The sequence below is a fragment of the Neoarius graeffei genome, chromosome 13, assembly GCF_027579695.1.
Source record: "Neoarius graeffei isolate fNeoGra1 chromosome 13, fNeoGra1.pri, whole genome shotgun sequence".
Classification (NCBI taxonomy): domain Eukaryota; kingdom Metazoa; phylum Chordata; class Actinopteri; order Siluriformes; family Ariidae; genus Neoarius; species Neoarius graeffei.
The window spans coordinates 41200028-41344206 of NC_083581.1; the positions used below are offsets into that span (position 1 = coordinate 41200028).

Below are 144179 nucleotides of genomic sequence, written 5' to 3' on the forward strand. Positions count from 1 at the left end.
GTCACGAGTAATCCAGTCGGAAACCGATCAGAAGAAAGAGAGAGAGCCTGACCACTTTCCCGTGACTCAAAAATCACTGGCAGTTTCCCGACGTCCCGTGAGCAGAGAGTGAGCTCTGTTGTACCAACTTCAACCTGCCGTTATCATCAAAGTACTGAACGGATCTTAACGAGATAAATTTCTTTGGAAAGCAGAGATTATAAGCTTTTTAATGATCATATTCTCGATAGACAATATTCAAGAGTTAAGCAATTACACATTTGGAAACTCAGATGAACATCTTCATGCACAATTTTCACAGTATGGTCAGCAAGTGTCTGATATGCCTACTAACTGGTATCAAATTTTTTAAAAATTTAAACGTAGACTGAAATAGTCATCACATCAGACATAATGTAGCACTCTGTCCTTTTTTGTTTACTAGTACATGGCATGTTTAATGGATAATACAGGTTTCAGACAGTTTCATATTTTGGGAGTACCACATTGCTAAAGGATCCCAAAAGACAGAGGCTAGAAAAATCCAGCCTTACAGCACGGCCTCGCTGCACAGAGGAAGGATTAGCGCATTTGCAAGCCAGTGACCTTCAACTGTTTGAATGTTATGCTAACCGCTAAATGTTTTTCTTCCAGTAAACAGAGAGAGAGAGAGAGAGAGAGAGAGAGAACAGTAAACAGCAAGAGAACAACAAGAGACAAATAGAGATAGCGCTATGCGCATTCTCGCTAACTCGCTAACTCAGCACGCTAGTCATTAGCGTAGGAGTGAGACTTGCTGGCTCATTACCACTGGACAAACATCAAATTATTGACCATTAAATCCACACCAGGGGCCCTGAGGCAATTTCTGAAACAAAGGAGCGAGACGAAAGAACACAAACTAGAAATACAAAGTTGTTTAGAGACCTAACTGGTGACAATACTTCACAGGACACCTCATTTTATACAATAAATCTATTTCCAAGGCCATGTTTGTGTGTGTGTTTTAATATTCAAAATAATAAGGAATGACTTTACAGCTTTCTTTAAGGAAAGATGCAGCTTGTTAATAATGATACTACAGTATAGGTCTTGTTACAATATTTTCACAGCAGTGTTACTGTACAAATAAAGGAATAAAATACTACACCGATCCGCCATAATATTATGAACACTGACCGGTGAAGTGAATAACATTGGTTATCTCATTACAATGGCACCTGTCAAGCGGTGGGATATATTAGGCAGCAAGAGAACAGTCAGTTCTTGAAGTTGATGTGTTGGAAGCAGGAAAAATGGGCAAGTGTAAGGATCTGAGCGACTTTGACAAGGGCCAAATTGTGATGGCGAGATGACTGGGTCTGAGCATCTCCAAAATGGCGCATCTTGTGGGGTGTTCCTGGTATGCAGTGGTTATTACTGAACAAAAGTGATCCAAGGAAGGACAACTGGTGAACTGGCAACAGGGTCATGGGTGTCAAAGGCTAGCCCATATGGTCCAATCCGACAGACACAAACTTCTGACAAAGTTCATGCTGACACCTTTCTGTTTTAGCCAGCATAATCTTTTTCATCAGTTTGTGCTACAGTAGCTCTTCTGTAGGATTGGACCACATGGGCTAGTCTTCATACCCCATGCAAATCAATGAGCCTTCAACAGCCATGACCCTGTTGCCAGTTCACCAGTTGTCCTTCCTTGGACCACTATTTTGTTCGGTACTTGCCACTGCATACCAGGAACACCCCACAAGATGTGCCATTTTGGAGATGCTCAGGCCCAGTCATCTAACCATCACAATTTGGCCCTTGTCAAAGTTGCTCAGATCCTTACACTTGCCCATTTTTCCTGCTTCCAACACATCAACTTCAAGAACTGACTGTTCTCTTGCTGCCTAATATATCCCACTGCTTGACAGGTGCCACTGTAAAGAGATAATCAATGTTATTCACTTCACCTGTTAGTGGTTTTAATTTTATGCCTGATCAGTGTATATAGTTACTGTTACCACACCAAGGTTGATTAGTTTCCTGTAACAGCACAATATAAAGTGTATTATTCCTCTTATACCAGAACAATGTGCCAACAGCTACAATATTTATTAAAGAATAACATGTAATACTTTTTATCCATTTATTGTTATATTTAATGTTGTGGAACGTCAACAAAAAAATTAGCTCCTGTTCTCACTTACGTTACAGCAGTTTCTGTATAATGACATAAGAATACATTCCTATCAGTATAATGCATTCATATGGTCTTATACATTATACCAATGTTTCGACATCATTCCGAGTGCCAAGATCTGACTTTCCACAACTGAGGTAAGATGAATGCAGCAGAAGTAGTGTTTATAATACAACCCCAATTCCAAAAAAGTTGGGACAAAGTACAAATTGAAAATAAAAACAGAATGCAATGATGTGGAAGTTTCAAAATTCCATATTTTATTCAGAATAGAACATAGATGACATATCAAATGTTTAAACTGAGAAAATGTATCATTTAAAGAGAAAAATTAGGTGATTTTAAATTTCATGACAACAACACATCTCAAAAAAGTTGGGACAAGGCCATGTTTACCACTGTGAGACATCCCCTTTTCTCTTTACAACAGTCTGTAAACGTCTGGGGACTGAGGAGACAAGTTGCTCAAGTTTAGGGATAGGAATGTTAACCCATTCTTGTCTAATGTAGGATTCTAGTTGCTCAACTGTCTTAGGTCTTTTTTGTCGTATCTTCCGTTTTATGATGCACCAAATGTTTTCTATGGGTGAAAGATCTGGACTGCAGGCTGGCCAGTTCAGTACCCAGACCCTTCTTCTACGCAGCCATGATGCTGTAATTTAATTTAATTTATTTAGCTTTTGCCATAGGAAGATATATATATATATATATATATATGTGTACATACATCATGGCATGGGAAACCAGCTTGCGCCAATTACAGTGGCCCCATTGTAGCGAATTTGCATGTCTTTAAACTGTGGGGGAAACCGGAGCACCCGGAGGAAACCCACGCGGACACGGGGAGAACATGCAAACTCCACACAGAAAGGCCCCTGTCGGCCATGAGATTCGAACCTGGAACTTTTTTGCTGTGAGGCGACAGTGCTAACCACTACACCACCGTGCCGCCAACTGATAATTGATGCAGTATGTGGTTTGGCATTGTCATGTTGGAAAATGCAAGGTCTTCCCTGAAAGAGACGTCGTCTGGATGGGAGCATATGTTGCTCGAGAACCTGGATATACCTTTCAGCATTGATGGTGTCTTTCCAGATGTGTAAGCTGCCCATGCCACACACACTAATGCAACCCCATACCATCAGAGATGCAGGCTTCTGAACTGAGCGCTGATAACAACTTGGGTCGTCCTTCTCCTCTTTAGTCCGAATGACACGGCGTCCCTGATTTCCATAAAGAACTTCACATTTTGATTTGTCTGGCCACAGAACAGTTTTCCACTTTGCCACAGTCCATTTTAAATGAGCCTTGGCCCAGAGAAGACGTCTGCGCTTCTGGATCATGTTTAGATACGGCTTCTTCTTTGAACTATAGAGTTTTAGTTGGCAACGGCGGATGGCACGGTGAATTGTGTTCACAGATAATGTTCTCTGGAAATATTCCTGAGCCCATTTTGTGATTTCCAATACAGAAGCATACCTGTATGTGATGCAGTGCCGTCTAAGGGCCCGAAGATCACGGGCACCCGGTATGGTTTTCCGGCCTTGACCCTTACGCACAGAGATTCTTCCAGATTCTCTGAATCTTTTGATGATATTATGCACTGTAGATGATGATATGTTCAAACTCTTTGCAATTTTACACTGTCGAACTCCTTTCTGATATTGCTCCACTATTTGTCGGCGCAGAATTAGGGGGATTGGTGATCCTCTTCCCATCTTTACTTCTGAGAGCCGCTGCCACTCCAAGATGCTCTTTTTATACCCAGTCATGTTAATGACCTATTGCCAATTGACCTAATGAGTTGCAATTTGGTCCTCCAGCTGTTCCTTTTTTGTACCTTTAAATTTTCCAGCCTCTTATTGCCCCGTCCCAACTTTTTGAGATGTGTTGCTGTCATGAAATTTCAAATGAGCCAATATTTGGCATGAAATTTCAAAATGTCTCACTTTCGACATCTGATATGTTGTCTCTGTTCTATTGTGAATACAATATCAGTTTTTCAGATTTGTAAATTATTGCATTCCGCTTTTATTTACAATTTGTACTTTGTCCCAACTTTTTTGGAATCGGGGTTGTACCAAAGAAATTGATGCTGGACTTCAAAACAGGTCTCATGAAGCATTATGATTATGTATAAAGGTGAGCTTGATTTCTTTGGCACTTATCATGCACTGATGTTAACATGATCCATAATAAAGATAGATGCAAAGCGCAATGCATTCTTCTAAGCAATAGAACAGAGTATAAAGCCTTATGAATGTGTAATAACATGATGTATTCATATTTTATTTTAAACATGAGGGCGGCACGGTGGTGTAGTGGTTAGCATTGTCGCCTCACAGCAAGACGGTTCGGAGTTTGAGCCCAGCAGCCGACAGGGGCCTTTCTGTGCGGAGTTTGCATGTTCTCCCCATGGGTTTCCTCCGGGTGCTCTGGTTTCCCCCACAGTCCAAAAACATGCAGGTTAGGTTAACTGGTGACTCTAAATTGACCGTAGGTGTGAATGTGAGTGTGAATGGTTGTCTGTGTCTATGTGTCAGCCCTGTGATGACCTGGTGACTTGTCCAGGGTGTACCCCGCCTTTCACCCGTAGTCAGCTGGGATAGGCTCCAGCTTGCCTGCGACCCTGTAGAACAGGATAAGCGGCTACAGATAATGGATGGCTGTTTATAGAAAGTGTTAATAAAGCACTCGAAAATAACTTTGTGGTTGCCCATAGAGACAGAGATCCAGAAACCGTGAGGCAAAATTTCCTCTCTGTCCAGTTAACCATATGATGTTTCTTATCTTGGTTTTATTCACATCAGTCTGTCCCCACACATTACATAAATGGGGAGAATTTCTTTTTTTTTTTTTTTATTTAGTTCAGTTATCATTTGGTTTTCAGCATGAATATTCCATGAACATGGATCTGAAGCTTCTGAGCTTGGTACAAAACATGTTCTTGAGTCGGAAATGCATCTTAAAAGACAGCTTTTCCTCTTGGCAAAGTGTGTTAGATGTTTACATCATGACACAGGGGAAAGCATACATCACAGCAACGCTAGTCTTTTACACAATTAACACATGTAATAGGAGTCAAAAAAAATTTAATTACATCTTCTTGGTTTGTCTTGTTCTCACAGTTCGTTTTAAAAACGACTTGGATACAAAATGTGCTTCCTAACAAAAAGAAATAAAAACACGGTTCAGTTTTGACCTTCACATTTAACGTGATGCTCATGTTGCTGGAAAACGCTTCGTCCAAACGTGAGCTGTTAGTCATGCTGTCAATTTATCAAACACATTATTTACAGAGAAATCAGAGAGCAGTCACTGGTGGTCAGATCTTGGTTCCGGGATCCGTTTGGAGAGTTAGAAATCCTCCAGAAGCTCCATGAGCCGTTTCTGCTCACTCAGCCGGTACTCCTCGTTCTTGCCGTCGCCGATACTCTCTGCATATTCTGTAAAACGGAAGACAAATGTGATGAATTCTGTATTTTCCAAACAAAAAGGTTTTTTTTCTGTCCTCTAATATGTTCAGGGACACCAATTTGTCATGTAATTGGCCATTTTATGAGCTTCCATATAGGAGTACTGTATACTACAAAGTGATGTACAGTCTGAATAGTGCAATGCTTATTATTTATTTATTGCTCAAAATGGAATAAAAGCACTTGTAGGCAGTATATGAGGGAGTCTCATGTAGTCCATCATTTGAAATATGCACGGTTATGCTCAAGCTGTCAGAGTTTGGGTTCTTATAAGTGTGCATATGTACACACACACACACACACACACACACACACACACACATAAAAATAAGCATAGAGGAAAAAGGCTTCAGTCTGCAGTTTCATGCTGACAGGACATGTGCAGACTAAGAGCTCTGCTTTAAAAGGCCAAATAAGATTAAGAGCAGCAGCACTTAAATCTGCACCTGTAGAAATGGGTGCATGCACACACACACACACACACACACACACACCCTTCAGCACTTCACCTGCTCTGTTTCAAACCCTATTAATTCTGTGTTCTTCTTAACCCACCTCACACTCACTGACACAAACTCAGCATTATATATGTATATAAAATGTGTGTGTGAGTGTGTGAAACACACACACACACACACACGTTTCCATACATTTGATACAAATCATGCTAATTTAAAAAAAAAAAAAAAAAAAACACACACACACAACACACGATGCCATGTGCATCCTGAAAAATCAAATGCTTGAAAAATGCATTTGAAATGTACAGTCTCCTTTACTTGGATTGACATACACAGGCCACGCCTCCTTCTACACTAGTACTGATGGGTAGATAGGGCACACCTTCTCCTGTATTGGGACTGAGAAACAGAAGCCAGGCTCCTTCACTGACACTGACTGTACAGAGGCCACGCCTCCTCCTCCTTTACTGGAATTGAGTGTACGGAGGCCACACCTCCTTCAGTGGAATAGGTACCGAGGCCATGCCTCCTCCTCCTCTACTGGAATTGAGTGTACGGAGGCCACACCTCCTTCAGTGGAATAGGTACCGAGGCCATGCCTCCTCCTCCTCTACTGGAATTGAGTGTATGGAGGCCACACCTCCTTCAGTGGAATAGGTACTGAGGCCATGCCTCCTCCTCCTTTACTGGAATTGAGTGTACGGAGGCCACACCTCCTTCAGTAGTATAGGTACCGAGGCCACGCCTTCTCCTTTACTGGAATTGAGTGTACGGAGGCCACACCTCCTTCAGTGGAATAGGTACTGAGGCCATGCCTCCTCCTCCTTTACTGGAATTGAGTGTACGGAGGCCACACCTCCTTCAGTAGTATAGGTACCGAGGCCACGCCTTCTCCTTTACTGGAATTGAGTGTACAGAGGCCACACCTCCTTCAATGGGATAGGTACTGAGGCCACGCCTCCTCCTCCTTTACTGGAATTGAGTGTATGGAGGCCACACCTCCTTCAGTGGAATAGGTACCAAGGCCATGCCTCCCCCTCCTTTACTGGAATTGAGTGTACAGAGGCCACACCTCCTTCAGTGGGACAGGTACCAAGGCCATGCCTCCTCCTCCTCTACTGGAATTGAGTGTACAGAGGCCACACCTCCTTCAATGGGATAGGTACAGAGGCCACAACTCCTCTTCCTGTATTGGGACTGAGAAACAGAAGCCAGGCTCCTTCACTGACACTGACTGTACAGAGGCCATGCCTCCTCCTCCTCTTCTCCTGGAATTGAGTGTCCGGAGGCCACACCTCCTTCAGTAGTATAGGTACCGAGGCCACGCCTTCTCCTCCTTTACTGGAATTGAGTGTACAGAGACCACACCACCTTCAATGGGATAGGTACTGAGGCCACGCCTCCTCCTTTTTTTTTTTTTTAAAAGATATTTTTTGGGCTTTTTTCACCTTTATTGGATAGGACAGTGTAGAGACAGGACAGGAAATGAGCGGGAGAGAGAGACGGGGAGGGATCGGGAAATGACCTTGGGTCGGAATCGAACCCGGGTCCCCGGATTTATGGTATGGCGCCTTAGCCACGACGCCCCCCTCCTCCTCCTTTATTGAGATACAAATGCCACGTTTCCATCTCCTTCACTGTGCCAAAGGTAACGTTACACATTGGAATAGCAAATCTTTACACCCCCTACAGACCAGCAGAGACAGACAGACACCTCTCTGAAGGCATGTTATTTGACAATGCAATGGTTCAGGGAAAAATGCAGGCATAGATTATTCTCTTAGCCCCATCACAAATCGGAGTGGCAAGCCTAGCATCAAACCTGCTTTAAAAAAAAAAAAAGGAAGAACGAAAAAGACGATGAAAGCCAGGCATGCTAAGGGGCACGACACACACACGAATCAGATGCTATTTGCATACAGCATAAATAGTGGTGAGGAGGATAATCCCTGCTTGAGCTCAGAGGTGTTGCAAACTTGCACATCTCTCCCACACACACACGCGCTTGCTCTCTCTCGTGTACGCGCACAGAGACACAGAGATACTGACACAATTACACACACAGATCACGACGAGGAACAGCCAAATGTCAGTGTACGTGAACCCCTTATCAAGGGCGAGCTCACTCCATGATGCACGAAGCCTGAGTGAGGCAGCAAACCTCCTGCTGTGAATCTGCATGAAATGAGCCAAAAAGGCCTGCGACTTTTGCTTCTCCACAAGATAATTAAATTCCTAATCTCTGCAGCAACAGCGTGGCGCGATTCCTCTTTTGTCCTAGTTACACATTTGATTACACTGAGGAAGTACTATGGGACTGATGACTTGATTAACAATAAATTCGGTGTAATGTATGCAGGCTGGTGTTTAAAAAGCTCAGCCTCTGTGAGAAGCCTAACAGTTGCGAAGACAATAAATCTGAATGGAAGGCAGTGGAGAATGCTTAGAGGAAAAATATCAACATGTAGACAAGCATGTCTCTGCTGTATAGGTAACAATCACTTCCACAAAAAACGTTAAATAGGCGGACTACAATCAAACCTAGCTAATGACCTCAATGTCCTGCCCTGAAGTTGCTATAGTGACCTCTGCATCTTTACTATAGCAAAGAATATGAATAGACAAGCAAATATGACCATAGTGTAATCTTGTAATGTAAAATCCAGCCATTTTAATCAAGAAAAAGGCAGGGGGAGGAATTAATGGCATCATCCATCTGTTGGATATCACAGAGAATCACCCACAGACAAAGTTATATTCATGTAAAGTCACAAATTATTCACACAAATTATTAATTCAGAAGAGAAGCTGCACAATGAAGCTCAGACCGGAATCTAACTCTAAAAATCTGGAAGATGGAAACCGCAGTGTTTGAGCGGTGTGTGTAGAGAGGATCACAGCTCAGTGTGGCATAGTAAAGGAAAGCCAGCGCTAGTAAGACAAGGGGAAAAAAGGGGAAAGAAAGGTGTGTGTGTGTGGGGGGGAGAAAGAAATCAGCGGGTGTATTTGATGGGTCAGTGGTTGGGGCTGCACACTTGACCCACGACATGCTACTTGATGAAATCCAGCCTGAAAAAAATAAATAAATAAAAAACACAAAAATCACACAGACAGCATGCTGACCAGAGGAACACTGTGCCTGCAATCAGCACTCATCATAGAGGAACAAACAAAAAGCTTCGAAGCGAGAGAACGGAATGAGACACTGTATTACAATTTCACTGTAATTTCAAAATAATCATCTTAAACTTATTTCATGGCTTATGATCGCATCACGATAAATATTATTTAAAGAATGTAATACTCAACAAAAATATTCCTCGGTTGGAGTGACAGTGAGCCAAATTCATATCTGGCAATTATGAGACTTGCCTGCTCCGAGAAATGTATTAGAAATAAATAAGCTTAGGAAGATGGCGGACTTCTTGGGCTTAATAAAACACTTCATATGCTGTCCAAAATCCCAGCCAACATGAGAAATGTGGAATGAATCCATAAAATGCAACTGTCGACCTGTGTGTGGAACAATCGAGTGGAAGTTTTAAACAACTACTGCATGGATCCTCTGTATGGAGCTGTCAAATGGAAGCTTAAGGCCAATTTATGCTGACAACCCAGTCCTCGCAGATGGCGTCGCAGATAGCGTCGCAGATAGTGTCTGCGTAGCCCTCCCACCTTCGCAGACGCTCTGCGCGCACCTCCCAAAAATTGTGACCACCGCAGAAGCCTCGCAGACAAGAGGGCTCTGATTGGTCCACTCTACATCCGCTGTACACGCACTTCCGCTTCCCTACTTTCCCGGTTTGGTTTGTTTTCACGACCGCCATTTTTAAAAACACGAGCGAAGATGGAGCAGCACGAAGAGCGGTTGATCGAGGAAGTACGTACATCTATACGACTCCAGTTCTAGTTATTATAAGTAACCGGAGGATAAACACTCCACTAACCACACCCACCAACTATTCCTAGCGAGTTCGCGACTTAGCGCCCCCTTGCGTTGTGGCGGTGAATAACATCGCGCACGCCTATTACTCCCCGCTGAACGATAAATTACAACTGTCTGCAAAAAGCTATCTGCGAAAGCCTTGTCGCAAGAGCATGCAGAGGCCTTTAGTGCGAGACTGTGGAGTGGATGTTCACCATGGGATTTTCAAATGGAACCTTTGTATGTACCATTTCCATGGAACTGTCTGAGGGAAGCTTTTTCACTGAACCATGTGACTCGTGCAGATCCGAGGAGTTTTTTTTTTTTTTTTTTTTTTTTGGGGGGGGGGGGGGGGGGGGGGGCGTTGAAGTGTCTGATTATAATTTCATCAAAGTAAATTCTGTATTAAAATTATTAAATAAGCAAATGCTGTTACAGTCCATGAAACATAGGAAGTATAAGTATGAGAAGAAAACAGTAAATCAGAAAGCTGCGCACGTAAAGCCAATTACGTAACTTACGTTGGACTGATGGAAATCCTTGCGCGTGCAGTGAAGTGCAGCCAGCAGCAGATAATGGCGCGCAGCCAATTGGCTTTACGTGTGCAGCTTTCTGATTTACTGTTTTCTTCTCATACTTATACTTCCTATGTTTCATGGACTGTAACGGCATTTGCTTATTTAATAATTTTAATACAGAATTTACTTTGATGAAATTATAATCAGACACTCCAAGGCCCCCCCCCCCCCCCCCCCCCCAAAAAAAAAAAAAAAAAACTCATCGGATCTGCACAATTCACACAAGTCCCCCAGACAGCTGTGAAAAAGGCGGCATCCACCAAAAGGTGCGCCGTTTGCATCCATGGAATGGAACACTCATAGACCAGTCAAATGGATCATTGATACGGAACTGCGAAAAGGAGATTACGCAGTGAAGTGTCAAAAAAGGAACCTTGATAAAGAACCATTGAATAGAAATTTGGTATCTAACTGGTCAATGGAACCTTGGTGTTGATCCATCACTTGAATCTAGACATGGAACTGTCAAATAAAACCTTGGTATGGAATTACTGAATGTAATCTTGTTACAGAACCGTCAAATGGATTCATCAAATGGAACTTTGATACCAAACATTTCTATGGCACTTTTATAGATTCTCTGAATGGAACCTGAAGATACCATCCCAGAAATATCTAAACCCAGGTTCCCTTATCCCAGTGTTTTTCAAACCCGGACTGTGGGGTCTCTCACATACAGTCCACATTTTTACTTTCTACCAGCTCCTAAAACAAACACCATATACTCCATCTACAGGACAAAAAATTATGACCCATCATTAGATAATTAATGGTTATTAGTTTCCAAAATGGGTTGTACTTGGAACTGTTTCTGTTGGGGGCATACTTCTGCACAAACCCTTTAAAGAGTTGTTGGTGGTTGACAAGATATGGATAGGTCACGGACTACGGAAATACAATAAAAAAAAAAAAAAAAAAAGATTCAAAATACAGCGTGGTTACGGATTTTAATACGGATGCATCACGGATGTTAGTAATTTATGGTTTGGTCATGGATTTCATACAGATCATGCATTATGGATGGTTAATTTTACAGATGTTGCTATGAGTCTATGGAACAATAACACAGACATTACAAAGATTGTCTCCACGGTGACGTTATCTGCTGATGGTAGGTAGAAGTGTAGGACAAAGTAGAGCCAATACTCACTAATCGGCAGACGAGTCTTTCGATAAGAGATGTGGTTCATCTAATAATATAGAGAACACAACTCTGAAATGTAAGTTTTGCCAAAAAAGGGTGAAGTTTACATCCCATTGTCGTCACACTTTAAGAACATCACAGTGTTCCATTACATCAGTGATGAATCTATATCTAAACCGAATGCACATGGAAATTGCATAAAGCAAAAAAAAAAAAGTTCTGCAAGACCAAAACCTTCGATCATTAAAAAGATGGAAGAAACGATAAAAAGCAACACAGACTGAAGTGCCCATAAATTATACAAAAAGAGTCCATAGTCACAGAAAAGGCAGCGGAAATCATACACATGCCACGGAATGTCCGTCAAATCCATTACCTCAAAGAGAAAAACAAAATGGAAGAAAGGCTGAGTAAAGATGCCCTAATAAATTTGCAAGCAATTGCATATGAAGACAAAGGATCTGTTCATTTCGTTGCAACTTTTGTGGATCTTATTGTAATTTTGGGCATCGAGGACATGTTGAACGAAATAAACCAAAGTCTTCAACTTCTTAAAACAAATTAAGATGTCCAAGACAAATGTTTGGCCTGCCGAAATTCATAATTAAAAGTATCTTACCTGCATTTATGCTTACTTTAGTAATTTACTATTGCTATTTGATGGAAAATATCACATATCCGTGAATAAAAGATCTGTACTTTGGATTATATTTTTTATTTTCCATGAATCCGTATTCCGTGACTTATCTGTATTTTGTAGACTGTGACAGCTGTCCTTTGGGAAAAACCAAAAGAACCCTTAAGGGTGTATCCATTCCCTAAAGGAAAACGATGCCTGTGAGGGCTCTTAGTAATCCAGGCCAAATGGAAATTCCAGTACGAATCACTGAAAGTTACAGCACGTGTTAATCTTGAACTAGTGAAACAAACTCCATGAACCTTCAAGAATTTGACACTAAACCATATTCCTCCTTCTAGACAGTTACCTCAAACTGGTGACTTGAGTGTTTTTTTTTTTTTTTTGTCTTTGTGATCAGAAAGTTCAAATCTCAGGTCTGACAGAAAATCGGTGAACCTTCAGCATGGTTCTTGACCCTCAATTACTCGGCTAGGACCCTGGATTGCATGCCACCATGTCACTTTGGGTAAAAATTTCTGCCAAATGAATACGTACAGGGCGGCACGGTGGTGTAGTGGTTAGCGCTGTCGCCTCACAGCAAGAAGGTCCGGGTTCGAGCCCCATGGCCGGCGAGGGCCTTTCTGTGTGGAGTTTGCATGTTCTCCCCGTGTCTGCGTGGGTTTCCTCCGGGTGCTCCGGTTTCCCCCACAGTCCAAAGACATGCAGGTTAGGTTAACTGGTGACTCTAAATTGACTGTAGGTGTGAATGTGAGTGTGAATGGTTGTCTGTGTCTATGTGTCAGCCCTGTGATGACCTGGCGACTTGTCCAGGGTGTACCCCGCCTTTCGCCCATAGTCAGCTGGGATAGGCTCCAGCTTGCCTGCGACCCTGTAGAACAGGATAAAGCGGCTACAGATAATGAGATGAGATGAATACGTACATGACCAGAACGTCAAGGACGTAGGTGGTCATCTGATCTGCCATCAAAACAACCATGACTACCGAAACATCAAACAACTGAAATGTGAGAGTGTGAGAGGACCAACCTCCATGACAAACTGTTTACAACAGGAAAATCAACAAAAGGACTAAAATTTTGTTCCCCAAGGGAAGATTTACCCAAAACATTGATCAGAACTGAATTCGCATGATAATTGAGAGAGGAGATACAATTCTAGTCAGAAGAAAATTTAAGTTGGCCTAATTAATTTTTTTAGCAAAAAATTGACAATGACCAAGTTTTGTGCAGAAGGTCTAGCTCTTTCAAATAAAACAATCAGAACTGAAATCCATTGAGAATTGAGGGAGAGGACATGATTTAACTGAAAAACGAAATTATGAACACAGGAAAATCAAAACGACCACGTTTTGCTCCTCAAGGGAAGGAAGATCTACTCAAAAACAATCAGAATTGGAATTGGATGAGAAATGAGAGCAGAGATACAATTCTAGTGAGAGGCCTGGAAAATTTGTTAATTTGGCCCAATTACTAACTCATTAGCAAAATATTTGACAAAACAACGACCAAGTTTTGTGCGGTGTGATGAGTTCTTTCAAACAAAACAAATCAGAACAGAAGTCCATGGAGAATTGACAGGAGATAGGATTTAACTGAATTGTGGACGATGGACGCCACACCACGGCAATAGCTCACCGCCCTTATGGCCAGAGGAGCTAAAAATGCACTACAACCCCGTTTCCTTTTAGACTGATCAAATCAGAGCAAAGCCAATTGCCCTTTAATGACTTCCTTTCACTGTTAGTAGGTTTAGCTGAAGGATACCGTTGACTATAGTGCACCGCACTGCTACTCTTAACTCAACAGTGAGTGTGAAGTGCCAGCAGTGCTGCTGTTCTATGGTACCTCTGTGCTGTGTGGTCCTGGCAGTGCTCTCTGAAGGCCTGCTCAAGGCCACAGCTGCTACAAACCCACAGCAGAAAATTTCAATTTATCACAGAGGTGGCAGCAATTCCACAGCAAGCCTCCCACACACAAGCTGCTCTCCAAAAGAAAGGGAGGGGAAAAAAAAAAAAGTAATTTGCATTTATTGAAAAGGGGTTTATAAAAGTTCCTGACGGTTTTATGAAAACTGCACCTTACATAATATTGGAAGATCTGGAATGCTTAAAAGGTACCAAGAAAATGAAGCCATTTTCAAACGACATGTTCGAACGTCACATGGCTTCAAGCACTACTGGCCAATGTTAAAATGAAATGTAGGAATTCTGAGCTCAAGTCCAATGATCCATTTCTTAGTCATCTCTCATTTGTTGGCTTTTGATGACAGAAGAAATATGAAGATGCATTCTAAAGTGGCAATATTGGAGGTTACCATCTTACTATCTCATCTCATCTCATTACATTATCTCTAGCCGCTTTATCCTGTTCTACAGGGTCGCAGGCAAGCTGGAGCCTATCCCAGCTGACTACGGGCGAAAGGCGGGGTACACCCTGGACAAGTCGCCAGGTCATCACAGGGCTGACACATAGACACAGACAACCATTCACACTCACATTCACACCTACGCTCAATTTAGAGTCACCAGTTAACCTAACCTGCATGTCTTTGGACTGTGCGGGAAACCGGAGCACCCGGAGGAAACCCACGCGGACACGGGGAGAACATGCAAACTCCGCACAGAAAGGCCCTCGCCGGCCACGGGGCTCAAACCCGGACCTTCTTGCTGTGAGGCGACAGCGCTAACCACTACACCACCGTGCCGCCCCATCTTACTATCTATTCTGATGAAAGTTTAGAGCCATGATTCCCAGTTGATTTTACTGGTCAAGTCAGTAAGTTTGCTGGTACCAGATGTGTCAAAACACCACACCATCCAATACCCGGAATGGACCTCCACTTAGAAGACAACCATCTAGGTGAATCCAATTACAACACTGTTTCCAAAAAAGTTGGGACATTGGGTAAAATATAAATAACTAGATAGAACTCGACGCCAACGGCGTCGATGGGGATGCCTCTGCCCGGTAGACTACACACCTTATTAAGTTGTGATTTGGGGATGGACATTTGACCTCACAGTAATCTTGACCTGGTGAAATTACTTGTATCAGCCTTGGAGATATTGTGTTCACAAGGTTTTTGGACAGACATTTGACCTCACAGTGACCTTGACCTTAGACCTTTTGATCTCAAAATCTAATCAGTTTATCTTTGTCCCCAAATGCACAAATGGTGAAAAGTTTGGTGAAATTCCTTTCATTTGCCTTGGAGATATTGTGTTCACAAGGTTTTCGGACAGCCATTTGACCTCACAGTGACCTTGACCTTAGACCTTTTGAGCTCAAAATCTAATCAGTTCATGTCTGTCCCAAAGCGCACAAATGGTGAAAGTTTGGTGAAATTCCTTTCATTCGCCTTTGAGATATAGCGTTCACAAGGTTTCGGGAGGGACGGACAGACGCACGGACGGACGGACAACCCGAAAACATTGCACCTTATGGTGGCAGAGGCATAAAAACAGAATGCAATGATTTCCAAATAACGGAAACCCTATGTTTCGTTAAAAAAAAACAAAAAAAAAGGACAAAGACAACATATCAAAAAGTTGAAGCTGAGATATTTTTTTGTTGTTTGAAAAACGTGTCATTTTGAATCTGATGCCAGTAACACGTTTCAAAAAAAGTTGGGAAAAATCACCTTTGCTGTGTTGCATCACCTTAAAAACATTCTGTCAACCTTTGGGAACTGAGACAACGACTTGCTGTAGTTGTGAAAGTGAAATGTTGTCCCATTCTTGCCTGATATAGGATTTCAGTTGCTCAACAGTTCGGGGTCTCCTTTGTCATATTTTGCATTTCATAATGCATCAAATATTTTAAATGGGAGACCGGTCTAGACTGCAGGCAGGCCAGTTTACTGTAGCACCCGGACTCCCTCACTACAGAGCCATGCAGTTGTAACACATGCAGAATGTTGTTTGGCATCATCTTGCTGAAATAAGCACAGCCTTCCCTGAAAAAGAAGTCAAGATGGCAGCATGTTGCTCCAAAACCTGTATATATCGTCCAGCATTAATAGTGCCTTCCCAGATGTACAAGCTACCCATGCCATGTGCACTAATGCACCCCCAATACTTTTGAACTGTGCCCTGATCACAAGCCAGATGATCCCTCTTCTCTTTAGGAGAGGAACCCATGACTTCCAAAAAGAATGTCAAACTTTGATTTATCAGACCACAGGACAGTTCCACTTCACTTCACGAGCTTGAACCCAGAGATGGTGGCAGTGTTTCTGGAAATTCTTGATATATGGCTTCCCCCCCCCCTTTGCATTTTAATACCCAATTATGTTACTGACCTGTTGTCAATTAACCTAATTAGTGCAGACGTTCCAGGTCTGTTTTTTCTTAGCATTACACAACAGCTTTTCCAATCTTTTGTCGCCCTGTCCCAACTTTGACAGGTGTTGCTGGCATGAAATTCAAAATGAACCTACGTATATATTTTAAAAATTCCTCAGTTTCAACATTCGATGTGTTCTCTTTGTCCCATTTTCAATTAAATGCATCTTGAATTATGTTCTAATTCAATACTGTATATTGTGCATTTTCATGAAAGGAATGAATAAAAGTACGTACGTAAGTAAATATAGGGTTTCCATGATTTGTAAATCATCACATTCTGTTTTTATTTACAGACTTTTTTGGAAACAGGGTTGTAGAAATATCAAAGTTGCAGATCAGACAAACCTATGGTCAAAAACAGGTGGAGTCCAGCTTATGGTCTGAAATGGGTGAGACCAACGTACAGTCTAGAACAGGGTGAATCCAGCCTATGGTCCAAAAAGAGGGTCAGACCCATGGTTCAAAATGGGCTGAGACAAGCTTACGGTCCGGAAGCAGGGCTCGAAATTAACTTTTTTTCTTTGTGTCCCCCAGTGGTCCCGAATTCTGTGTTGTATTGTCCCGAATGGAAGCAATAGTGTCCCCATTTTTTTTCCTCTCTGAAATAACCAGTGGTTAATATCATATGAAGCTACTATTATATTTGTAACTATGCGATTTTGAACCCTTTATATCATTTTTACAATAAGTCACAAGACACAAGCGACACATGTCCTATACATCATCTACTTCAAAATTACAGTTATTGCATTTTCAGTTTATTAAACTTTGGCGATCTCACTGTATGAATAGATACCCGTTTATTTAAAGGGGCCAACTAGCTCATTCAGAAAATGTTTCAGCTCCCTACATCTGCAGTACACTTTAGCTGAAAATAAGACCCCTTTTATGTTCATTTCATCTACTTATACCTTGAATATCTGTTGGCACTTATAAGGCCAACTTATAATTTTCACCATTACCGTTATCCATAGCCCTATGATGACCTGGCGACTTGTCCAGGGTGTACCCCGCCTTTCGCCCGTAGTCAGCTGGGATAGGCTCCAGCTTGCCTGCGACCCTGTAGAACAGGATAAAGCAGCGACAGATAATGAGATGAGACCGTTATCCATTTTTATGAACTTTCCGTTATCCATTACCGTTATCCATTTTTATGAACTTTCCCATTTTTATGAACTTTCCGTTATCCATTTTATGAACTTTCGCTGCCGAAACGTGGGTGGAACATCAGCATAGTGGCAGGTCCGAGCCTAGTTGTGCTGCTGACTGACTAAACTTTCTGAACTAGAAAGACACCAAGAAAACTCACTTATTCTGTTGAACGGTATCTTCCGTCAATATCATCCACATCATTCCTGTTGTATTTTATAACGTGTCTAACAGTGCTCATTAAGTTCATTCAGTTGCTAGCGTTGCCTGCAGACCAGGCGATGACACTTTGGATCCTGAAGGTCCCGGAGACGTTATGTCTGGGCTTTCAGTTTCTTCCCCGCGGTCGGTCCGCTTCAACCACTTCAGCATTTTTGTTCTGGCAAGAGTCGGTGCAGCGTGTGCGGTAGCAATTCCATTCCAAGTCCATATAATGCGGACACCAGCCGAAGATTCTAGAACAGAATGCGCTGCTCTGTAGCCTACGGATGCAGGTGCATCGAAAGTGTAGCTACTATGTATTTTTCGCTGTTAACGTTTTAAAATTAAAATTGACAAATTAGGTGAATGTCTACGTATGTGTTACGGCTTTGTAAATAATATTAATGTAGAACTTTTTTTCGAGATCTGTTTTTTTCCATTGTCCCGGGATTGTCCCAGATATGATAATTTTGTGTCCCGATGACATTTTTTATGGTCCCCGGGACATCGGGACACCGTTAGTTTCGAGCGCTGTCCGGAAGAATTAAAACCAGCCTATGGTCCAAAACAGGTTCAGTCCAGCGTATGGTCCATCATGGGCTGAGAACAGAATACAGTCTAAAAAGGGCTGCGACCAGTCTTTGGTACAATATGGGCTGTAACGTAATATGTCAGAATGTGCCCAATGTCAAAATCACAACTCCTCTGTAAACACAAAATGTTTGAAAACCGTATCATGATGTTTAGGCCAGCCTTATATATAAACGAACATAAAACAACAAATGTCGCAATAAGCTGGGCGCCAGAAGGTAAAAGGAAAAAAGAGAGAGAAAAGAAAGAGGCGGGCTGGGGCTCATGGGAAGAAGTGAGGGTGGTAGTGGCCAACCGTGAAAGGTGGAGATGCTCTGTGGAGGCCCAGTGTGCTATAAAGCACGAGGAGGATTGGTAAAATCAGGTAAGGTAAGAACAACATGAGCGAAAAAAATAATAAACTGCCATCTGATTTAATGTACGCAACTGAATAAGAAAACAGCTGGTATACATTTACAAGTTTGCCTAAAATAAAAAGTGCTGGTGTACTTTTTTTTTTTAATGAATTGAACACCGTCATGCAGTTCACGTCAAAGGTGCTCATAGTTTATGCTAAGACGACTGCTCACATTCATAACACCAGGTTTCTGCCACCTCTAATCTCTCGCCCAATGGGAGCGGCACGGATGAACAAGTAAAGCTGGGGACATTTTGCTGGCCTTCTCTGCAGCCTTTTTGGTCTCAAACATACAGATGAGAGAGTGTTGTGGTCCTTTATCATTTATGACCAGCTTGACTGAGCACACTCGGTGCAAAAGCACACAATGTTTGAGGATACGTGCTTAAATAGGGGGCTTAATTACTCCGAGTGACACACTTGCCATTGTGTTTAGTGTTGCTGATTATTCATAACTATTCATGCTGAAGCGTGAGCAGCTGCGATGCTTTGATGTGAATGCAAACATGCAACATGTACCGACACTGTTCCAGGGATCAACAGTAACAAGGTGGTGATTGGATGGATCAGGAACAGTATTCCAGGCTTAAAATTGGTGAACAGTGTACAGACAAGGACTGATTGTCGCTAGCTCACCTCTCATGATGTGCCGCACCACTTTAACTGACCCCCCTCTTAGGTTCAGGATTTGATGTACTCTCTGCTGCAGCTGTTACAGTAATAATAAAAAACATGCACAGAGTTATAAGAAATACAGGGACATGGGTGGGACAGGAATTATACCAGAGTGCGCTCAGCGACTCATTCACTCTTTCATCACATGTGAATTACTGATATACCGTACAGTGGTGCTTGAAAGTTTGTGAACCCTTTAAAATTTTCTATCTTTCTGCATAAATATGACCTAAAACATCATCATCAGATTTTCACACAAGTCCTAAAAGTAGATAAAGAGAACCCAGTTAAACAAATGAGACAAAAATGTTATACTTGCTCATTTATTTACTGAGGAAAATAATCCAATCTTACATATCTGTGAGTGGCAAAAGTATGTGAACCTTTGATTTCAGTATCTGGTGTGACCCCCTTGTGCAGCAATAACTGCAACTAAACGTTTCCGGTAACTGTTGATCAGTCCTGCACACCGGCTTGGAGGAATTTTAGCCCGTTCCTCCGTACAGAACAGCTTCAACTCTGGGATGTTGGTGGGTTTCCTCACATGAACTGCTCGCTTCAGGTCCTTCCACAACATTTCGATTGGATTAAGGTCAGGACTTTGACTTGGCCATTCCAAAACATTAACTTTATTCTTCTTTAACCATTCTTTGGTAGAACGACTTGTGTGCTTAGGGTCGTTGTCTTGCTGCATGACCCAGCTTCTCTTGAGATTCAGTTCATGGACAGATGTCCTGACATTTTCCTTTAGAATTCGCTGGTATAATTCACAATTCATTGTTCCATCAATGATGGCAAGCTGTCCTGGCCCAGCTGCAGCAAAACAGGCCCAAACCATGATACTACCACCACCATGTTTCACAGATGGGATAAGGTTCTTATGCTGGAATGCAGGGTTTTCTTTTCTCCAAAAATAGCGCTATTCATTTAAACCAAAAAGTTCTATTTTGGTCTCATCCATCCACAAAACATTTTTCCAATAGCCTTCTGGCTTGTCCACATGATCTTTAGCAAACTGCAGATGAGCAGCAATGTTCTTTTTGGAGAGCAGTGGCTTTCCCCTTGCAACCCTGCCATGCACACCATTGTAGTTCAGTGTTCTCCTGATGGTGGACTCATGAACATTAGCCAATGTGAGAGAGGCCTTCAGTTGCTTAGAAGTTACCCTGGGGTCCTTTGTGACCTCGCCGACTATTACACGCCTTGCTCTTGGAGTGATCTTTGTTGGTCGACCACTCCTGGGGAGGGTAACAATGGTCTTGAATTTCCTCCATTTGTACACAATCTGTCTGACTGTGGATTGGTGGAGTCCAAACTCTTTAGAGATGGTTTTGTAACTTTTTCCAGCCTGATGAGCATCAACAACGCTTTTTCTGAGGTCCTCAGAAATCTCCTTTGTTCGTGCCATGATACACTTCCACAAACGTGTTGTGAAGATCAGACTTTGATAGATCCCTGTTCTTTAAATAAAACAGGGTGCTCACTCACACCTGATTGTCATCCCACTGACTGAAAACACCTGACTCTAATTTCACCTTCAAATTAACTGCTAATCCTTGAAGTTCACATACTTTTGCCACTCACAGATATGTAATAAATAAATGAGCAAGTATAATATTTTTGTCTCATTTGTTTAACTGGATTCTCTTTATCTACTTTTAAGACTTGTGTGAAAATCTGATGATGTTTTAGGTCATATTTATGCAGAAATATAGAAAATTCTAAAGGGTTCACAAACTTTTAAGCACCACTGTACGAGAGCTTTCTTTAAGAATATGTTTATTTATTTAATTTATGGAAGTAGTCAGCACTTTGCACAATCTAATAAGTTGATCATGTTTGCACACAGCTATGGCATTAGAGGAATAGAACACCAAGACATGCTCTGATCCCAAAATGAAATTTTTTTTTTCTGATTTGCGTCTACCTGTGGAATTCCTGCACTGCTGATCTCCACCATGATGTAACAAATCAGCTGTAGGACAAAAAGGCCAGCGTCTAAACGTCGCAGATAAAACTCATCCTCCATGGCATCATCCAGGATTTCACCTCGTCGCACCATGTCCTGCCAACACACAAACACGTGTGCACACGCGCGCACAAAAAAAAAAAAGCAAAGAGACTTAACATTCAGCAGAGTCACGACTGATCAGTGTGTAAATCTGTCAGTTTGGGACTTAAAGTTATGGAGGGACTCCATCACTCATCCACACTCCTCCACCAATAGTCATCAATCTTAAGCACTTAGTCCACGCGTCGATACCTGAGCACTGTCAATACTCTCTAAACTCAAATTCATCACCATTAGAAGGTTTGCAGGGATTTGAGGCCAAAGCAAAGCAGCTACATGCACAAAAACACTCGACCGTGTTAACCAGATGAAAGCAGCGCCGCTCTCCTGACTGACGTCCAGCTAATTTAAAATTACAAAGCTGCACTGATGGCATGTTAGAGGACATCAGCATGTCTCCATCAGTTTGGGTCTTTTTGGTGTTGTGACCGCTAGTCCCCTTTTTATGGAATCAATTTTGTGCCAAAATGTTCATAAAATACTTTTGAAATATCAAACAAAAACGACAAATCAAAATACAAAAAAAAAAAAAAAAAGGCAATTTTTTTAGACTGGCAAACAAATTATTCGTGTAATTGTGCAAAATATCAGTCTATTACTCTTCAGAAACCTTTTATTTTTGTTCCGCGTCTTTCTCAGTTTTGTTTGACGTAATTTATTTTGGTTGCGATTCCAGCTTTCTCATTTGCGCTCCCTGACTTTTTGCTTGCAGTTTTGGCAAAAACTTCACGTGTGGGTGGGCTGTCCAGGAACGCATTCCCATTGGCTAACTTGTGTTTGACTGACAGCTACGCTCAGCCATTCCCTACTCGGATTCTGGCGGACTGTTTGACGAGTGACCGATCCATTGACGGTAAACAAGGATCGAGTGGACTTCAGTGGCGACTATGATATTGAATTAATTCAACAAAGTGCAAGTATGGGACAAATGTGTTGTACGTGTTGCAGTAGTGCACATTATGCGGGTGTTTCGTGGCAAGTCAAATGTTAGCCTTAGCTCCACTACCCAATATAATAGCTGTCTTGCTAACGTTAAACACGCCTGCATAATGTGCACTACTGCAACACATACAACACATTTGTCCCGCACTTACACTTTGTTGAATTAATTCAATATCATAGTCGCCACTGAAGTCCACTCGATCCTTGTTTACCGTCAATGGATCGGTCACTCGTCAAACAGTCCGCCAGAATCTGAGTAGGGAATCGCTGAGCGTAGCTGTCAGTCAAACAAGTTAGCCAATGGGAATGCGTTCCTGGACAGCCCACCCACACGTGAAGTTTGTGCCAAAACTGCAAGCAAAAAGTCAGGGAGCGCAAACGAGAAAGCTGGAATCGCAACCAAAATAAATTGCGTCAAACAAAACTGAGAAAGACGCGGAACAAAAATAAAAGGTTTCTGAAGAGTAATAGACTGATATTTTGCACGATTACACAATAATATATTAATAATATAATAATTTGTTTGCCAGTCTAAAAAATTGACTTTTTTTTTGTATTTTGATTTGTCGTTTTTGTTTGATAGTTCAAAAGTATTGTATGAACATTTTGGCACAAAATTGATTCCATACCTTTTAGGATTCTGAGGAAATGGGAGTCAAAAAAAGGTCTTGTTAAACCACAATTGTTAAACCAAGTGGCTCTGACAGTAGTGCAGCTGTAAAGTGCAGGTTTATAGTAATGCACGTGTTCTAATACCTTATTGTTTCTATAGGGTCGAGGAGTTTCTCAGTAACATGGACAAGTCATGCAAAGTAATGGTCTTTACAGTGGTCACGCCATTTCACCTCACCATTGATTATTTTCCTCCAAAAGCTTTAAATGGAGTGTTTAATTCCTTCTGTAAACTAGAAGGGCGCACAGTAGAGTTCATACCTCCACCAAGCCACATATCAACATCAAATTACATGAATCTAGGATAATACTCAAGCTGTACACCAAATTTCATCAAAATCTGTTCACTACTTTCTGAATTACGTTAGGAACAGACAAAAACAAGATCAACTGTGAGTTACTGCTCACTTATGTATCCCCCCGCTCTTGCTTACATCAGAATGCAAGCAATCGAAGGAATAGGACACTTATTATGACTGTTGACTTCAACAAATAATTAACTCTGAAACAAGTAAAGAGCCGTGTTCTCCCCAGGGATTTCAAATAGCATCTTCGCAAACTCATTTTGAAATAGCATTTTGCTTCGTGAAATAACATCAAAATCCACCCTATAGGCTTTGTAAATACATTAAGTCGGTAAACAGGAAGTCGATGTGGGACAGACCTGAAAACGGTATACACGGTACAGAACCCCAAGCTGAAGCTTGGTACCAAATATCAAGCAGTTGTGATTTGTAGTTGCTGAGAAAATTATTACGAAAATTTTGTAAATCCACGCTATACGTTTCATAAATACATTCAGTCAGTAAACAGGAAGTCAATGTGGGACAGACCTGAAAACGATATACACAGTATAGAACCCCAAGCTGAAGTTTGGTACCAAGGGGCTATGATTTGTGGTTGCTGAGAAAAAGGGTGTTTTGGATGGACGGACAGAGGTCAACCAGTATCCCCCCCCCCCAATCCACATACATATCTGGATCCTGGACCCAACATGCATATCCAGACTTGCACCAAAATCTTATCAATTGCTCCTTGGCCCATGGCTCATCTTTAAATCAAAATCTCATCAAAATCTGTTCACTACTTTTTGAGTTATGCTGGAAAAAGACAAATGGAGGTGAAAACAACCTTCTCCAACAAATTTGGCAGAGGCAAAAACAGCTCAACTCAAAGGGAATGGAAATGGCATCCACCAACACTGACGTGAAAAAAAATAAAAGCTTTATGGATAAAATATCAATGAATCAAGAAAGCCTTCTGTATGAGTTATTGCACAACCCCGATTCCAAAAAAGTTGGGACAAAGTACAACCCCGATTCCAAAAAAGTTGGGACAAAGTACAAATTGTAAATAAAAACGGAATGCAATGATGTGGAAGTTTCAAAATTCCATATTTTATTCAGAATAGAACATAGATGACATATCAAATGTTTAAACTGAGAAAATGTATCATTTAAAGAGAAAAATTAGGTGATTTTAAATTTCATGACAACACCACATCTCAAAAAAGTTGGGACAAGGCCATGTTTACCACTGTGAGACATCCCCTTTTCTCTTTACAACAGTCTGTAAACGTCTGGGGACTGAGGAGACAAGTTGCTCAAGTTTAGGGATAGGAATGTTAACCCATTCTTGTCTAATGTAGGATTCTAGTTGCTCAACTGTCTTAGGTCTTTTTTGTCGTATCTTCTGTTTTATGATGCGCCAAATGTTTTCTATGGGTGAAAGATCTGGACTGCAGGCTGGCCAGTTCAGTACCCGGACCCTTCTTCTACGCAGTCATGATGCTGTAATTGATGCAGTATGTGGTTTGGCATTGTCATGTTGGAAAATGCAAGGTCTTCCCTGAAAGAGACGTCGTCTGGATGGGAGCATATGTTGCTCTAGAACCTGGATATACCTTTCAGCATTGATGGTGTCTTTCCAGATGTGTAAGCGGCCAAGCCACACGCACTAATGCAACCTCATACCATCAGAGATGCAGGCTTCTGAACTGAGCGCTGATAACAACTTGGGTCGTCCTTCTCCTCTTTAGTCCGAATGACACGGCGTCCCTGATTTCCATAAAGAACTTCACATTTTGATGTCTGACCACAGAACAGTTTTCCACTTTGCCACAGTCCATTTTAAATGAGCCTTGGCCCAGAGAAGACGTCTGCGCTTCTGGATCATGTTTAGATACGGCTTCTTCTTTGAACTATAGAGTTTTAGCTGGCAACGGCGGATGGCACGGTGAATTGTGTTCACAGATGATGTTCTCTGGAAATATTCCTGAGCCCATTTTGTGATTTCCAATACAGAAGCATGCCTGTATGTGATGCAGTGCCGTCTAAGGGCCCGAAGATCACGGGCACCCGGTATGGTTTTCCGGCCTTGACCCTTACGCACAGAGATTCTTCCAGATTCTCTGAATCTTTTGATGATATTATGCACTGTAGATGATGATATGTTCAAACTCTGCAATTTTACACTGTCGAACTCCTTTCTGATATTGCTCCACTATTTGTCGGCGCAGAATTAGGGGGATTGGTGATCCTCTTCCCATCTTTACTTCTGAGAGCCGCTGCCACTCCAAGATGCTCTTTTTATACCCAGTCATGTTAATGACCTATTGCCAGTTGACCTAATGAGTTGCAATTTGTTCCTCCAGCTGTTCCTTTTTTGTACCTTTAACTTTTCCAGCCTCTTATTGCCCCTGTCCCAACTTTTTCGAGATGTGCTGCTGTCATGAAATTTCAAATGAGCCAATATTTGGCATGAAATTTCAAAATGTCTCACTTTCGACATTTGATATGTTGTCTATGTTCTATTGTGAATACAATATCAGTTTCTGAGATTTGTAAATTATTGCATTCTGTTTTTATTTACAATTTGTACTTTGTCCCAACTTTTTTGGAATCGGGGTTGTACAAATTGGAAATAAAAACGGAATGCAATAATTTACAAATCTCAAAAACTGATATTGTATTCACAATAGAACATAGACAACATATCAAATGTCGAAAGTGAGACATTTTGAAATTTCATGCCAAATATTGGCTCATTTGAAATTTCATGATAGCAACACATCTCAAAAAAGTTGGGACAGGGGCAATAAGAAGCTGGAAAAGTTAAAGGTACAAAAAAGGAACAGCTGGAGGACCAACTCATTAAGTCAACTGATTATTGCAACTCATTAAGTCAACTGGCAATAGGTCATTAACATGACTGGGTATAAAGAGAGCATCTTGGAGTGGCAGCGGCTCTCAGAAGTAAAGATGGGAAGAGGATCACCAATCCCCCTAATTCTGCGCCGACAAATAGTGGAGCAATATCAGAAAGGAGTTCGACAGTGTAAAATTGCAAAGAGTTTGAACATATCATCATCTACAGTGCATAATATCATCAAAAGATTCAGAGAATCTGGAAGAATCTCTGTGCGTAAGGGTCAAGGCCGGAAAACCATACCGGGTGCCCGTGATCTTCGGGCCCTTAGACGGCACTGCATCACATACAGGCATGCTTCTGTATTGGAAATCACAAAATGGGCTCAGGAATATTTCCAGAGAACATTATCTGTGAACACAATTCACCGTGCCATCCGCCGTTGCCAGCTAAAACTCTATAGTTCAAAGAAGCCGTATCTAAACATGATCCAGAAGTGCAGACGTCTTCTCTGGGCCAAGGCTCATTTAAAATGGACTGTGGCAAAGTGGAAAACTGTTCTGTGGTCAGACGAATCAAAATTTGAAGTTCTTTATGGAAATCAGGGACGACGTGTCATTCGGACTAAAGAGGAGAAGGACGACCCAAGTTGTTATCAGCGCTCAGTTCAGAAGCCTGCATCTCTGATGGTATGGCGTTCCATTAGTGCGTGTGGCATGGGCAGCTTACACATCTGGAAAGACACCATCAATGCTGAAAGGTATATCCAGGTTCTAGAGCAACATATGCGCCCATCCAGACGACGTCTCTTTCAGGGAAGACCTTGCATTTTCCAACATGACAAGGCCAAACCACATACTGCATCAATTACAGTGTCATGGCTGCATAGAAGAAGGGTCCGGGTACTGAACTGGCCAGCCTGCAGTCCAGATCTTTCACCCATAGAAAACATTTGGCGCATCATAAAACGGAAGATACGACAAAAAAGACCTAAGACAGTTGAGCAACTAGAATCCTACATTAGACAAGAATGGGTTAACATTCCTATCCCTAAACTTGAGCAACTTGTCTCCTCAGTCCCCAGACGTTTACAGACTGTTGTAAAGAGAAAAGGGGATGTCTCACAGTGGTAACCATGGCCTTGTCCCAACTTTTTTGAGATATGTTATTGTCATGAAATTTAAAAATCACCTAAGTTTTCTCTTTAAATGGCACATTTTCTCAGTTTAAACATTTGATATATCATCTATGTTCTATTCTGAATAAAATATGCAATTTTGAAACTTCCACATCATTGCATTCCGTTTTTATTTACAATTTGCACTTTGTCCCAACTTTTTTGGAATCGGGGTTGTATATTATTGTAGACTGTTAAGAATCTCTTATGGCGTGCATGAAAAGCTTTTTTTTTTTTTACATTTGCCATCAATATTGCTTGCGTTTACTATTGTTTAGCCTCCTGTCATAGTAAATTGAAAATAATTGCCCTCTGGCCACTTGGTCACATTACATCTCTGCTGGTATGAATGTCAGGCTGCAATTTTGTTCATTTCTTTCAGCACTCGTAGCTCTGTATTAGTAAGACGTGTGGAAAAAATATCAATCACAAGCCTCTTTGCTGGTGTAGAGTAGTCCACATCATGGCCACATTTCCACTGAACTATACAGAGAGTGTTAATTGTAGTAAAGCAGACAGAGTGAAACACTCTGCTGTCTCTCCCGTTGCGCGGAGTGTTGTTTGTGTTCACCAGCATATGTGCACCTTCTTTGTGACGCTATGCTCCAGCAGCTCTCCCTCGTGTGCGCGCACACACATACACACAATATTTCCGCCTGGAAAGGTTGGTGTTTCCAGGAGGGAGGCCGATGTCAATCGCTGCAATTACAGCATGCACAAACTCCAGCTGTCGCATTCCCTTTAGACTGCCACTTCAGGAGCTTAGATGATTTTCACGACTTTGAAAGCAAGGACGTACCCATCGAGCCAAAACTGAAATCAAAGCTGTTTTTTTTTTTTTTTTTAAAAACCCTCATTCTTGGTCAGACTGAGAACATGTATCTGGACTCATTGCTTTGGTTGGGAACCAAAACTCAGTTCCACATTAGAACTGCCAGGGACCCGTTTAAAAACAAACATACAAATAAATAAATAAAATCAGTACCGCTGACCAGTTCTACGATAACACTATATTACTGCAAACAAAGACTAAATATCTGCAAGGACCTGTCTGTGTTATATAGCAGCCAGTTTTACGAATTCATTGCCATGTCATCTTGTTATATAGATATCTGTTCTATTGACCCCCCCAGGGTACTTCAAAAACTATTCAACCTCACCCAGAAAAACGCCACAGGAGAAATATTGTTCTTGTATTATTTGTCAAAATAGTCTCCTTTAACTTCAGTGCACGTGGTCCACTGATGTTCAAGCTTTGCTACCCCTTTGCATAAGGTGGTCACATCTTGAGCCTCCAGATACTCCTCAACAGCATGGCTGACTTCGTCACTCTGAAAATGGCGACCACAGCAGTGGGATTTCAGTTTGGGAAACAGATAGAAGTCTGACGGTGCCAGGTCGGGTGAGTAAGGTGCGTGGGGCAACAGTTCAAAGCGACATTTGGCTGGTCCTGCCACCTGTGCTATGTGGATGAGTGCATTGTCCTGGAGAAACAGGAAGCCAGCTCCAAGCTTTCCTCTCCTTTTTTTTCTTTGACTGCTTCTTTCAATTGAGTTTTTGTGGACAGTGATGTAAGGATTTATAGTGTACAGTTTTGCCCCAAAATAGGAGTTACGCCCTTTGTTTCTGGGTGACGCCAAGAACTTTTTGAAGTATCCGTGTGCATGCGCGTGTGTATTTACATACTCATTTTTTTTATATTCCCCCATTTGTTTAGTCGCATTTTCCCCATTTGTTATTTTATAATTTAAGGCACAATGTACTTTCAAACAGTATTTAATATTTATTCATCTTACTATATGAATAATGTTGCCATAAAATACTTTGACAATTACACTGAACTGATTAAATTAACAAGTGAATATTGGGAGAAATGACGCTTTATATTCTAAATCCTGATCGACTTTTCTTTTGTAGTGAACTCCAGCAGGCTCTTTCGCTGGAGTTCACTACAACGTTATAAAATAAATGTTATTTCACCCAACAGTGCTTATTACACTTTACAGGGATGTGATTTGGGGCTGGTGAAATTATCTGAAAATTTTAGCCGGGGGTCTGGGGGCCGCAGGCCCCCAGCTGGTCCAGGGCAGCGCCCTGGTGGGGGGATAAGGGGGGCGAAGCCCCCCGAAGCTCCTGGGTTCTGGGGTTTTCTGACTTAAAAATTGTACTAAAATGGCAAGCAAACACACAAGAAAAAACTTGTCATGATTAACAAATTCAAGCCAATTTAACGGTCAACATGCAACTCTGAGCCCCTATAGTAAATTCAATGATTCTTAACTGACAAAAAGCCAAAACATGAAATCTAAAAATGTCATTCTAAATTAAATCATCTGCATTAGAATAAATAGAAAATTGTATAAGGAAAAACAAAATTTATACTTTCAATTACTGTAGAAGTTGAACATACCAAAATGTGCCTTTTCAAACAAACATGATGCAACATAAGAATTCATCCAGCATTATTTATTAAACTCTATTGCTCCTGGTAGTCTCCCGGTTTGCTTCTTATGTATGGCAACTTCTAATATTTGATTAAGTTACTGCACACCCCGTTTAGACAGGGTAACAGGATTGACACAAAAAAATTAGTCATGCATAGACTACTTACCAAAACTGAAATTAAGTAAATATTCTCAGATTCAGTTCATTCTGCCATCCATATAAAAGGTGAGAATATGTAGATCCTTGGCAACAAATAATTTCAATAATAGCTTTTGGGAGCATTTATTTTTGTTATGTGATTAATCACGGTAACAGAACTGACAAACCTCTGGGACAGGGACAAAAATTAACAAAACATCGAAAAAGTATCTTTTCTTAATGGCATTTTCAATTTGTGACATCATATGTCCATTGTGGTTTCCACAGTCTTGTCGTTGAACATGAAAAAGTTTCAATTCCACCTTTGTCTAACATTAAGAATCATGTCTGAAAAAAAGTCTCTTTTCAGTGTAACAGCCATTTTTGCTCATTTTCGACCCTAAAATTTGCTACAAAATGCACATTTATGAACCAAAGTAGTCAAATTTTGAAATGCAAGGTAGAACTGATAATGTTTTATCATATGAGACCATAAAAAGGTTTTAGAAATCTCAAAATTTAAACAAAACACGTCCGGACAAAAAAACAAAACAAGACACGTTTTCTGTGAAATTGACTCATATACAGAACTGTACAGTGTTCACTCACTTGAGGATTTTCATATGCAAGAATAAAAATCAGTTTTTCACTAAACAACATTCACAAAAAATGTGTTTGCAATTAATTGGGATCCACCGTTTATCATTTCAACCGCGCATCAGACCCTCGGCCAATTGAAAATGTCTTTCATGCACTTTTCTCCCTCATGAGAATTTCGAAAAGTTGGCAGGTATGTATTATTTGCACTAACATTTTAATATTGAATAAACAAATCAAAATTGTGTACAATTACCTTACATCCACGCTGTGGGAAAAGTTTTGAGCGAAAATTAAAACTAACTTCGAGTGAAAAAGGTGAAATAATCTGTGATGAAGTTGGCAGAGACTCTGAGGTAAAGTGAGAGGAGGCAGGAGGGGTCAAGCATCACTGCCGCCTCACAGACTCACTTTCCCGGGTTAAACTCCCACCGCTCCCCCTCTCTCTACACCGCTCCCCCTCTCTCTACACCGCTCCCCCTCTCTCTACACCGCTCCCCCTCTCTCTACACCGCTCCCCCTCTCTCTACACCACTCCCCCTCTCTCTACACCACTCCCCCTCTCTCTACACCACTCCCCCTCTCTCTAGCTTTTGTTTTGTTTTCACTGAGTAACCATTTTGATTTGTAAACTAGAGCCGTGATTTAAACTGCTGTTTCTTCGGACGTAACTAAAACAAACTGAAATAAAAACCGCCCCTTCTTTTCTCCTCAGAAGGTTTAGCCTCCGATGCTAACCTTTTCACCACAGCTTTCATAGCGTGCGCATGCGCATCCAGGAAGCAACAGATGAAGCGAGGCCCCGTTGCCACGGCAACCTTCGTCACCCCGCGAAAACATACCCAACTGTCGCACGTGCAGTGACGCCACCACCACTCACAGGTTTATTATGGGGAAAGAAATAAGCTGGGTTGTTTTTTCTTCTTCCCCATGTTTATTTACTTTAAAAACACACACCAAACTGATGATCAGGTGCATCTTTACGCTCGATCACAGAGGCTGCCATCTTTCAACTCTTTGTTTGAAGCGAGCTTGCGTACAGCTATCTAACAAGCGCGTTCATTGGTTGTTACAGAGCGATGGGCCAATCACGTACCTCGTTTCATCTCAATGACGGAATTACTGAAAGTCGGAACGACTAGGATATGAATGCGGATTTTTGAGCGAAAAATCGGAAAAAATTTTTTTTTCAAATTTTGAGGTGAAAAAAGCGGAATTCCACGAATTCGCGGAAAAATCACATCCCTGACTTTAATAATTGCTGTTAGTTATTTTTCTACAAACATCCTGTTCTAATGTCTGAGGTTACTGCTGTTGATGTTAAATAAAGTTATGGGGGGGGGGGGATAAAAAAATAAACCACTCCCCACCCCACCCCCTCTTCAATTACAGCTCTTCAGGGTCTCATAAAAATGCTGGCCCAGGCAAAAATCACACTTTGACACCCCTGATCTCAACATTTGACTTTTTTTTAAATATATAAACCATTTTGGGATAGAAACAGGTAACCGTAAGAACTGGGACCGATAAGCAGAAACTGGATTGATAAGATTCAAATGATACCTAACCCTACTCATCACTTACGACGCATTTTTCTGCAGAAATGGTTTTTACACTTCTAGCCAGCCTCCCCCCCCCTTACATCATGAGGGGGACGGACACGTATGATAAGGGTGAGCAAAAATGTTAAAAACAATAACGTATGGGAAAGAATACATTAATAAAACCTGTGATTTATGGCTGCACTACGGTCAGAGCTGCTGCTACAGAAAGTTACTCAACAACTTCTGATCAGACTGAGGAAATTCAGCAGTGTTTAGGCGCAATAAACACACATGGTGTTATTCCAGCAATACTGTAATTTAGATAAAGTTGAGTCAAGTTCAATCAAAAAAAGTTCAAGTTCACTCAAGCTTTTAATGGGCTGCTGGGATCAAAATAGTCACAGCGTATATGAAAACCTGGGGGAGTCTGCACAAGCGTGCACACACTACAGTCTGCACACTCATTACTGGGAGAAGAAGAAGAGCAGAGTGCTCAAGTGGGGCCTGAGGGGAAACCAGGAGTCAGATTCAGTCACTTTGTGCAGGGAAAAGCAGGTGTTTAATGCCACAGCTGGGAAACATGCTGGTATTTCTCGGTTTCTCTCGAAGCCTAAAACAAATCCTTCAGCACTTTCCTTACAGATGCACGTTGTGCACAATTACATGAAACACATGAGAAAAAGATGAAGATGCCATGTAATTCCTCTTGTGGTGTGCAGGCTGCTCTAATGCAGAGGATTGTGTGTGCAGTGAGGAGAGCAAAGCAGTACGATCACTGTAGAACGCTCCGGTGCATTAAATCTCCAGAAAATCTATTTAGTACTAAACTCAGTGAATAATTGCTAAAGTCTCTATTGGAATATTGAGTTTATATAAGCAGTTTATTTTATGGTCCGAGTTGCCTGTAGATTGTAGAGTAAGAGTCATTATGTTCATATGATGGTTTTTCCCCCCCTTTTGTTCTGTTTCTTTTCTTGTCCCCCCCTTCATTCATTCACACACACAATATATAGATATAATATCTCTCTCGCTCATATATATATATATATATATATATATATATATATATATATATATATATATATATGAGTGATTCCACGCTTATGGGTACTGAAAAGGGGACATGAACTTATTTTAAAAAAATTCACCTAAAACCATTTCTTTTTTTTACCATCAGGTCACAAAACATGTAATCTTTAATGAATGATATGTTAAAAGATAACTTTAATTTTCTGAGATGTAATAAAAACATTTATATGCCAAAGTCAGAACGTAACAGAAGTGTTGTGGACACATATATTCTCAATTTTAACAATGTAGAATTACTTTTTGAAACATAGGAAGGTGATGTTTTAGCAAATATAATTAATAAACATGTGTAGTAGAATAAACATACACATTCTTTCAATAAGATTAACATGGTATATAGCTAGATTGTAATTAATTTGTAACAGACGCGAGATGGACAATCGTAACAGAAGTAATGTAACAGACATCATTTTGGAACTCATAGGCTTGACTTTGGCATATAAATATGTTTTTATTACATCTCAGAAAATTAAAGTTATCTTTTAACATATCATTCATTAAAGATTACAGGTTTTGTGACCTGATGGTAAAAAAAGAAATGGTTTTAGGTGAATAAGTTCATGTCCCCATTTCAGTACCCATAAGCGTGGAATCACTCATATATATATATATATATATATATATATATATATATATATATATATATATATATATATATATACACACATACATACACACACATACATACATACATACACACACACACACCACAATGCCTTGCAAAAGTATTCATACCTCTTGAACTTTCACATTTTTCCACCTTACAACCACGAACTTAAAAGTTTCTTATTGAGATTTTATGTGATAGACCAACACAGAGTAGCACATAATTGTGAAGTGAAACGAAAATGATAAATGGTCTTCAAAATTTTAAACAAATAAAAATCTGAAAAAATGTGGTGTGCATTAGTATTCAGCCCCCTGTCCTCTGATACCTCTAAATACAATCCAGTGCAATCAATTGCCTTCAGAAGTCATCTCATTAGTTAATAGAGTCCTACTGTGTGTAATTTACTCTCAGCATAAATACACTTGTTCTGTGAAGGCCTCAGTGGTTTGTTAGAGAACACTGAAGAACAAACAGCATCATGAAGACCAAAGAACTCACCAGACAGGTCAGGGATAAAGTTCTGGAGAAGTTTAAAGCAGGGTTAGGTTATAAAAAAAATATCCCAAGCTCTGAACATCTCAAGAAGCACTGTTCAATCCATCATTCAAAAATGGAAAAAGTATGGCACAACTGCAAACCTACCAAGACATGGCCGTCCACCTAAACTGACAGAGCGAGCAAGGAGAGCACTGGTCAGAGAAGCAGCCAAGAGGCCCATGATCACTCTGGAGGAGCTGCAGAAATCCACAGCTCAGGTGGGAGAATCTGTGCACAGGACAACTATAAGTTGTACACTCCACAAATCTGGCCTTTTTGGAAGAGTGGCAAGAAGAAAGCCATTGTTGAAAGACAGGCATAAGAAGTCCCGTTTGCAGTTTGCCAGAAGCCATGTAGGGGACACAGCAAACATGTGGAAGAAGGCGCTTTGGTCAGATGAGACTAAAGTTGAACTTTTTGGCCTAAATGCAAAGCGCTACGTGTGGCGGAAAACTAACACTGCTCATCACCCTGCACACACCATCCCCACTGTGAAACATGGTGGTGGCAGCATGGGGATGCTTTTCTTCAGCAGGGACAGAGAAGCTGGTCAGAGTTGATGGGAAGATGGATGGAGCTAAATACAGGGCAATCCTGGAAGAAAACCTGTTGGAGGCTGCAAAAGACTTGAGACTGGGAAGGAGATTCACCTTCCAGCAAGACAATGACCCTAAACATACAACCAGAGCTACAATGGAATGGTTTAGATCAAAGAATATTCATGTGTTCGAATGGCCCAGTCAAAGTCCAGACCTAAATCCCATTGAGCATCTGTGGCAAGACTTGAAAATTGCTGTTCACAGACGCTCTCCATCCAATCTGGCTGAGCTTGAGCTATTTTGCAAAGAAGAATGGGCAAAAATTTCAGTGTCTAGATGTGCAAAGCTGGTAGAGACATACCACAAAAGACTTGCAGCTGTAATTGCAGCAAAAGGTGGCTCTGCAAAGTATTGACGCAGGGGGGCTGAATTAGCCTGGGAAATCCCATGCTGCTTTGCACAATCGTTCCGATCTGAAAAGACAGCATGGAAACTATGGTCTAAAGGCTCACCTGAGTTAGGGAGCCAATCAGAGAGTGGGGAGGGGTAGAAAGACGGTGACGCGTACTACTCGACAAACGGAAGCTTGTAGTTTATTTGGGACTGTTTACGGATCACATTTAACATGGCGGCGAGCGATACGAACCAAACTTTCGATCAAGCTTTGTCTTGCACAAACGGCAGTAATCGTTCGGTGCCATTGTTTTCCTATTTTTATTTTGCCTTCTCTTTCTCCTTCCTTCTCTTCTTCGCCTTTTCATCTTCTTCGTCGCTCTAACTACGTCACCGGGTACAACTGCCATGATTGGCCATGGGCTACGTATACACCAAATGATAGACATTCTCAACGTCCAATAAACGGCCGTTGAGAATCGTAAACCACACCTCCCCTACGAGAAATTCAATAGGCGGATTCCAGACCATATTTCACTTGTGATATGGTCTGGTGTTAACCAGACTAGGGCTGAATACTAATGCACATCACATTTTTCAGATTTTTATTTGTTTAAAATTTTGAGACCATTTATCATTTTCATTTCACTTCACGATTATGTGCTACTCTGTGTTGGTCTATCACATAAAATCTCAATTAAAAAAAAAAACTTTTAAGTTCGTGGTTGCAAGGTGGAAAAATGTGAAAAAGTTCAAGGGGTATAAATACTTTTTCAAGGCACTGTGTGTGTGTAACTGTGGGATGGAGAAACGGTAGGAAGAAAAGCTAACACGATGGTAACATTCCTGAGTGATATGAAATCTGACGGACACCATCATGTCTCAATCACATATTTCTCGTCACTCTGATCAAACCTGTCAGCACGGACAAGCGCTCAGTAAGGTCAGGTCAGATAGCCGACGAGGGTGTGCATGTGTTCTTACGTGCTTTTCTCCATCGATCCTCCTATCTGCCAGCTGAACAGCATCTAGATACTTAAAATGCAGCTCCATCAGTCTGTCCACCTTTACAAAAGAAAACAACACTTTCATGCATGTGTGTATGTAAGATACTTTAATTACCTGTATTTTTTTTAAATAAGCATTAGCTCATTTAAAAATTACACAATTAAATTTTTAACCAGGTTAATACTTTACCTTATTCAATAATTAATTTACAGAATGGAACTTGCATAAGGCATCACACATGCACACACTCTTGTTGCTTCATTGTAGAAGCTTTGCCAATTTATATGGAATCAATTTTGTGCCAAAATGTTCATACAATACTTTTGAAATATCAAACAAAAACGACAAATCAAAATACAAAAAAAAAAAAAAAAAAAAAAAAGTCAATTTTTTTAGACTGGCAAACAATTATTTGTGTAATTGTGCAAAATATCAGTCTATTACTCTTCAGAAACCTTTTATTTTTGTTCTGCGTCTTTCTCAGTTTTGTTTGACGTAATTTATTTTGGTTGCGATTCCAGCTTTCTCGTTTGCGCTCCCTGACTTTTTGCTTGCAGTTTTGGCACAAACTTGACGTGTGGGTGGGCTGTCCAGGCTGTCCAGGGCTGTCCAGTGCGGGACAAATGTGTTGTACGTGTTGCAGTAGTGCACATTATGCAGGTGTTTCATGGCAAGTCAAATGTTAGCCTTAGCTCCACTACCCAATATAATAGCTGTCTTGCTAACGTTAAACACGCCTGCATAATGTGCACTACTGCAACACGTACAACACATTTGTCCCGTACTTGCACTTTGTTGAATTAATTCAATATCATAGTCGCCACTGAAGTCCACTCGATCCTTGTTTACCGTCAATGGATCGGTCACTCGTCAAACAGTCCGCCAGAATCCGAGTAGGGAATGGCCGCAACAGCCTCCGGGGGAATCGCTGAGCGTAGCTGTCAGTCAAACACAAGTTAGCCAATGGGAATGTGTTCCTGGACAGCCCACCCACACGTGAAGTTCGTGCCAAAACTGCAAGCAAAAAGTCAGGGAGCGCAAACGAGAAAGCTGGAATCGAATTATGTCAAACAAAACTGAGAAAGACGCAGAACAAAAATAAAAGGTTTCTGAAGAGCAATAGACTGATATTTTGCACGATTACACAAATAATTTGTTTGCCAGTCTAAAAAATTTTACTTTTTTTTTTGTATTTTGATTTGTCGTTTTTGTTTGATATTTCAAAAGTAGGGGGCGGCACGGTGGTGTAGTGGTTAGCGCTGTCGCCTCGCAGCAAGAAGGTCCGGGTTCGAGCCCCGTGGCCGGCGAGGGCCTTTCTGTGTGGAGTTTGCATGTTCTCCCCGTGTCCGCGTGGGTTTCCTCCGGGTGCTCCGGTTTCCCCCACAGTCCAAAGACATGCAGGTTAGGTTAACTGGTGACTCTAAATTGACCGTAGGTGTGAGTGGTTGTCTGTGTCTATGTGTCAGCCCTGTGATGACCTGGCGACTTGTCCAGGGTGTACCCCGCCTTTCGCCCGTAGTCAGCTGGGATAGGCTCCAGCTTGCCTGCGACCCTGTAGAACAGGATAAAGCGGCTACAGATAATGAGATGAGATTTCAAAAGTATTGTATGAACATTTTGGCACAAAATTGATTCCATAAATTTACATGACCTTTATAGAACATCTAAAACCTTACTTGAAGCCTCTGCTGCTGTGTCGCGTTTGTCCCATTATTGTTGCCATAGTTCTTTATTAAGAAGTCAGTACAGAGCCGATTTTAATGCTAAAACCTTGTAATTCACTTTATAATGATGAGTTTTACCATAACTGCTGAAATACTGTAAATACTCTAACAAACGGGCATTAAAATTAAGTTAATGCCACACATAGATTTTTTAAATTGTTATTCATGTACTACATAAGCAAAAATTTTTTTTAAAAACCTGTAATAATAATAGCAAACTTTATTATCCCCATGAGGGGCAACTTCTTGTACAGCCAGCAGAGAATAAAACACAATACAACAAAACATACAGCATACAATCACAATGAAAACAAGGTGCACAGATATTACAGGGAGACCGATCATGACAGACTGTTGTTTATGAGGCCAGTAGTTACAGTGACAAACTTTTAAATCTGTTCATCCTACATTTTGGTACCAAATAACGACGACCAGAAGGCAGCAGCCTATTGAGGTATTTCACCCACGTGACCAAGTCATGTGATGCTGCCATTTTGGATGGCACGGCTCGAATCAGTTTGAATGCGAGGAAGGCGACAAACGAAAAACATAAAAGAAAAAGGAGCAAGATGCAGAAAACACCTTCACTATCCAGCGACGTAGGGCATTTACAGGGCGAGCAGAGGGAGAGGTATTTGCAAAAATTGAGGTTAGCAAGCTTAGAGAACGACGTTTACCTGCTTCCACCAGGATTGTTCACTGACAGCTAAGGTTTGTTCACATTTTCATTTACTTTTGGTCCTCAGGATAAACAAAATGTTATTAAATGTCATTGAAATAACTTCTTAGTCTGTTGAGACATGGCCCGTTATAAGTTTTTCCTTTACTGTATTTACTAGTTTACTGAGCGCGCTCCGGGGCTGGCTGGCTGGCTGGCGCTAGCTAGCTAGCGCGCTCCGGGGCTGGCTGGCGCTAGCTAGCTAGCGCGCTCCGGGGCTGGCTGGCTGGCGCTAGCTAGCTAGCGCGCTCCGGGGCTGGCTGGCTGGCGCTAGCTAGCTAGCGCGCTCCGGGGCTGGCTGGCTGGCGCTAGCTAGCTAGCGCGTGCCGGGGCTGGCTGGCTGGCGCTAGCTAGCTAGCGCGCGCCGGGGCTGGCTGGCTGGCGCTAGCTAGCTAGCGCGCGCCGGGGCTGGCTGGCGCTAGCTAGCTAGCTAGCGCGCTCCGGGGCTGGCTGGCTGGCTGGCGCTAGCTAGCTAGCGCGCTCCGGGGCTGGCTGGCTGGCGCTAGCTAGCTAGCGCGCTCCGGGGCTGGCTGGCTGGCTGGCGCTAGCTAGCTAGCGCGCTCCGGGGCTGGCTGGCTGGCTGGCGCTAGCTAGCTAGCGCGCTCCGGGGCTGGCTGGCTGGCTGGCGCTAGCTAGCTAGCGCGCTCCGGGGCTGGCTGGCTGGCTGGCGCTAGCTAGCTAGCTAGCGCGCTCCGGGGCTGGCTGGCTCAGTAAACTAGTAAATACAGTAAAGGAAAAACTTGAGACTGAAAGGTTTTAACAGTCATCCAAATGACTGAACGTAAACGTTGCTACAGTAACATACTAGGTACTATGATGTTGACATTAGCTAGCTTGCCGTTCAAAATGGTGGACACCGGGGCGTCACGTGACCCTGTGACGTCAGGTGAAAAACCTCAATATTCAGAGAACAGCGGGTGACTGGGGTCAGCCAGGATAGCTTCTGCTTTCCTGGTGGCTCTAACTCTGTGCAAGACAGAGAGCTCCTCAAAGTTGAGCTGTTCTATCAAATCCCTAAATCTTTGTATTAAAGTTGTATTTAAACTTCCTTCAAGTTTAATCAAAAATACAAGGTTAATTAAAAAGAGTCAGTCATTTACCTTCTCACAGTCGTTCTCGGTGAACTTGCTGAGCAGACGGCTCCTCTGCTGCCCCTTCAGGTTCCTCAACATGGATGCCATGATGGAGCACACATGCTCTGGGGGAAGGAGAGGAAGTAACCACAACACTAAGTTTTACAGGTGTTTAAATGACTGCAATTCCAGAATAAACATTAATGGAACTTTAAAACTGGGGCGGCACGGTGGTGTAGTGGTTAGCACTGTCGCCTCACAGCAAGAAGGTTCTGGATTCGAGCCCAGTGACTGACGACGGCCTTTCTGTGTGGAGTTTGCATGTTCTCCCCGTGTCCGCGTGGGTTTCCTCCGGGTGCTCCGGTTTCCCCCATAGTCCAAAGACATGCAGGTTAGGTTAACTGGTGACTCTAAATTGAGCGTAGGTGTGAATGTGAGTGTGAATGGTTGTCTGTGTCTATGTGTCAGCCCTGTGATGACCTGGCGACTTGTCCAGGGTGTACCCCGCCTTTCGCCCGTAGTCAGCTGGGATAGGCTCCAGCTTGCCCGCGACCCTGCACAGGATAAGCGGTTACGGATAATGGATGGACGGAACTTTAAAACAAAAAACTCTCAAGAACTGAAAAGTCTGAAAATGTGTTTCTTTCATTTGCCCCTTTTTCTATCAGTTTAAAACCCACTACTTCAGTCCTTCGACACTAATGTGAAAGAGTGAAGGCTAAATCACGTTTCCTCCAACGCACATTAAGCCAAGTCTTTGCTTATTATAGGGTTGATAACACAGAACACCTCAAAGTCAATACCAGGTGTAATTCATTAAGACACTAAACAATTACCACGGTATGTTCAGGGCGCGAGGAGTTTTAAGACTAAAGGATATGCAGATAAGAGGCAAACGGTGTGAATCGGTCTTCATTAGCATGTGTGAGTGGCGAGAGTCGAGATTCTCAAAGTCTAATGAGGCTCCAGTCTGAACCGATTAAACATATGACTTGGGTTCGTTAACTTCTAATGCACATTCCATACAGCTAAACACTATCAAATTTTACACAGCTTCAACTTAACATCAGCAGGTTCTGCACACTTGTTCCACTGAAATTGGTAAACATTAGCTATAACGGAACTCAACTCAGTAGCTCATTAACAAGCCATCATAAAGTCAAAATTGATGCGTTGGAGTAGTCAACGCTAAACCAGGAAACGAAACACTAAAATAAACGCTAGAAAGAGATACAGAATTACGTTGGCGAAATGAAGAGCACTAATTAGCACAAATCGATCCTAAAGCATGTGTATCGAGCTCGATAGTTCATTTAGTTGGAGCGTACAAGCAGAGAAAACGCACAACAGTACACAGCTTGGTGACTGTCACCTCCTTACATCATTTACATACTTAACATATCGATTAGGCAGCCTAATCTCAGCAGGAAGCAAAGGGGGTGGTGAGAATTACCAAGCAGGAACAGGAAGTGCTTGTTCAGCAATCTGATTTCCTCTTAGGCCAAGCACAGGAATGAAAAAGAGGAATGGAGGAGGTACGGATGGCACCAGAAAACATATACGCTACATAATAAGGTGGTAGAAAGTGTATCTATGTGCGTATGTGTCATTATAAAAGAGAAAGCTGGAGATTTTGTGTAAAAGGGAAAGGAGGTAGGTCTTGTTTCCTGAACTCTACTCAGGTAAAAAAAGAAATAGGAGGGGAAAAAAAAAAAGAGTGAAAGATGTAGCAAGAATGAGGAGGAAAAAAGGAACATCCTCTTTGAGCTCCAGGTCACCGTGGCAACAGGCAGGGAGGCCATTAGCTGAAATGATGTCAGAGAGAGCAGGTTAAACAGGAAAAAAAAAAAAGAAACAAAGAAAGTGACCTTAATACAGAAATACAGATAAAGGATGGTGCAAGAGTGCCGTGTTAATATAAAAGTGTTGTTAAGCAGCAAGCCTCACACTTCCTTCTGTTCCCACCATCTCTGGCACTGCTCACTCGTTTATATTCCTTCCAAATATTTTAAGTTCGTTTCTTAGACAAGTATATTTTTTAAGTTTGTTACCTTGTTAACAGTTTCGGCGAGAATCTCCCGCCTTCTTCAGAAACAGTCACCAGATGTCGAGTGGTGACGTGCCTTATCAGCTGATGTTGCGTGCAGGAGGCGTGAACGTCCCGCCCAATTTGACAGGTAGTCCACGCCTCCTGCTGTCAGGTCGCTCCTCCAGGATGGCGCTCCAGGTGTGCGACAGTGCATACGCTCCCTCGTCCCGGTTCATCGTCCTCTGCGCCCGCTTGCGTATTTCCACTGCCTCTAAAATCCAACGCTGGAATCTATTTTCTTCAGCGCGAATGACTCTGGCCTCTTCCCAATTCATTATGTGATTTTGCCGTTTGCCAAAGAGGTACGCTACCTGGAAAAGCTAGGAAAAAAATTGGCGCGACAAAGAAACCATCTCCGCTTCAATCTCCGCTGCCGAGACGAAGGCGTCATTCCAGCAAGCCTCTACATAAAAAATCCGATACCAACAAGAAACGCGGAAAGGACCATCGAAAGAGCGCGAATGACTCTGGTAAGAGAAAGAATCAGATGCACGACTAACAAAATCAACAATTTAAACACAGAAATAGCACAAAGAAAACAAGAATTCAAACGCCGGTTCAAATTCAGCAGTGACATGGAAAAAAATATGGAAGAACATCTGAATGCAATACAAGAACAAGAGTTTTCAAAAACAAAAACACGCCATATTAAAAAACTGAACAGACTTATCAATAAGAAACAAAATAAATGCAAGGACAAGCAAACAAACGAAAACTGGATTTGCAACCTGTCTAAACACACACTAACAACAGCAGAACGCACTATACTCTCACGGGGACTAAACTATGCCATCACACCAAATAAAATCCCGCATGAAGAATTCGTATTAGCCACGGAACTAGCGTGCAATATGATACAGGACCAAGGACAGAAGGCCGCATTAAGGAATGAAATAGCAGGCATCCTCACCTCAGCTAAACCGCCACCCAGAAACATAACCAAACAGGAAATGGAAGCCATCAGAACACTCACAAAGAACAAGAAAATAACAATATTACCGGCTGATAAAGGGAGGACCACGGTTATCATGGACACTAATCAATATGCAAAACAAATGAATGAAATGCTCACGGACCCAAACACATATGAAGTATTAAAAAAAGACCCGACGGAGGAAAAGAAAAGAAGACTAAAGCTATTACTCAAACCGTTACTGGATGACAACAAAATCGATAAACAAACATACAACCACCTCATCCCCACAGCAAACATCACCCCCCGGATCTACGGCACACCGAAAATTCATAAACCCGGAGCACCACTAAGACCCATAGTAGACAGTATAGGATCAGTTACTTACAACCTTTCCAAGATGTTGGCAGACATAATCAAACCACTCCTCGGACTCACGGAATACCACTGCAAAAACTCAAAACAACTGGCAAAAGAATTAAAGGAAATCAAGATAAAAAAGGATGAAATGTTTGTATCGCATGACGTCATATCCCTCTTTACAAAAACACCGGTCACAAACACTCTCAACATAGTAGAAAACCGGATAAAAGCAGACAGAACCCTGAAAAAACGCACAAAACTTACAGTACAGGACATAACAAAACGATTACATTTCATTTCCACTTCCACATTTTTCCAATTTAGAGGCATAATCTATAGACAAAAAGAGGGATTTGCAATGGGGGACCCGCTATCTGCCACTCTATGTAACTTTTTTATGGAGGATCTGGAAACCCGAGCCATAGAAACAGCACCGGATGACTGCAAACCTATCTTCTGGAAAAGATACGTTGATGACATTCTTGAAATAACCAAAACAGGCCACACACAACAACTCACGGATCATTTAAACTCCATAGACAAGACAGGCAACATCAAATTCACACACGAAGAGGAAACGGACAAGACAATAGCTTTTTTGGACTTAAAAATACACCACACAGAAGAAGGGAACATTAGAATTACAACATACAGAAAACCTACACACACCGACCAATATCTTCTCTGGACATCAGAACATCCCATCGCACACAAAATGTCGGTAATCAGAACACTATACGACCGAGCACAGACCATTACGGAGGAGAAAGACAGACAGGAGGAGGAACAACACATCCAACAGGCATTAAAAAACTGCCAATATCCACCGTGGGCAATTCGGAAAGGGAAATTACAGACACAAATAAAAGAAAATAAACAAACAAGAAAAAACACCGAAAAAACAAACCGAGGCTTTGTCACACTACCATACATAAAAGGAGTCACAGAACGCATCCAACGATCCATGAGGAAATACCACATCAACACCCCGGTCAAACCATACAAGAACCTCCGACAGCTGCTAGTTCACCCCAAAGACAAAATACAACTGGACAATAAATGCAACGTCATCTATGAAATCCCTTGCCGTTCATGTAATAAAGTCTATATTGGTGAAACGGGCAGATGCTTCCATACTCGAAGGAAAGAACACCAATTAGAATGTGAAAAAGAAACAACAAGAAGACTCACAAGATCCGAAAAAGAAAAAGCACACCAAGAAAACCTAAAATCAGCCATTTCAGACCACTGCAAACGGCAAAATCACATAATGAATTGGGAAGAGGCCAGAGTCATTCGCGCTGAAGAAAATAGATTCCAGCGTTGGATTTTAGAGGCAGTGGAAATACGCAAGCGGGCGCAGAGGACGATGAACCGGGACGAGGGAGCGTATGCACTGTCGCACACCTGGAGCGCCATCCTGGAGGAGCGACCTGACAGCAGGAGGCGTGGACTACCTGTCAAATTGGGCGGGACGTTCACGCCTCCTGCACGCAACATCAGCTGATAAGGCACGTCACCACTCGACATCTGGTGACTGTTTCTGAAGAAGGCGGGAGATTCTCGCCGAAACTGTTAACAAGGTAACAAACTTAAAAAATATACTTGTCTAAGAAACGAACTTAAAATATTTGTAATAGTTAGACATAATGAACATCCACTACGTATATTCCTTCCAGTTATTTTTATCCTAATTTCTGCTTGTTACAGAGCCTGTACCAATGAGAGCAACTGCAAGGTCAAACACGCTATAAGTGGAAGCCTGCTTGGCTAATAAAACCAATTCTGATTGGCGACACACTTCATGATGGACTGCTATTCTGTGGAAATGGAAATTCTGATGAACGATCTATCGCATGACAGTAAATTGTGATACAAATTTATGATTCAAACCATTGGGGGGGGGGTAAATCTGCGTTATTAGGCTGCATAAATCTTACTTTCTCCTAGCTGTAACTGCATTGTTTAAACTAATGTAAAATGCACATGACTTCACCCTGGGCAGAAGTAACACCGCTCTAATGCCATGAAAACACACAAAAACAGCTCTAAAATGAGAAAAAGAGCTGTTGTGTGATTGACAGTTAGAGCTGTGCAATATATCGTATTTTTATCACGATATCGATATTGGTGTCAAACGATATCAAAATTCATAATATCGATATGAAACGATTTTTTGTCATTTGTCAAAAGGGACGTGCACAATATTTCTACAATGGCAATAAAACAACAATAACATTGACGTGACAGTAAGGTAAAACGAACCCTTCTGTCCCCTAAGGCACACCGTAGCCTTGCATACGTCATCCATTCTACTCCCGCGATATCTCCGCAACAGTAAAAAATCAGTTCTTCTGTTTTCATACGTGTCGGGTGATTTGATATATTGATTTCTTAATATGTTGTTTGATTTGCTTGCTAATAGTTATAATAATACAATTAACATATATTTACGTCATATTTTTGGATGTGGGACTGGGTAATGTAAAAATGGCATCTACGGAAGAAAACAAGCACAATATTAGCACATATCCAGCTTGCTAGCTGTGTTAGATGTGTTAAACCGTGTGGATTTAAGTGGAATAATTGCGAGTCGTCCTGTGGTCAAGGCAGCGTTTTAAGGTAAGGCAATTTGGTTATTAATGTTGCCCGCCGCGGCATGTTTACTTGGGTTCATTTGATTTTGACTTGTGCATCTGCAGCTAGCATCATGCTTTGAAGTAGGTTCTGCTAAGGACGGGTTTATTGCGCGATGTAGACGGACTCAGATGTAATTACATTGTTTTTAAAATTCCGTGCGCTTAAAACGGTGTCCCCCTGCTAATCATGTAGCCCTAATCATGTGTTGCTTTTACTTTTCTTAATGGTGAGTGAAATATCTCTGCAAATGGTATTTCAATGCTGACATGCCAAAAAGATAGCGGAGTCCACATTTGGAAGATGAAGGAAGAGAAGCCTATTTTCATGTATGTTAATTCTTAAGGACTTGTCTCTATATTGTGCGTGTTTAATGTTGGTGTCTTAACAACACACAAGCTTACGTTGTAGTGTGTGTGTGTGTGTGTGTGTGTGTGTGTGAGAGAGAGATTTTATCCTTGGCTGGCTACGAGCCAGTGTGGACGTTACGCAGTAATCACTGGTAATAGCAGCACTGGCTCCAAACTCTGTGATCGGAAATGTTGAGTGAGGAGAACGTGAGCCTTGTGCAGGCTATAGGACCTGTGCAAAGTACGCGCTTGCACAGTAAATAGTTTAAGTAAAAGGCGTTTCAGGGTACAACGGGAAGGGTTGACAGGTAGCCTATGAGGCCTGTACTATAAAAATGTGGCCCGGTGCCTCAGGTGTTGATGATCAGGGCTTTAAAAAAAAGGTGTATAAATATCGTTTTAAAAATCGCGATATCGATATTTACTGAAAAAATCGTGATATTGATTTTTTCCAATATCGAGCAGCCCTATTGACAGTACAAATAGATTTCACAAGAAAATCAGAGCGCTCTTTTTACAGACTGCTGAGAGCTAAAGAAAAGCAGTTGGAGGTACTACAAATGTTAAAGGAATAATCCGGAGTGATATGCTTTCTAGGTCTATTTTCGCATTATTGGGAGTGCATACGTTGAGGTTGCTACCACAATCACGTCAATCGGATGTGTTTTGAGACAGTTCGTTTTTTGTGATTTCAACCGGAAAGCGCTAACACGGCAGTGCGCGGGGCATGTCTTTTTGCCGATACAAAACGCTAGTTTTAAAACCACTGCAAAGCTCAAAACATGACAGTTCTGTGGAAGTGAGTAGAGGGTTCCTACAAACAAAACGAAGTGTCCCTAGCTCTGCAAGTGCACAGACAGTGTGTGTAGAAGAGTAAATACAAAGCCAGTACCTTACCTGAAGTTGTTCTCCAGACGCCAAGTTTCCCCTGAAGATGGCGTCTGGAGAAGAATAACTTCAGGTAAGATACTGGCTTTGTATTTACTCTTCTACACACACTGTCCATGCACTTGCAGAGCTAGGGACACTTCGTTTTGTTTGTAGGAACCCTCTACTCACTTCCACAGAACTGTCATGTTTTGAGCTTTGCAGTGGTTTTAAAACTAGCGTTTTATATCGGCAAAAAAGACATGCCCCGCGCACTGCCGTGTTAGCGCTTTCCGGTTGAAATCACAAAAAACGAACTGTCTCAAAACACATCCAAATGACGTGATTGTGGTAGCAACCTCAACGTATGCACTCCCAATAATGCGAAAATAGACCTAGAAAGCTCATCACTCCGGGTTATTCCTTTAATAAATGTTTAAGAAAAGTCCTATTAACTTTTAATAGGCCATTATATTTTACTCCTACCTTTATAAATGTATGTAAATTATTGTTGATTAAGAAATTAAAACTTAAGTTTTTTTTTTTTTTATTTAACAAAAGGAATATTTAAGTTGATCGAGAATAGGAAAATAAATGGTGCATTTTGTTGGTAGTGAATATCATGGGAAAATTGAATCATGAACCCAATATTGTGACTCGAGTGAATTGTTACATGCCCAACAAATCATATTACTGACCATCAGGTAGTTTTCAGCCTTCTAGCTGGAACCAATGGGATTCTTTTGACCCTCATGCATAAACATGATTTTTTTTTTTCTTCCAATCTTGTGCCACAAAGCAACATGATCCGTTCCATCCTTGGGTCAAAAACCAGTTAGTTCCTTGCACTAAGAAACCAGAATGAAACAAAACTGCACTCTTTTCAAAATTGGGTCCAAAACCAACCAGGACTTTTCCACCCTAGTTCCTTAAACAAATAATAATCCTTTCCATTTTAGGTTTGGAAATAATCATGCCATTTCTTTCAATCCTGGTTTCCAAAACTAAACAAATCTACAAGTCTAGAACCAATCAAATCCTTTCCACCCTGGTTCCAAGATCCAATACGATCATTTCCAATCCTAGGCCAGAACTATGCCATTCTGGTAACTGGAACCAATCTCTGGCTCTACACACTAGATCCTTTTCATAAACTTTTTATCCTTTCCTATCCAGGTGCAACTTCCACCTGGAGTCCTGGCACCAATCAGATCCTATCACCTGTTGGGTTCTGAATCAATCAGTTCCTTTCCACCCTTGGACTTGGAAACCAAGCAGATCTGGTTTTCTAACTTCTATCCATACACTATTGTGATGCCCAAGCCACTTTCAGACCAACACCATTATAGCAGTAAGGATGGGAACTGATGAGATTTTATTGATGCCAAATGTCATTCTCGATTCTGCGCATCAGTCTAGGGGTGTTCACACGGCAACTTTTACTCCGGTGTAGCACCGGGGCTGCCCCGGTAGAGCGTTCACACGGTACAAAGTTATACCGGTGTAGCCCCTGAAAGCTGCTTAAACCGGTGCAAATCTAACCCTGCTCGGGAGGTGGCTTAAGAAATTTACTCCGGAGTAAATGCTAGTTTGCGAGGCAGCACCGATATAAAATGGGACGTCTGAATGCTACAGGGGTAGACTCGCTACGCGTGAGGAGAGTTGATTACATACGGGCATTGCATAATTTGCATCCTGGTATTTTGCGCTTCCAAAATGACGAATATCAACAACAGAAATCCAGTGTTGCCAGATTGGGCGGTTTTAAGTGCATTTTGGCGGATTTGAAAATATTTTGGGCTGGAAACCGTCAGCAGTATCTGGCAACACTGGTGTCTTCATCCACGTTGTCTTCCTGGCGCTTGGTGATGCCATGACAACCGGGAAAAGGAAGTACGTTTTCACACATGCGCATATTTCATTTCCGCATTATTACTATCGTATAGCACGGTCGCAAAAACTGCCGTGTGAACGCAAGTGGGGCTGCACCGGTGCTAACACGCTTCTCTCTAGTAAGCAGGTTTGTGACGTGTGAACGCTCCATAAAATTTACACCGGTGCAAGATATATCGCAACAAAATACATCGGTGCAGCATTGATGCAAATATGTGCCGTGTGAACACCCCTTCTGATTCTTTATCGATTCCCTTATCAATTCCTGACCAAAATTCTGTGGGGTTTGGTTTGTTTGGTTTTTTTTTCGGGGTGGGGGTAGATTTTCAGCGTTAACGCAGTTGTTTTATTAGCACAGTGTAGGATGTCAACCTAATAACATTTGAACATGTTAAAATAGGCATGAAAGGGTTTTGCTGGCTGCAAACTGATGGGCGAGTTGAGCAGCTGGCTGTAGCCTCAGAGCTATCTGTAGCAACAGTTAGTCTGTCCTCATCTAAAATGGATGAAATGAGAAAATACTTGTACAGTGTTCACTTTTCATTTAGGTTTTCTTAGTCTAAGAAAGGGGGGGGAAATCTACTGAGCATGCCTGCATGGCAGTAATATTATTAACAACAACACAGGATATCTACCCTCGGTGACGGATGTGCTGCTCAGTTGGGAAGCAGTGGCACTCGTGTAGCATCAATACATGGCATTCCTGGAATTTTAGCCCATGTTGCATCAAACGTTGTTGTAACATATTGCTGATGTTTCCAACCTTACTCAGAGCCAGAGTGGGACTGATTTTCACCCTGGTAATGTCATTGGAACAGCCTACACATTCACTTGGGATGTCCACAATGACAAATCCACAGTTTCAACTCTTTTGACTATTTATTTTTCCAAAGATATTGCACAGGTGCCAACTACAACACAAATTAAAATACATGCAAAAATAAAAATAAATAGGCCTAAAACAACCCCAGATAGCAAGCTGACATTGAATAGATATTGATTTTCCATCTGAATCATCAGAATGGTCGACATTGAAATCTTGATGCAAAATAGATGTTGAATCACCATTGTTAAACCGATGTAACCCGACCTAAAATAAAGTTGACAGCAGTGATATTGAAACAACATTGATTCATAGTCGTCCTTATTATGATTGATGTATCATTGATATTTGGTTTACCGGGTGATAACAGTCATGTTGAAAAGTCATTGATTTTGTGTTGACCGGGAAATCACGTATGGTCGAAAAGCCATCGATATATAGTTGACCGGGAAAGATGATTAAAAAGTCATCGATCATTGTTGAACAGGACAGGGGATAGCGTGAGACAAAGACCGGCAGCGGCGCACAGGCACCCGTTCTCGGATCCGGGATCGATTACAGGTAAGCAGCACTTTCAGCATTTAATCCTTACACATAGTTCAATGTATAGTTCACGCGATACATAGACTGCCACAGCGTGCTGTCACGGCCGATTTCCTCCGATCAACTCCGATCAGCAACGCAAGCTGTCAAGTAGGCTAGCCTGCTAGCAAGCTTGATAAACTACAGGTTCTAGTTAGCTCAATGACTTCACTGGTGTCATAGCCCATGTTTACATTAGACCGTATCAGTGGATCATCAGATTAACGTTTTTAACACGATTAGTGTGCACACAGCAACACCAATACACGATTTGCGTGCACATAGCAACGCCTATACACAGATACGCTCGGCTCCGCAGGCATCCTGCGCTCCAAATCACGCCGCCCTGAACAGCGAGTGCCCTCTGGAGGGTGCGCACTCCGGCCCTGCGTAGCTCACACAGCGCGCGAGTGAAGTGCACAAACCACGATTCGGGACTGAGCCGCTGTGTGTGTGATCCCAGCGCATATCACTTACTACAGCCTATTATTAGCAGCAGTAGTACAATGTGTAACTGAAAACTATGTTTTGTGTGTGTTTCAGATGCCCTCACTCAACAGCCTGGCATGAATGATCTGGTCTTCACCCAGGCTGTGCAGAAATGGCTACGATATGCGCCAGACAGAACTGGAGGTGTCGCTCGCGCCGAAAGACATGAAAATTAAATGAACTTAAAATAAAAATCTTGTTTTCTTTAAAAAAAAAAAAGGCATGTGTTTCATATTTACTATTTTAGGCAATTAAAATGGAGATCCTGGCTGTAGATAAAGCAGGATATACGAGCCAGATATTTCTGGTAGGCTATCAATTGAAATAACATTGAAAGCGCATTGATTTTTAGTTATGTCGAAATTTCAATGTTGTTTCAATATCGACGCGAATTGAAATACAATTGAAGTTACGTGTGTCCATAGTTAATAAATCAACATCGTTTCAATGTTAGCGGAGGGTGCAAACTGATGTTAAATCAACATCGAAATCTGACGCTGATTCAATGGTTTAATGTCGACAATGCAATGTTGATTCTACATCGTTTCAATGTCAGCTTGCTATCTGGGACTAGAACTGTGAGTAAACCCACTACAGAATAGCCCTTGCTTATGAGCCGGTCATCATATATTGCCATATGTAAGGGAACAAGTTGAATCATCTCCCCTTTGAAACAAACATCAGACTGGGATTATTTTCCTTCATGCACATCTTCAGGTGGTATACCACAACTGTGTAAAGTTATCAAAATCCATCAAACCGTTTAAGGGGAGTTGCGCTTACAAGACACATGGACGGACAGACAGACAGGGTGATTCCTATATCCCCCCCCCCCCCCCCCAAACTTTGTTTGCGGGGGGTATAAATATAAATGGCTATAGCGAATTTCAAATGAAGACATTATCAAAATTATATTTTGACCATTCTGACTTTAATTTTTATGCAAGCTTTATGCACTCTTAAGGCCTTTACGCACCAGATATGACAAAATTGTGAGGTGAAAAATTCGTGCAAAATTTCCACACACCAAGACTGATACAAATTTAATATTCCACATTATTTCTCATACTTGTTTCATTCCTCGACTGTCAGTAGTGTCTGGAGTCATTTAGTAGTGATGAAAACAATTATACAGACATGTCCTCAAGAAAGAGAAAAGGTTGTGGGTACACCAAACAAGTCTAAGTTTGGTGCATTCACTTGTGTCTTTGTATATGCGGCTCAGAGCTCAGCTGTCTGCATCCTACACTGCAACAAGTAGTTCTAAGATTAACATTTTATTTCATTTATTGCATTGGCAACTCAAGGCCCACCGGGCATTCTCCTGATTAGCCGTTCCGGCACTGCCCTTACTTGAAACGATCATTATACAGACACGGCAAGTAGCACTGCCGTCATCTTTCTTCAAGCCATGAAGCCACACTTTGGACCACATCCTCTCCAGCATCACTGCTTATACTTGCAAGTTATGTGCATCTGTAATCGATAGCCTTGGAGCCATACAATTCCAATGGGCCAGACAATTTGGAACCGGTTCTCAACTGGAATCCGTTCTCGATTCCCATCCTTACATAGCAAACCTTTTCAAAACATATCACCATACACTATTTTGGGAAGATGGTAGATCCAATTCCTGGTGATGCCACAGAAATACAAGTCTGGGCATAAATGATCCTGCTTATCTGTGAAGATACTCAGTCATCCAGGTACATAGTAATCTGTGGTTGGTAGAAGAGAGCAACTGGACTTGCTTGAAAAGTCTTGAAGACGTTTCGCCTCTCGTCCGAAAGGCATCCTCAGTTCTGTCTGTCTAATAGGGAGTATCAAGTATTTATCCTCTCATGGATCATCGTAGAATCAGAATGCTGATGGCTGCATTATAGGTGGCTGATAGAGGTCATAGACACCCACCTCTGTTCAGTGATGGTCGTTCCAGGTTGACAAAAATGAACGATCCTCTCTGGCTAAGATGTCTGCCAGTTTTCAAGACTTTTCAAGCAAGTCCAGTTGCTCTCTTCTACCAACCACAGATTACTATGTACCTGGATGACTGAGTATCTTCACAGATATGTTTCTACGCACTTTGGGATGAGTTCCCTTCGACTAGTGCGGGAGTATGAGAGGACTTCCAGAAAACTGGCAGACATCTTAGCCAGAGAGGATCGTTCATTTTTGTCAACCTGGAACGACCATCACTGAACAGAGGTGGGTGTCTATGACATCTATCAGCCACCTACAATGCAGCCATCAGCATTCTGATTCGGATTCTATGATGATCCATGAGAGGATAAATACTTGATGCTCCCTATTAGACAGACAGAACTGAGGATGCCTTTCGGACGAGAGGCGAAACGTCAAGACTTTTCAAGCAAGTCCAGTTGCTCTCTTCTACCAACCACAGATTAACTGATCCTGCTGTTTGGACTGAAGAACTGCCTTCCTCTTTCTGCTGTCCATCAGTATTAAAAAGTCAGAGTGGACATTCTTGCCCAGTATACAGAGGAGGGAGGCTAGATCCTTTCCAACTAGAACCAACTAGATCTCTTCCATCCTGCTAATGGGAGCCATCAGAGCCTTTCTATCCAACATAACTGAGGTGATTCTTTCCAGCCTTGCATCAAGGACCACCGAGGCCTGTATTTTCATTCTGCTTGCAGGAACCAGCTAAACCTTTCCCATTTCTGGATCATTTCCATTCGAGTAACTAAAACTAGTAGGATCCTTTCCAAACTAGTTGCAATTAAACTGTATTCCTCAAGAATCAAATCAGCTCATTTCTATCCTGGAAACATAAAGCCAATCACCTTTATTTCCAAGTGAAAACTTAACAGACCCTTTCTATCTTGGTACCAAGCTGCCAGCATCTCCATATACTTTGCATCCCTGGAACACCATTTAGATCTTGTTCCCCAGAATCAATCAGATCCAGAATGGATATCCTTTCCGTCCTGGCCCCAGGAACTAAGAACATTCATTTCCGACCTTTAATTTTAATCTTAGTTCACAGAACCAATCAGACTCTTTCCATCCTTGGGTTTCAAGCCAATTCTTTCAATCCACATTTCAGAAACCAACCAAATCCTTTCCATCCTTCAGTTCAAAATCAATCAGAACCTTCCCATATTCTTTGCCACCACGAATTGAATCCTTTCCAGCCTGGTTTCTAGTAGCAATCATATTCTACTAGGTTTGTTTTCACAAAACCCAAGCTCATTTTTCCCCTCTGCAGAACTTGTGATTGATGACAAAGAGGGATGTTTGAGGCATCGATGTGTACTGGACCAACCAGTGCTTAAAGAAATGCCTCGCTACACTCCCTGATTCAAAAACCATAATCACTTCACACAGCTTGCAAATATAATGAGAATGCTGATGATAATCGTCAGGGAGGGGAAAAAAAAAAAAAGAATCAATTACCATAAGCTTCACAGAGATTCAAAAATGGCCAATCCATTTCCTGCTCAAATAAGAGAACATTCTGATTCTTGATTAAGGGATATGGACTCGATTAACCAAGCTTTTTTCCATGCCATTTTACACCAATTATTAGCACTAACGCCAACGCCTTTCACTGAAATACCAAAAGTGAACAATGTCAAAACCCCCCAGCAATTTTCTTTCTCCATTTAGCATGAAGATCTCGAATGGCAACTTAATGTCATGGGTGTGGAACTGAGGGAGAGAAAAAAAAAAATCCAGCCATCTTTCTCTCATTCACAACATTTCAGCTAATCTCATGCCATTTGTTACTGTTCTTATATTTTCCTACAGTCACGCAACGGCATAATGAGGCATCAGCTAAACAGAAAGACTGTGACTAAATTATAAACCATAGATTAATGCCTACTGCCTATTGTGTGAAGGAGATAAATTACCTTAAAAGTGAAAACACAGACAAAGACTCCCATAAAATCCACAGTTTTAGCTAAAATGTATACATAAAACATTTTTAAAATTAAGACAATCAGGAAGTATCTCTTATTAGATCAACACATTCAAAAAGTGACTACTGTAAAAAAAAGTCCACAGTCGATGGCGTCAGTCACCATTTCGCGAATCATTTCACCTTCAAGTGGATGTGAATTCCAATGCAAGTACTACAAAGATTACACTGTAAAACTGAATCCGTTAAATAGGCTTTTTTTTTGTTTTTAAGCGATCAGTTCTGCTTCTATACTCAGCAAAAATAAAAACTTGACACTCATTATTTTTCAAATAGTGTTTAGAAACTTTTCTTGAAAGAGTTCTTGTTGTGATTATGGTTAAATGCATTGTCAAGGGCATTACGTCACACATTCATTCTACTGGTCGGGCCTACGTAGCACGTGCGAGAGCACTGCACGCTAAAATCACGTTTCCACGTGACACAAGTGACGTGACCTATTGATACACGTGCAATTGATCTCACGGTAGCAGAGTAGAGTGTCATCTCAGAAAAACAAGGTTTTATGGTTAATTATTCGTTAATTTGCAATGCCACGACTGTCAAACATTCAGCGTGAACGTGCCATTGGCATGCTGAATACGGGAACATCCGTCACTGACGTTGCGAGGGTTATGGGATGCAGTCGACAGACCAGACCATAATCTCCAGACACGTCTCCATCAAACTGGCACCACAGGAACCACTGGAACCCTCCACAGAACTTGCAGGAGCTTGGTGCCATGTTGGTACAAATATGGTGGCGCATTCCCCAAGCTGTGTTCAGACGCATCATCCAATCCATGAGGAGACGTTGTATCGCAGTTGTGAACGCCCATGGAGGACACACCCGATATTGACATGATTTCATTAAGTTGTGACTCACAGTTTTTGATCATGGACATTGTCGTCGCATTTCCGGTGGAACCGATTCCATGACAAACATGATCTGTATGCTATAGCATCTTTAATGACAAGATAATTGAATACAATCGTTATTTCAAACCTATTTTCCAAAATGTTCAAATTATTGACTTTGAAACGAGTGTAAAGTTTTTATTTTTGTTGAGTTTATATTCAAATTACAATCTCTTCGTAATAAACTATGTATATTTTTACCATCTTGTTAGTAAACTATACCTCAATCTCTGATGGCACGTACCTTGCTAACGGTCTCGGTCAAAGCTAGACGGCTTTTCGATTTCATAAAATCGGTGAAATTTAGCTCCCTCTGAAATTTGGTCGTTGTGATGCATGTTTATTTTCCGTAATATATCACAAAATATCAGCCCATTCCGTGGCCGGGAAGTTATTTAATTTGAGGGGATTCCCGAGCAAATAATCTGCATGAAAATCACTCGCGTCGCGCAGTCAAGCAGACAGAGGAAGTCTGTGTGCGCATCTACAGGTTTACCTTTGACCGTGCACTGACGTGCATCACTGTCACTAAACGAACAGCTGATCACACCGAGGTGCTCGCTGACCGCCGATATTTATTAGTTTGGTCCCGCGGTTCCTTTCCTTTGCAACATTACGTCTTTTCTTCTCGCTTTCCGTTACTGTAGTCGGTCTTTCACGTTTCATTCGCGTCCTCCGTTGTTCTCTCCTGTTTCAAATTTCCTCTTACAATGCTTTGCACAAACAGGGAAAGCCCACCACGTGATGCATGACGTAGTCTCTTGAATTGGCTCATGGTGAAGCAGGAAAAAAGGAGCAGAGAATTTAGGGCCACGTGGTCCAAAATTAATTAATTGTTCTATTTAAAAAACAAAAAACAAACAAAAAAACCCCTAATAAAATTGGAAGTCTGATTCGAATTCCGTAGCTTCCAATCCACCAAACAAAAATAATTGGGTGCCTGGGAAAATTCTTTTTATGACCTACACTTGAAAAATCTGAAAGGCAGTCTACCTTTAAACAGAGGTCATGACTAGACATTTAAAAAAAAAAAAAAAAAAAACAGTAATGTTTCAAATGTTCATATTCACACAGCATAAAATGAAAGTAATACAATTTCTACACTTTTCCAGAAGCAGAAATTTGTACGCCATACGTCATGTTATAGTATTTTATTACAACTCATTTCTGTTCATTTCCTTTCATTTTTGTCTGCATGCTGGCTTTATGTTCATTTGCATTCTACCGGTTGCTCCCCTTACCATATTTGCACACTTACATTGTCTGCTGTGGCTAGACTGCATGCTTCATTCGTCACATAAGCACAGATGTTCCCTACATCCTGCCTCCAGTCTGCTCCCGAAAAAAAAGCAACATCGAGTTTGAGCAGCAAACAGCAATACACTGGAGGTTCCTACAGACACGTGTGCGATTTCACGTCATGTACCACTTGACTTTAGTATTTATAATACTGATGCAAACTAAGTAAAATTCCTGTCACTGATTTCTTCTCGGTGAGCTTTAACTCTATATGTTTGTGAACTTTGACAGTGTCAGCTCCTCTCTCAAAACTATCAAGTTGTGGCTGTAGCATGCTTGTTGTCTTGCTTAGAATCGCAAAGGAATAAAGCCAGTAGTTAAACATAGCTGTATATTGAAATAATACTTCCTCAAAGAAACAAACAAATAAATAACCCCCCCCCCCCACACACACACACACACACGTCAAACCATCCCCCAGCTTTATAAATGAGAAACTGATAAAGTAATTGACATTTCAGCCCCAACCAACTTTATTTTTGGAAATAAATCCCAAAGGGGAGACACTTACTGACAGCCCTTCAGACAACTTGCTCACTAGCAAATAACGATTTGTACATTCCCGTTAAAAGTGCATCTGTGGAAACTGAATTACTTTTTTTTTTTTTTTTAAAACAGCACAGACATAACTTATTCCTCTTGTACCACAGCAATATGCCAACAATTACATTTCTATTAACCGAAAAAAATACATCAATTTTTATTCTATCCACATTCACTGGATATGAGCAATCGTGCGCTCTGATTGGCTACTTGACTACTAGAATATCAACTCATACTGTGAGTATGGAGCACTTGCATGTGACGTCACAGCCGATCCAGATTGTGACAGACGCCATCGTGTCGGTCAAACGCCATATTCCGCCTTCTACTTCTACTTTTACTTCTACCTTTTCTTCTGGAAAACCCTACTATATACAATTCTACTACAACGGCTGCGGCTACAAGCTCTCCCTACCTGTGCACGTTTATGTTTTTTGTGTGTATTTTTGCGTGTTGTTCGTCTGTACCGGACTTCAATATCCACTACAACCGTATGGACTTACTGGACATTGGTTTCCAGCAGAAAATGACGGTTTGTAGCGATTTCCATCACATGCACAACATTCCGGACGAGGAAAAAAAAAAAAAACATTCCGGGCGAGACCAGCGGGGTCTCCATGGATTGTTACTGGAAGCAAAGCGAAGGAGGCGGCGCCGGGAGCAGAAGCAAAAGCGAGGCTACAGGCAGAGCCGGCCTGTTGACTAAGCTCAGAAAACAGCTACTCAAACCTCCACTGCCAAGCCTCTACCTCTCCAACGCCAGATCCATGTAAACAAGACGGACAATTTGGAATCACCTTATTCTATTCTATAATCGGCTGGTCAGTGCTATACTCAATACTTAAGTGACTTACCCATCCAATGAGGATTATTTTCTTGTTTACAAGATGCCACATCTGAGTCGCTGACAAATCCTGAATTTCTGTAAAGAAAACTGTCCAGAGATTTATAAGCACGCACAGTGCTTCACCACTGAACAGCAAGGGAAAGTTAATCATACACGTCCGGGTATTCCGCTGGCAGTTCAAAATCCGGTCGTGAAAACTCCGTCCGGAAAGCCATAAGGGTCACAAATCTGTAGATCGTTTATTTTAGACATATATCTAGTTATCTGTTCATTAGAAAAATGAGCCGTGTAGTCCGTCGGTTGAAATTGATCCATTCTGTACACGAGTGCAGCAGTATTCAGCAGTGTTTTTGACCGACAAGATGGGGGTTGTGTACTTTCCGGTCACGTGACTGCAAGATCTCTATAGAAAAATAAAATGGCAGAGGAGCATGTTGCTGAACTAACCGAGGATGAAATAACTCTACTTGAAAACAAAACGCCAAATAAATAAATAAATAAATAAATAAAATATATGGAATAAAAGTATTTGATGGTAAGAACGTAATTCCCCCCCCCAAGAATTATTATACCATTTTTCACAAATCGCTACCGTCATTTTGACGGTTTGTTTACATTCTAAGTAGAAATGATTTTGTCGGACATTTTGTATAAAAGTTTTTATTTATTGAATTTGCAAAAGAAAAAAAATTTGTGTTTTTCAAAATCCAGTGAATGTGGATAGAATAAAACAGTTATTCCACTCAATCTTGTCGTACATGGCTTATAACCAACTCAGCACTACATGCCTCATTAGCCATCAGCTCATATACGACTCAATTTTGTGGAATAACTGTTAAATAGTTACATTTAATGTTATGGAACATTTGCGAAACAAGCTAGCTCCTACCGAGAAACTAAACTGTCCTAAAGTTGCAGCTTTACTTCTGACTGTTACAAAGTGCTGATGCCGGAGACTCCTTCCATAAATGTTTGACAAACTTCTTACAATTTATTTTTAATTCAGTTTGTATGAAGTTCTGGTGAATGAATTGTTACTACAGAAACCGTGTATCAGAACAAGCACATTCATATTTTTCGATAAATACACTACCGTTCAAAAGTTTGGGGTCACCCAGACAATTTTGTGTTTTCCATGAAAAGTCACACTTTTATTTCCCACCATAAGTTGCAAAATGAACAGAAAATATAGTCAAGACATTTTTCTGGCCATTTTGAGCATTTAATCGACCCCACAAATGTGATGCTCCAGAAACTCAATCTGCTCAAAGGAAGGTCAGTTTTATAGCTTCTCTAAAGAGCTCAACTGTTTTCAGCTGTGCTAACATGATTGTACAAGGGTTTTCTAATCATCCATTAGCCTTCTGAGGCAATGAGCAAACACATTGTACCATTAGAACACTGGAGTGAGAGTTGCTGGAAATGGGCCTCTATACACCTATGGAGATATTGCACCAAAAACCACACATTTGCAGCTAGAATAGTCATTTACCACATTAGCAATGTATAGAGTGGATTTCTGATTAGTTTAAAGTAGGGCTGTAACGATATGCGTATCGAAATCGCGATACGCAGAGCCACGATCCGTATCGCGATACAAGAAGGCAGAATCGCGGTACACCCTTTCAAACTTCTCCTCAGCCCAAAAACAGAGGCGCTTCCAAACTTCAATTTATGAATACTTTACTTTTTATTTAAATTACATTTTAAACTTACTTAAAAATTACTTTTTTTTTTTATATCTATTAGTAAGTCGTTTTTTCGCTGACCTGCGACAATCTTCTGCGAGTCACGCAACGTCCACACTCGCCACTGGCAGAGCATTCATTTCTTTTAAAGGGATAGTTCGGGATTTTTGACATGAATCTATATGGTATCCCCGTCAGCAGTGTCGTGCATCCACACTGACTTACCCCCGACAGTGCTCTGTGAGCCTAGATATTGTACAGTGTTGGTCAGTGCACAAGTAGTTCCGGCAGGTTTCCTGGGGTCTGCAAAGTAACACGTTTTTCTTCTCAAAACAGCTCGTGTTCGAATGAGTGATTTATTAGCATAACAAAACCCTTGTAGTCCAAAAAGTCACACCTTGTAATTGCTTGGGGCTACTTTCTCTCAATAGCGATCAGTGCGCGCTGTCACTGTTAACAGTTGTGTGCGAGCTAGCCAACAACTTTCATTAGTTGTTCGACAGTGTTTAGCAGCAGCAAATTGCTTTCCTCTTCAGTATACAAGTGCGCTTCCATGGCAGGGAAAAAGAAACTACCACTGCTGCCTATGTAGTGCCCTATTTATACAAATAGGAGTCATTCAGGATTCAGCCATGTCACGGAGCAAAAACATGGCTGAATCCTGAATGACTCCTATTTGTATAAATAGGGCACTACATAGGCAGCAGTGGTAGTTTCTTTTTCCCTGCCATGGAAGCGCACTTGTATACTGAAGAGGAAAGCAATTTGCTGCTGCTAAACACTGTCGAACAACTAATGAAAGTTGTTGGCTAGCTCGCACACAACTGTTAACAGTGACAGCGCGCACTGATCGCTATTGAGAGAAAGTAGCCCCAAGCAATTACAAGGTGTGACTTTTTGGACTACAAGGGTTTTGTTATGCTAATAAATCACTCATTCGAACACGAGCTGTTTTGAGAAGAAAAACGTGTTACTTTGCAGACCCCAGGAAACCTGCCGGAACTACTTGTGCACTGACCAACACTGTACAATATCTAGGCTCACAGAACACTGTCGGGGGTAAGTCAGTGTGGATGCACGACACTGCTGACGGGGATACCATATAGATTCATGTCAAAAATCCCGAACTATCCCTTTAAGCGGTCGCCATTCTGGTTGCGACACGGGGAGCGAATCTGTAAACAAGCAGCTCATTGGCTGGTTAGGTGTGCCGCAAGCCAATCACAATCACTTGACCAGAAAGGCATGCAGTGTTGCCAGATTGGGCAGGTTTAGGTGCTTTTTGGCTGGTTTTGAACATATTTTGGGGTGGAAAACGTTAGCAATATCTGGCAACACTGAAGGCATGTCTGCCTGGGTGGAAGCCTTCTGCGGCAGTTACATTTTGACACGCGAGCAATGTTTCACCATAAAAATTCCGTAATTTCCATCTGTTTTCCGCGATCACAGAAAATCATTGGCCCTATGAGAGTGAGACAGTGAGAGAGCCACCCCCCCCAAAAAAAAAATCTTAGCGGATTTACACGATTTGGAAAAATGACTTTTTCAGAACCGAAAAAAACAGAGCTTCCGGCTCAACAGTATTATTTTGAGAAATAAAACAAATCTTTGGATATACATTTGTTCATTTTTGCATACATATTACTCATTCTCTGCAGTGGTCTGAATTATTTGTTATTAAATAGTTAATGTAAGTAAGTAAATGTTAATAAGTCAAATTTACTACTTTAAAAAAACATTTTTAAAAAAAATCGTGGGCGTATCGAATCGTGGGTCAAAAATCGTGATACGAATTGAATCGTGAGTTGGGTGTATCGTTACAGCCCTAGTTTAAAGTGATCTTCACTGAAAAGAACAGTGCTTTTCTTTCAAAAATAAGGACATTTCAAAGTGACCCCAAACTTTTGAACGGTAGTGTACATGTAAGAGAAAATATCAAACACTTTCTGACCAATCAAGAACATGTGGGATACAATAGGGCTCAGAAAATGTGATTGAGGAAGGTATTAAATCTAAGTCTTTCCAGAACGTTCCAGCCAACCATCTTAGTGGTAGAGCTGGAATGTTTTTAAACGTGGGAGAACGGAAATAAGTGCCCCACTGGGACTCATATCCTGGTTTAATGACTGTGTGGAGGTGTTCATTTGCTTCTGTATTACAACAGACGCATCATTAGGCGACTAAAACTGCTCCTGTCAGAGCCTGAGTTCCCAAAATTCAACCCCATGTGGGACATCACTCACAGCATAGGAAAACACAAACACACTGCAATCAACACTGCTTCACCTGCTCTCTCTCTCACTTTTTCTCCCTCACTCCTGCTCGCTCTCAGTTCCCCTCTCTAGGCTTCATCTCACTTCCTAAAATAGCGTACCTCATTAGGACAGCCAAAACTCTCACTTCACAGAGCACCATTAACATTTAAGGCATGCAGACACAATGTATGCAATTTATCACATCCGTTTTTGACAGGTTTCAGTAATTGTAGCTTCACGAGGATGAATTATGCCTCATGTCCAACATCTACTTCTTTAGGTGAGTCCGTTTTCGTGTGCTGAGCCATTCGATGGCAGGGCTATTATTAGAGGTCGAATTCTTCTTAATGAGCTTGTCACAGACAGCAATTTCAGCTCGGGATCCCTCTGTGCACTGGGGTGTGAATTTCAGAATCGTATTCAATGTTCACTGGAGTGTGATGCTTTTCAATGACTTAAAAATACTCTTTTGCATTAAGTACCACTGCCGATTAATTAATGAGTTAGCAGCCTCGCCTCCTTCTCAGTTTTCCAATTAGCGGCGTGCTTACTACTCACACTAATCCCAAGCAGCGTGTAGTATGTGATGGACATGGATATTTCCAGTGTGCTGATGACATTCACATGATGGACTGTTCAGGTTAAACAAACAAACAAACAATGTTGTGTAATGCATCCCACAATGCAACAGTGATGAAAAATTGTGGCACAGAATGCAACATGGTTATACCACAGAATGTTTATTTCTAAGTTTTCTAAAACTTGCAATTATTAATGAATTAATATATTTAAAACTCAAATTTTCCTTGAAATCTCTGATTCTTAATTGACTTATGGCTTGATATTTTAGGTACATTTACACTTTTATATAATTGCTGTATTTAAGCAGAGAGGCCACGCCCTCTCACCACCACTGGGGCTGTTCCCCACAGAGGCCACGCCCCCTCACTACCACTGGGGCTGTTCCCAGATGCGCAGATTGTGAACAGGCAAGGCAGGCAACTGCTTGGGGCCCCCTGGCCCAGGGGCCCCCTGAAAGTCAGGGCCCAAGGGCTTATTTATTTTGTCTTATTGTTTTTATTGTTCTTTACCATTGTATTTTCACATTTGGAATTTAAAAAACTTTGGTTTCATACATTTTTCGTTGGTGTCAGATTATTTATAACATATTGGTGATGAACACTGGTCAGAAGGGCCCCCTGGAAATTTTTGCTTGGGGCCACACCACCACTGGGGGCGTCCCCCACAGAGGCCACACCACCACTGGGGGCGTCCCCCACAGAGGCCACACCACCACTGGGGCTGTCCCCCACAGAGGCCACACCCCCTCACCACCACCTCCTCCACTGGGGCTGTTCCCCACAGAGGCCACACCCCCTCACCACCACCTCCTCCACTGGGGCTGTTCCCCACAGAGGCCACACCCCCTCACCACCACCTCCTCCACTGGGGCTGTTCCCCACAGAGGCCACACCCCCTCACCACCACCTCCTCCACTGGGGCTGTTCCCCACAGAGGCCACACCCCCTCACCACCACCTCCTCCACTGGGGCTGTTCCCCACAGAGGCCACACCCCCTCACCACCACCTCCTCCACTGGGGCTGTTCCCCACAGAGGCCACACCCCCTCACCACCACCTCCTCCACTGGGGCTGTTCCCCACAGAGGCCACACCCCCTCACCACCACCTCCTCCACTGGGGCTGTTCCCCACAGAGGCCACACCCCCTCACCACCACCTCCTCCACTGGGGCTGTTCCCCACAGAGGCCACACCCCCTCACCACCACCTCCTCCACTGGGGCTGTTCCCCACAGAGGCCACACCCCCTCACCACCACCTCCTCCACTGGGGCTGTTCCCCACAGAGGCCACACCCCCTCACCACCACCTCCTCCACTGGGGCTGTTCCCCACAGAGGCCACACCCCCTCACCACCACCTCCTCCACTGGGGCTGTTCCCCACAGAGGCCACACCCCCTCACCACCACCTCCACTGGGGCTGTTCCCCACAGAGGCCACACCCCCTCACCACCACCTCCACTGGGGCTGTTCCCCACAGAGGCCACACCCCCTCACCACCACCTCCACTGGGGCTGTTCCCCACAGAGGCCACACCCCCTCACCACCACCTCCACTGGGGCTGTTCCCCACAGAGGCCACACCCCCTCACCACCACCTCCACTGGGGCTGTTCCCCACAGAGGCCATGCCTAATCTTTTGGGACTGTTAAAACACAGAAGCTAAACCTCCTCGCGTGCTCTACTGGGATTGATTTGCACAAAGGCCACACCTCCTGAACTGGGAGGCCACGCCTCCTCACCTACAATGTTAAGCAGAGGCCACACCTCACCTCCTCTGTTGGGTCTGTTAAAGTACCACGCTTCTTCTACTGAGACTGACTGGCAAAGAAACCAAGCCTCCGAAAGAGTGAGACAGAGATGATGAGGTTATTATTGGATACCTTCATGCTCCTTGTCCGACACTCCAGTCTTCCTCATCTTCTTCGGCGTCTTCATGAACAGCGGGAAAATGGTGCGAAGTCCGAGGATGTCGACAAACTTATGGCAGTTATCAGTGCCCTCTGGGCCGATCATGGCGTGGTCCAGGACCTTGAGGGCGCTAGTGCGAGACAACTTTTTCTCTCTACACACACACACACACACACACACACACACACACACAAAGAGAATGAACAAGAACACCGCATTACAGCACTGTTTTCTCAATGTCACATTAATACAGATGAAATTAATTTTAAAAAAAACCTTCACTTGCAGTTCTTTACTCTGTCTGTTCACTCATTTCATGCAGTCAGTCATGGAGAAACAAATAGATATCACCACGTACGTTATCATTTCATCTTCCCGTACCTGGATTACTGTAATGCACTGTTCACCAAACTAGCTGTTAATCTAACTGACTGGTTTATAGTTCAAAATGTGCAACGGGCCTCCTTTATCAAGCTATTTATTCATAAATACGTTGCAGGAGCATTTACACAATAAATGTCAGAAGAGAGCTGCTGACTTTGAAAGACTCACTCATGTTAATTTAGACTGATCAGCTTCAAATCGGAGAATTATTCTTTCACAGATTTAATGAAAATTTTGTGAAACTCAGTCATTTCATATTAATGAACTGAAAGAAAGCCATGCAAAAAAACAAATAATCAAAAAATGATGACAAACGTTACTTGTCATCCATCCATTCATTTGATAAGACAAAAGTAATGGCACCCCATAAAAGCAGAAAGTGCTGCAGTGGCTGAACTGCATTGCATTACATTACAGGCATTTTAGCAGATACGCTTATCCAGAGACATACAACAGGACCCTGACATCCCCACAGCAGTGGACAGCCCGGGGAGCAGTTAGGGTTGAGGTGCCTTGCTCAAGGGCACTTCAGCCATTCCTGCTGGTCCAGGGAATCGAACAGACGACCTTTAAGTCCCAGAGCTGCTTCTCCAACCATGCCATTATTGCATAACTCAGTGCTGTTCTCAGTTTTCACTGATTCAAATTCTATTAATGATTTGTTTTTATTATTTCAAAACTTATTGCTATGCATCTTAATAAAAATACCAGATTCTTTTTGTTAGGAACAGTTTTGAAGTTATTCAAGATGTAGATTTGTCAATAACATTAAAAACAATATAACTGTACCCAGGAGTTTCTCTTTTTTGACAGCGTGTCTATAACTATTGTCTTCATCACTGCTAGACGACTCAGTCATTCACTCAGGACTCTGACACTCGAGGTGCGAAACGAGCACGAATTATATTACATTTAATAAATAAACAAATAATCGCATTGGACTTTGTACGCATACTTCCTGTGTGAACATTTCTCACACAAATTTGTCGTATCACAATTTCATGTCATATCTGGCAGATAAAGGCCATAAGACGACATTATTTTTTAACAGAAACAGTGTTATCCATATGTAGTCCTCCAAAGATACATTTTAAATAAAATGTACAGGACAATGTGCCATTACTGCAAACATACAGCATACTGCAGTAAGAACTCTATAAAATATTAAATTATTATTTTAACTACATGCAATTTTTTGTACTTTTGCCAATGAGCGAAAGGTGGAAATGAGCATTACTGTAGCTGGTGAAACGGTAAATACGATTGTCCAGAGTCAAAAAGAACTAGGCATAAAAACTCCTTGTCAGCTACTTTTAGAGAACATGCCATACATTTTGCTCTTGTATGCGGAGTCATTTCCCACATTTCAAACGGGCTGGAGGGAATCAGTTCCGTGCATCATAACAAAGAAAATGTGATCAACAGATTTAAAGGTCCAGTGAGATCACGCAGCACAAACAGCAGTGTATAAGAGCTCTCTGACGAGCAGCATGGCACTCTGGGAAATGTAGCTGTCTGTCATGCTGCCACTCTTCTCATCCAGAGATGAACGGTGCTGTTTATCGAGCTCACGGCAAAAATGGTTCAGGTGTCAGGATGCAGAGAGAGAGATAGATAGAGAGAGAGAGAGAGAGAAAATGTGGAAAGTGTGTGTGAGATGAGATTTGTGAAGCAGAAAGCTGTTTGAAGGATGCTTGAATCCCAGCCCACCTGCAATGAACATCTAAATCCAGACGAGACAGACGACAGAAATAGCCATCACGCCACGGCAAAATGGTTTCACTTCCCTTTTTCATCATGTGTCACTAGCACTGCACAATCGTTCTCTCACGTGCAGGATAAAAATTCCCCCCCCCCCAAGATTTATCGTCCATTTTTATACAAGAACAATTACAATTTTAACAGTTGGTCCAAAAATAAAATATACAGGGAGTGGGTTTCCCAAAAGCACTGCAGCACAAAGATCATTGTTAAATAGTAGAGCAAGCAGCACAATTAACTCTCTCTCTCTCTCTCTCTCTCTCTCTCTCTCAGTTAAGAGACTCTTAGAGTTACAGGCTTTTGGGAAACCCACCCCGGTTTTCCTTCTTATGGAGCATCGAGGATTATGTAGCACACCTAAATAATAAAATCGCATGGACCTGAATCATCAGCCAATCACAAACCTGAGCATGAGATTCATCAGCTGAAGCCCCTCCCCCTTGAGGAAGCGGTCACGATTGGCTGGCAACATGAGGCAGGAGCAGAGAGCATCGAACAAGTTCTCCATCATCTCCTGCTCTTCTGGCGTGGATGGGTTATGCCTCTTGAATACCTGAGTGAGGTTATTACAGCTTAATTATGATATTACAACACCTTCCTTAATGCAACATTAATTACAGCTTAATAACACTAACACGTTAACTGTTAATAACACATTAAGGATGTATTACTACCAGTTTTTTTTTTAACCCCCCCCCTTAAAATGTTAATAAATAAATAAATCATTAAACCACTTGTTTTTCCATAAATTCCCAGTTCCTTTTATGAACCTATAAACTTCACAGTGCTCTGGAATGCTTTCTTCTGATTGAGGAGGTGTTGTTTCATTTTCCATCAGTACAGCTGCAAATCACAGATTTATATTAAAAGCTCTCTGGGTAATGTTATCATTTCTATAGTAAAAGCAACAGATACAGTGAATTCTTCAGTAATTTATCACCACATATGGAAGGAGTCTCCAGTGTCGGTGCCTTATAACAGTCAGACGTAAAAGCTGTAACCAAGTTAGTTACACTGTTCTGTTTTATTAACTTCAGAAGAAAAAGAAAAAAAAAAAAGTTAGTGAAGGAACAGGAATGTTTATAGCTGCTATAACAAGTGAAAAGAGGAAGTAAAATGATTTATGGATGTTCCACAACATTAAATATAACTAAAAGAGTGTGCTGAGAGCACAGCATACCCCGCTGGCAACTAGGCCATAACTCTGGTAAAACGCGACTGAATTGAACGCAATTGCAATATGCGTATTACCGACATAGAACAAAGAATCCTGTTAAGTTTTATGAAATTCCTCCAAAAATTGTGAGAGGAGTTGATTTCAGAAGGTGAGTACCCTTCCCGGGACGAACGGACGGGCATCGCCACGACATAATCCCCCTTCGGGCCTTTCAGCCAGCGGGGGATAAAAACTTTTTGCCAAATTACATGAAATTCCTCCAAAAATTGTGAGGGAAGTTGATTTCAGAAAGCAAGCACACCTTGATGAAATTGCCAAAGTACAAGTTTGTTAATAATCAAGGGCATAACTCTGGTAAAATTTGCCTAAATTAAACGAAATTTCAATATGCATATAAAGCCTAGGTCACAACCGGACGTACGATTTTTTGGCGTTTCCCAAATCGCTGCGGTTTTTTTTTTTGTTCGTGGAGAAAGACGCACGTTGGCTGTAAGTTTGTCTTACAACCTGAAAAAAACGTAAGTGCCCATAGAGTTTGTTTGACATAACAAAGAACCTCTGCGGCCGGTCTGCAGCCAGTCTACGGCTTGAAAATCAGCACGTCACACACGCGCCCTCCATGTGTTTCACGCGCGCCCTCCGTGCGTTTCTTGCGGTTTTGCACGTAGACTGGCCGTAGGAGCACATACGGCCGGTCGCGACAGAGGCTTACCTGTCGCATAAAGCCTTTTGCCAAGTTTGGTGAAATTCCTCCATAAATTGTGAGAGGAGTCGATTTCAGAAGAACGTACATCATGAAACTGTCAAAGTACAAGTTATTTAATCAAGGGTCAAAACTCTGGGAAAATTTTCACAAACAAAATACGCATATTGTGATTTAATTACCATTGCATAACAAGGGCTTTTGCCAAGCTTCGAGAAATTCGTCCCAAAATTGTGAGAGGAGTTGATGTCAGAAGGCAAGCACACCTTCGTGAAATTGTGAAAGTACAAGGTTGTTAATCAAGGGCCACAACTCTGGTAAAATGCGACTGAACTGAACAAAATGGCAATATGCGTACTAATGACATACAACAAGGCCTCTTGCCAAGTTTCATGAAATTCCTCCAAAAATTGTGAGAGGAGTTGATTTCAGAAGAAAAAACACACTCATGAAATTGTCAAATTATAATTTTGTTAATCAAGGGCTGTAACTCTGGTAAAATGTGACTCAATTAAACGAAATTACAATATGCGTATTACCGACATATAGCAAACAATCCTGCCAAGTTTTATGAAATTCCTCCAAGAATTGAAAGAGGAGTTGATTCAGAAGGTGAGCACCCTTCCTGAGAGGGACATAAGCCCGTTTTGGCTAGCAGGGGATAAGAAGCATGATGTGTTGTTCGAGATAGATAGACAGACAACAGACAGACAGACATGCTGTTTGCAAAATTGCTGTGGTACAAGAGTAGAACACTGAGGTGAAAAAGCAAATCCACTTCATCACTCCACCCTGCCACTGATACTTTGACATCATGCCCAATGTGTTTTATTGCTTACTTACTAGACAGACTTCTTGAAGAACCTTTTTTGTGCACATTTTACCATTTTTAATGTGGCCATCTGGTAATTTTGAAATTTGAACCATCCTGATACATATTGTGCACAGCAGAACGTCAAGTATCCCAATAATTTGGCTAGTCTGATCCCTTAATCCGTACCAGTAAAGTTCAAGAGCTCAATGCTAGAAGATGAAATAGCAGTCTTAAGTTTGATACGTGTATGACGTGTTTTCTGATCACTAAACACATGGTTATAAATGGAGAAGTAAAAGGTTAGCTGGTTTGTTGCAGGATGTGTGTGTGATCATAAGAAAACTTTTTTTCCCCCATCTATTTGTTTTAAATCCACAAAAATAGTCCAAGCAAGCGCTGGTTTACTATTTACAACTTATTTTTTCTGACCGTAAGCTGTTGGGGACGTGTGAATGCTTTGTGGAGGGAAGTAGGAGTTTTGCTGTAAAATGTTTCTGTATTTATATACAGTCTGTTTGCCTCACTGTGTGTTTAGTAAAGCAACAGTTTGGGTCAGTGGGTCTTGTAGTCTTTCTTGAACTTTGGCTGGATATATGGAGTGGTGCAGGAGTTTTGCGCACACACACGTATTCACTCACTCTGTATGTGTGAACAAAGGAAACGCCTGAAGATTTACTGGGGATGAGAAACAGACACACATGCACAGGAGGGATAACTTACTGAGAGCTGCTGCAGGAGCACATCGATGCCGTCCATCTCGCCCAAAAGCTCTCTGGTGCCTGAGAGACAGAGCGAGAGAGAGAGAGATATGAAGACAGTGAAGACCAAAAGGTGTGTGTGTGTGTGTGGGGGGGGGGGGGGGGGGGGGGGGGGGCACCACTACATCCTTCTGTTTCTGTTATTTGTTTCCATTGAAAATGGCCACACCTTCACTGTTGCCCCTTTTCCACCAAAGCAGTTCCAGGGCTGGTTCGGGGCCAGTGCTTAGTTTGGAACCAGGTTTTCTGTTTCCACTGACAAAGAACTGGCTCTGGGGCCAGAAAAACCGGTTCCAGGCTAGCACCAACTCTCTGCTGGGCCAGAGGAAAGAACTGCTTACGTCAGCGGGGGGGGCGGAGTTGTCAAGACCGACAACAATAACAAGACCGCGAAAGGTCGCCATTTTTAAGCGACGAGAATAGGGCTGTGCGATGTCCCCTTAATTGGCATCGACGATGTTTACAGTGCAAACATCATGATGGACGATCATATCGTGGGCGGGGGGGGATTTTAATACCACATTATTAAATATTATTATTATTATTATTAAAAGTATTAGATACTCATCCGAGGCTTTGGCACGTAAAGAAAAAAAAGCGCTAGGTGATGTGGAATATTTGGCCTTGATAACGGATATGTGGTCCAGCTGCAACATGATGCCCTATATGTCAGCTACCGTACATTATGTGGACCGAGAGTGGGCAATGCAGTCCAAATGCCTGCAGACGAGTTTCATGCCAGAGACACATTCAGTGGACAATTTAGAAGACGCATTGCGCGAGACACTTGCCGAATGGAAAATAGAGGAGAAAAAGATCGCCTGCATAACAACGGGGCGAATATTGTCACAGCCATCAGGCAATTGAAATGGCCGTGGTTAAGTTGTTTTGGGCACAATTTGAACCTGGCCATAACCAACTCGCTTGCGCAACAGAGGGCCAGTACAGACCGAGCGTTTGGAGTTTGCCGAGCAGTCAACACTGCGTTTGCGCACAGCTGGCTTCGGAGAAATGAGCTGCGCAAAGCGCAGGTGGAAATGAACCTCCCCGAGCACTCACTGATCACGGCAAAATATTAATCTGCTCTAACAATGAAAGACTAGTATTCAAACTATGAGAAGAAACTACACTTAAGCTATTACTCATTGTTTATTTACACCATATCAATTGAAGATGCGTTAATTTCGGCCTTTAGTGCGCACTTGAACGCGCTAATTTTCCAATTTATTAGTGTTTGAATTATTGCACCAGCTTTTAAAATCATGATTTAATATTGTTTTTTTACTGTCTTTACATTTATCAGAATCACCTTCATTCTTCCATTTGGTTTGACATTATGGCTTAGAGTGGACCATTTTGTGTCTGAAAGTAGGCCTATTTACCAGATTAAAGTCATTTGACTTCTGCCGAAGTCTGCGCTTCACTGCCGTTTGATAAGGTGCAATATTTCCCGACTGAAGTCGTTAATAGTGGCTATTTGTTTGAACAACATGACAAATTTTACATTAAAAGTATAGTGTAGGCTAAAAAATGAAGTCAAAATGTATTATTAGTAGCATACTGTATTCGTGTAACCACGTTATGTTCACTAGCACGTCCCCGCACCATAGCCTACGTGAACAAGCGGTAATAGGATATTACTTTATAATGATTTATATATTATTATATGTTATTTATATATTAAACAAAACTAACTAACTAAACTAACAAAAAACTAACTTTTTAGGTTAAATAGGCCCAGATGATACCGTATATGCATGTTTATGACAGGAGGGGGCGTGGTATCACGATGGTGGCTGTCCATCGTGATGGATGACCACCATCGTCGATGGACGATGGCATCGTCTATCGGCACAGCCCTAGACGAGAAGCAGCAGCTGTACAAACACGAAGTCATCCATTATTATTAATATTATTATTATTATTATTATTATTATTATTGTTGTTGTTGTTGCTGCTTCCGCGTTGTTTTTGCTTCGATATTCACGCCAGGGTTTATGCAAACGTAGTGACGTAACTGACGTTAAAGCGACGTAATGATGTATACAACGACGTAACTGATGTATACAGTGATGTAATGACGTGTCTTCTCTTAGCACTGCGAACTATGGAAAAGCAAGCTGGTTCTCAGCTGGCTCGCAAGTTGAACGAGTTGTGAACCAGCACCGGCCCCGAACCAGCCCTGGAACTGATTTGGTGGAAAAGGGGCATGTGACTGAGAAGCTCAAAGGCCACGCCTCCTTCAGAAAGGCCAATGCCGCACTCAGACTGTTCACTTACCCACTACAAGTCCACTATTTCCACACCGAATCAGCCACTTTGTAGTGCTATTTGAATTCTCAGCTGTAAATTGTATTCACTATATCGTGCACTACTGTGGGACACACCAAAACAGTGTACAACAGCTCTTGCTTTCATCAATCAACTTCACCATCAAGCATTGCAGTCTGTCTTGTGAACTCCTGAATGAGGTTGTCTTGCCAAAATAACAGGTTAGGCGCTAATATTAGCTGTTAGCGCAACACTCCTCCGACATCTCGACCGCGCAGTGACTCGTCTCCGCCTCTGCCTGAGCAGCAGGATTTCAAAAATTATATTCAAAATGCCTAAACATAGTGGAGAAACTTTAGTTGCTCAGTCGAAACAAGAAATACGTTATGCATGTTAAGTAGCTCAGTTATGAAATACTTGCACATTAACTATAACAATAATGGCAGGGCTACTGCTGTTTTATAAACAAAAGGTTATTTTTAATGTATTTGATTGCTTTACACTGATAACATTAATTCACAATTAATATCTTGATTACTACATAATAGCGGAGTTACGGCTGCAGTCCCCATCATGGTTGCATAGGTGGACGCAGTACAGCCAAAGTATGTTGCAAACAACGTACATATTTACATGTGCACAGATGTGTGTTGTAAAGTTTAACTTCAGTGTTGTAAAGAGATGCAATTACAACATGTATTTATCCAAAACTAGCAACGCTGGTGTCCATGACCGCACACATGTAGTGCAGATGTTCTGGCTTTCGTATATGCAACAGATAATTACAAATATCTGGCATACCAGCATAATGTCTAAATAGTGTCCGAAATGCGTCAACAGCCGTTTAACCTTACCCCTAGTGAGTCTTCCATGTGGCAAACACTATAGTGAGTGATGGAGTGAGTAGATAAGTAGACAGACAATCAGAACACAGTATAAGCCACAGGTGACACCTTCACTGTTGCCCCTTTTCCACCAAAGCAGTTCCAGGGCTGGTTCGGGGCCAGTGCTTAGTTTGGAACCGGGTTTTCTGTTTCCACTGACAAAGAACTGGCTCTGGGGCCAGAAAAAACGGTTCCAGGCTAGCACCAACTCTCTGCTGGGCCAGAGGAAAGAACCACTTACATCAGCGGGGGGCGGAGTTGTTAAGACCAACAACAATAACAAGACCGCGAAAGATCGCCATTTTTAAGCGACGAGAAGCAGCAGCTGTACAAATGCGGTCATCCATTATTATTATTGTTGTTGCTGCTGCTTCTTCCGTGTTTTTGCTTCGATATTCGCGCCAAGGTTTATGCAAACATAGCGACGTAACTGACGTATACAGCGACGTAATGACGTATACAACGACGTTATTGACGTATACAGCGACGTAATTGACGTATACAGCGACGTAATTGACGTGTCTTCTCTTAGCACTGCGAGCGATGGAAAAGCAAGCTGGTTCTCAGCTGGCTCGCAAGTTGAACGAGTTGTGAACCGGCCCCGAACCAGCCCTGGAACTGATTTGGTGGAAAAGGGGTATGAGACAGATATAAACAGAAGCCACGCCTTTTTCAAGATGATAAAATACACAGGCCACACCTCCACTGAAACAAGCACAGGCCACACCTCCTTCACTGGGAGCGACTCCCAGCAGCCACGTTTCAATCATTTTCAGACAGTCCGTGTCCAAAATCACTCACACGTTCACTACTTCCTACTCACCATCTAGGGAATTCTATATACGAGCAGCGCTCGAATTAAGTGGTCTCGCAGTCTCGCCGCAACAGTTATTTCCTCTGTGCGAGAGTTGTCCCGCGCACAACCTGACTTTCTGAACAACTCTCGCACAGAGGAAATAACTGTTGCGGCGAGACCACTTAATTCGAGCACTGATAGGAGGACTATATAGTGAGCTCATTGGTAAAATGAAAAAACGCTTTCGGACACTATTCTGCCGTGCCATTATTTTACATTGTTACTGTCGCACAATTAAAACGTGCCAGATCAGTCGGCTGGTGGATTTTCAAAATAATAAATACATGCATGTATTTTTGTGATAAATCCATATTATACTGAGAGCATTTCCCATGTTAATCAATCAATACAATGTACTTGTACTTTGTGTCTGCTGCATCTTTCAGTTCTTTTAAATCAAGGCTGAATAATTTCTTCTTTGTCGCTGGCTTTTATTAAATCAAATTTGAGGCTTTTGATTAATTCCTCGCTCTGCACTGTAACTTTTATTCTTGTATTTTATCGGCCTTATACAGTGGTGCTTGAAAGTTTGTGAACCCTTTAGAATTTTCTATATTTCTGCATAAATATGACCTAAAACATCATCAGATTTTCACACGAGTCCTAAAAGTAGATAAAGAGAACCCAGTTAAACAAATGAGACAAAAATATTATACTTGGTCATTTATTTATTGAGGAAAATTATCTAATATTACATATCTGTGAGGGGCAAAAGTATGTGAACCTTTGCTTTCAGTATCTGGTGTGACCCCCTTGTGCAGCAATAACTGCAACTAAACGTTTCCTGTAGCTGTTGATCAGTCCTGCACACCGGCTTGGAGGAATTTTAGCCCATTCCTCCGTACAGAACAGCTTCAACTCTGGGATGTTGGTGGGTTTCCTCACATGAACTGCTCGCTTCAGGTCCTTCCACAACATTTCGATTGGATTAAGGTCAGGACTCTGACTTGGCCATTCCAAAACATTAACTTTATTCTTCTTTAACCATTCTTTGGTAGAACGACTTGTGTGCTTAGGGTCGTTGTCTTGCTGCATGACCCACCTTCTCTTGAGATTCAGTTCATGGACAGATGTCCTGACATTTTCCTTTAGAATTCGCTGGTATAATTCAGAATTCATTGTTCCATCAATGATGGCAAGCCGTCCTGGCCCAGATGCAGCAAAACAGGCCCAAACCATGATACTACCACCACCATGTTTCACAGATGGGATAAGGTTCTTATGCTGGAATGCAGTGTTTTCCTTTCTCCAAACATAACGCTTCTCATTTAAACCAAAAAGTTCTATTTTGGACTCATCCGTCCACAAAACATTTTTCCAATAGCCTTCTGGCTTGTCCACATGATCTTTAGCAAACTGCAGATGAGCAGCAATGTCCTTTTTGGAGAGCAGTGGTTTTCTCCTTGCAACCCTGCCATGCACACCATTGTTGTTCAGTGTTCTCCTGATGGTGGACTCATGAACATTAGCCAATGTGAGAGAGGCCTTCAGTTCCTCTAGTCACCCTGGGGTCCTTTGTGACCTCGCCGACTATTACACGCCTTGCTCTTGGAGTGATCTTTGTTGGTCGACCACTCCTGGGGAGGGTAACAACAGTCTTGAATTTCCTCCATTTGTACACAATCTGTCTGACTGTGGATTGGTGGAGTCCAAACTCTTTAGAGATGGTTTTGTAAGCTTTTCCAGACTAATGAGCATCAACAATAATTTTTCTGAGGTCCTCAGAAATCTCCTTTGTTCGTGCCATGATACACTTCCACAAACGTGTTGTGAAGATCAGACTTTGATAGATCCCTGTTCTTTAAATAAAACAGGGTGCCCACTCACACCTGATTGTCATCCCATTGATTGAAAACACCTGACTCTAATTTCACCTTCAAATTAACTGCTAATCCTAGAGGTTCACATACTTTTGCCACTCACAGATATGGAATATTCGATCATTTTCCTGAATAAATAAATGACCAAGTATAATGTTTTTTTTCTCATTTGTTTAACTGGGTTCTCTTTATCTACTTTTAGAACTTGTGTGAAAATCTGATGATGTTTTAGGTCATATTTATGCAGAAATGTAGAAAATTCTAAAGGGTTCACAAACTTTCAAGCACCACTGTACATATCTGTGAGTGGCAAAAGTATGTGAACCTCTAGGATTAGCAGTTAATTTGAAGGTGAAATTAAAGTCAGGTGTTTTCAATCAATGGGATGACAATCAGGTGTGAGTGGGCACCCTGTTTTATTTAAAGAACAGGGATCTATCAAAGTCTGATCTTCACAACACGTTTGTGGAAGTGTATCATGGCACGAACAAAGGAGATTTCTGAGGACCTCAGAAAAATTATTGTTGATGCTCATTAGTCTGGAAAAGCTTACAAAACCATCTCTAAAGAGTTTGGACTCCACCAATCCACAGTCAGACAGATTGTGTACAAATGGAGGAAATTCAAGACCATTTGTTACCCTCCCCAGGAGTGGTCGACCAACAAAGATCACTCCAAGAGCAAGGCATGTAATAGTCAGTGAGGTCACAAAGGACCCCAGGGTAACTTCTAAGCAACTGAAGGCCTTTCTCCCATTGGCTAATGTTAATGTTCATGAGTCCACCATCAGGAGAACACTGAACAACAATGGTGTGCATGGCAGGGTTCTGAATTCTGAATTATACCAGCGAATTCTAAAGGAAAATGTCAGGACATCTGTCCATGAAGTGAATCTCAAGAGAAGGTGGGTCATGCAGCAAGACAACGACCCTAAACACACAAGTCGTTCTACCAAAGAATGGTTAAAGAAGAATAAAGTTAATGTTTTGGAATGGCCAAGTCAAAGTCCTGACCTTAATCCAATCGAAATGTTGTGGAAGGACCTGAAGCGAGCAGTTCATGTGAGGAAACCCACCAACATCCCAGAGTTGAAGCTGTTCTGTACGGAGGAATGGGCTAAAATTCCTCCAAGCCGGTGTGCAGGACTGATCAACAGTTACCGGAAACGTCTAGTTGCAGTTATTGCTGCACAAGGGGGTCACACCAGATACTGAAAGCAAAGGTTCACATACTTTTGCCACTCACAGATATGTAATATTGGATCATTTTCCTCAATAAATAAATGACCAAGTATAATATTTTTGTCTCATTTGTTTAACTGGGTTCTCTTTATCTACTTTTAGGACTTGTGTGAAAATCTGATGTTGTTTTAGGTCATATTTATGCAGAAATATAGAAAATTCTAAAGGGTTCACAAACTTTCAAGCACCACTGTACTATTTTAGCTTATTTTCTATGCTTTTACTAATTTAATTGTACTTGAACGTCCGTTTATAATGTGTTTCTGCCTCCATCCGTTCACCCCAACACACTTTTCAGCGCGACTGCAATGCATGATGGTATATATTGCTTGGTTAGTGACCATCGGTTGTACGCTACTTTTCATGATGCGTTGTGGGATACGTTGAGTCCACTATATAAGGTGCAATAATTCTCACTATACATTCGGACAGCACTACAAAATGGCGAAGTCACTATATAGTTCACGATGTAGTGAGTGATTTCGGACACAGGGTGTGACACAAAGGACACGCCTCCTTCACCAAGGAAACACTTTTGAATTCTCAAGTTATATAAATAATCTTTTAAGCCTTTTAAAAACGTAAAAAGATAAAAGAAATAGAACAGGTGAGAGAGAAAAAAGAAACTGACTCATCCGGAGGGAGAAAAGACATGGGAAGAATGGCAAGGAAGGACAAAGGGAAAAAAATAATAATAATAATTTACACACAGCTGCACTGCATAAACACACACACACACACTGAAACCAGAGTATGAGGGTGCAGTGTTAGTGTGAGCAGCTCACTTCATTCCAGTCACACAGGAGCAAATGATGAAACTCCGCTGCAAACCTTTGATTAGCAATTGATATTCAAAATGATTATTATTCAACAATATGAGTGACCTTCCTCACCAATATCCCTTTCTTTGTACATCAACAGCCGAAAATCAAGTTAAACATTCTGGTGCCAGACAAACACTAGCATTATATTGGTATATTCACTCAATAAAAGAGTTTGTGCGCTCCTGTAGTCATGCATGTAAAAACTGTTACCATGACAACATGCGCAGCTTAAAACGGCAGCAAGTTGCTGAAGTAAAATCCTGAGGTAATGTTAAACGCTAAGACTGAAAACTCTGTGGTGAATTTGAAAACCTTCTCTTCATTTAACGGTTTCTTATCACATTTATAAAAGTTTTCCACAGATTACACCATGTTAGCACTAATACTTGAAAATATCATTACATTAAGGTCAAGTTTTTCTGTTTTCATAATCGTTTCAGGGGTAAAATCTAGCTAACTAGCATAACACAATTAGCATGGGACTAGCTGTTAGCATTAGTTAGCTTGCTAGATAAACTAACCCTGCTAGCATTCATCTTTGTGGTTAAATGTAGTTTGCGAACATATGACTTCTGGAAGACTTGTTGCTAGTTCTAATTGGCTTGCTTCTTACGTCACACGCTAACCATTTTAGTTTGAGTCATACGCTACGTTCACACTGCAAGGCTTAATGCTCAATTCCGATTTTTTTGTGAAATCCGATTTTTTTGTGAGGTCGTTCACATTAACAAATATATGCGACTTGTATGTGATCCTCAGTATGAACGAAAAGCGACCTGAAAGTGTTCCGCATGCGCATTGCAGGATACGACGACGTCACACGCAGTGAGCATGGCCAGTGTTTACGGAAGTAAAACCGCCCGGTTGCGGTATGACTCATCCAATCTAGCTTGAATAGCTGCATCCCCCCAAATGGAAATCAGCTCCCTAACCTCTGCGTCCTTCCATTGAGAAGATTCAGAACCTTCACAGCCCGAAGCGTCCCTCGCATTGATGTCATGCGCAGGGGCGCAGATACGTTTTTTTGAACTGGGGGGGACAAAAAACTGGGGGGGGACAAAGCTGCCAGCAAACCAACCCCGATATGCCTGTCAAACTCGTTGTGGGTTACCATAGCAACCAAGCTCGAGCTCGCAACCTGTGCAGTCTGCGCAGCTCAACCAACCGAATATCAGTCTTTGTTTTGTTTTATGTGAGTTGTTGCAACTATGTATACACTGCCGTGCACCTCAATAAACCGAATGGTAATTAGTCTTTTGATTTTTCCGTGAGGTTTGCCTTATGCAAAGAAAGACAGCATAGACGTTTTGTCCTCCCTATAAGTGGGGGGGACCGAGCGAGGTGAATTTAAATCTGGGTGGGATGAGTCCCCCCCTCTATCTGCGCCCGTGATTATGCGCCATGTTGTTGTAACTTTTTTTTGAGAGACCCGCCGCCTACTTCAGCGCAGAATAGTGACGTTTGTGGCTTGTTGATGACGTGTACGTCGGATGAATGCGACCTGGCGGTTCAGACTGAAGTCGCATATGAAAAGAGCGGATAGGAATCGGAATTAGGACCACATATCCAAACGGCCTGGGTCGGATTTGAAAAAAATCGGATGTGTGTCGTTCATATTGTCAATAAAAGATCGGATACAGGTCACATATGGGCGAAAAGATCGGATTTGAGTCACTTCAGCCTGCAGTGTGAACGTAGCCATATTTGCCAGATGTTGTTTCCATGGTAAAATTTATTTAGCTAAACACACACACACACACACATATATATATATATATATATATATATATATATAAAGGAATGCAAGTGATATGAGAGTTTGCCAAAAGTTGTGCCCATGGATAAATTTAGAGGTCCGTATGGTGAAATACCGTGACCGAGGTCTTGAAAGTACTGACGGAGGCCCTCTGGGCCGAGGTCAGTATTTAAGGCCGAGGTCACGGTATTTCACCATACGGACCAACCTTAAGCTGGTAAATAATATATTTATTTTTTTCTTTACCAAATTCTAACAGAAAACGAGAGCGCCTGAAAGGGAAAACCGAGCCGAGCCGCCATTTTGAATCCTCATTCACGGCTGTAATGAAAATGGCTTCCTCCTCAGTATACAAGTGCACTTCCATGGCAGTAAAAAAAACCCAAAACAAAATAAAAAAAACAAACAACAAAAAAAACTACATTTTCCCACCTATGTAGTCCCCTATTTATACAAATAGGAGTCATTCAAGATTCAGCCATGTTTTTACTCAACATTAGCATGTTACAGGTTTTTAGCTTTCTCCTGAAATGTTGTCTTTTATTTCATCTTCCTCAGGGTAGTAAAACTTGCTTTCGCTGTGAACACTATCGTTATCGCCATCCATGCTGTAAAATTAATGCTATTCTCCTGAGAAATGCTGGCAAACATGTACAAGATTTTTGATAATCTTATAAATAAATCTTATATTAAAAAAAGATAAATGTTGACAAAAAAAAAAAAAAATGCTACTACGTTTGTTGTTGTTGTGAACAAGCGAGTCGCCAGAGGTCCGTAACCAGGGTCCGTATCGTAGGATACAGACCCGCTCACCAGCCAATCAGAGCGCAGGATTTGGACCGCGAAAAAAATAAAGTCACGTATTCCTTGCCAGAATCATGTCTGTGATTAAACTGAGCTCACTAACACAAGACAACTGTAAAGACCGACAATATACCAGATTTGTTTCTAGCATCAGTTAACTCGCTAGTTAGCTGCGTCAACCTGATTCTTTCTGCTCCAACAGCAAGGTAGAATTGTATGCTGTTAGAAATTGTTCCCATGGTTACATTTTAATAGCTAACAGCTTAACTGCTAGCTAGCTAGAATGTGCAAACTTAAATAAGTACCCTGGCTTTTAAAATGCTGCCTGCTAAGAATGATTCGAGTAAACAAATAGAATTGTAATCATAAAATTTATGCAATTATTATAGTGGGAAAAACTATTGGCAACCATCAGTGCCATGCACATAATCAAGGTTAAAGTGGATGCAATGAGGCTTTTCAGACTCACCGTCATTGTTCTGGAGGAGGATGGCCAGGATCTCACTGCAGTACAGCTTGTTAGCGTCAAATGGCATCTTTGCCTGTGTGATTAAGAAAAACCCATTCATGATCCAAGCACAATCTTAGTTTTTAACTACATTTTCATTATTATGCTTCATCATCGTTTTCTTCTATGATTGCTGAGGCTAATTCAGCTAATCCAGTTCCTGTTCAGTGAGCACCTATAACTGAATCGAGCTGAAATCAGCATGACGCTCCTGTTTGACCTTTTAAAGTGGTATCGTACACTTACAGTGGATATTTAAAAAAAAAAAAAAAAAAAAAAAAAAAGTGTACACAACCCATTAAAATGACTTTTTTTTACATCAGAAAAACCTGAAACCACGATAAATAATTTCAAAACTTTTCCCACCTTTAATGCAACCTATAACCTGTACAATTCAACTGAAAAACAAAAATCTGTTGGGGGGAAAACATAAAAAATAAAAAACCTTCAATAAGCTGGTTGCATAAGTGTGCACACCCTTAAACTAAGCACCTTTGGATTTAATTACAGCATTCAGTCTTTTTGGGTTCACACCTGCCATCAATTAAAATGGCTCTGATTAACCCCAAATAAAAGTTCAGACATTCACTCGGTTGCATCCTCCAGCAAAAGTTCACAGAGAGCTTACAAAGCATCAAAGGGATCTCATTGTTGAAAGGTATCAGTCAGGAGAAGGGGACAAAAACATTTCCACAGCATTAGAGACCACGGAGCACAGTGAAGACAGGCATCAAGTGGAGAAAATATGGGACAACAGTGACATTACAGAAAACTGGATGTCCCTCCAAAATTGATGAAGACAAGTAGCCTAGTAAACTAGACACACCCGCCTAGCGGCCAAAAATACTTTTGCCTACGAGTGGGTCTAGCCTCGGACCATATCAACAACACACCCTGGGCATCAAATCGTGCCCGCCAATCACAACGCAAGGTTTTTGTTTGGATTCTTTGGGCGGGCTTTTGCAGGAGTGACGACAAGGCTGCGCGACGCTGGAGAAAGCACAACAGGAAAGATGGCTACGGCTATTGAACAGCGCTTGTTTGACTCCGCTTCAGAATCGGTTTTAGAAGAATTAGACTTGGAGTTTTCGTTGAAACATGAGCAGGAAGAGGCTCTCCGCTCATTCCTTTTCAAGAAGGACGTATTATTATTAAATATTCACATTTAGTCTGGCTTGCCAGGCTAGTGTCCCTCTCCACATGCTGTTTGTTTTCCCTCCCCCACTGCTTTCTGTCGCTCTGACTACGTCACAGTCACTGTTGCGCTGATTGGTCAGAGCGTTGGCCTATACGCACAGAGACAGTTTGAAAGACAACGGGTTGTTCCTACCCACACCCTTCGGAAATGTCTACAACCGAGACCAGACTAAATATTCACATTTAGTCTGGCTTGCCAGGCTAGAAGACCAGACGAAAACTGGTCAGCGAGGCTGCCAAGAGGCCTACAGCAACACTGAAGGAGCTGCAGGAATTTGTCAAGTACTGGTTGTGTACTACATGTGACAATCTCCTGTGTTCTCCATATGTCTGGACTATGAGGTAGGGTCAAAGAAAAACATCCAGGCTCGGCTAAATTTTGCACAAAAATACATCAACTCTCCCAAACACACATGGGAAAACGTGTTATGGTCTGATGAAACCACAGTTGAACTTTTTGGCCACAATTCCAAAAGGTACATTTGGCACAAAAAACACAACACTGCGCATCACCAAAAGAACACCATACCCACGGTGAAGCATGGTGGTGGCAGCATCATGTTTTGGGGCTGTTTTTCTTCAGCTGGAACAGATGCTTTAGCCAAGGTGGAGGGAATTATGAGCAGTTCTAAATACCAGTCAATTTTGACCCAAAACCTCCAGGTATCTGCTAGAAAGCTGAAGATGAATTTCATCTTTCAACACGACAATGACCCCCAAAAAAAGTTTTGGAATAGCCCAGCCAGAGCCCAGACCTAAATCCAATTGAAAATCTGTGGGGTGACCTGAAGACGGCTGTGCACAAGAGATGCCCTCACAATCTGACCGATCTGGAGCACTTTTACAAGGAAGAGTGGGCAAACATTGCCATGTGGCAGGCTGATAGACTCCGACCCAAAAAGACTGAATGCTGTAATTAAATCAATAGGTGCTTCAAAGTAGGCAGTTTAGTTTAGTTTAAGGCTGTGCACACTTATGCACCCAGCTTATTGTACATTTTTTATCCCCCCCCAACATAAAAATTCTGTTTTTCAGTTCAATTGTACAGGTTATAGTGCACATTAAAAGGTGGGAAAAGTTTTGAAATTATTTATTGTGGTCTCATTTTTTTTTTTACATCAGAAAAACCTATCATTTTAACGGGGCATGTACACTTTTTATATCCATTATAAAATGTGTTTTTGAGCTCTAAACTGCCATGACTGTATTAGGATGAAACACATTAATGCTGGTGTTAATATTGACAAATCTATTCTTATAGAAATCTGGACTTTATTGGTTAAAATGCCATCTATTGGTTCAAATCATCCCGAACCTTTCAAGGCAGATACTGATATAGAGTCGACCATCTTGGTACTTGTCGGTCATAATTTCTTTTTTTTTTTTAAATAAAAGCACCTTAACATGCTCTAATCAGAGGTGGATGACCCACCTCCCCCAGCAACTGCCCTTGAGTAGAGTGAGAGTCTGTGAAACTGCGATCTTTTTCACATACATGCTGATCAAGACCCCCTGGGCAAGTCCTGCTTCATACACATACACTCCCCATTCCTACCCCCTCTCAGTCCATTGGGCACCTTTATTTATTTTTCCATTTTGCAAAATTATGCAGTGGGTGGAGTCCGGCTCAGGGCTGGTGGTGAAGTTACACTTTAACGACTATGTGTAAGGGACTTTATTATTCATGCAGTGCATGGTTATACGAGGACAGAAGAGTTTACTCTACACAGTTCATGGCAACATGACAGGTTGCATTTTTTTTGTCTTATTAACTTCAAAACAAAAGCGAGAAGCTGCTGAGGGAACAAGTGTTTATAGCTGCTATAAACATAAGCAGTGAGAAGAGGAACTTACCTCATGCACTGCAAAAAAAAAAAAAATTCTTAGCAAGTGAAAATATCTTGAAAATAGGTGAAATGATCTAGCATTTCCTATTAGAAGAATACAAAACAATTCTGAGATGATTAAACCTAGTTCTAGATTGCAACCAACTTATTCTAAGATGTCTCATCAAGTAAAAATATCTGCCCGTGCAGCAAGATCATTTCATTAGTATTAAGTAATTTTCTCCTCACATTCATTTTTCTGCAGTTTGCAATTTTTCCCACAACATTAACAGTAACAATCTGCATTAAATACATTTATTTTTTTCGCGGTGCGGTTTCCATCAAATCCTGTGCTCTGTGCTGGTGAGCGGGTCTGTATCCTATGGTAAGGACCCCAGGTACGGACCTTTGACGACTCGCTCGTTCACAACAACAAACATAGTAGCATTTTTTGTCAACATTTATAAAATTATCACAAATCTTATAATTTTTGCCAGCATTTCTTAGGAAAATAGCATTAATTTTACAGCATGGATAGCGATAACGACGGTCTTCACAGTGAAAGCAAGTTTTACTACCCTGAGGAAGAAGAAATAAAAACATTTCAGGAGAAAGCTAAAAACCTCTAACTTGCTAACACCGAGCAAAAACATGGCTGAATCCTGAATGACTCCTATTTGTATAAATAGGGGACTACATAGGTAGCAAAATGTAGTTTTTTTTTTTTTCCTGCTATGGAAGTGCGCTTGTATACCGAGGAGGAAGCAATTTGCATTACAGCCGTGAATGAGGATTCAAAATGGCGGCTCGGTTTTCCCTTTCAGGCACCCTCGTTTTCTGTTAGAATTTGGTAAAGAAAAAAATATTTATTTACCAGCTTAAGGTCGGTCCGTATGGTGAAATACCATGACCTCGGCCTTAAATACTAACCTCGGCCCAGAGGGCCTCCGGCAGTACTTTCAAGACCTCGGTCACGGTATTTCACCATACGGACCAACCTTAAGCTGGTAAATTTTTTATATATATATATATATATATATATATATATATATATATATAAAATATATATATATATATATATATATATATATATATATATATATATATATATATAAAAAACACACACTTTAATTTTTTTTTTCCTCCTCCTATTTCTACTTCATTTTATTATTTTATTTCTACTATTGTTTAATTCTTATTATTTTCTTTTAATTCTTTTGTTTTAGAATAAAAATAAAATTATTTTATGCAATTTTATTTCTCTATTGTTTACTGTGGTGGCACGGTGGTGTAGTGGTTAGCGCTGTCGCCTCACAGCAAGAAGGTCCTGGGTTCGAGCCCCGGGGCCGGCGAGGGCCTTTCTGTGTGGAGTTTGCATGTTCTCCCCGTGTCCGCGTGGGTTTCCTCCGGGTGCTCCGGTTTCCCCCACAGTCCAAAGACATGCAGGTTAGGTTAACTGGTGACTCTAAATTGACCGTAGGTGTGAATGTGAGTGTGAATGGTTGTCTGTGTCTATGTGTCAGCCCTGTGATGACCTGGCGACTTGTCCAGGGTGTACCCCGCCTTTCGCCCGTAGTCAGCTGGGATAGGCTCCAGCTTGCCTGCGACCCTGTAGAAGGATAAAGCGGCTAGAGATAATGAGATGAGATTGTTTACTGTTTTTGTTTTTACTTCTGTACAGCACATTGAACTGCCATTGTGTATGAAATGTGCTATATAAATAAACTTGCCTTGCCTAATAAATTAAAAAAAAATAATAATTTGATGAACTGCTGTGTTTCAAGTGGAAGAAAACACCGACATGCTGATACTGGAAAATAATCAACCACCCCATCTTGGGTTATTTTCCTAAAACAGCACAACATGGAGTGTTTTAATCCTTACTTATGACCGTATCACTTCTCTACAGTCTACAATGACACAACATGCATCAGAACAGACGCAGGGACTCAGAACCAGAGTATAATGTTACAAACAGAATTGTATTAAACACTTACGCTGCTCTCTTACCTTAATCCTCTTGAGGATCCACTGCATGAGTCCCTGCTGAGCGGCTTCGGTGCAAAGCCCTGGTCTGAACTCGGCCATGTTCTCCACAACGGCTGCAAAAGCACACAAGTTATACGCCAAGGTTACAAAGAAGAATCAGAAATCAAACCTGAGCAGTAGTGCTCCTGAGTTCTAGCTCTTGATGACAAGATTACCATAGCATTCTCTATGAAGGTTTTTGTGAAGCAAAAAAAAGGTTATAAATAGCCTTTCCTCAAACAAAACAAATGTTCAGAAACAGGAAGAGAACTCTCTAAACAGACATGTGATGCAGCTCAATTGGTACCATGTTGCTAACTACAACCCCGATTCCAAAAATATTGGGACACTGTTAAACAAAAACTGAATTTAAAAAATAAAATACATCTTCAACAACTTTTCCAGTCTTTTGTTGCCCTGTTCTAACTTTTTTTGGGGGTTGTGTTGCAGGCATCAAATTCAGAATTAGTGAATATTTAGAAAAAAACAATTAGTTTATCAGTTTGAACATTAAATATCTTGACTCTGTCTTACCCAACTGAATATAGGTTGAAAAGGGTTTGCAAAATCATTGCTTTCTATTTTTATTTACATTTTACACACCATCCCAACTTTTTTGGAATTGGGGTTATAGTTAATATATCAGCTTGGGCTTTTCACACCAATACGGACTTGCCGCCTTGTGAACTATACGTCATATCTGGACTCGCATGTTTCACAGAGGTAACACACTGTAGCCTTCTGTTAAATATAGTCAGCCAGGAAAAAAAAAAAAAATTTTTTATATATATATATATATATATATATATAAAAATAACTTTTCCATTATGGAAAACTGAGTGCGAACGAAAATTTATCTATCCTGTGTTGCTTTCACCTCACAGATTAACAGGCTTGGTATGTGAAAGGGGCTAAAAATCGATATTATATTGTATAATCTTTGCAGATTGCCAAGTGCTGCTAGCTGGTTAAAAAGATTCAAAAAGCAGAATATCATCACTTAGCTAATTTGGGATGGCTGCTAACTGTTTGCGAAAATACACATGTATTTAAATACGGAATTCAACGAAAAGTCGTCACTTGTATTGTTCATCCTCTGACTTGGGGGGGGGGGGGGGGGGGGACCGTTTCAACACAGAATTCCTAGTTAGGACTAGTCTGGTTAACATCAGACCATATCACAAGTGAAATATGGTCTGGAATCCGCCTATTGAATTTCTCGTAGGGGAGGTGTGGTTTACGATTGTCAACGGCCGTTTATTGGACGTTACGAATGTCTATCATTTGGCGTAACGTAGCCCATGGCCAATCATGGCAGTTGTACCCAGTGACGTAGTTAGAGCGACGAAGAGGCGAAGAAGAGAAGGAAAGAGAAAGCCAAACGCTGTTCTTTTTTTAAAACAAACTTTCGCTCTAAACTATTCAGAACAGTGTCTAAAGCTTGATCGAAAGTTTGGTTCGTATCGCTCGCCGCCATGTTAAATGTGATCCGTAAACAGTCCCAAATAAACTACAAGCTTCCGTTTGTCGAGTAGTACGCGTCACCGTCTTTCCACCCCTCCCCACTCTCTGATTGGCTCCCTAACTCAGGCGAGCCTTTAGACCATAGTTTCCATGCTGTCTTTTCAGATCGGAACGATTGTGCAAAGCAGCATGGGATTTCCCAGGCTAAGTTAGGACTTGGGACGCTGCTCAACTCCAAGTTCAACAAATGAGGTCAAATAAACATGGCCGCTTGCAGCATCAACAGTAAACGCAGCACCACTTCTTACCATCAAATAATTATTTGCTTTAGCTCAGTCGACACAATTATTTGCAGAAGGCGAGGTGAATATTGGTGAATAATAAGTGAGATGAAGTCGAGGTTATTATTCACTGAGCCTGAGGCAGATAATTGTTTTAGTATAATTAGACAGGTGATTATTTTAAAAAAATCATTTATCTTTTAAAAAAAACAAACAAACAAAAAAAAAACAGGCATGCAACTGTAATGTGTGCAGACTTCTCTCACTCATCTATGCTGAGTCACATTAAATACTGTGTTTTGAAACAGATAAAATAAAAGTCACAATTTCACCTTACCTTTGAATAGTTTTAGCCCAAACTTAATAGCAACTTTAGTGCTTTTAGGAACAACATTTTCTTTCATAATATTTGTGACGGACCACCATTTTGCTGAGTCACTTCAAGTCAAGTCAAGTTTATTGTCAAATATGCTATACATGCTCGACATACAGCACAGATGACATTTCAGTCCTCTCTGACCCACGGTGCAAACAGGCTATATATATATATATATATATATATATATATATATATATATATATATATATATATATATAGCCTGTGAGGGTGACATGTCAGATGCTGAGGGGGGGCAGGGGGGTGTGCGGGCAGAATCTGTGGCAGGGGGCAGAGGAGGGGCAGAACAGGGAGGGGGCTGAGCTTCCTGACTGCCTGGTGAAAGAAACTGTCCTTGAGCCTGCTGGTTTTGGCCCGGAGACTCCGCAGTCTCCTCCCTGACGGCAGCAGACTGAAGAGGCTGTGAGATGGGTGGGTGGGGTCACCTGCAATCCTGATGGCTTTGCGGGAGTTATAGATATCCATTAGAGAAGGGAGAGAGACACCAATGATCCTCTCAGCTGCTCTCACGATGCACTGCAGAGTCTTGCAGCAGGACACGGTGCAGGCGCCGTACCACACGGTGATGCAGCTCTTCAAGATGTTCTCGATGGTGCCTCTGTAGAATGTGTGCATGATGGGGGCCGGGGCTCTTGCTCTCCTCAGTTTGCGGAGGAAGTACAGACGCTGTTGGGCTTTTTTGGCCAGTGATGCATATTTCATTTGAGGGGATTGAGAAATAATCCAAATTTCTCGACCAATCAGTGCATGTGATTATAGAAAATCACCTCCGTATTTATACTAATTAATTATTTGCCAAAGGTGAAGTGAATATCGGTGAATAATAACTGAGACGAAATCGAGGTTATTATTCACCGATATTCACTGAGCCTGAGGCGAATAATTGTTTCAGTATAAATACACCGATTATCATAAAAAACAATTTATTATTTTGATCTTCAAAAACGGCATGCAAATGTAATGCACGTAGACTTGCGTCACTCATCTGTACCAAGTCACATAAAATATTCTCTTTTGTAATAAATAAAAATAAATCACAATTCCACCTTACCTTTGAATAGTTTTATACCAAACATTGTAGCATCTTTAGTGCTTTTAGGAACAGCATTTTCTTTCATAATTTGTAATTCTTCCTCACTTACAGTGACAGAGCGATTGGCCGCCATTTTACCGAGTCGCTTGAGGTGATTATCAAGAAATGGTCTGAATTTTTTGACCAATCAGCGAGCGCGATTTCCTGTCATCACCTCCGTATTTATACTAAAACAGACAAATACGCTTGTTACATCTAGAACACTGCCTGAACAGCTCACTGTTTGTTTCGAGGAGGAAAATATATATCACTCATCACAGTTAGCTAGCTAGCTTGCTGCTACCAAAAGATGAATACAGACACTCAATTTTTTTTTTTTTTTACCCACTTTGCAGCTGGAACGCAGGCTGAAAATGATGCAATTGTATGATCCGGCTTCCCACTTCCAAGGCGAGTTGAATACAACATAAGTACTTAAATGCTGTTATAAAACAGTGTCCTGAAATGTTGCTGATAATAATAATAATAATAATAATAATAATAATAATAATAATAACAATAATAATAATAATCCTCCATGCTGAATCTTGATTCATGAGGAGACCCCACACCCATGCTCTCTTTTTTTTGGTTCCACTTTTTTTTTTTTTGGGGGGGGGGGGGGGGGGATCAAGGAAAGGTGGATGCAAAATTAATGGCAACCAGACGTAAATTCCTTTTTTCATAAATCACAGCCTTTTCCATTCAGGCGGATTTTATTTGCACTTCAGGACGTGTGATTTGTTGAGGGGGGGAAAGCGCAGAAATGGTTTTTCTTCATGACGGAACACCACCATACCAAACTGATTTCCCATAATTCCACATCCTGACTTTTTTTTTCCCCCCCATATTTTATATAATAATATTTTATATATATATATATATATATATATATATATATATATATATATATATATATATATATATATAAATAAAATTAGTCAAGTACTGGCACATCTAGAGTCAGGTGTGTGAAATAAAGGCAGCAGAATCTCAGTATCACAGCTCCTTCAACAGTGAATTTAAAGCAGTGTGGAATTTCAGGTCCAGAATAATTCGTTCCATAAAACGGAAGCCGATTTCTAAGACGCACATGAAATGCACACTGCTGTGAAACACAAGAGCAGCTCTACGTGCATTTGTGTGTGTGTGTGTGTGTGTGTGTGTGTGTGTGTGTGTGCGCGCACGTGTGTGGTGTGTATGCACAGCATGGTGGGCGAGAGATTACATTCACAGTGCTAAAAGGATGAAGCCGTGGGAAGAGTGCGTGTTTGCGTGTGTGGAGCACAATCAGGGCTTTTTCCTTTCTCCAGCTAAACATTAAAGGCTGGTGTTGCTGAAACCACTTTCACTAAATCACCACATCCACCCACCCACACACACACTTCTGCGGCTCTGACCCAGTTTGTGCAAATCAGACTCACTGATTTGGTGCCACAGTAACAAACAAAAATAGAGGAGTGCAAGAACATCAGCCTCAAAACAGCTGGAGGTCTGGAGATTAGCTTTCTGTAGACATTTTTTCAGGAGGAAAATAAAACCATGTGCAACAAGCACTCTTTATAAAATCATGAGTGTGTAGGTGCGCGCGCGCGTGTGTGTGTAAACAGTAAGGGTGTGCATCTTAATTCCTGAGATTCAATTCTTGAGATGTAATCAACTACACAATGTATGAAAGCTGCACTGATGACACTTTAAAAATGTTATATAACTGAGAATGTAATGAGTATGACATAATTCAAATCAATCAATGTAATGAGACACTGTGTGAATAGTTATATTTTCATTATTTTACACAGTGAAAGCCTTTAACCTGAAATTGCAGCATGGTGTTTAAATTAATATTATAATTCAATTATATTATTAAAAATATTAGTGTGCATGTGGACACACTGAGGGGAGAAAGTGGAAGGCCACGCCTCCTTCGCCGAGACAAACAGGTGCAGAGGCCACGCCGCCTTCAGTCAGAATAATAGACATCATGGCCACTCCTCCTTTATTGAGGCATTTCACCTGACGTCACAGGGTCATGTGACGCCCCAGTGTCCGCCATTTTGAAGGTCAAGCTAGCTAATGTCAACAACATAGTAGCTAGTACGTTACTGTAGCAATGTTTACGTTCAGTCATTTGGATGACTGTTAAAACCTTTCAGTCTCAAGTTTTTCCTTTACTGTATTTACTAGTTTACTGTAATTATGATCCGACAGCTATTTACACCGGATCCAGTGTAAATAGCTGCCGGAGCGCGCTCCAGCTTGCTCCCCCTCAAATTAAGCAGCGCGCTCCGGCTTGCTCCCGGAGTGCTCCGGCCGAGGTTCCGGAGCGCACTCTGGCTTGCTCCCCCTCAAATTAAGCAGCGCGCTCCGGCTTGCTCCCCCTCAAATTAAGCAGCGCGCTCCGGCTTGCTCCCCCTCAAATTAAGCAGCGCGCTCCGGCTTGCTCCCGGAGTGCTCCGGCCGAGGTTCCGGAGCGCACTCTGGCTTGCTCCCCCTCAAATTAAGCAGCGCGCTCCGGCTTGCTCCCGGAGTGCTCCGGCTGAGGTTCCGGAGCGCACTCTGGCTTGCTCCCCCTCAAATTAAGCAGCGCGCTCCGGCTTGCTCCCGGAGTGCTCCGGCCGAGGTTCCGGAGCGCGCTCCGGCTTGCTCCCCCTCAAATTAAGCAGTGCGCTCCGGCTTGCTCCCGGAGTGCTCCGGCCGAGGTTCCGGAGCGCACTCCGGCTTGCTCCCCCTCAAATTAAGCAGCGCGCTCCGGCTTGCTCCCGGAGTGCTCCGGGAGCAAGCCGGAGCGCGCTGCTTAATTTGAGGGGGAGCAAGCCGGAGCGCGCTGCTTAATTTGAGGGGGAGCAAGCCGGAGCGCGCTCCGGCAGCTATTTACACTGGATCCGGTGTAAATAGCTGCTGGATCATAATTACAGTAAACTAGTAAATACAGTAAAGGAAAAACTTGAGACTGAAAGGTTTTAACAGTCATCCAAATGACTGAACGTAAACATTGCTACAGTAACATACTAGCTACTATGTTGTTGACATTAGCTAGCTTGACCTTCAAAATGGCGGACACCGGGGCGTCACGTGACCCTGTGACGTCAGGTGAAATACAGTACCTCAATAGGGGCCAACAGGCACACAGGCCACACGTCCTTCATTGGGTTGACAGTTTTAGAGACTATACCTTTTGCAGGGAGATTAACCAGTGCAGAGGCCACACCTTTTTTGAACTAGAAGTGATCTGGGATCAGCGTTCAAATACGGGCTTCTCTCAAATACTTTTTTTTTTTTTTTAAACAAATCAATTCGTCCCAAAGGTTAAATCATCATTTGTGCTTCACATGGTTTTACGCCAAGCCTTTCCAAGTCGTCGTATGATAACAGCTGCACTGTACCTAGCGTGTTGTGAACTCCATCCGCTTCTTCTTTCACTGTCTCATCCAACCGCTCCATGTTCTGCACCATTAGCGCCACCACCTGGCCCTCCAGCTTAAAGAGGGGGGAGGGGGAAAAAAACAAAACACACAAAACGATGTACAGATTAAATGATTTCAAGAGATAAATTCAAACAAAGCAAAAAAAAAAAAAGTCACAAATTGTTCGGTCTATGCTATCTCCTGAGACTGCACTTTATGTACATGTATGTAGTGTTTATGGTGCCTTGGAGACGCTGCTGTCAATCACTATGCAATCTGGGACGCCCACACAGTTCCGCGCCGTCGGAAAAACAAGACTTTGTTGCTTTCAGTTATAATTAAATTAGAGTTTCATATGCATTTCTTGAAAGTGCCACCGGTAAATGCTTATTAAATGAAAGTATCACAAAGATTCTTTTTTAAATACTGGAAGCTGATTGCAGATATTAAAGCCCCAGGCAACACTGTCACTGTTTTATTGCCTGTAAAATAAAGTATATGAGAAAACACAATTGACTTCAAGCACTCTTTGGAGGAGAAAAAAAAAACGCTCCTGTGTTTAAAAATTAAACATGAGACGCAGCACAGATCAGACCAATTTCCTGTCAAACCTCCCTCCTCTGCATCGGCGCCTCCACAAATCAGAAATGCCACTGCGACGCACCGTCTCTCACTCCTGCTACAATACTGTGCTGATTTTATCCTGCTGTGCTCCGATCAGCGGTTCTGCTTTTTTCTAAATGTCATTACACACGCGACACCAGCTTCCAACCTAGAAACGCTGATCAGTCGCTAATGGTTATTTAAATTGCACTAAAACTGAAGAGTGGAGGAAATTGGTTTTCTGTTTTCGGACAGCATTCAGGCTTTTAACATCTTGACTCAAGTTGTTTGGCTTCACTATGATTGCAATTAATCTCAAGAGCTTGGAGACACCATCAAAGCTTTAAAGTAGCAATTTTAAACCATTACAAAAAAAAATAAAAAATTACAGTTAAATAATAAATAATGCTCCCCAGAAACACCTCTACACCTTTAGGCTCAAAAGAATATGGAGCTAGAAATGTGCATTAATATGCAAATTGTACTTCTGAACAGTTCTTAAAAAGTCACCATGAAATAGCTCTTTGACTGTAATTTGTTTGATTCTGTATGTTGATGTATTTCCTTCTGAAACAGGAAGTTGGAGCGTCGTGATGTTGAAGTGTTTTGAACGGTGTTGGTGAAACTTTTCCGAAAAGACAAAGCGCCGTCACATTACGACAACCTCGTACAAATTCCACCTTCATCATCAATAAACTCCAAGCATTTTTCCGCTCAATTAAGTGACGGCTGGAAAAGGAAGAAATAGTGTCTGGGGAATATAAAAATAACCCAAGAAACCACATTTACCATAGAGCAAGACGTCTCTGGGGGGCAGGACATATCCAGATCTAGAGAGAATTTCACTGAACAATTTCCAAAACTCCTCCCCCCCAGATATCAGCATCTATATAACTAAGGAACAGATATGTAAAGTTTTGAAATGCAGATTTTTATTTTAAAGATGACGGTAGAGCTCGTTAATTTCCTCACCAGGGCATCGATGAGGACTTCGGCTCCTTCCTCGCTCTCGTTGAGCGTATCGACGTCCGTGAGCTCCTGCAGCAGGTCCACCACTGCGATGGCGATATGTGTTCTGGATTAAGGAAAACCACTGGGTTCTGCATGGAACTTCTTGCACATACATACTTTCTAAATTACTGCGAGTTGTCCGAGTGGTTAGCGTGTCCGCTTCTCAACCAGAAGATAGCAAGTTCTACTCACGGTCAGGTCATACAAAAGACCATCATAAAAATGGTACCTACTACCGTCTGGCAAGACACGCTGCAATACAGATGTGAGTGGGGAAGTCAAACTCTCGCGGTTACCAGAGGACCCACCCCCTACTGTAACCCTAGCTGTATAGGAGAGAGGCCGAGGGCTATCGAAACGGAGATTGGTGCCACACCCGTACGCCTTAAAGGGGAACTAAAGTCAGTCAGTCAGTCTTAAACTTGCTTTATTTCTTAATTAACGTGTTAATAAAACTGAAAATGTAATTGAATAACCTTATATCATGACTCTTATTAGCATATTATATTACACTTACCAGCCTTTTCGGTTTTTAGCCATGTTGAACGTAGTTTGTATGGTCCACGGCAGGCGTCGCTCATCCGCGCGATCTTCACGAGACTTGTGCGAGACTTCAAACGGGAAGCGTCAGCGCTGCCATTTTGAAAACTGTTTACACAGCGGCCAGATCACCATATCATTCCAATTTAAATTAATTTCGAGATTTGCCAGCTTCGTCAGTGATGGAGTGTCAGTCCTGTGCGCGCGCCGTGAACAAGGCGCAGCTGAGCTCAATTAAGGACCTGTGTGTTTGCCTATTTAAGGGCTGTGCTGATGCATTTGCATCACGAAGTATTACGATACGCATGTACGCATTACCAAGCCTTTCTACCCGTTGTCTTAATTTCCTGCTTCACGATCCTCGTGCCGGTTTCTCGTTCTTGTCCTCGCTTGCCTTTGATGTCCTGTTTGCGCCTCGACCGACCCTTTTGCCTGTATTCTCATTTTTGAGCTAGCCTGCCGTTTTGGATCATTTGCCTGTGTGTGTGTGTGTGTGTGTGTGTGTGTGTGTGTGTGTATGTGTGTTTTTATATATATATATATATATATTTATTCTGCACTTTATTAAACTGTATACTTCTGCACATACATCCGCCTCCCTCGCATACATGACATGGAGATTATTCCATACAACTTCGAACCAACGTGGAGTAGAGAAGAGTTGGAAAGACGACAGGATAAGGACGAGTCCGTCGCGCTGGTATTTATGTCATTACTGTTGCACAATTAAAACTTGCCAGATCAGGCAGCTGGTGGGGTTTCAAAATAATAAATACATATTATACTCCGCGCATTTCCCACATAATCCTCACTAAGGTTTCGGACAACACTACAAAATGGCGTCCCCACTATATAGTGCCCTATATAGTGAGTAGGGAGTGATTTCGGACACAGGGAAAACTTCCGGCTTGATTACATCAGCATTCGAAGGAGGCCGTGCATGTCTTTTGACAACGTTGGCAGATGTTGGTCACTTTGATTTCTGCTATACGTTTTACTTCCGTCCTATGATGTCTCGCACAGGTCTCAGCGAATCTCGTTTACGGCCATTGCTTTGATATACAGTGATGCTTGAAAGTTTGTGAACCATTTAGAATTTTCTACATTTCTGCATAAATATGACCTAAAACAACATCAGATTTTCACACAAGTCCTAAAAGTAGATAAAGAGAACCCAGTTAAACAAATGAGACAAAAATATTATACTTGGTCATTTATTTATTGAGGAAAATTATCCAATATTACATATCTGTGAGTGGCAAAAGTATGTGAACCTTTGCTTTCAGTATCTGGTGTGACCCCCTTGTGCAGCAATAACTGCAACTAAACGTTTCCGGTAACTGTTGATCGGTCCTGCACACCGGCTTGGAGGAATTTTAGCCCATTCCTCCGTACAGAACAGCTTCAACTCTGGGATGTTGGTGGGTTTCCTCACATGAACTGCTCGCTTCAGGTCCTTCCACAACATTTCGATTGGATTAAGGTCAGGACTTTGACTTGGCCATTCCAAAACAGTAACTTTATTCTTCTTTAACCATTCTTTGGTAGAACGACTTGTGTGCTTAGGGTTGTTGTCTTGCTGCATGACCCACCTTCTCTTGAGATTCAGTTTATGGACAGATGTCCTGACATTTTCCTTTAGAATTCGCTGGTATAATTCAGAATTCATTGTTCCATCAATGATGGCAAGCCATCCTGGCCCAGATGCAGCAAAATAGGCCCAAACCATGATACTACCACCACCATGTTTCACAGATGGGATAAGGTTCTTATGCTGGAATGCAGTGTTTTCCTTTCTCCAAACATAACGCTTCTCATTTAAACCAAAAATTTCTATTTTGGTCTCATCCGTCCACAAAATATTTTTCCAATAGCCTTCTGGCTTGTCCACGTGCTCTTTAGCAAACTGCAGATGAGCAGCAATGTTCTTTTTGGAGACCAGTGGCTTTCTCCTTGCAACCCTGCCATGCACACCATTGTTGTTCAATGTTCTCCTGATGGTGGACTCATGAACATTAACATTAGCCAATGTGAGAGAGGCCTTCAGTTGCTTAGAAGTTACCCTGGGGTCCTTTGTGACCTCGCCGACTATTACACGCCTTGCTCTTGAAGTGATCTTTGTTGGTCGACCACTCCTGGGGAGGGTAACAATGGTCTTGAATTTCCTCCATTTGTACACAATCTGTCTGACTGTGGATTGGTGGAGTCCAAACTCTTTACAGATGGTTTTGTAACCTTTTCCAGCCTGATGAGCATCAACAACGCTTTTTCTGAGGTCCTCACAAATCTCCTTTGTTCGCGCCATGATACACTTCCACAAACATGTGTTGTGAAGATCAGACTTTGATAGATCCCTGTTCTTTAAATAAAACAGGGTGCCCACTCACACCTGATCGTCATCCCATTGATTGAAAACACCTGACTCTAATTTCACCTTCAAATTAACTGCTAATCCTAGAGGTTCACATACTTTTGCCACTCACAGATATGTAATATTGGATCATTTTCCTCAATAAATAAATGACCAAGTATAATATTTTTGTCTCATTTGTTTAACTGGGTTCTCTTTATCTACTTCTAGGACTTGTGTGAAAATCTGATGTTGTTTTAGGTCATATTTATGCAGAAATATAATACATTCTAAAGGGTTCACAAACTTTCAAGCACCACTGTATGGACTGATCTATTACATTGTATATTGCAAATGCTCATAACTTGCTATAGCAGTGACAAAACAGCTGTCAGTAATGCATTCCTACATTTTAAAAAATGAGAAATAGAATTTTGATAATAAAAAAAAAAAAATTGTCTTCAGTTCCCCTTTAAAGAGAGTTGGTTAGTACTGGGAGAGGAGACGGCCTGGGAAGACCAGATTCTGGCATGAGAGAGACTTTGACTTTTGACTTTTTAAATTACTGATTTGTCAGGAGGTTAAAAATGTGCGCCATTAAATAAAAAAAAAAATTATATATATTTTTTTTTTTCGACCAAAAAACAAGATGTCAGCACTTTAAGGTCCTGCAGGACTACTTCCTGATCAATCACCTACATCCTGACTAGCATATGTCGCTGCAAATCGGTATACGCGCACATAGGGCTGGGCGATATGAGAAAAAATTCTATCACGATATATTTTTTCAAAATTTTCGATAACGATATATATCACGATATAAATCAAATCACTATTTTTGTATTTTCTTTAATTTTTTGCTCAAAATATGAACATTACAAATTAGTTCCTTCCTAATTAACAAAAATAGCTTAACAAGCCTTCAAGTTTCACAGAACCAAAACAAACTGGATGCACATTCTTTTGTTCTTTTTGTTCAAATGAATAAACTGAAACTGAAAAATAAAAACTATATACCATTGTTAATCATTTGTGCAAATTCTAGCAGCTTTCAAATAAACATAAAAGACATATTGACGTGTAAACCTTATGCTGCAAGGAGAAAAAAAGTGCAATCCTGTATGTCAGTGTGTTTAAGGTTTTGTGTAACACTTTGTTGTATGTCTGATTTTAAATATCCAAAATACCTCCACACAACCGAAGATCTCTGGCCCTTCTTTTCAACGATGTCCTCCAGGGCAGTGCTCTGACTTTCCTGTTCAGAACTCCGGTCAGTCGGCTTCTCGCTCATTTTTATAATCGCTTTGTTTCACGCTTTGTTGGAGAAATGCCGCGCTCCTGCAAACTTCACCACAGCCATGCTGTGCGTTGCTGCTACACGTGTGTGTGTTTGTGTGTGCACGCAACCTAACTTGACATGGCTCTCTTCCAACTGATTGGTTACGTGCGGTACTGTTTAGTTATGATTGGCTATTCGCGTGTCTGTCAAAACTTCGGCTGAAGTAATTTTATTGAAGGCGTAGGCTTATCGTAGGCATATCGTACGTGTCTAATTTCTAATCGTAGAGATTTTATATCGTGAATAACATCGTAATCGTAAAATCGCCCAGCCCTACGCGCACATACTCATGAGGATATCAGTGTTTTCGTGGCTCAGCAGGCCAAGCAGAGACTGCACAGCATTCAGCTCCACCAGCAGGTGATACAGCTCCGGGATGGTGGTGATCACGTGCATCTCCTGGATGATGTCATTGAGGTCCAGTTCAGACTCCATGAACCTACAGGAAGATGTTGTGATCAGAAACAGCCATGCTGTAAAACCAGACCACTTCATGTTGTGTGTTAACTCACTTCTCTGGATTGTCTGGGAACTTAATCCTGAGCTCCTGGTTTTTGTACGACCTCTTCTCGAAGGTCAGGATCATTTTCTTCACCGTGCCCTCATCCACCGGTTCGCCCTGGTACAGAGACAAAGACACGCTGCAGTACAGCACGTTACAATGTTCATCAGTGCTACATTAACCTTATGAACCAGTCAGTGGTGCTAGATGATATGGCGATGTAGCACCTCAGGGTCCACCTCGTCCTGGTCCATGAGCTTCTCCAAGATCCTCTCTCTGTTCTCCGGATCTTCCTGCTCAGGTTCTGGCACTGCTACCGCAGGTTTCGGAGGTTCTCTGCTCGATGTCTTCTTTGCCCAAGACTCCTCAGAGCTGCCTTCCTCCCTTGGCCGCTTGCCTCCCCGCTCGGGCTGTCAGTGACAAGAACAGGTTAAAAGGTGCAGTCAGGGAGTTTGGTGAAGTTAACAGAAACTTAGCCCATGTTTACATTCGACCGTATCAGCAGATCATCAGATTAACGTTTTTAAAACGATTAGTGTGCACACAGCAACACCAATACACGATTTGCGTGCACACAGCAACACCAATACACGGATACGCTCGGCTCCGCAGGCATCCTGCGCTCCAAATCACTCCGCCCTGAACAGCGAGTGCCCTCTGGAGGGTGCGCACTCCGGCCCTGCGCAGCTCACACAGTGCGCGAGTGAAGTGCACAAGCTGTGATTCGGGACTGAGCCGCTGTGTGTGTGATCCCAGCGCATATCACTTACCACTTGCAAGTGGAAGGATGGCAAGCCTAAAGACAATCATAACTACACAATGGGCAGTATTTGCATCAGTATTTGCAGTATTTTCATACTTTTATACTCTTTAATGAAAGGTGATACAAGGCGGAAGTCCGCGCCGTTTTTCAGCAGTCGCGTCACATGACCAACGCCAGCGAATCAGGAAGGTGGATGTCACAGTGACGTTGTCCAATGACGACGCCAGCTAGAGCTCAGCACAGCGTATCCGCGTATCTCAATGTTTACACAGCACCGGAGCTGACACGATCTGGATTGAATACGTGGACGCTGGCGGATTCCCGTTTCCCGGCGGTTTAATGTAAACGGACAGTGCATCCGCGAAGAAAACGAGACAGATACGGTCTAATGTAAACTTGGTCTTAAGGTTCACTTAACTATAAAAGTTTTCCTATAGTGAGGACAAGTGTAGCACGCGATGGGAAAAATGTGATATTAAAAAAAAAAAAAAAATGGGTATTATGACTTTACAAGATTTGCTTAATGAAGCATTTAAGTAAATGTTAGGTTTTGATCTGTCTGTAGCGGAGGAGGTTGAATTGACAAAGTATGACGTAGGAATGTGGATCTCTGCCTCACGGATCAATCCGGGAGCAAATAGTCACGGACACAGCTGCTCAGAGATGTTTCTCAGTTTATTGTAGGACAAACATGAGTATATATTCACATTCAAGAGTGTGTTGTAGCTTTGTGATTGGATAATGATGATTTAATTGACGAAGCGAAGTTATCAATGTATAACGAAGCATTACATCACTGGTTTGGACTGCACTACTGTATGAAAGAAGAGAGACATTTGCTGCTTTTCCACGACCAACGCGGCTGAGTCGGGCTGAGCCGTGCGGTGCTGAGTTGGGCTGAGTCGAGCTGAGCGGGGCTGTTGGAGTTGCATTTCGACTACAACCGCGCTGAACCGTGCTGGCTGGAAGTGGGTGGACACATTGGGTGGAGTTAGCGAAAGTGGGTGGACGTCAGGTGATGTCGTTAGGCGGCGCAAACAGTGACATCAGTGACCTTTTAAGCGGTAGTCTCACGACCCGAATAGTAAACAATAAACATGGAGTCGTTAGTGTTGCTGGTCTTGGTGCTGTGGCTTGTTGTTACCGACAACGCCAACAGATACTGGCAAGAGCGTATAGATGAGGCGAGGCGCATAAGGCTTCAGAAATTCTCGTAATTCGTAATTCTTCTTCTTCCGGGTTTACAGATCCCAGCGTGCTCGCGGGGCGTGTGTGGGTGTGTGAGGACACTCCTCCTCACCAATCAGTGCACAGGGGAGTGTCTGCTCACGCCCCTAGCCTCACTCAGCTCGGTTTGGCTCGCTTCAGCCCCACTCCAAAACCGTGCGAGTTTTAGGGGCTAAGCAGGGCTGAAGCGAGCTGAGTCGTGCTGCTCTGAGGTAGTCGAAACGCGAGCCGTGTCGGGCTGAAGTGAGCTGAAGCGAGCTGAAGTGAGCTGAAAAAGGGTAGTGGAAAAGGGCCAATTATGTACCATTAGATTACTTGTCAGGATCATAGTCTTATGAAAAGAAGACAGACATTACTGATCAACAGAACCTTCATTGAGCAGAGAGCAGAATGTGTGAGCGAAGATAAATCGCAAGGATTTAACTAATGAAAAGACACAGCAATCAGAACAGCTTGTTCCAGTTTCAAGAACAAGTAGCAATCACATCGGCCTGTACCAGTTTCAAGCATGCTAAACAAATATTTATTTCAGAAAATAAATATATAAAGTAAAAGAAACTTCCACAAATGTTAGGCATAGGCTTATAAGTCTACATGCTCCATCAACATGTCTTCTTGCTGGACTTTTTGAAAATATTTAGTGTACTTCAAAGGGGCAATAAACAATATTTTTCATTTCTTACTTGTACAAATAATGTAGAAATTGAAAAAAAAAATGAAAGTTTAAGCCGCTGTCCTCAGGACAAGTGCATTACCAAAAAAAAAAACTGGAAAAAAAAAAATAATAATAAGCAGCTCGGAAATCTGACTTCTAGTTCAGGATGCTTGTTTGTATTCGGATTGGCCTCTTATCTATCATTTTATAGACACGCCCCAACACCCCTTCACCTCTTCATAAATCATTATCCTGAGAATTTGTGCATGTTGTACTAATTTATAGAGCGGACTCACGCTCTCATATTTCATTTCAGGTGGCATGGTGGTGTAGTGGTTAGCGCTGTCGCCTCACAGCAAGAAGGTCTGGGTTCGAGCCCCGGGGCCGGCGAGGGCCTTTCTGTGCGGAGTTTGCATGTTCTCCCCATCTCCGCGTGGGTTTCCTCCGGGTGCTCTGGTTTCCCCCACAGTCCAAAGACATGCAGGTTAGGTTAACTGGTGACTCTAAATTGACCGTAGGTGTGAATGTGAGTGTGAATGGTTGTCTGTGTCTATTGCCGCTTTTCCACTACAAACGCGGCTGAGTTGGGCTGAGCCGTGCCGTGCTGAGTCGAGCTGAGTGGGGCTGTTGGAGTTGCATTTCGACTACAACCGCGCTGAACCGTGCTGGCTGGAAGTGGGTGGACACATTGGGTGGAGTTAGCGAAAGTGGGTGGATGTCACGTGATGTCGTTAAGCAGCGCAAACAGTGACATCAGTGAGCTTTTAAGCGGTAGTCTCACAACCTGAATAGTAAACAATAAACATGGAGGACATGGAGTCGTTAGTGTTGCTGGTCTTGGTGCTGTGGCTTGTTGTCACCGACAACGCCAACAGATACTGGCAAGAGCGTATAGATGAGGCGAGGTGCATAAGGCTTCATAATTCTCGTAATTCGTAATTCTTCTCCTTCCAGGTTTGCGGTGTTTACAGATCCCAGCGTGCTCGCGGGGCGTGTGTGGGCATGTGAGGACACTCCTCCTCACCAATCAGTGCACAGGGGAGTGTCTGCTCACGCCCCCAACCTCACTCGGCTCGCTTCAGCCCCACTCCAAAACGGTGCGAGTTTTAGGGGCTAAGCAGGGCTGAAGCGAGCTGAGTCGTGCTGTTTTTTGGTAGTCGAAACGCGAGCCGTGTCGGGCTGAAGTGAGCTGAAAAAGGGTAGTGGAAAAGGGCCACATGTGTCAGCCCTGTGATGACCTGGCGACTTGTCCAGGGTGTACCCCGCCTTTCGCCCGTAGTCAGCTGGGATAGGCTCCAGCTTGCCTGCGACCCTGTAGAACAGGATAAAGCAGCTAGAGATAATGAGATGAGATTTCATTTCTTCCTTGTTTGTTTATTCACTTTTTCATATATTTGGAGTGCCTGGATTGTCTTCTTGCTTTAGCACCTTGGCTTTCAAGCAGCTGAATATTCACATGTGCTTGAAAGTGATGCCATGACAGTCCTTCCTAATGCTAAATTTACCACGATAAGTTTTGGGGGTGGAGCTTTGTGTAGATGGATGGAAATGAGGGAAGGGTTGAGGAGGTTTAAAAAAAATAATAATAATACATTTTATATTTCAACTCCAACCATTTAACCATTACAGACCTCTTTTTCACAAATCCTTCCTCATACACCTTTAAGCTAGGTTCTCTCTTAGGACTGCCTGTCCCCTGGGAGGGCAATATGGAGAAGGCATTCGAATGTAAGAGAATGCAGTATCAGCAGTTGTGTATTGGTTGTGAGGACAATGGGTGAGCATGCTCAGTATAGCCAAAGGTTGGCTGTCATGGATTCCTGGGGAGGTCCAGGACAGCCTTCCTATCCAAACTTGGACTTGGCACACGTGCCAGAACATCTGCCTCCATGCAACTTCATGCAGCAGCTGAAAAATCAAGGTGGATCTGGTTCAAAGCATGTAACTTGTCATCATGATGGCCCAATTTATAAAACACCCCCCGGTGGCTTTTTGCTGCTGGTGGCGCCAGGGATGGCAGTACCATCTTAGCCGCCGAAACTGTGTGTTCATCCCTGTTTGGCTGCTGAGGGTGGGGGGTGTCGAGCAGCTATAGGCTGTATGTAATTTTTTCAGTTAAGTTAGGTTGAATCCCAAGTAACTACCTAATCACTTTACACGCTGGAGTGCATTTCTCTAACAACTGCTTGGATTGAAGCTCCATCTTCAACACACATCACAGGTTTATATTAATGTGCTCGTTTCTATGATGTGTACATGTTGATACGATGAATTTTTTTTTGCATAAGAAGGTAGTAAGATTTGTTTAACATTGATGGAAGCAGTCTACAGTGACAGTGCTAGAGGAAATCTTCAGGACAGAGGAGTGCACACTTTTTGCAGTTTCTCAGGAACATGACAAGTTGTGTCTGGGTTTTTTTTTTTTTAATCTTATTAACTTATAAAGTTAAGTTAAGAGACAGGAGGCAAAGTTGGAGGTGGCGGCATTGAGGATGTTAAGGTTCGCAATGGGAGTGACGAGGTCGGACAGGATAAGGAACGAGCGCATCAGAGGGACGGCACATGTGGAGAGCTTGGGAATGAAGCTAAGAGAGATGAGACTGAGATGGTACGGACACATCCTGAGAAGAGATGCAGAGCATGTTGGAAGGAGAATGTTGAGGATGGAGCTGCCAGGCACATGAAAACGAGGGAGGCCAAAGAGGAGATACATGGATGTGGTGAGAGAGGACATGAAACTGGCAGGTGTGGTAGAGAAGGATGTGGAAGACAGGGAGCAATGGAGACGAAAGATCCGCTGTGGCGACCCCTAATCGGGAGCAGCCAGAAGAAGGCAAGGCAAGTTTATTTATATAGCGCATTTCATACACAGTGGCAGTTCAATGTGCTTTACAGAGGTAAAGGCAAAACAGTAAACAATAGAAAATAAAATTACATAAAATAAAGGGGGAAGAAGAGAAACAAAAAATAAGAATTAAACAATAGTAGAAATAAAATAAAATGAAGTAAAAGTTCAGTAAAAAACAGCAGAATAAAATAGAATAAAAGTTAAGTAAAGTTTAAAACATGTAAAGATGATATTAATCAGTTAGCAGAAAGCATCTGAAAACAGCTTGGTCTTTAATCTAGATTTGAAGCTGCCAACAGCAGGAGCATTTTTAATGTCCTCTGGCAGTTGGTTCCATAGCTGTACTGCATAGTAGCTAAAAGCTGCTTCACCACACTTTGTTTTAACAACAGGTTTTAATAGTAAATTTTGCTGCTGCGATCTGGTAGATCTGATTGGGTTCGGCCGCTGCAACATATCAGAGAGGTAATTGGGCCCTGTACCATTTAGAGATTTGTACACCAGCAGCAATGCTTTAAAGTCAATTCTGTAGCTTACTGGAAGCCAGTGAAGGGACCTTAGAATTGGAGTAATGTGCTCTGTTCTTTTTGCTCGTGTGAGAACCCTCGCCGCTGCATTTTAAACCAGCTGAAGTCGTTTGATGGTCTTTTTTGGCAGGCCTGTGAAAAGGCCATTGCAGTAATCAACCCTACTAGAGATGAAGCCATGTATAAGTTTTTCCAGATCATTTTTTTTTACATAAGTCCTCTTAGTTTGGAAATGGGGCGGCATGGTGGTGTAGTGGTTAGCGCTGTCGCCTCACAGCAAGAAGGTCCGGGTTTGAGCCCCGTGGCCGGTGAGGGCCTTTCTGCGTGGAGTTTGCATGTTCTCTCCGTGTCCGCGTGGGTTTCCTCCGGGTGCTCCGGTTTCCCCCACAGTCCAAAGACATGCAGGTTAGGTTAACTGGTGACTCTAAATTGAGCGTAGGTGTGAATGTGAGTGTGAATGGTTGCCTGTGTCTATGTGTCAGCCCTGTGATGACCTGGCGACTTGTCCAGGGTGTACCCCGCCTTTCGCCCGTAGTCAGCTGGGATAGGCTCCAGCTTGCCTGCGACCCTGTAGAACAGGATAAAGCGGCTAGAGATAATGAGATGAGATTGGAAATGTTTTTTAGGTGATAAAATGCTGATTTAGTGATTGGTTTCATGTGACTGTCAAAAGAAGAAGAATTAACTTCTAAAGAGCAAATAAAGACATGTCGGTGAGTAAATGACTATAGCAGCTATAACGTAAGTGAGAACAGGAACTTGTTTCGTGGGCATTCAACAACATTAAATGTAACAAATGTATAAAAAGTATAATGCTCCCTTCTATATAAAAAAAGAACTGCTAAACTGTTGTATAAGGGGAGTAAAACACTTTGCTTCGTATTGTAAAAATATTCAACGTCAGGTTTGTAACATTAACTCTGCTCCATCCCACCACCCTGTTGTTGATTATTTTCCAATAACTGCACGACACAGTTTTGACACAAGCATCTTTACTCAAACTTCACACTACAGCACCCTGTGGCTGAATTTTAATACTGTTGTGCACAGACGCGAGTTAAATTAGAGTGAAACTGCATAACTAGTAAAACTGAACACTAGCTAATAACTACCGTTATTAATCCCTTAGTGTTAAAGCTCGCTGTTCTGCTTTAACTTAAACATATGTGACCATTTTGAAATGATGTTTTAACAACACAGTAAGCCGAATACCCATGCTAGATGCTGGCTGAATCCCAAATAGATCCACACGGCCTAACTAGTGCACTAGATACTCCGTGGAAGCCATTACAGAACACCTAAATTAGTGCACTTCTATAATAAATACAGCGCCATTTTAGATTTCGCCCTTTTGTTGTTAGCTGTACTGCATGCTCACATACAAAAACTCGCCGGCAAATGTAGAAAAAAAGGACTGCTGCACGATTAAGAGGAGTTTAACAGATTTTACCTGATAATTCAGCAGCTCACCGACGTCCATACTTTGTTAAAAACTGAAATTACCCCACAGAAATTCTTATTTAAGGTGTAAAATATTAACAGCACAGTAAGCATCCGGTAAAGTTTATTTCTTCTTCGGTGTATTGATGATCAGAAAGAAGTTTAGCGCAGCAGCGACACCTTCAGGCGCGGGGAGGCGCAGCACTGTACACAGAAAATAAAGCACAAATAATTTCTCATCTCATTATCTGTAGCCGCTTTATCCTGTTCTACAGGGTCGCAGGCAAGCTGGAGCCTATCCCAGCTGACTACGGGCGAAAGGCGGGGTACACCCTGGACAAGTCGCCAGGTCATCACAGGGCTGACACATAGACACAGACAACCACTCACACCTACGGTCAATTTAGAGTCACCAGTTAACCTAACCTGCATGTCTTTGGACTGTGGGGGAAACCGGAGCACCCGGGGGAAACCCACGCGGACAACATGCAAACTCCGCACAGAAAGACCCTCGCCGGCCACAGGGCTCGAACCCGGACCTTCTTGCTGTGAGGCGACAGCACTAACCACTACACCACCGTGCTGCCTAGCACAAATAATATATAGATAATATTTATGCATTGCCTTAAAGCAGAGCTCCTGATGAGTGTACGAGGGCACAAAATCAACCTGAATAAAGTAAATAACATATATATGTTATTTACTAGCTGGGAGGTCCGTATCGTGAAATACCGTGACCGAGGTCTTGAAAGTACTGACTGAGGCCCTCTGGGCTGAGGTCAGTATTTAAGGCTGAGGTCACAGTATTTTACCATACGGACCGACCTTAAGCTAGTAAATAATATATCTATTTTTATCTTTACCAAATTCTAACAGAGGGCAGCACGGTGGTGTAGTGGTTAGCGCTGTCACCTCACAGCAAGAAGGTCCGGGTTTGAGCCCCGTGGCCGACGAGGGCCTTTCTGTGTGGAGTTTGCATGTTCTCCCTGTGTCCGTGTGAGTTTCCTCCGGGTGCTCCGGTTTCCCCCACAGTCCAAAGACATGCAGGTTAGGTTAACTGGTGACTCTAAATTGACCGTAGGTGTGAATGTGAGTGTGAATGGTTGTCTGTGTCTATGTGTCAGCCCTGTGATGACCTGGCGACTTGTCCAGGGTGTACCCCGCCTTTCGCCCATAGTCAGCTGGGATAGGCTCCAGCTTGCCTGCAACCCTGTAGAACAGGATAAAGCGGATAGAGATAATGAAATGAGATTTATTTTTTCTTTACCAAGTTCTAACAGAAAACGAGAGTGCCCGGAAAGGAAAACCAAGCCGAGGCGAGCCGCCATTTTGAATCTTCATTCACGGCTGTAATGCAAATGGCTTCCTCCTTGGTATACAAGTGCACTTGCATGGCAGGAAAAAAACTATATTTTACCACCTATGTAGTCCCCTATTCATACAAAATTGAGTCATTCAGGATTCAGCCATGTTTTTGCTCGGCATTAGCAACAGTTACAGGTTCTTAGTTTTCTCCTGAAATGTTTTCTTTTATTTCGTCTTCCTCAGGGTAGTAAAACTCACTTTCACTGTAAAGACTGTCATTATCGCGATCCATGATGTAAAATGAATGCTATTCTCCTGAGAAATGCGAAAATAAATGTTGACAAAAATTGATACTATGTTTGTTGCTGTTGTGAACGAGCGAGTCGCCAGAGGTCCGTAACCGGGGTCCGTAACTGGGGTCCGTATCGTACAGACCCACTCGCCAGCCAATCAGAGCACAGGATTTGATGGAAACTGGACCGCGAAAAAAATATATATATTCTAGCATATAAATCATCGAATTATGTAGTGTGGTGTATTTCACGTCAGAATCAGAATAAAGTTTATTGCCAAGTATGTTCTCACATACAAGGAATTGACTTTGGTGATTGGTGCTTGAACACTTAAGATAGAAGAATTTAGCAAAGACAAAAGCAGCTATATACATGGAATAAAAAATAAAAACAACATATCCATCCATTATCTCTAGCCGCTTTATCCTGTTCTACACGGTCGCAGGCAAGCTGGAGCCTATCCCAGCTGACTACGGGCGAGAGGTGGGGTACACCCTGGACAAGTCACCAGGTCATCACAGGGCTGACACATAGACACAGACAACCATTCACACTCACATTCACACCTACGGTCAATTTAGAGCCACCAATTAGCCTAACCTGCATGTCTTTGGACTGTGGGGGAAACCGGAGCACCCGGAGGAAACCCATGCAGACACGGGGAGAATATCCAAACTCCACACAGAATGGCCCTCAGCGGCCAGTGGGCTCGGACCCAGGACCTTCTTGCTGTAAGATGACAGTGCTAACCACTACACCACCATGCTGCCCTAAAAAGAATCTAATATATACAAATTTGAAAAGTGGACATATTTAAGGCATATGTGCATGAGTTGTTGAAGTCCAAGCTGTACAGTATGTCCGGGAATGTGCAAAAATAGGTAACATGATGAAGATGGAGAAGAGACATGACATGAATGTGGGAGAGGAAGAGAAAGAGAATCATCACATCAATAAATTGCTCCGCTGTCTTGTGACAGTGATACCAATAATGAGTTACGCATCGCAGTTACAAATACATATTTACTCCTTTCTTTGACGCCGCATGCCATGCGCCAGAAATAACACCACGACATTTATTATGGTGTGACTCTGCTGGGTGTCTGGTGGACAGCAATGAACCAGCGCTTTCACTTTACATCATTACTATATAGTTACAATCAAATATCAAACTTGATATGCCAAACAGTTGTCTGGTTACATCTGTCACGTTCATGTGCGTTGGCGCTCAGAGCCGCAGCCACAGATCCCAAAGCACGCACATGCCATTAGGACTGATTACCATGCACCTGTTCCTGATTAGAGCTCAATCATAGCGCATACATATAAGGACTCTCAGTAACACACAGACTTTGCAAAAGTATTGTATTTTGTATCGCTTTTCTGGTTTTGACCCTGTTTGTGTTTTTGGACTGTGAGTATTGTATTACCTCTGATATCGTGTCTGTGCCTCACTCCACCACTGCCTGTTTTTCGACTCTGCCTTTGTCTACGTTTTGGTAAGGGCGCAGATGGCACTGGGGACGGGGGGACATGTCCCCCCAGATTTATAGTGACCCCATCTGTCCCCCCCACCCACCGTCCCTACGTAAGGCGCCAAACATAGGTAGAAAAAGTGAGGATTAATGTTCCGTTAGTTAGACTAACTTACACTGCAGCACAAAGTTGAAATGGCGGCAGCAGCAGCCTTGTCTGTGATCAATTCACATTACACCGATTCAAGAAGGGGAAAGGCTGGAGCAGATCCTTGCAGAGTTGGGAAAGCAAGGTGTTCAATTTTCCACGTAATTCTCGGTTAATAACACTGCACAGCTCATCCATTTGATAGCAGCGGTGTTTCTGCTACGACTAATGGTGCGTTCAGTTGTACACGTAAGTTGGAAGTTTGAAGTCGGAAAAGCATTGAAATCCAGCATCTACCAGCATAAACGTTGGGGTTTTCGTTTCATTTCATTAACTGTCCATTTTTTTTTCGAATTCCATGTTCCATGATGTCCCAGTTTTTAAACTGGGAAGCGGCGGAGAGATGTTTTTGGGACCTATTGAGTCTGCTTCTAGACGGTAATTTGTTTGGCTGCAGAGGGAAATTTTTTTTTCTATCAATTTTGTTTATTGGAAAAATACTTTTTATTTTTATTTGTGTGACTCTGTTGTTCAAGTGTTTATACTTCTGTTTTCATACACATTTTATGTTTCTAATCATTTACATGAAGGCACGAGTGGGAATCATTTCAATTTTATTTTGTTATTAATTTTTGGACATTCCCTTTTTGTTAGAAGTTACAGTTAAAGTTTCTGTGATGAGATTCTTCATCCTGCTGAGATCAGCAAATGTTTAAATAAAACATGCAGAAGACATGAAGTTTTGGAGCGTGATTAACATACCAGACAAATAACAATTTGATCATGTATGGCTAGTGTTGACCAGGTAGGCCTTTGTCTACCAAGGTTCATTCAGTTAGAAAACTCACAATTCTAATGTATATTGAAGCTTCAGTATGTGTGTGTGCGTGTATGTGTGTATATATATATATATATATATATATATATATATATATATATATATATATATACACATATATATATATATATATATATACACATATATATATATATACACATATATATATATATATATATATATATATATATATATACACTGTAAAAAATAGAATTACGCTTTGTTCAAGTAATTCCATATTCACAATTGAATGGACAAGAAAATATGAATAATTATTAACGAACAGAAAAATCCACATCAAACTGATAGGGTGCACCTCAATGATGTGTAAATATACAATAGTGAATAATCTGAATTGAAAATACATAATTGCCACAGGTGTTTATTGAGCTCATGCTTTTAATGACCAAGACACAGGGGTTCCGCTCCCAAATGCAAGGGCTGGGCAATGTGGTTCTCTCTCCAATTGAAGTTCATGTTGTTGTGGCTCAGGTGGCTAAGGCGCCATGCCATAAATCCGGGGACCTGGGTTTGATTCCAACCCGAGGTCATTTCCCAATCTGTCTTTCTCTACACTGTCCTATCCAATAGATGTAAAAAAAAAATTGCGATAACCTCAATTGCCTTTTTGTACTACTGTGAATGCCACTGTTCAGCAAAAAGAAAATCTATGTTGGCAGAATGAGGAATTGAAAATTGACTTAATTAAGAATTCTTAATAAAGATAACAGTGTTTGGATTATCATGGGCACATCGTTGGCAAAACATTAAATTCTTAATGCAGACGGTTGCCTTGAAATTTCAAGTATTCTCAACTATTCTTTTTTTACAGTGTACATTTACACAAAATGGAATCATTTGCTGACAGCTCAGCCCCCCCCCCCAGTTCAAAAATCCTATCTGCGCCCCTGCGTTTTGGATCTGTTTGTTAGCATGTTTTCAATAAAACTCTTCCTGAGATTACATCCGTCTATCGCTCTTACATGACAGAAACTGTCAACTGTCCAACAAGCAAGTGCACTAATAAAACTGTTTTAACTAGTGTTATATGAAACTGTCACGAATATTTTCTGTAAAATGTGTTAGTATATAATCCCACGTTATTTTTTTTCAAAAGCAAATTAAAAATAAGCGCTGGATAAAAACCCTTGTATCTTATGTAAATAAAGATACAAATTTCATTGCCCGATGGTCAAGTGTTTATGAGATACGCTGCCTTGCACTTATGATCGGGTTCCCTGTGGTGCTATACGTTCATCATTCATATGTGTGGATGTTACACGGTCAACCCATTAAAAATCAGGTCAATGCATTCTCTTAAGTTGGGGCTCCGATATGATTAAAACATTCTCTAAACTGATTCTTGATCATTCAAATTTGTGTTAATGGCTTTATATCCCTTATATTTTATCCAAAGTGGGTGCTAGAAGTCAAATCCAATTACATTTAAGCTAAAAACAAAAACAATTAAACACAATTTCTGCTTTATTCAAAAAGTACGATACATTTTTGGTGTCTAAAGTTTGTTTTGTTCGTTTTGTGATGCAGCTCACTTTTAAGGGATCTTTTAAACTCTTCGATGTGTAAGCTGCGTATCTGGATGATGCAAAACCAATGGTTATAAACTTCCATTACTTGTTAGCAATGTTAGCCTTGTAGCTCCAGGGCAAAACTAAAGATCTAAAGATGTCTGACACCAAACGTGTGTTAACAATACGATTAGTGAAAACCCACAAAGACAACAGCTGTAACTCACTGCATCCATATGCTGAACGGTCAAAGTTGTCATGCTGTGTAATAATGCATAACACGCACATGAGGTAAATGTGAAGTTGCCATGGTGATTTGGTGAGATAGAGCTTGAAATCATTGATGAGGAAGGAAAGCAGTGTGTTAAATTTCCCTGCAGTGTTTAAAAAAAAAAAAACCACACAGAAGGGTAATCATAAACGCATTTGGTTTCACGCTTCATTTCTTTTACTCAGATGTCTTAAGCCTTTTAAACACTTGCTGTAAAATGTTCTGTAACAGCAGCAGTTAGGAGCCTTGCTTTCGATCAGCTCTGATTTGTCACACAGTGTCTATGTACATCATCTCAACTGATCGTTACTTGGAATAAATTCTGAGCCGTCTTGCTAACTGCTATGAAGCTAACAGGCTACAATAAGATGCCGTCACTTCTAGTAAACGTTCTCTGAACCACAGTATCTATCTCCTCTCTCCAGAACTCTCTCAAACACAACCGCGTGTGCTACAACTTAGCCATGTGCATCTTTTCATTTCTCTTTGATACTCGCAAGTGTTGGCTCCCAATAATGACAGCTAATAAGCTAAGCAGTGTCTACAAACAGGAAGTGTTCAAACTAGTGATGGACAGTGGGTAAGTATCCTAACTTTGATTCTCCTTGTGTCAGGATTTGACATCTCACAAAGCAAAGGAAGAAGTGCGTGCGTATTTTATTTGCTCTGCTGCTTCTGTCATATACGAAAGTCTCACATGAGGACACGCTGGTCTGTAAATGAACACTCATGCCAGCCTAATGAAGGTCACTCCATGTACTGTAGAGCTAATTGCCCATCACTGTGAGTTTCTTCTCCATCCTGGGTTTCCCTAGTAACAGCCGCAGGGGTCATTACCATGGTGACGACCCTGCGCTGGTGAAGAGGACACTCAAGTCTTTCTCCAGCCATAATGAGCTGTGGTTTTGTCATCCAAAACTCATTAAGTAGGCCTCAAAATATGTTCTAACAACCAGATGCTGTGCATTTTTTGTATTTATTATTATCTTTATTATTGTTATTATTATTACTAACGAGGGTGGTTTCATAACCCGAATGAACTCACAGTATAAACAGAACGGAGAACAATGGTTGTGTTTGCATTCACAACAACATTTTAATGATCTTCAATGATGCAGACAGAAATATATTTGCTGTGGTGTGTGTGTGTGTGTGTGTGTGTGTTTTAGTCTGTGATAGCAAGGTTTTGAACATGAAAATGTGATGCAAGGTCCTAAAAAACAGGAAGAGTACAATCAGAACCTTGAGCATGAATACCAGTCAGGCTTTATGTGCAAAATAGCTCTCAATCCAAGTGCCAAGGGTTTTCTTGTCATTTTAGAATATTTTTTATTTATTATCCCCCCCCCCCCCCTTTCTGTGTGGTGGCACGATGGTGTAGTGGTTAGCGCTGTCACCTCACAGCAAGAAGGTCCAGGTTCGAGCCCCGTGGCCGACGAGGGCCTTTCTGTGTGGAGTTTGCATGTTCTCCCCGTGTCCGCGTGGGTTTCCTCCGGGTGCTCCGGTTTCCCCCACAGTCCAAAGACATGCAGGTTAGGTTAACTGGTGACTCTAAACTGACCGTAGGTGTGAATGTGAGTGTGAATGGTTGTCTGTGTCTATGTGTCAGCCCTGTGATGACCTGGCGACTTGTCCAGGGTGTACCCCCCTTTCGCCCGTAGTCAGCTGGGATAGGCTCCAGCTTGCCTGCGACCCTGTAGAACAGGATAAAGCGGCTAGAGATAATGAGATGAGATGAGATATTTCTGTGTGTTTTCTGCTTCTGAATGGAATTCTTTGGAAGGGAATTGTAAAGTATTTATTTTTTCTTGTGCATGCCATCACTCAACACCTCCACTCCCCCCTCCATTTCAGAGGCATGGTAACTATAGCAACTCTTTTTTTTCTGAATAAATAGTCATGAATATTCATCACGACAAATATTACTTTTTAATCATGAAGGTCACTTTATTATACCAGTTTGGGAAACTGGAGGTGTCATGAAATGTCTCAGGACTGTAAAGTTGTTGCTTAATTGTGAAAGGCAATGAATAAGAGTAGTGATGCAATGATGGGCGGCACGGTGGTGTAGTGGTTAGCACTCTCGTCTCACAGCAAGAAGGTCCGGGTTTGAGCCCAGCGGCTGACGAGGGCCTTTCTGTGCGGAGTTTGCATGTTCTCCCCGTGTCCGCGTGGGTTTCCTCTGGGTGCTCCGGTTTCCCCCACAGTCCAAAGACATGCAGGTTAGGTTAACTGGTGACTCTAAACTGACTAAGTGTGAATGTGAGTGTGAATGGTTGTTTGTCTCTATGTGTCAGCCCTGTGATGATCTGGCAACTTGTCCAGGGTGTACCCCGCCTCTCACCCACAGTAAGCTGGGATAGGCTCCAGCTTGCCCGCGACCCTGCACAGGATAAGCTGTGATGGATAATGGATGGAGTGACGTAATGATGCAATCAGCAAATGAAAACCTAGATTCAAATTCAGCAAATTATAACACACGTGCTGATGCAAAAAATCAAAACAGAGCATTGTGCTAAAGACTGTGTGTGGTGTACACAGAGATGCTAATAATTACAATTTGTGTTTACAAAGTGTGCTACGACGATGCATCCGACATCTGAAAACGTTTTGCGGCGGGTTTTTTTTTTCTTTCGATAAAGCGAAACAGATTAAACTCACCCTGCAGAAAGGTTGGCCCACTGAATGGCAAAGGACACAGGATGTGAAAGATGTGCATTTACTTCTGTTAGCGGTTGTCTTGGTGAACTTTGACTTGTGACTTCACAAACCTCGATCTTCTGTGTCAGTAGCAAAGGAGGAGGTATGGCTGTGGTGTCCTTGATCAGTAAAAAAATGGAGGAGCTGCTGATTATTAAGTTGCGCTCACACTAAACTCATTGCCTTGTTGTTTTCTTACTGTTGCTTGTTGCATATTTGAAAAACATATATAGCCACCAATATACACTAGGACTGTTGCTATCTACCCTCTTCCGCATACCTGAGCTCACAGATGCCCAGGATTGGCCAGCGTCACTGTGATTGACAGGGAAGAATGAGTAACGCTGTCCCTCCCATCCAATGTAGCTCTCTTGGACTCTCACTACAGATGGTTGTATCATCGGGATTCAATCTCATGATCTCTTGGCAATAGGGCGAAAATTCTAATCACTTAGATGAATAAACCAGTTCAGAGTGTTCCTGGTTGATTATTTTCATATGGTATCACAATACAGTGTTTTATTCCATACATTGACAACTGCAATCCAAAAGGCTAACAAGGAGGTTGAATAAGTAGTCTGTTACATCAGTATTTGTAAATATTACAATATATTTGAGGGCGGCACGGTGGTGTAGTGGTTAGCGCTGTCGCCTCACAGCAAGAAGATCCGGGTTCGAGCCCCGTGGCCGGCGAGGGCCTTTCTGTGTGGAGTTTGCATGTTCTCCCTGTGTCCGCGTGGGTTTCCTCCGGGTGCTCCGGTTTCCCCCACAGTCCAAAGACATGCAGGTTAGGTTAACTGGTGACTCTAAATTGACCGTAGGTGTGAATGTGAGCGTGAATGGTTGTCTGTGTCTATGTGTCAGCCCTGTGATGACCTGGCGACTTGTCCAGGGTGTACCCCGCCTTTCGCCCGTAGTCAGCTGGGATAGGCTCCAGCTTGCCTGCGACCCTGTAGAAGGATAAAGCGGCTAGAGATAATGAGATGAGACAATATATTTGATTATTTCAGAGTTTAGCACAGGGTCAGATTTTTTATCTTTGATACTGGGTTTAGTTTTAAAGCCATGTGGTTGATTTTGTCACCCAGACAAGGCAACTCTTGGTGTGAACCTAGTTTATCGTTAGCATACAGGCTGCTATGGGTGGCTATGAGAAAGCATCATGGTGACTAAACGTGGCTCTGTGTCTTAGCTACAGAGCTCATTTATAACAGCTTGATTAAATTAGCGTCTTCAAATCAACAAAGAGACACAGACACTGTAAAATCCCTCAACATGGATCCTGAAATCCCTCCTCATTAAACCTTCATCTGCAAGTTAATAAGTCTTGGCTAATTCTCAAGGCTGAAGCTTGTTCGTAATGGAGCCTCATGTGTGTGGCAGCAGATGTGTGGAGTGAAGGATGCTGGGAGTTTAGTGGCACTGGACCGATAAGAGGAGAGGAGAGAGAGATTTCAAAAATCGAGGACGTGTAATGGCTTTCCTTCCTGTTTGTGATGCTGAAACCCAGGAGGTGAGATTGGGGGGAGGGGTGCAGGAGTGAGGACATGGAGAGATGGAGATGATTTTGTTCTTAGTCTATATCCATTCCTCTAAATGCTGTCCTGATTGGTTAGAAGGTGCTGATTAATTTTCTATAACAGCAACTCTGACAGTTGTGTAAAAATGAAGGATAGAAGAAAACAGACAGAGTGATGTGATGGTTGAGGAGAGAGAGAGAGAGAGAGAGAGAGAGAGAGAGACGCACACCAAGACAGAGAAATTAGCAGGGCCAGGGATGACAGCATGGAGAGGAAGCTGAACAGAAAGAGAAGAGAAGAGGAGAGACAGAATACAGAGAGAGAAAGGAAGAAAAGAAGGAAAAGTAAGAAAAGGAGGAGGACATAATGGAAGTGAGAACTAATGAATTTCATCATCAGTGTGATTACATACATATGCAGATCAGGACTCATCTCAGCAGGCCATGAACCCTGCTGATCGCTACAGGCGCTGAGCAAATCTCTCTCTCTCTCTCTCACACACACACACACTCGCACAAATGCATTAGAACACTGGTGCATGAGAATTGTCAGTACAGTTCTGCTTTTTTTATGGTGCAGATTTGGGGTTAAAACAGTATATTCAGGGTTTATGGAGCAGATAGAGGGTTTCAGAATTAAAGGGGTAGACGTAAGGTTAGAGGGCAGATGTGGAACGAAGGTGGTACATGTGAGTTAAAAGTACAGATTTAGAGTGAAAGGGAACACGTGTGTATTAGAAAGGTGTAGATGTGGATTGAAGAGGGCAGATAAAGTGTTAAAGGGGACAGATGTGGGTTGAAGGAACAGATGTAAGGTTGAAGGGGCAGATGTGAGTTAAAAGAGTAGATCTGGGGTTAAACTGAGCAAATGTGGGTTGAAGGAGAGGATGTGGCTTTAAAATGGCATTTGTGCAGTTACAGTATGCAGATGTGTGTTGAAAGCGGCATATGCTGGGATAAAGGGGACAGATGTTGGTTAAACAGGGTAGATTTGGGTAGAAGGGCAAATTTGGATCAAAAAGGCAGATGGAGTTAAAGGGGAATTGTAAGTTGGATTTGATATGGGATAAAGTGGGCAGTGGGTTAAAACGGGCAGATGTGACCTCAGAAATCTAATGGACAATGCATTCTTGTCTCAGCTGGCATTAAAGCTGACAGAACATCTGGAAAACATTGTAAGAATTCCTGAAAAAAGGAGATGAGTCACATACAGATTTGCATAATCTCAGTATATCAGACAAGAGCTATTTTGTGTGTGTGTGTGTGTGTGTGTGTGTGTGTGTGTGTGTGTGTGTGAGAGAGAGAGAGAGAGAGAGAGATAAGACCTCAACTGGAAATCCAATTAAAACTCCAACAGGCAAAACAGGCTGATAAGGCAGAGGTGGGGCATAGGCGACATGAAGGTGCAATCTGCCTTGGGTTTTTTCTGCTGCTGGAAATGTAAATTCACTCACCTCACGACTCTGACAGTGCTCCTGAAAGCCCAAACATCTGTAACATCTGCACACTCATGTCCAGTTCAAGACTTTAAGCACCTCAGCAGTACATTTCTAGAGCAGTTAACATGACAGGACCTGTTTACAGAGTGTAGAGTCACGGTGGCATAACTGTGAATTGTTTAATCTTTTAGCGATTTGAATTTGTTGGGTTTGAATTTCATCATAATTTTCTGGATGGGAATATTAGCATGCTTTTCCAAAGTCTATAGAATGAAGTCTGTTCACTCAGTGACCAATCTTGTTGAGGCTCCTGAGCAGTTACTGTCATTCATACAAGACCATGAAGGAATTGATTCTTTGAGTCGACTCATCTCATCTCATTATCTCTAGCCGCTTAGCCTGTTCTACAGGGTCGCAGGCAAGCTGGAGCCTATCCCAGCTGACTACGGGCGAAAGGCGGGGTACACCCTGGACAAGTCGCCAGGTCATCACAGGGCTGACACATAGACACAGACAACCATTCACACTCACATTCACACCTACGGTCAATTTAGAGTCACCAGTTAACCTAACCTGCATGTCTTTGGACTGTGGGGGAAACCGGAGCACCCGGAGGAAACCCACGTGGACACGGGGAGAACATGCAAACTCCGCACAGAAAGGCCCTCGCCAGTCACGGGGCTCGAACCCGGACCTTCTTGCTGTGAGGCGACAGCGTGAGTCGACTCATGTAGCTGTAATAAATCATGTGATGGTGTGATCCGGGATAGTACCATGAAAAATATAAATCACATAATACCATGAATTATCTCATTACAATGGCACTTGTCAAGGGGTGGGATATATTAGGCAGCAAGAGAACAGTCAGTTCTTGAAGTTGATGTATTGGAAGCAGAAAAATGGTCAAGTGTAAGGATCTAAGTGACTTTGACAAGGGCCAAATTGTGATGGTAAGATGACTGGGTCTGAGCATCTCCAAAATGGTACATCTTGTGGGGTGTTCCTGGTATGCAGTGGTTAGTACCTACCAGAAGTGGTCCAAGGAAAGACAACCGGAAAACCAGCGACAGGGTCATGGGTGTCGAAGGCTCATTGATTTGCATGGGGCACGAATGCAAGCCCATATGGTCCAATCCCACAGAAGAACTACTGTAGCACAAACTGCTGAGAAAGTTAATGCTGGCTAAAACAGAAAGGTGTCAGCATTAACATTATCAGCAGTTTTTGCTACAGTATCTCTTCTGTGGGATTGAACCATATAGACTAGCCTTCATGCCCCATGCGAATCAATGAGCCTTTGACACCCATGACCCCGTTTTCAGTTTACCGGTTGTCCTTCCTTGGACCACTTTTGTTCAGTAATAACCACTGCATACCAGGAACACCCCACAAGATGTGCCATTTTGGAGATGCTCAGGCCCAGTCATCTCGCCATCACAATTTGGCCCTTGTCAAAGTCGCTCAGATCCTTACACTTGCCCATTTTTTCTGCTTCCAACACATCAACTTCAAGAACTGACTGTTCTCTTGCTGCCTAATATATCCCACCGCTTGACAGGTGCCACTGTAATGAGATAACCAATGTTATTCATGTCACCTGTGAGTGGTTTTAATGTTATAGCTGATTGGTGTATGTCACTCTGGATAAGTCCATCTACTAAATGACTAAACATAAATGTAAACATAACACTGACAATCGGCTTGGTTTTCTCACCTGCTCTAAAGTCATAGCAGGTCGGTCTGTCTGATGTATGGAGCAGATTACAAATCAGAAGGTTAATGAAATTTTTATAAAGTGCCCATCCTACATTTTGAAGCTAGATTAAATTGACATGCAATAATGAGAATGAATTGACCTGTGAAACATTGTCATCCCTGCATGGTTAGGGATTGATAAATAGAAAGAGGGAGAGAGAGAGAGAGAGAGAGAGAGAGAGAGAGAGAGACTGATAAAACTCACAACTCTCTGTGACGCATGCTAATGCTCAAGTCTTGGGTTTCTTGGGAATTTGTCTCTTATTATTATTCTTCACACGTTTAACGATAACACAGACGACCTTTTTTTTGCAGGATTCAGTTTTCTTTATCTTCAAATGCTTTTTGAAAAGTTGTACAACCAATAATTATCAGCTACAAAACTCTGATTAGAAAAATGTAATCTGAACTGGTGAGACAAAGTTCATTTGTAATTAGCATTTAGCAGAGATCGGACAGGACCAATCAATTCTCTAAGACCGGTTAGAGCCATGACAGATTTATCGCATGAGAAATCCGTAGAATTTAGATGAACGTGGGTGAATGAATTCGTGAGAGAAGTTACGAATGCTAACCACACCCTCAACCTTCATACTTTTTCGTACAACTTCATTTGTGCCAATTGTTATGACTTTACACATGTGAGAACTCATTGGCCAAGAAATATTATCACCCAAAACTTCAGCTAAATGATGATAGATGGGTATAATGGTGTTGAAATCATTCAGATGATAGCAATGAGATGTTGGTAGAGAATATAGTTTACTTTTGATAATCATCTTCAAGCAACACCTATACGAACTGGACAATTTGCTAGGTTACTGGGTTTATTGTTGGGAAAACACTGTACCTTCCTGACTGGCACAGTGTTTTCAACACAGAAATTAATGTAATCCGTGATGCAGGTTGTCAGGCTATCAATGTCATCCCCGTGAGGTTCACACAACACATCCCAGTCCGTGGTGTCAAAGCAGTCCCTCAGTGCCATACTGGTCTCGTCAGACCAGCTCCTTACATACCTCTTGGTGGGTGGTTGTTTATTCACCATAGGTATGTATGTAGGGGACAAGTGAATCAGATTGTGGTCAGAACGGCCCAGCAGGGGGAGGGGTGATGAACTATGTGCATCCTTGGTGTTCACATACATTAAATCCAAAGTTCTATTGTCTCTGGTGTGGCATTTCACATACTGAGTGAAGGTTGGGAGAGTGGAGGACAGGGAAGCATGATTGAAGTCACCGGAGATTAGTAGCAGGGACTGGGGGTGTGATGTCTGAAGTTTTGACACTGTAGTGTGTAAGAGCTCACAGGCTGCAGCAGCATCGGCCGCCAGGGGGATGTACACAGTTATCGAGAAGAAGAGGGTTTTTAAATCTGGCAACAAGGAGGAGATGAGGAGAGTGCAGAGGGAGCTGAAGAGGGGGATAAGGAGAGGCAAGGACAGCTACAGGAGGAAGCTGGAGGAGCACCTCAAGGGAAGCAACACCGGAGAGGTATGGAGAGGCCTGAAAACCATCTCTGGCCACACAAAGGACAGTGGGAGGGGCCCTGTATCTGGGGGCCAGGACTGGGCAAATGAGTTGAATCTCTTTTTCAACAGATTTGACTGTGCCACCCCACCCTCCCCCACTCACCATAGTCCTGACCAGTCTGTGATATCACTCCACCACCACCCTTCCCCTCATAATACCTCTGACACCAACAGCTCCCTCCTCACACCACATCACCCCCCTCTGCTCCCTGCCAGATCAATCCACACACTCCACCCCCGACCTCACTCTACAGGAGTCACACCTTGGCTACACCCCTCGCCTCTCCATAACAGCTGATCAAGTATTGAAGGAGCTGAGGAGGATCAAGACGAGGAAAGCTGCTGGCCCTGATGGTATCACTCCAGACTGCTTAAGGACTGTGCAGATCAGCTCTGTGGGATTCTTCTGTACATTTTCAACCTGAACCTCAGTCTAGAGAAAGTTCCACTTCTGTGGAAAACATCATGTGTGGTTCCAGTTCCCAAGACTGCGCACCCCAGGGAGCTCAACCACTTTCGGCCAGTAGCTTTAACGTCTCACCTAATGAAGATCATGGAGAGGATTGTTCTCTCCCACCTCCGACACCTGGTGAACAGCGAGCTGGACCCCCTGCAGTTCGCATGTCAACCGGGCATTGGTGTGGATGACGCTGTTATTTACCTGCTACACAGGTCACTTTTGTACCTGGAGGGCACTGGGAGCAATGTGAGAATCATGTTCTTTGACTTCTCCAGTGCTTTCAACACAATCCAGCCATCACTGCTTAGGGGGAAGCTGGAGGGAGCTGGTGTCGACTGCCACCTGGCTGCATGGATCATTGACTACCTCATTAACAGGCCGCAGTATGTGAGGCTCTGCGACTGTGTGTCTGATGTGGTAGTCTGCAGCACAGGGGCTCCACAGGGTACAGTGCTCTCTCCTTTCCTCTTTACACTTTACACATCTGACTTCAGCTACAACACAGACAGCTGCCACCTCCAGAAGTTCTCAGATGATACAGCCATCGTTGGACGTGTGTCAGAGGAGGACGATCTGGAGTACAGAGAGATCATCACCAACTTTGTTGCCTGGTGCGAACTGAACCACCTGTGCATCAAGGCCAGCAAGACAAAGGAGGTGGTGATCGATTTCAGAAGGACGGTTCCTCAAATTGCACCTGTGAACATCCAGGGTTTGGACATTGAGATCATGGAGGAGTACAAATACCTGGGTGTTCACCTCAACAACAAGCTGGACTGGACTAACAACACAGATGTCCTGTACAAGAAGGGCCAAAGTCGTCTCCACCTCTTGAGAAGACGGAGGTCTTTTGGTGTGTGCAGGACACTGCTTAGGACTTTTTATGACTCTGTGGTAGCATCAGCGATTTTTTACGCTGTGGTCTGCTGGGGCTGTGGAAGTTCAGAGAGGGACAGGAAGAAACTTAATAAACTGGTCAGAAGGGCTGGCTCAGTCTTGGACTGTCCTCTGGACTCCATTGAGGTGGTGGGTGAGAGGAGGATGTTAGCCAAGCTGACATCAATCATGGATAACCCCTCTGACCCCCTACATGAGGCTGTGGGGGCTTTAAGCAGCTCTTTTAGTAGTAGACTGCTACATCCACAGTGTAAGAAGGAGAGATACCGCAGGTCATTCATACCTGCTGCTGTCAGACTGTATAACACCCACAACTTGTAATGTAGCACCAATAACCTGTTTGTCGTTATATTTGCACTACTTCACCACTACTACCTCTGCCATCTCTCATCGATGCAATTATTATGTGCAATAATATAGGCCTTAAACTATTTTTAAGCATACTTATATATATAATTTATGTATATATACAGAGTCTACCTGTAATGTGCAATTTTTCCGAGCCTCTCGATAAGGCAATTTTTTTAATACTTTTTCACGGTCTCGTCTCGTCTTCTTCCGCTTTATCGGGGACCGGGTCGCGGAGGCAGCAGTCTAAGCATGGAAGCCCAAACTTCCCTTTCCCCAGACACCTTGGCCAGCTCCTCGGGAAGAACACCGAGGCGTCCCCAGGCCAGCCAAGAGACATAGTCCCTCCAGCGTGTCCTGGGTCTTCGGCGGGGCCTCCTCCTGGGGGGACACGCCTGGAACACCTCCCCAGGGAGGCGTCCAGGAGGCATCCGAAAAAGATGCCCGAGCCACCTCAGCTGATTCCTCTCGATGTGGAGGAGCAGCGGCTCTACTCCGAGCTCCTCCCGAGTGACTGTGCTTCTCACCCTATCTCTAAGGGAGCGCCCAGCCACCCTGCGAAGGAAACTCATTTCGGCCGCTTGTATCCGCGATCTTGTTCTTTCGGTCATTATCCAAAGCTCATGACCATAGGTAGACTCATGACTTTTTCACGGTAGATAATGCAAATAGCCCTCTGTATTTAATCTTTCGTTTGTCTAATTTTTATTTCAGTTTTATTTGTTATCTGTATGACATTTTCTTGCTACTGTAACACGTGAATTTCCCCAATGTGAGATGAATAAAGTGAATCTAATCTAATCTAATAATCTAATCTGCTTTAAGTTCATAATTTAGTCAAAATTTACATCTACATAGCCAGATTGTCCTTTTTGTCCATTAAATGTTGATTGAAGAACACACCCTACAATTGAAGAGCTCTATGGAAACCTTCCAAGAGTAACTTGTGGTCTTTAAGAGTGAAGACTACGCCTAGCTGATCATTCGTGGTGTAGCAAAGATGAGGTTGTCAGTGATGTCCTTCTGTGAAGACCCTTGCATAGCCAAAAACCAGTTGCTTGCCATAAAAAGACATACATTGATCAGTTAGAAGATGATGCCAGGTGCTTAGTTGAAGACTTACCAACCTTGATGGAAGATAGAGATGAATGGAGAGCAAGAGTCAGAAGAGATTGAGAAATCCTCTTGTTGCAATCATGATGAATGTAGTGGAACATGTCTTGTTACTTAGAAAACACAAAGTGTAAACTCCTCTGTCCTGAAGATGCCAGAAAACTTACAGCTACAGTTTTACCTCTGACTTATACTGGAGACTCCTTCCATAAATGTTACATAAACCTGACTACCCATCCATCCATTATCTGTAGCCGCTTATCCTGTGCAGGGTTGCAGGCAAGCTGGAGCCTATCCCAGCTGACTATGAGCAAGAGGCAGGATACACCCTGGACAAGTCGCCAGGTCATTGCAGGGCTGACACATAGAGATAAACAACTATTCACACTCACGGTCAATTTAGAGCCACCAGTTAACCTAACCTGCATGTCTTTGGACTGTGGGGTAAACCGGAGCACCCAGAGGAAACCCACACAGACAACATGCAAACTCCACACAGAAAGGCCCTCGTCAGCTGCTGGGCTTGAACCCAGAACCTTCTTGCTGTGAGGCGGCAGTGCTAACCACTACACCACCGTGCCACCCAAACCTGACTACCTTGTTATGGAATTACAATACTTTATTACCATTTCAGTGATTACATGCTTTTTTTTAAACCCGTTTATGTGGTGTGTCTGCTGTACAAGTCCCTGTGAATGAGCTGTTACTATAGAAACGATCTTCTTCTTCTTTTGGCTGCTCCCGATTAGGGGTCGCCACAGCGGATCTTTCATCTCCATTGCCCCCTGTCTTCTGCATCCTTCTCTACCACACCTGCCACTTTCATGTCCTCTCTCACTACATCCATGTATCTCCTCTTTGGCCTCCCTTGTTTTTGTGTGCCTGGCAGCTCCATCCTCAACATTCTCCTTCCAACATGCTCTGCATCTCTTCTCAGGATGTGCCCATACCATCTCAGTCTCATCTCTCTTAGCTTCATTCCCAAGCTCTCCACATGTGCTGTCCCTCTGATGCGCTCGTTCCTTATCCTGTCCGACCTCGTCACTCCCATTGCAAACCTTAATATCCTCAACTCCGCCACCTCCAACTTTGCCTCCTGTCTCTTCGTTAAGGGTACGATCTCCAATCCATACATCACAGCAGGACTCACTACTGTCTTATACATCTTACCTTTCACTTTTGCTGGGACTTTCCTATCACAAATAACTCCCAAAATCCTTCTCCAACTGCTCCACCCTGCCTGCACTCACTTTCTCACCTCACTATCGCAGCCCCCATTTTCCTGCACAGTTGACCCCAGGTACTTGAATTCACCAACTTTCTTTACGTCTACTCCTTGCATCTTCACTACATTCTCATCCCCATTCTCACTGATGCACATGTATTCTGGTTTGCTACTGCTCACCTTCATTCCTCTTCGTTCCAATGCATACCTCCATCTCTCCAAACACAACTCAACCTCCTTTCCACTTTCACCACATATCACAATATCATCCGCAAACATCATGTTCCATGGTGACTCTTGCCTCACTTCGTCCATCAAGCTATCCATCACTGTGGCAAACAAGAAAGGACTCAAAGCAGATCCTTGATGGAGTCCCACCTTCACCTTGAACCATTCAGTCGTTCCAACGGCACACCTCACTGCTGTTTCACTGTTCTCATACATGTCTTGCACCGCTCTGATATACTTCTCATTCACTCCACACTTTCTCATACAATACCATAACTCATCTCTTGGCACTCTATCGTATGCCTTCTCCAGGTCTACAAACACACAATGTAGCTTTCTCTGGCCTTCCCTGTACTTCTCCATTAACATTCTTAAAGCAAAAATTGCATCCGACGTGCTCTTCCTTGGCATAAACCCGTACTGCTGTTCACAGATTGCTACCTCTCTTCTCAATCTCGCCTCCAATACCCTTTCCCATAACTTCATGGTGTGGCTCATCAATTTTATCCCTCTGTAGTTACTGCAGCTCTGTACGTCTCCCTTATTCTTGTATATTGGGACTAGCATACCCTTTCTCCATTCATTTGGCATTTTCTCATTCTCTAGGATCTTATTAAACAATCTTGTTAGGAACTCCACAGCCATCTCACCCAAACATCTCCAAGTCTCAATCAGGATACCATCTGGTCCGACTGCTTTCCCAGTCTTCATTCTTTTCATGGCTGCCCTCACCTCATCCTTACTAACCAACTCTGCTTCCTGATTTGCTGTCTCCAACGAATCTGACCTTTTCTCTCTTGGATTCTCTTCACTTAATAAATCCTCAAAGTACTCTTTCCACCTTCTTAATACACTCTTTGTTTGTCAGCACATTTCCGTTTACATCTTTCATCACTATTACCTGCTGTACATCCCTTGCTTCCCTGTTTCTCTGCCTAGCTAGTCTGTACAGGTCTTTCTCTCCTTCTTTGATCTCCAGTCTTTCGTACAACTCCTGGTATGCATCTGCTTTTGCCTTCGCTACCACTCTTTTTGCCTTCTGTCTCATCTCTCTGTATAACCGCCTGCTTTCCTCGTCTCTCTGATCGTCCCAATTCTTCTTTGCTAGCCTCTTCTCTTTTATAATTTTGTGCACTTTGTTCCACCACCATGTGTCCTTGTCTTCCTTTCTCCTTCCCGATGACCACCTTCCTTGCTGCCTCTCTTACTAGTATAGCAGTAGTATCCCAATCTTCTGGCAGACTTCCATCATCACTCAATGCTCATCTCATTTCTTCCCTAAACTCCTTCTGATGTTCAACCTCTTTTAGTTTCCACCACTTAATCTTCGGCTCCACTATTTCACGCTTCCTCTTTTTCACTTTCAAGCTCATCCTGCACACGACCACTTGATGTTGTCTAGCTACACTCTCCCCTGCCATCACTTTACAGTGGGCCCGGCGCGATGGGCGGGCCTTTGGGGGCCGGGCCCGCCCATTTAGTCACGTGGGCCCGCCCACCCTGTCATAGGCTAGGGCCAACAGCTTAACACAATATTTAAAATAAATAAATAAATCGCAGGCTACTACAATTAAACACTTTTTTTTTTAAAAGGGCATAATATTAAAGAAAAAGTCCTTAATTTAAAATGTGTATACATGACACACTGTTTTCTTAATGTTTCGGCCTGCGCCCATCTCGTCAGCCCTGCGCTGTCATGCACTTGGCGTTTGATTTGCAAACTAAGCACTGGAGGTAAGAAACTAGTTTTGACGTTTCAGTTAATCTACAAAACACATCTGTATTAACGATTAATGTTGTCATGCTTCACAAAACTTGATTTGAGACATAAAACTTTTAATACGCATGGTTTCACTTAGAAGGGATTCAGTTACTGCAGTTAGGCTTTGTGCAGGGAGGATGAGTGTGATGTAATCTTCTGTTGCGCACTCTTAATTGTAAATATCAATCTTAATTTGCTGTCAACATTGATCACAATCATCCGTTTGCGCATTCAGTGTTGGGTATTCGGAACGAGTTTACAACATGACTCGTGCGCAAATGGAATATTGCCAATATTCCGTATGAAATGGAATATTCCCTGCAAATGTGCTCAGTAACGGACAATATATAGCAGCGGAACAGGGTGTCTGAAGAGCTCAAAATACACCATTTTAGAGTGGTTTTTTTTCAAAAATTTCTTCCGGGGGAGCATGCCCCCGGACCCCCCTAGTAAAATTGGGTTCACCGATGCGTGCCCACCTCCAGCCAGTGCAATGCCCGGCTACTAGACTGCTTCTGCCGCCGGGTCTGCTTTACAGTCTCCAATCTCCTTCAGGTTACCCCTTCTACAGAGTATGTAGTCCACCTCTGTAGATCTTCCTCCACTCTTAAACATCTCCCTGTGCTGCTCTTTCTTCTGGAAGTATGTATTGACTATTGCCAAATTCATCCTCTTTGAAAAATCAACCACTATTTGCCCTTCCACATTTATCTTTCTTACACCATATCTGCCCATCACGTCCTCATCTCCTCTGTTTCCCTCGCCAACATGTACTACAGAAACGATAATGTATTCAAACAAGGGCATTAATAGAAACTTGTGCTTTTCCTTCTGACCAATCAGCATCGAGAATTCAAGAGAGCCATGGTAGAATAACTTTAAGACCTGTTGAAAATGCCTATTGCTGCTTGTCACATACAGTACCAGTCAAAAGTTTGGACACACCTTCTAATTTAATGTATTTCTTTATTTTTATTAAATGATGGATGTTGTTTCTCTTTACTTAGTTGAGAGGTTCTTGACATCCATCCATTATCTGTAGCCGCTTATCCTGTTCTACAGGGTCGCAGGCAAGCTGGAGCCTATCCCAGCTGACTATGGGTGAGAGGCAGGGTACACCCTGGACAAGTTGCCAGGTCATCGCAGGGCTGACACAGAGACAATTCATGCCTATGGTCAATTTAGAGCCACCAATTAGCCTAACCTACTAGCCTGGCAAGCCAGACTAAATGTGAATATTTAGTCTGGCCTCGATCCGTAGACATTTCTGACGGGTGTAGGAGGAACAAACCGCTGTCTTTCAAACTGTCTCTGTGCGTATAGGCCAACGCTCTGACCAATCAGCGCAACAGTGACTGTGACGTAGTCAAAGCGCGCAGTGGGGGAGACCTTGAAATAAATAATTTTTCAAAATGCGTATTAATTAATAAACAGGTTCTAGATATTAAGAAGTTTGGAGATAATGACCACAAGTTTGGAGTCTGTACCACATACTTAACATACACTCTTATTTTTTTCAAGTGTTTTTCAAGGGTTTGCTTAAACTGTTTTTGAGAGTTTTTATTTAGTGGTGTTTGGTGAAATAATTTCCCTTAAATTTAAAATAATGGGAAAATAAGAAACAATCAAAAAGTAATGTTTCAAAGCTGTTTATTAATTCTTCGTACTGCACAAACTAGCCCCATCCTTTTGGCTATGAGCGGAGCCAGCTGGTAGATCAGACTTTTGCCATAGCCGGTCGGCAAAACAGCGAAAACGTCCTTCTTGAAAAGGAATGAGCGGAGAGCCTCTTCCTGCTCATGTTTCAACGAAAACTCCAAGTCTAATTCTTCTAAAACTGATTCCAAAGCGGAGTCAAACGAGCGCTGTTCAATAGCCGTAGCCATCTTTCCTGTTGTGCTTTCTCCAGCGTCGCGCAGCTTTGTCGTCACTTCTGCAAAAGCGCGCCCAAAGAATCCAAACAAAAACCTTGCGTTGTGATTGGCGGGCACGATTTGATGCCCGGGGTGTTTTTGTTTATATGGTGCAAGGCTAGACCCACTCGTAGGCAAAAATATTTTTGGCTGCTAGGTCTAGTTTACTAGGCTACTAACCTGCATGTCTTTGGACTGTGGTGGAAACCGGAGCACCCGGAGGAAACTCACGCAGACACGGGGAGAACATGCAAACTCCACACAGAAAGGCCCTTGGTGGCCACTGGGCTTGAACCCAGGACCTTCTTGCTGTGAGGCAACAGTGCTAACCACTACACCACTGTGCCGGGTTCTTGACATAATATGGATTATTACAGTTGTGGAATAGGGCTATTTACTGTATTTTTATTATTTAGTATTTACTGTTTGATCTCAAACACAATAAAAAGGCAAGAAATTGCACTAATTAACTTTTGACGAGGCACACGTTAATTGAAAAGCATTCCAGGTGACAACCTCATGAAGCTGGTTAAGATAATGATAAGTGTGCGCAAAGTGTCATCAAGGTAAATGGTGAGTACTTTAAAGAATCTAAAATATGAAACACATTTTGTTTTGTAACACTTTTTTTTGTTTACCACATAATTCCAAGGGCGGCACGGTGGTGTAGTGGTTAGCGCTGTCGCCTCACAGCAAGAAGGTCCTGGGTTCGAGCCCCGGGGCCGGCGAGGGCCTTTCTGTGTGGAGTTTACATGTTCTCCCCGTGTCCGCGTGGGTTTCCTCCGGGTGCTCCGGTTTCCCCCACAGTCCAAAGACATGCAGGTTAGGTTAACTGGTGACTCTAAATTGACCGTAGGTGTGAATGTGAGTGTGAATGGTTGTCTGTGTCTATGTGTCAGCCCTGTGATGACCTGGCGACTTGTCCAGGGTGTACCCCGCCTTTCGCCCGTAGTCAGCTGGGATAGGCTCCAGCTTGCCTGAGACCCTGTAGAACAGGATAAAGCGGCTAGAGATAATGAGATGAGATGAGACATAATTCCATATATGTTCCATGTGTTATTTCAAAGTGTTGATGTCTTCAGTATTGTTCTACAATGTGGAAAATAGTCAAAATACAGAAAAACCTAATGAGTAGGGGTGTACAAACTTCTGACTGGTACTGTATACCCGACAAGCTTGCTAATGATATGTAGGAACTTAAAACGTGTAAAAATGTGCAGCACATCATCCTTATAGATGTTTAATGCATATGTATTGAAGTTTAACACTTGTTCTGGTATCTTGTTCCCATTCTGCACACAAATTCACGTTTTTCCTCTTTACTGCTATTCCCTCTTCTTCATAACTATCATTTCCACTTATCGCTCTCCTCCAGTGTGCGCTCATTTGGCCCACGTCTCGGCTCGTCAGGACACCGCAGCCACACGCCATATAATTCACTGCCAGCGCTGTTATGACTTTGTAAGTCGCTACCTCTTTTTACCCGCTTTGCTGCTTGTTATTGCGCCGATGGCTTTCCCCCTTACTTTGTGACATTGTATAAAGTGAAACGTAGCATGAAAATGTTATTAATATGCAAATGAGTGTCGGTTAAAGACAGGGACCTGCTTTTATCCAAGACTCCCGACTGCGCAAGTGTTGTTGAAGTGCGACTGATTTGGACATTAAATAAACAACGTGCTCCAGTGAAAATGTGTGCGTCAGGTTTGTTCTGATGTTCACAGCTGTAGCGGTGTGACAACAGGAATAGTGCATTGTACTGGAACAGACATTTGTATACAGGACAATGAAAATAAGTCTTCAAAAGCAGGATAGTGAATATAGGTAGGTAGTTACAGAGGAAAGCAGAGTGTCTCATGCTAACAAATACAGTACAATTATATTGTCCATGGACACTTTTCAGGGTAAAGTAGCTAATGTATGCTCAAAATGTTGCTACAAGTTGTCATATGTTGTCAAGCATGTCATAAACTAATTTGCATATTTACTGGATTGCCATCATAATTTGCATTTTGAAATGTGTTACATGTAGAAAGGTGGGACAATCAATCACCAGTGACGAGTGTTTGGTCAGGAACAATGGTGATCAGTGATTATTGGTTAGGGAAAATGGTGATCTGTGATTGGTTGAGAACAATGGTGATTCGTGATTATTTGTCAGGAACAATGGTGATCAGTGATTATTAGTTAGGAACAATGGTGATCAGTGATTATTTGTTAGGAACAATGACGATCAATGATTGGTTGGGAACAATGGTGATCAGTGATTATTTGTTGGGAACAATGGTGATCAGTGATTATTTGTTAGGTACAGTGGTAATCAGTGATTGGTTGGGAACAATGGTGATCAGTGATTATTTGTTAGGTACAGTGGTAATCAGTGATTGGTTAGGAACAATGGTGATCAGTGATTATAGGTTAGGAACAATGGTGACCAGTGATTGGTTGGGAACAATGGTGATCAGTAATTATTTGTCAGGAACAGTGGTGATCAGTGATTACAGGTTAGGAACAATTATGATCAGTGATTGGTTGGGAAGAATGGTGATCAGTGATTACTGGTTAGGAACAATGGTGTTCAGTGATTATTGATTAGGAACAATGGTGATCAGTGATCATAGGTTAGGAACAATGGTGATCAGTGATTGGTTGGGAACTACGGTGATCAGTAATTATTTGTTAGGAACAGTGGTGATCAGTGATTATTTGTTAGGATCAGTGGTAATTATTTGTTAGAAACAGTGGTAATCAGTGATTAGTTGGGAACAATGGTGATCAGTGATTATTTGTTAGGATCAGTGGTGATCAGTGATTATTTGTTAGGAACAATGGCGATCAGTAATTAGTTGGGAACTACGGTGATCAGTAATTATTTGTTAGGATCAGAGGTGATCAGTGATTATTTGTTAGGATCAGTGGCAATTATTTGTTAGGAACAGTGGTAATCAATGATTAGTTGGGAACAATGGTGATCAGTGAGTATTTGTTAGGAACAATGGTGATCAGTGATTGGTTGTTGGGAATAATAGTGATTAGTATTTAACTCTTTTTAAAAATAAAATTCCTAAAGGATGTGTAAAAAGTTGCCAAATCTAGTGGTCAGTAAATTAGCAACACTGGGCAGAGCCAGAACATTATCCTGGGTGACACTAGCCACCTCATCTGACTGAGCACCCACCAAGAAAAACCAATTCGGTCCACAGAGAGCTACAGCAGGGTCACATATTCACATCATTACAGGAGGCGTGGCCTGTGTGTCTGTCAGTCTTAAGGCATGGCCTTGGTGCCTTTCAGTCCCAGGGAAGGAGGCATGGTCTCTGTCAAAACTACAGTTTTTGTACTTTTTTGCATTGCAGCCTATCTCACTGAACTGTCAGCTGCTTTAAATGTATCTTTTATAGATCAGCTCATTAATCATCCAGGCAGCCAAAAAGGGGGGAAAAATCATACTATAAAGATATGGTTAGCCCATCAATATATAACAAAAAAGAATCCTCAAATGGACTCAAATTAAATAAATAAAGTAACAAGAGTCCATTTTTTCTTATCTTAATTTATCTGTCTAGTGCACAGCTTCACCTTAATCTTCAAAAAACTAAGTAAAAAGTTTTACATCTTAAATGTTAAAGCTGAACCATAATGTGATTTGTAATTAAAAATCAATAAGTGCAACACCTCGCTGTTAGAGCTTCAGATGCTCTCAGAGAGTAAGATGAGATGATCTGACCTCACTTGGCCTCATTTGTAACTTTTAGTCATGTCGCATTTCATAAAAATGATTGAATGAATGAAAATGACCAGAATCTTTTGAGGTCAAATCCCAGAATTGCCACAGAGCCACTGTAAGACTTTTAACAACTATATTCAACTTTGGATGAGGAAATGTAAATACTAGAGCCATGCTACGTTAAAGTTAAGAGGTCATCATTTTGAGTTTCTCAGTGTGAAATGATCACGCAGCGGGACTCCTGAGAGGTGCAGGACAGGTCCGCTTTCATATTTCACCATGTCACGTCATATACCTGTCATACTGAGTTTCATATACACCTCCTCCAGGCATTCATCATTTAGAGCCGCACCGCCGTCCTGTCCAGACTCTCCGCCCTCCTGTGAGTTTCCTCCATCACTCCATTCTGTCAGATCAGCACCATGGCAGATAAAGCTGGAGATAATTTATTCCCACAACGATCCGTCTCCGTCACCACGAGGGGTGGTGTGATGGAATCATTTTCTCGCTCTGTGCTTTTCCATCTGCTTTTCAGCATGAGTGTGAAAAAGTCATGGAGGTAGAACTCAATAATCCGAGACCAGGGGAAGACAAAATGAACCAGTGGTAGAGCTGAGGTTATGGAATACGGAGGCTTTTGTAGTTTTAGTGCCAAAAACTATTAAATAAATAAACAGCATTTTCAGACACAACTTTCAGAGTGGGTGCCACGGTGGTGTAGTGGTTAGCACTGTCGCCTCACAGCAAGAAGGTCCGGGTTCGAGCCCCGTGGCCGGCGAGGGCCTTTCTGTGTGGAGTTTGCATGTTCTCCCCGTGTCCGCGTGGGTTTCCTCCGGGTGCTCCGGTTTCCCCCACAGTCCAAAGACATGCAGGTTAGGTTAACTGGTGACTCTAAATTGACCGTAGGTGTGAATGTGAGTGTGAATGGTTGTCTGTGTCTATGTGTCAGCCCTGTGATGACCTGGCGACTTGTCCAGGGTGTACCCCGCCTTTAGCCCATAGTCAGCTGGGATAGGCTCCAGCTTGCCTGCGACCCTGTAGAACAGGATAAAGCGGCTAGAGATAATGAGATGAGATGAGAACTTTCAGAGCAGTTTTGAAATCAAGCAGCCATGGCCTAAAGCAGGGGTGGCCAAGCAGTTGGAGACCAAGAGCCACATTTTTTACTGTATTACCGCAAAGAGCCACATCATACACATGGGCACACGAACATCACCCATCCCTTCCTCTCTCTCTCTCACACACACCTCTGCTCAGCCAGATTAATAGTAAATGTCACACACCAACATATTTACTCCTACAGTACTAAGACCACAGGCTGAGGCCAGTCATTTTTAACAATGAACATTGTGTGCACTTACTATGCATGCTGCTTAGTGGGACTCATGGCATTACCAAAAAAAAGCCACACCATACACATGACCGCACATGAACATCGCCCCCCCTCCCTCACAGACACACACGCTCAAGCACGCATCTCTGCTCAGCCAGATTAATAGTAAATGTCACACGCCAACATGAGAGAAATTTACTCCTTCAGTCAGTACTAATACCACAGGCCAGTCATTTACAGCAATCAATATCGTGTGCACTTACTATGCATGTTGCTTAGTGGGACTTCTGACATTCCTTGCCTTGAACAATCCTCTTCAAATCTGGCTTGTATTCTGTCGTTGCCACTCGAAGCAGTTCTTTCACATGGGTTTCAGTCAGAACAGAACGATGCTTTGACTTCACGTGTTTCATGGTAGAGAACACAGACTCGCAGACGTATGTTGACCCAAACATTGACAGTATCTTAAGCGCAGCCCGTTTCACATTCGGGTATTTTTCCAATGGCACACTTTTCCAAAACTCAATGGTGCCTTCCCTCAAAACAGGTTTCAGTTGGTCTTCCTCACGAAGATCGATCATCTCCAACTCAGCCGCAGCCTCATCTGTGACAAGCAGGGCTTTCAAACAGTCCATCTCCGCATTGAATGGGTCGACGAGGAACGTAACCTGTGGCCTTTTCAGTTGTATATCACGGAACCGGGTTACAAAGCTTTCGTGCAGGTTTTCAATTAGTGTTGCATATCTGGCTCCTTGCTTATTCAGGGAGGCGGGAAGCTTTGAAATGAGCTAATGACGACTGACATATAAGGCAGAATGGCTTGCCATTACGTTCAACAAAAAAGTATAAACTCTCCCACTCTGTTAAAAATGTCCCATGTTCGTCTTCATATTTTCGTTTTGCTGTGCATTTTTTCATTGCCATTTTGAGAGGCTACTTGACACAAGATACACCTTGCCCAAAAACTTAGCGATTATCTCACGCACATGCGCATTTGACATGACCTGAAAATACCGTAATATACCCAAGCAAAGCGAAGATGCATTTGACGAAAATACCATACTGAACTCAAGCAAAGCGCACACGCACATAAAAAAAAAAACCCATAAACTTCGATATGAACGTAAGAGCCGCATGACACCGGGCAAAGAGCCGCATGCGGCTCGTGAGCCGCGGGTTGGCCACCCAAGGCCTAAAGGGTAGAGAAGCAGCCTTGGGCCCAAAGAGTTGCCGGTTTGATTCCCTGGACTGGCAGGAAAATCCATGGCTGAAGTGTCCTTGAGCAAGGCACCTAACCCCCATCTGCTCCCCAGGCGTTGGGTGTGTGCTCGTTGTACATAGCTCTGGATTAAAGTTTCTGCTAAAGTCCTGTAATGTAATGTAAAGCACACTAAAGAAACAAATCCAAGATATTTTACAAATGCACCTGCCTCCAAAAAAAAGTCAGCTTTAGATATTCACGTTTCATTAATAAATATAAGTCTAAATTTGCATTAGTCAGTGTAGTATGGGCACGGTGGTGTAGTGGTTAACATTGTCGCCTCACAGCAAGAAGGTTCTGGGTTCGAGCCCAGCGGCCGAAGGGGGCCTTTCTGTGTGGAGTTTGCATGTTCTCCCCGTGTCTGCGTGGGTTTCCTCTGGGTGCTCAGGTTTCCCCCACACTCCAAAGACATGCAAGTTAGGCTAATTGGTGGCTCTAAACTGATTGTGAGTGTGAATGGTTGTCTGTGTCTATGTGTCAGCCCTGCGATGACCTGGCGATTTGTCCAGGGTGTACCCCACCTCTCACCCATAGTCAGCTGGGATAGGCTCCAGCTTTGCTGCGACCCTGTAGAACAGGATAAGCGGCTACAGATAATGGATGGATGGATGGATGGATGGACAGGTAGTAGGTTACTGATGTGGGTGGAATACTGAAGTGCGGCACGTGGGGACTGATGTTAGCAGAGACTTTGTTTTTAAATATCGTGCTTGCTTTTCAGCCTACTACTCTTCATACATGTCAACCTTTGGTCAATCAAACCTGTATAACCAACCTCCAAAATCCCTATTTCCCTTATAAAATTCGTATAAGATGCAAATTAAAATAATTTACCTAAAATTTGAATGATAATTAACAATGATATATCCCAGTTACTTTTTATTCAATATTAATAACAATAAACCTTCAGAATGAATACAAAGCTCCAATGTTTGACAAAAACACAGTGTTATCAGCGTAGTTACGAAGGAAATACTTCGTTGTTTGGAGACAGGTTTCACCGAGCGGCTATTATGCGCGAGACTTCATATTAGCCACAAAGTCAGGAAAATCTGTTTGTAAAATTACGTTATAATGACCAAATACAATGAAAAGTATTTTTCCAGTCTCACCTGTGAAAGGTAATCCCATGTGATCTCGTTTGGACGGTAAACCTGTTGGTACAGTTAAACGCAGCACATGAATGAGGCACCTTTATTCTCAGAATCGCCACTTTGCCACATCCAATATGGCGGCGAGGAGGACGTATGATTCTACGCAGAAGGCGGCGTCTATGTTTATGTCTATGACTTCCGGGTTGGCGGGATTCTCGCAATGCGGTGTGCGCATGATCAAAAGTGGAACGAAGTCTCGCTACCACAAGATAACGCGCGATTTCATAAGACTCTTTACTGGCTGTCGTGGGAATTGATTATAGCTCTAGATAAATATTGAAGTTTTTTTAAAGAATCTGTATAACTTTATTTATACGCCCGTATACTACGTTTATTGAATCAAATCCGTATAAAATACGGACATTCCGTATAGGTTGACATGTATGACTCTTGGTCGTACACACACACACGTGCTCTGGTCGGGAGAGATTCTCCTTCTTCGCTCTCTCCCTCCTTTTCTATCCTCCGCTGTCACTGCAAAACACACACCACATTAACCGACAACAGGTGTACTGACTTTGCCACTCACCTTCCCTAGCCACGCCCTCCATACACAAACCGCCATTTGGCCACGCCCCCACTGCCACAGCCAGAAAAACAGCTTAGCTTAGCCTACTTAGCTAGCTCATAGTAGCTAGGTCATAGTATTTAGCCAGCTAGTATGTGTATACAATTTGAAGGAGTTTGCTAATTCTATCAACAACATGGATTGCATTTGGACTTATTTTGATAATAACAAGCTCTATATCTATATGTTAGATTTATTTACTAAATAAAATAAAATAAATGCATGGTAAAGTAAAACAAAGTATTAAAATGTAAAATGGAAACTTGATCAGCTGCAGACAGTGTAGAGGTTTAAAGCATTATATTTTTTGGGTTTGTAAAAAACAAAAGGTCACAAAAATGAAGCTGTAATTTCTGGAACAATCAGTGAGGCGGCACTTGAGGCAGCACTCGATCTTAAAACTCAATTTGGAACACAGCCATTCGGAGAGTTACGCAGGTGCTTTGGCATTAAAACCACTCAAAAAGCCTTTAAAATTTGCAGATGCCATTATAATTAGCAAGTTGCTAATGGAAGTAACACGGCAATGTGACAAGAGCAGCACTTTTATCTTCCTGATAAATTGCAAAAAAGTGCTTTTCAGCGAGTATTCCACAGAGTTGTCTGGAAATAAAGTGAAATATCAGTTTAATAACTTACACACCCGCCGCACTGGAAATGTTATGATGTAATATACCATATTATGTCATAGTAAGGGCAATAAACGGCAACATTACTGCTAGCCATTTCATATATTGTAATAAAATCCAACCTCTAGCTGGGGAGTAAAGACAATAAAGTATACTTTTACATCAGGTCAGGCATACGAAGTGAAATGAAGGTTGCCATGGTGACAGTGTAGAGTAAACACATATTTGCAAATGTATCCTTCAGCAAAGCCACATTCACACGTGATTATCCTCAGTACACACTGTTTTACACACACACAGAGAATCCGCAACTCAGAACTGATCCGTCATGATGTAGATGTTTTCTTTTTATCCAGGCTTTATGCTCGTGTTCTGCTCAGAACATCTCATCTCATCTCATTATCTCTAGCCGCTTTATGCCACTAATGCTTGAGCTTGCCTCAAACACATACGGTATAACTTCATACGGCATCTCATCGTCTAGGAAACGTCCTGGTGGACAGTGGATGACGGTGGGATTGAGAAATCTCATCTCATCTCATTATCTCTAGCCACTTTATCCTGTTCTACAGGGTCGCAGGCAAGCTGGAGCCTATCCCAGCTGACTACGGGCGAAAGGCGGGGTACACCCTGGACAAGTCGCCAGGTCATCACAGGGCTGACACATAGACACAGACAACCATTCACACTCACATTCACACCTACGGTCAATTTAGAGTCACCAGTTAACCTAACCTGCATGTCTTTGGACTGTGGGGGAAACCGGAGCACCCGGAGGAAACCCACGCGGACACGGGGAGAACATGCAAACTCCACACAGAAAGGCCTTCGCCGGCCACGGGGCTTGAACCCGGACCTTCTTGCTGTGAGGCGACAGCGCTAACCACTACACCACCGTGCCGCCTGCTCAGAACATTTCTTTACATTTTACACCAGATACAACTGTACTCACGATACACAATATACAAAATACAGTTCCTATATTCAAAAAAAACCATTGACTCAAATAGCACTGTATTATGTGTGACTGGATTTACTGTGTAAAGGGAACATCACATATGCAGTATAATCTGTCAAAAACAATAGCCAGGGTTCCAGTGCCGTTCTGCCCAAAATATAAGTGATATTTAAAAATTTCGACAAAATACAATCGCAATTGGTCTGTGTGATTGAGTATCCATTGAGTGATGTGATGCGTTTAAAGCTCTGTTTTCTACTCTTGTGATAGCTCTTATACAGCGCTCTTTTTTCAGAAAGGTGGCGTTTCCATTTGCTAATCATGTCATTACATTACATTAAAGGTATTTAGCAGGCGCTCTTATCCAGAGCGACGTACAACATACCTGGAGCAGCCTGGAGAGCAGTTGGGGGTTAGGTGTCTTGCTCAAGGGCACTTCAGCCATTCCTGCTGGTCCAGGGAGTCGAACCAGTGACCCTTTGGTCCCAAAGCTGCTTCTCCAAACCATTAACCCATGGCTTCCCCATGTCATGTGACTTAAATGTGAAAAATGTGTTTCTATTTCAATGTTGTGAAATATTGCCTTGTCAAATTGTCTGAAATATCACCTCATGCAAGCGTAAAAAGCGTTTTTGTGATATCTGAGAGTTTTTTCAAAAACTCATGTTTCTGTTAGTCGTTTTTGTTTTAGCTCGCAATTTCAGGTTAATGGAAACATGGCTAATGAAGTGTCTTAAATTACATTTCAAGTTGCATTGTAATCTCAGTACCACTGTCAGCATACATGTCAACCCCTTTGGGCGTCCACCTGTAGTATCAGAGGAAGAAATCCATAAAATCAACATAAAATCCTTATAGCCTTCGAATCGCACCAAACTTAATAAATAAATAAGTAAATATAACTTGCCTGAGAACTTCGTCCAGCATGTCGAAAATCGCCTCGCCTGTGCTGATATTGCACACGGGCATGTCTATGATTCTTGACTTCGCCCCTCTGTTTATGTCGAAGATCCGCACCAAAACGGCCAGTCGCTTGTCTGTCTTTTTGTCATTGGATTCGTCGATCATCAAGGAAAATGGCGACGTCCAGCAGTGCTGGATGATCAGTAGTGTAGCTTCAGGGTCCAAGCTCTTTTTGATTATTTGCGTTGTTTTGGTGCGCCTACAGCTGATAGATTTCGCAATCGTACTGTCCGTGCAAATTCGCGGCAACAGTTCTGTCAGGTGGTCCGCAACGGCTAGCGGCAAATTGTGCTGAGCAATAAAATTACAGATCGTAACTTCTGCTCTTATTACACTTGTTGGTTGATCATCGGTCTTAGGCTTTGTAAACATCATCATTTGCGGCTGATTCTGTTTCTGCTGCAAATTTCGCTGATGTAGTTTGGACCTCATGTGTTCCCTCACGTCGTAAACTCCAGACGCCGCAACTTTGATATCTCGCACACAAACTGTGCAGTGCGCATACTCCTCATTTTTCGCCTGAACAATGACACCATTAAATGTCTCCTTCCATTCAGGAAGATACCGCCCGCCGTATCTCATTTTCTTTCTTGGTGTTCCCATTCTTTCACTCAGCAGACGCTATTCAAAATCTCTCAGGTGTAAACAATGTCGCTCTGCACAATGAGAAAACCGTTCGAACAATGACCGTTTGGCGCGTTTAAATGCAGATCGTGCGCATGACCGGAACGAGCGAAGTCTCGCAGTCGCGATACTGCACGAGGCTTGAGGAATAAACATCCGGTTTCACATAGTCTGGGTTATCTGCCCCTGCATACACGCTGTTCTTTGTCTATAAATCAAGCTTTTGTATGTTTTTGCGACGATCAGCTGATGATGTTCAAGTAAGATACACAAAATAAATTTAGGTCAGAAAATACTGAAAATCCGTAAGACTTTGTTTATACACCCGTACGCCCTTGAAATGAGCTAAAATCCATATAATTTCCGGACAATCCGTATAGGTTGACATGTATGTGTCAGTCACTTTTTTTCTGAGTGTATAGTGTTTTTATCCCTCATCTGTTTGAAAGTGGATAAAAATCCTTCATATAGTAGATAAAAATTATTTCATTTTGGACTGTTTTGGGCTTTCAGGTACTCAAAAATTATTTTACTTTTAAATATTTTCTTAGAAAAGATCCATCCATCACTGCTTATCCCATGCAGGGTCGCGGGCAAGCTGGAGCCTATCCCAGCTGACTACGGGCGAAAGGCGGGGTACACCCTGGACAAGTCGCCAGGTCATCACAGGGCTGACACATAGACACAGACAACCATTCACACTCACATTCACACCTACGGTCAATTTAGAGTCACCAATTAGCCTAACCTGTACAGTATGTCTTTGGACTGTGGGGGAAACCAGAGCACCCGGAGGAAACCCACACAGACACAGGGAGAACATGCAAACTCCACACAGAAAAGCACTCATCGGCCACTGGGCTCGAACCCAGAACCTTCTTGCTGTGAGGCAACATTGCTAACCACTACAGCACCGTGCTGCCTCTTAGCAAATATCATCTCATCTCATTATCTCTAGCTGCTTATCCTGTTCTACAGGGTCGCAGGCAAGCTGGAACCTATCCCAGCTGACTACGGGCGAAAGGCGGGGTACACCCTGGACAAGTCGCCAGGTCATCACAGGGCCGACACATAGACACAGGCAACCATTCACACTCACATTCACACCTACGCTCAATTTAGAGTCACCAGTTAACCTAACCTGCATGTCTTTGGACTGTGGGGGAAACCGGAGCACCCGGAGGAAACCCACGCGGACACGGGGAGAACATGCAAACTCCACATAGAAAGGCCCTTGTCAGCCACTGGGCTTGAACCCAGAACCTTCTTGCTGTGAGGCAACATTGCTAACCACTACACCACCGTGCTGCCTCTTAGCAAATATGTATTTTTCAAATATCAGCTTTTAGTATAAATACGCAGGTGATTATAGGAAATTGCGCTCACTGATTGGTCGAGAATTTCTGACTATTTCGCAATAATCACCTTGAGCGACTCGGCAAAATGGCGGCCAATCACTTCATCATCATAAGTAAGGAAGAATTACAAATGGTGAAAGAAAATGTTGTTCCTAAAAGCACTAAAGATGCTACACAATTTGGTCTAAAACTATTCAAAGGTAAGGTGGGATTGTGATTTATTTTATCTATTTCAAAACAAAATATTTTATGTGAGTCGGCACAGATAAGTGACACAAGTCTGTGCGCATTACATTTGCAAGCTGCTTTTAAAGATTTAAATAATTTTTAATATGATTTTTTTATTTTAAATAATCACCTGTGTATTTATCCTAAAACAATTATCTGCCTCAGGCTCAGTGAATATCGATGAATAATAACCTCGACTTCGTCTGGGTTAGTGTTCACCAATATTCACCTTGCCTTTGGCAAATAATTGTTAAATATCACCATTATGAGCAGAGCAACAGAGCTTCACACAATGTTTTTTAAATTAAGATCAGTATATAAAACTGTGCCCATTCTGTACAGAGAATATACATACACTGTAAAAAATATTATTCACTGTAAGAATTTGTCAATATAATTCAAGATTATAGAAATAAAAAACTGCTATAAAATCACTGTAAAATAAAAATAACAGCAAAAGATGATAGAATTGCTTTGAATGTCGAGTCAAATAAAATGATAGTGAAATACAATTGCAGTAAAATAAATTGCAATATAAATGCAATAAAATTATGGTAAAATAATACGTACTGTAGCTGTCAAATTGCAGTAAATTAATATAGAGCTGCCATAAAACTATAGTAAAATAGAATGACAGAAAAAAATAAAATGAGAGTAAAATAATCTCGACCTGCAATAATTAGTGCCTTTCAGTGGAATAGTGTATATATGTAATCCTTCATATAGTAGAATGTAAAATTGTATTTTAATGTCTCTAGGTGCCTCTAGCTGGTGGACGTGTGATGTTTTGAGGTTGTCTGTCCGTGCATCTGTCTGAGATATCTGTGAAGATACTCAGTCATCCAGGTACATAGTAATCTGTGGTTGGTAGAAGAGAGCAACTGGACTTGCTTGAAAAGTCTTGAAGACGTTTCGCCTCTTGTCCGAAAGGCATTCTTCAAGACTTTTCAAGCAAGTCCAGTTGCTCTCTTCTATCAACCACAGATTACTATGTACCTGGATGACTGAGTATCTTCACAGATATGTTTCTACGCACTTTGGGATGAGTTCCCTTCGACTGGTGCGGGAGTATGAGAGGACTTCCAGAAAACTGGCAGACATCTTAGCCAGAGAGGATCGTTCATTTTTGTCAACCTGGAACGACCATCACTGAACAGAGGTGGGGGTCTATGACATCTATCAGCCACCTACAATGCAGCCATCAGCATTCTGATTCTATGATGATCCATGAGAGGATAAATACTTGATACTCCCTATTAGACAGACAGAACTGAGGATGCCTTTCAGACGAGAGGCGAAACGTCTTCAAGACTTTTCAAGCAAGTCCAGTTGCTCTCTTCTACCAACCACAGATTATCTGTCTGAGATTCTCGTTAGCATGATAGCTCAAGAGCAAGTGTTTGAATGTTTGTCGGATTTCTATGGAATTATCATCATAACCAGCTGATTAGAAGT

At 42.2% G+C, this 144179-nt stretch overlaps 1 protein-coding gene across 2 annotated transcripts; it reads right to left on the reverse strand.

Moving 5' to 3' along the window:
* Positions 1-5239: 5239 nt before the first annotated feature.
* ctnnbl1 (catenin, beta like 1) lies at positions 5240-107313 on the reverse strand. Of its 2 annotated transcripts, XM_060937736.1 has the most exons (16): positions 107183-107313; positions 99940-100122; positions 99723-99829; positions 99505-99649; positions 94943-95035; positions 93347-93440; positions 86732-86823; positions 81660-81732; positions 70697-70755; positions 67687-67835; positions 65110-65291; positions 40198-40295; positions 36632-36712; positions 21674-21811; positions 19708-19780; positions 5240-5610 (listed from the first exon to the last, which is right to left on the reverse strand). In XM_060937736.1, exons 1-16 carry the CDS (start codon positions 107210-107212, stop codon positions 5522-5524), a joined length of 1686 nt encoding a protein of 561 aa, XP_060793719.1. In that variant the 5' UTR covers positions 107213-107313; the 3' UTR covers positions 5240-5521. The 2 variants fall into 2 exon arrangements, with proteins under 2 accessions (XP_060793719.1, XP_060793720.1); XM_060937737.1 differs by lacking the exons at positions 19708-19780; positions 21674-21811.
* Positions 107314-144179: the final 36866 nt, after the last annotated feature.

What these genes read in the sequence shown, in the direction of transcription:
- ctnnbl1 (XM_060937736.1), bottom strand. Translation starts at nt 107,212, where the DNA reads ATGGACGTCGGTGAGCTGCTGAATTATCAG. An exon ending in GCCACGAAAACACTGATATC is followed by an intron (nt 95,036 to 99,504) that starts CTCATGAGTATG and finishes AGAACACATATC; the next exon opens with GCCATCGCAGTGGTGGACCT. An exon ending in GCAGTGCAGGAATTCCACAG is followed by an intron (nt 19,781 to 21,673) that starts GTAGACGCAAAT and finishes TTACTGTAACAG; the next exon opens with CTGCAGCAGAGAGTACATCA.